This window comes from Prinia subflava, chromosome 3 (genome assembly GCF_021018805.1).
Source record: "Prinia subflava isolate CZ2003 ecotype Zambia chromosome 3, Cam_Psub_1.2, whole genome shotgun sequence".
NCBI classification, from domain to species: domain Eukaryota; kingdom Metazoa; phylum Chordata; class Aves; order Passeriformes; family Cisticolidae; genus Prinia; species Prinia subflava.
Window position 1 is genome coordinate 103129180 of NC_086249.1, and position 129670 is coordinate 103258849.

Here is a 129670-nt window from a genome sequence, read left to right on the forward strand (position 1 = left end):
TACCACACAGGGAAAAAAAAAGATTACATAAGATGAAGCATGCTAAAAATAGCAATCTCCTGCATTCCTACATTCCCTCATTAACTCTTCCATTAACTTTACAGGTGATCCCCTGGTCCCTGCTGACAAAAAAGATCAAGAACACAACTCTGTGTGAAAGGGGAAAAAAAAAAAAAAAAAAAAAAAAAGAGAGAGAGAGATATAAAACTGTGTTAAAAAAATCCAGGACAAAAAAAAAAAAAAAAAAAAAAGGGAAGTTACAAATGAAGGTGAGGAAGGACAGGCAGGCAGGGACAAAACCCTGACTCTTAAAATAGATGAGGAAATAGTAGTAGCTTCCAGGCTTCACAGCAGGATAACCATTACAGACAAGAGACTGGTGCAGCCCACAGGAAAGGAAAAGAACATTGCAAGCAGAAATGCACTGGGAAAGGGCAGGGAAAAGTGGAAACGCACCAACGGCATGAGAGGGCAGATGTTCAGCAGAGCCATGGGAGGCATTTCTGTACAGCACTGGTTCATGTGTAGAAGGGCTACAGACTCGGGAAATGCCACTGTGGACTTCACTGCTGGGTACAACATGTGGGACAAGTCCAGCGAGAAGTGTGGAGGAGGCAGATGGGAAAAAGAAAGAAGTGTAAAAGGCAAAATATTTGAGATGGAACTGTCAAGGAAACTGTACCCCAGCTTTACCAATTTGCAACTTGCTGTTAATTGAAGCTGCTTTGGGCAGAGTTCAAGGAGATGTCTGGAAAATATTTCAGGATAAATCTTCCTAAAGAGTGAAGCTGAGAGCAAAAACAAACTGCCCACTGTGAAACGCATTTATTTGGTGGAACAAAAGTGCCTGAGCAGCAGTTTGTGGTGGAGAGAGGATCATTTTGGCATGTGAAAACACAGAGCGGTGTGGATGGCTTGTGGAGTATGTTTGCTGTCTCCTTATGGCCTGCCCTGGTATTTCTGTAGGTTTCTTTCTCATAGAAGGAAATAAAAGTGGGGGGTAAAAAAAGGTCATCTGAAGAGGTGTGGTGGTTGTTGCCAATCATCTTTGCAGGGAAATGGAAGTGGAAAGAGCAGAGGTGTGAAGAGGTGAAGGATGAGGCTGAGCAAAGAAATGCTCGTTTGACTGTGAGGCGCTGTTTTTGTGTGATCTGTGAGTGCACAGTGGAGAGAAAAGGAGAAGAGGAAAGAAAAGCAGAGGCGGGGGATGAGGGGAACAAGTGAGCAGCTTAGTGAAAGAGCAGAGTTAATGTAAGGAAAAGGGAGAGGTGCTGTCGCGGTTGGAGGAGGACATCAAAGTCAGGAGTTGGCTGACTCCCGCTTGGACAGAAGACTCAGATCATTTGTAGTCTTGCGTTGCTCGTCTTCACGACGATACCGTCCTGTTTTCACTATATCTACTTCTACGCTACGAGGGAGGCATAGGGCAAAGTTGTAGCCGTAACAGCGGCTGCTCCCGCCAGTCCTTATCCGTTAACATCCATATTCGGACGCTGCGGTAAGTAGTTGACAGCACACCCAGCTTCACGGCGAGTGCAATACAGACTTTTAGCCGATAGCGCGGAGCGCGCTGTGCGCCAAGCGTGCCTGCCCGTGCCCGTGCCTGCCAAGCTGCGAGCCGGGCTGTGGCCTCGAACGCGCGGCTCCTGTTCGAGCGGCTCTCTCTATCACGACGCTGCATGCCGCTGAGCCAAACGTTCCCGCGGCTCCTCCTACCCGCGCTCGGCTCCTCGTTCCTGCTCTCCCGCCCCTCCAACCCCCGCGGCCCTCCCGACCTGCCCGCTACCCCGCCCATCCCCTCACTCCCACACCCCTCGCCTCTTCCTCTCCGCCCAGCGCAGCCCTCACACGCTGCCTGCGCTTCACCTGCGATGGAACCCCAGCGTGCCACAGCCCCGGACAACTCCTACACGGCCCCCGGGCAGCTCCCACACGGCCCCCGGGCAGCTCCCACACGGCCCCCGGGGCAGCTCTCACACGGCCCCCGGACAGCTCCCACACGGCCCCCGGGGCAGCTCTCACACGGCCCCCGGACAGCTCCCACACGGTCCCCGGACAGTTCCCACACGGCCCCCGGACAGCTCCCACATGGCCCCCGGGGCAGCTCCCACACGGCCCCGGGCAGCTCCCACACGGTCCCGGACAGCTCCCACACTGCCCCCGGACAGTTCCCACACGGCCCCCGGGCAGTTCTCACACAGCCCCCGGGGCAGCTCTCACACGGCCCCCGGGCAGCTCCCACATGGCCCCCGGGCAGCTCCCACACGGCCCCCGGGGCAGCTCCCACACGGTCCCCGGACAGCTCCCACACGGCCCCGGGCAGGTCCCACACTGCCCCCGGACAGCTCCCACACGGCCCCCGGACAGCTCCCACACGGCCCCGGGCAGTTCTCACACGGCCCCCGGAGCAGCTCTCACACGGCCCCGGGCAGCTCCCACACGGTCCCGGACAGCTCCCACACCAGTCCGGGCTGCCGCAGCTTGCCCGCTGGCACTTGCCAGCCCGTCGGGGACCCAGCTTGGAGCAGCCTGGCCTTGAGGGACTGCAGCCCGTGAAAGAGTGCCCCACGCTGCAGCACTTCGGGGAGAGCTCTTGTCCGAGGGATGGACTCGCTCTGGACGGACTCCTGGAGAAGTCTCCCGTGGGATGGACTCGTGTGGCACAACTTCATGCAGGACCGTATCCCGGGGAAGGGGCCCCGATCTGGAGTAGGGGAAGGACTTCCCTCCCTGAGCAGGGGCAGGAACAGCGTGTGATGGACTGACCAGAACCCCCATTCCCGTCTCCCAGGCAGGTTTTTAAAGTCTGTTTTTATTGCCCGTTTTCATGCTCTGATTTTGTTGGCAATAAATTCAATTACTATCCCCAAGCTGAGTCTGTTTTATCCATGACTGTGTTTACTGAGTGTTCTCTCTCTGCCCTTAACTCATGGGTATTGTATTTTCTCTCCCCTCTGAGGGGAGAGTGACAGAGTGGCTTTGGTGGGTGCCTGGCATCCAGACAGGGTCACAGCAGCAGGTGACCCCACGGAAGGGCAGGGCCTGCCGTGTATCTGATCAGAACCCCCTGGATCCTGTTGGACTTCAGCCACTAGACCTGAAATGGTCTTGGGGTTTGTGGGGAAAGAATCTGCAAACAGGCAAAATCATATTGGAGTCCAAAATACAAGGAGAGACAGAATGGTTTCCCCCCATAATTCATAACCATCATTTGAGTAACCGTCTGTGGTGGAATTTGGGACATGGCTCTTGTGGCTCTTGCTAAAGCTAAGTTTGGCCAAGTTACAATTTTTTTAGGTATAAAAAAAGGGAAGGAAAGGTATAATTGCACAATTTTTTAATACAATTTTGTAATGGTTAAAAGATCCTGAATGCCCTGAGTATGCTTTGGTTCTGACTTCAAAGTTACTCTCCCCAGAAGATTTGGTTTCACAGCTGTGATCCTTCCCGTTGTTCCCCTTCCCTATTTATTGGAACAACAGTCATAACCCCTCTGAATTTTGTCATGTCTTTCTGTACATGACATTAATACTTCGCTATCCATCCTGGAAATATTCCCATGATGCTGTTTGAGAAGAATGTGATCAGTCTGTTTAAACAGAGCTGCCTTCAGATCTATTTAATATTGAAGAACATAATCAGTCATTCTTTGCAGGTTAGGTCTGCTCTGTGTAATGGGTGGGATTCATCTCTAATTTTAGCTGCCTGGAAAATTGCTATCTGAGCAAGTCTTGTGGATTCTCTTTCAGAAGAGTGAGAATCTTGGAGAGGTTAGAAAGAAACGGGCATCCCCAAAAGAGAATCCAGGCTTTCCTTCTGAAATATTGACCTTGATTTGGGATGGATTCTGGATCCATCTTGGCTTGCTGTCACCTGGAACAGCCGTGGCCAGTGGTACAGAGATGGATGGCACCTGAGCTGTGTTTTACCCCACATTTGTCTTCAGCTGACACTTCCAGCAGTAACACAAGAGGTTTCACATGTTCATTTCACTCCAGATTTTATCCGTATTTTTACATCTGGCTACTGGAGCATCCCCCTCCAGAGATGCTCAGGCAAGAAATTGAAGGGCAGAACACCAACCTGTATCTGACCAGTTTAGCTGCAGTTCATTTCTGATGCAAAGTTGTGGGGCTTTTTGTTTGTTTGGGTTTTTCAGGTTTTTTTGGTTTGTTTTGCTTTTTTGATCAAGATAACTGAAAAGGGGTAGCACTGGGAGGAAGAAATCATCTCTGCAAGAGCTGGTGGTTCATTTATCTGTATCTAAGTAGGCCTCAGTTGCCAGCTGATCCCAAGATGTGCTAGGAGAGAGCAAGAAAACACATTGTCAGGCTTCCTGCTTGAACAAATGGAGTTATTTGGCCAGAGATTGGGCATAATTTATATGAACTCACTGCTTTCAGTTGATGTAAACAGAGCACGCTCGCAGCAAATTTATTTTCCCTCAGTTACCATGAAGGAAGAAGCAACAGATTTTTCTTCATGCTGGAAAAAGACAAAGGCTTTAGGGAAGAGGTCTCTAGAGCTAGGTCACAGGGGCTATTTTGGACATATTTGTGCATTCCTCCAGTGCAGTTCCCCTCAAATCATACCGCCCTGCTTATAAGCAGAAATGTGCACACAATGCTCACACTAAGGACTGGAAACCACCGCTGGGTTTTAGGCATCAGATCTCCCTGGACTGCACCTTCCCAGACTGTAGCCTGAGGGTGTGGGCACAGGGGAGCAAGGGACAGCACTCATGCAGTGATAGCCAAGGGCAAAACCTTCAGCAAACCTGCTGTGAGCAGATCAGGTGAAGAAAATATTCTCGCAGTCTGATGAAAAGGCTGCAGTCTCAATTGGCAGGGCAATGTGGAGAAAAGCCATGGCACCAATCTCCTGAAATCCTTTAGCTCAGCCTCCCTGGGCAGTGCCAAGGGATGGAGTCAAGCATCTGGAGAAGGGGGACACACACACATCACCAGGAAAAGTTAGGCAGAAGGAAATGCCAGGGAAAGATTGGTGCCTGCAGGAGTTGACTTGGACTGAGTACCTGGAAGCTCTTTCCAAAGGGAATTCTCAGCCATGACCCAAACTCTCGTTTTGCTCACCGAAAGCTGCGAGCAGCACCTCTCCCACAGCACCCAACAACCCTGCCCCTGAGCACTCATGGTGGAGATGGAAAGAGTAAATTTCAAATTCAGTCACTGCTCTGTTTCGAGAACATGCCTGATGGGACAGGACAAGGCCTGAGTCCCTGCTGTTATGAATTCTGTGGGGAAAGGTTTGTGTGTCTTTCCCCTCACAGCTGTTCTGCTTTGAAAATGCAACTGAAGCCCAGCTGGGGGAAGGGTGTGAATACCACCTTCCTCTTTTTGCCTGGGTGAAGTGGAACAGCTCCATGAAATCCACAGTTTCACTGCAGGGTGTGCAGCTCTTCTACAAAGGGCAGGAGACTCTGAACAACCCCACCTGCTGCAGGCTGTGGGGAGCAGTGAATGTGCCTGGCAGATGGGCACTGAGCATCCACAGCAGGAGGAAAAAGAGTCCTTTTCCCAGCCTGTGTGCTGCAGGTGTTTTTTTGGACACCACTGGCAGCAGAAGCACAGAAGATTGGGGATTTTAGAGTGAGCTGCACTCTGCACAAGGTGCCTGCTCACCAGGGAGGCTCCCAAGGAGGCAGAGCTGTCATCACCCAGGAGGGAGCCAAACTGCAGGCCCTGCACTGCCCTGAGATTTGTCCTGGTTATTAGCATGACAGTCTGTCAGTTTGGAGAGATGAGCTCCTTGGAGTCCCTGGCACAGCTGAAAAAGGCCTGAGAGTGGTGAGCTTGGAATCCTGCAAATTATTTGGCAGCGTCACAAACGTCAGAGCCAGATTCAGTGAGTGTCTGACTTCCTTGGTCAGCGTGACATGAAAGCTTTTCCTGACGAGCTGTTCCTAATTCATGCACATCTGGCCCCTGATGGACTGGCACATGTCACTAACATGTCATACCTGGTCGTATTGGCTCATGTGGTCCCTGGAATCCCACCAGGCCTTCAGCCATGCAGTCCCTGTCTGTGGGAGTCAGCAAGGTTCAGCTCTCTTCTTCGTGCTGGCTTTATTTGAAGTGCATTTCAGTGCAGCACTGAGAGCTCGGGTATCTCTGCAAGAACTGGTTCATGTGTAGAAGGGCTGCAGCCTCGGGAAATGCAAAGGCCACTGTGGACTTCACTGCTGGGATACAACAGGTGGGACAAGTCTAGCAAGAAATGTGGAGGAGGCAGATGGGAAAAAGAAAGAAGTGCAAAAGGCAAAATATTTGAGATGGAACTGTCAAGGAAACTGTACCCTAGCGTTACCAATTTGCAACTTGCTGTTAATTGAAGCTGCTTTGGGCAGAGTTCAAGGAGTTTTCTGGAAAATACTTCAGGATAAATCTTCCTAAAGAGTGAAGCTGAGAGCAAAAACAAACTGCCCACTGTGAAACGCTGGTGCAGTTATTTGATGGAACAAAACTAACAAAAGTGCCTGAGCAGCAGTTTGTGGTGGAGAGAGGATCATTTTGGCATGTGAAAACACAGAGCGGTGTGGATGGCTTGTGGAGTATGTTTGCTGTCTCCTTATGGCCTGCCCCAGGTATTTCTGTATGTTTCTTTCTCATAGAAGGAAATAAAAGTGGAAAAAAAAAAAGGTCATCTGAAGAGGTGTGGTGGTTGTTGCCAATCGTCTTTGTAGGGAAATGAAAGTGGAAAGAGCAGAGGTGTGAAGAGGTGAAGGATGAGGCTGAGCAAAGAAATGCTTGTTTGACTGTGAGGCGCTGTTTTTGTGTGATCTGTGAGTGCACAGTGGAGAGAAAAGGAGAAGAGGAAAGAAAAGCAGAGGGGGGGATGAGGGGAACAAGTGAGCAGCTTAGTGAAAGAGCAGAGTTAATGTAAGGAAAAGGGAGAGGTGGTGTCGAGGTTGGAGGAGGACATCCAAGTCAGGAGCTGGCTGACTCCCGCTTGGACAGAAGACTCAGATCCTTTGTGGTCTTGCGTTGCTCGTCTTCACGACGATACCGTCCTGTTTTCACTATATCTACTTCTACACTACGAGGGAGGCATAGGGCAAAGTTGTAGCCGTAACAGCGGCTGCTCCGGCCAGTCCTTATCCGTTACATCCATATTCGGACGCTGCGGTAAGTAGCTGACAGCACAACACACAGCTTCACGGCGAGTGCAACACAGACATTTAGCCGATAGCGCGGAGCGCGCTGTGCGCCAAGCGATGGCCGCGGTAACCGGCCGCGCCTGCCCGTGCCTGCCAAGCTGCGAGCCGGGCTGTGGCCTCGAACGCGGGGCTCTGTTCGAGCAGCTCTCTCTATCACGACGCTGCATGCCGCTGAGCCAAACGCTCCGCCGGCTCCTCCTCCCCGCGCTCGGCTCCTCGTTCCTGCGCTCCCGCCCCTCCAACCCCGCCGGCTCTGCCCTGCCGCCCGCTACCCCGCCCATCCCCTCACTCCCACACCCCTCGCCTCTTCCTCTCCGCCCAGCGCAGCCCTCACACGCTGCCTGCGCTTCGCCTGCGATGCAACCCCAGCGTGACACGGCCCCCGGACAACTCCTACACGATCCCCGGACAGCTCCCACACGGCCCCGGACAGCTCCCACACGGCCCCCGGACAGTTCCCACACGGCCCCGGACAACTCCTACACGATCCCCGGGCAGCTCCCACACGGCCCCCGGGGCAGCTCCCACACGGCCCCCGGGGCAGCTCCCACACGGCCCCGGGCAGCTCCCACACGGCCCCGGGCAGCTCCCACACGGCCCCGGACAGCTCCCACACTGCCCCCGGACAGCTCCCACACGGCCCCGGACAGCTCCCACACGGCCCCGGGCAGCTCTCACACGGCCCCCGGGCAGTTCTCACATGGCCCCCGGGGCAGCTCCCACACGGCCCCCGGGCAGTTCTCACACGGCCCCCGGAGCAGCTCTCACACGGTCCCAGGACAGCTCCCACACCAGTCCGGGCTGCCGCAGCTTGCCCGCTGGCACTTGCCAGCCCGTCGGGGACCCAGCTTGGAGCAGCCTGGCCTTGAGGGACTGCAGCCTGTGAAAGAGTGCCCCACGCTGCAGCACTTCGGGGAGAGCTCTTGTCCGAGGGATGGACTCGCTCTGGACGGACTCCTGGAGAAGTCTCCCGTGGGATGGACTCGTGTGGCACAACTTCATGCAGGACCACATCCCGGGGGAGGGACCCCGATCTGGAGTAGGGGAAGGACTTCCCTCCCTGAGCAGGGGCAGGAACAGCGTGTGATGGACTGACCAGAACCCCCATTCCCATCTCCCAGGTTTTTAAAGTCTGTTTTTATTGCCCGTTTTCATGCTCTGATTTTGTTGGCAATAAATTCAATTACTACCCCCAAGCTGAGTCTGTTTTATCATGACTGTGTTTACTGAGTGTTCTCTCTCTGCCCTTAACTCATGGGTATTGTATTTTCTCTTCCCTGTGAGGGGAGAGTGACAGAGTGGCTTTGGTGGGTGCCTGGCATCCAGACAGGGTCACAGCAGCAGGTGACCCCATGGAAGGGCAGGGCCTGCCGTGTATCTGATCAGAACCCCCTGGATCCTGTTGGACTTCAGCCACTAGACCTGAAATGGTCTTGGGGTTTGTGGGGAAAGAATCTGCAAACAGGCAAAATCATATTGGAGTCCAAAATACAAGGAGAGACAGAATGGTTTCCCCCCATAATTCATAACCATCATTTGAGTAACCGTCTGTGGTGGAATTTGGGACATGGCTCTTGTGGCTCTTGCTAAAGCTAAGTTTGGCCAAGTTACAATTTTTTTAGGTGTAAAAAAAGGGAAGGAAAGGTATAATTGCACATTTTTTTAATACAGTTTTGTAATGGTTAAAAGATCCTGAATGCCCTGAGTATGCTTTGGTTCTGACTTCAAAGTTACTCTCCCCAAAAGATTTGGTTTCACAGCTGTGATCCTTCCCGTTGTTCCCCTTCCCTATTTATTGGAACAACAGTCATAACCCCTCTGAATTTTGTCATGTCTTTCTGTACATGACATTAATACTTCGCTATCCATCCTGGAAATATTCCCATGATGCTGTTTGAGAAGAATGTGATCAGTCTGTTTAAACAGAGCTGCCTTCAGATCTATTTAATATTGAAGAACATAATCAGTCATTCCTTGCAGGTTAGGTCTGCTCTGTGTAATGGGTGGGATTCATCTCTATTTTAAGCTGCCTGGGAAATTGCTATCTGAGCAAGTCATGTGGATTTTCTTTCAGAAGAGTGAGAATCTTGGAGAGATTGGGAAGAAACGGGCATCCCCAAAAGAGAATCCAGGCTTTCCTTCTGAAATATTGACCTTGATTTGGGATGGATTCTGGATCCATCTTGGCTTGCTGTCACCTGGAACAGCCGTGGCCAGTGGTACAGAGATGGATGGCACCTGAGCTGTGTTTTACCCCACATTTGTCTTCAGCTGACACTTCCAGCAGTAACACAAGAGGTTTCACATGTTCATTTCACTCCAGATTTTATCCGTATTTTTACATCTGGCTACTGGAGCATCCCCCTCCAGAGATGCTCAGGCAAGAAATTGAAGGGCAGAACACCAACCTGTATCTGACCAGTTTAGCTGCAGTTCATTTCTGATGCAAAGTTGTGGGGCTTTTTGTTTGTTTGGGTTTTTCAGGTTTTTTTGGTTTGTTTTGCTTTTTTGATCAAGATAACTGAAAAGGGGTAGCACTGGGAGGAAGAAATCATCTCTGCAAGAGCTGGTGGTTCATTTATCTGTATCTAAGTAGGCCTCAGTTGCCAGCTGATCCCAAGATGTGCTAGGAGAGAGCAAGAAAACACATTGTCAGGCTTCCTGCTTGAACAAATGGAGTTATTTGGCCAGAGATTGGGCATAATTTATATGAACTCACTGCTTTCAGTTGATGTAAACAGAGCACGCTCGCAGCAAATTTATTTTCCCTCAGTTACCATGAAGGAAGAAGCAACAGATTTTTCTTCATGCTGGAAGAAGACAAAGACTTTAGGGAAGAGGTCCCTAGAGCTAGGTCACAGAGGCTATTTTGGACATATTTGTTCATTCCTCCAGTGCAGTTCCCCTCAAATCATACCGCCCTGCATATAAGCAGAAATGTGCACACAATGCTCACACTAAGGACTGGAAACCACCGCTGGGTTTTAGGCATCAGATCTCCCTGGACTGCACCTTCCCAGACTGTAGCCTGAGGGTGTGGGCACAGGGGAGCAAGGGACAGCACTCATGCAGTGATAGCCAAGGGCAAAACCTTCAGCAAACCTGCTGTGAGCAGATCAGGTGAAGAAAATATTCTCGCAGTCTGATGAAAAGGCTGCAGTCTCAATTGGCAGGGCAATGTGGAGAAAAGCCATGGCACCAATCTCCTGAAATCCTTTAGCTCAGCCTCCCTGGGCAGTGCCAAGGGATGGAGTCAAGCATCTGGAGAAGGGGGACACACACACATCACCAGGAAAAGTTAGGCAGAAGGAAATGCCAGGGAAAGATTGGTGCCTGCAGGAGTTGACTTGGACTGAGTACCTGGAAGCTCTTTCCAAAGGGAATTCTCAGCCATGACCCAAACTCTCGTTTTGCTCACTGAAAGCTGCGAGCAGCACCTCTCCCACAGCACCCAACAACCCTGCCCCTGAGCACTCATGGAGGAGATGGAAAGAGTAAATTTCAAATTCAGTCACTGCTCTGTTTCGAGAACATGCCTGATGGGACAGGACAAGGCCTGAGTCCCTGCTGTTATGAATTCTGTGGGGAAAGGTTTGTGTGTCTTTCCCCTCACAGCTGTTCTGCTTTGAAAATGCAACTGAAGCCCAGCTGGGGGAAGGGTGTGAATACCACCTTCCTCTTTTTGCCTGGGTGAAGTGGAACAGCTCCATGAAATCCACGGTTTCACTGCAGGGTGTGCAGCTCTTCTACAAAGGGCGGGAGACTCTGAACAACCCCACCTGCTGCAGGCTGAGGGGAGCAGTGAATGTGCCTGGCAGATGGGCACTGAGCATCCACAGCAGGAGGAAAAAGAGTCCTTTTCCCAGCCTGTGTGCTGCAGGTGTTTTTGGACACCACTGGCAGCAGAAGCACAGAAGATTGGGGATTTTAGAGTGGGGTGCACTCTGCACAAAGTTAGAAAGCCCTTTTCCAGAATGGTACTTTTCCCTCTCCTGGTCCCAAGAAGGTAAATACCTCATAATAACAGTAAAGACATAATAAAATTGTGTCCAATCTTTTTATTTCTTCTTCTTTTGTATAAACTAAATGCACTGAACCCTTTAGAGCTCCTTTTCTGGCAGTTTCTCCTGCCATCCAATCATTTGTGGCTCCTTTTTTGTACCTTCCCAGCTTTTCTTTAGAGCAGCCGATGCCAAAACCTGATGTAGCATTTCAGTGCTGATCCCACTAATGCCATGTTCAGAGTTAACATCACCCTGCTCCTGCCCTGCTTGTACACTGTTAATCCAAGCATCCCATTAACCTTTTTTGGCCACGATGTAACTGTGGGAGCTCAGGCTGACCTGCTTATCCTTCCACTGCCAAATCCTTTGCTGAATCCATTCCTGCTGGGAGATACAGCCTCCTGTTCTGGAGATGTGGCCTTCATTCCTGATTCCTAAAAGTGCATTTGGGCAGTCAGCTGCTTAAATACTTTTCACTTAAGTGAGTCAAGCTTATCTAGAAGTCAAGATCATTCCATTGCAGCCATTCCTGCCTCTTTGTTTACCATTCTGCAGAAGTCACACACCTTAATCAGCAGAGGAGTTATATTTACTTCCAAATCAGTGATTCAAATATTTAATCTCTTCAGGCCTAACACTGCTTGTAGTGCAATCTTAATCAAAACATGCCCATTTGAAGCTTTCCCAGTGATAAATGCCTTGAGGGATGTCAGTTTACCTGTTGCTAAACTATTTGTGTTATTTTGTGGTACTGTACAGTGTTGGACAGATTGAGACAGGATATGAAGTCAAACCTCACAGGAATATTGCTGAATGACCTGTCAAGTTGTGCAAGCCCCATCCCTCAAAGTGTTCAAGGCCAGCTTGGATGGGGATCTGAGCAACCTGGTCTAGAGGAGGGTGGCCCTGCCCATGGCAGGGGGTGGGAACTGGATGATCTTTAAGGTCTCTTTCAACCTAAACCCTTCCCTTCCCTTCCCTTCCCTTCCCTTCCCTTCCCTTCCCTTCCCTTCCCTTCCCTTCCCTTCCCTTCCCTTCCCTTCCCTTCCCTTCCCTTCCCTTCCCTTCCCTTCCCTTCCCTTCCCTTCCCTTCCCTTCCCTTCCCTTCCCTTCCCTTCCCTTCCCTTCCCTTCCCTTCCCTTCCCTTCCCTTCCCTTCCCTTCCCTTCCCTTCCCTTCCCTTCCCTTCCCTTCCCTTCCCTTCCCTTCCCTTCCCTTCCCTTCCCTTCCCTTCCCTTCCCTTCCCTTCCCTTCCCTTCCCTTCCCTCTATATAGAAGAGAAATATAAAATAAATAGAATATAAGTATAAATAGAATTCTCTTCTATTTTTCTCTGAACAGAGCTGGCATCAGTGGTGCCTTTGCAGCCACTGGCTTCTGATCCAGTGAGACAGAAAATACACAGCTACCCTAAGTTGAGCACAACACTTTTAAAAGTTACCAGATCAATACTTTGTAAAGATTCCAGCATTGGTTCAGCACTGACAGCTGCAGCATACAGCTAAAATCTACTTTTATTTCCACCAAGGTGCACTCTGCATAGCATGTGGACAGCAAGCATCTCTCTGTTTCCTTTTTGTGTTTTGAACCATTTAGATCAACTTTCCACCTCACCTGTGCACGCTCTGTGGACATCTGGAGTCTCCAGCTGTAGCACCTGTGGTGAGAAGCTCCTTGCAGCCAGTCATGTTCATGCTCATGGTGTAACAAATGTTCCATGGCAGCAGGGTGTGCAGGAGGACACGCTGGGCATCCCAAATTATCACAGCAGCTCCTCAGGCTTCATTCAGGTAACTTTTTTAAGCAGAAGAAGGCAGGCCAGATGACTATGACTCCCCAGACTGATGGAAAACCCTCCAGCATAATTTTATTCAAGATATTCCAGTTCTGTAGAGCTTTTTGTGGGGAAAGGAAGGGGAAGAGGAGAAGATGGTTAGGGAAGGAAGGAGCCCTCAGGCAAGTTTTCACTCTTGAGTTCCCCTCTATCCTATTTGAAGCAGATTGAAGGCTGGCATCTGCAGCCTCCCTGGCCAGTCTGAGCTGACAGGAAATCAAGCAGGATCCTACAGAGCCATTTGAATTTGGCAGTTTTCCAGTGCCATGTTTTTGGCCTGGAAAAAAATGACAGCTAGTTTTGTACTCTTAAGTCTGTGTTAGAGGTAATTCCAGAACTGAATAGCCATTTCACTCTCTTTTAAGCCCCTCAACTCCCTCACTCTTTCCAAAGAGCTGAGCAGTCAACTAAATAAATAAATCAATCACTATATGTGGTGATTGTAACCTTAGTGTAAGAAAGACTAATTAAAGTCATAATGAAATAATTACAGACTGCATTGTTCAATGTAGAGAATGAAAAGGGCAACTGTTCCTGGCTACCCTTGGAGAGATCATTTAATAAAAGAGAACGAGACAGAGACAATTGCAATACAAGCTGCAGGACAAAGCAGTAAACTCTGTTTCCTCATATTTAGGATATCAGTCACTTCTGACAATTGCACAAGCTGAACAAAATCAGATTCCTCTTTACAGTGACCCAAGAGCTTCCTTTGCTAAGGCTGTTTTTTTTTATTTTTGGCAGTGACAGCCTTGAGCATATTTTCCTGTGAGAGAACTGTAAATACCTCACATGCCTTTGCACCCTCGTGTTGCAAAAGGCATTAAGGACACCCAAGTACAGAGTTGTTACAGCAAAGCAGGAACCAGTTCCTGGCATGACTGAACAACTCAAAGAAAAGGTTGTTTTCAAGCATGGCATAAAACTGCAGATCCATTCTCTTTCCTAACTAGGTTTTCAGCACTTTTTTGCTAGAAGTGAGGAAATTTTTCTCAGAGCAGCATGAGCACGCTCATCGTTAGCAACAAACCAACCACAAAGCTTTTTGCCTAGACAAAATACATTTTTAAAAAAAGGAGAGGAGAGGTTTATCTGGTTCCCATCTCGGTATCAGCTGAGGCACCAGCTGCTTGTCTGAGGCAGGCAGGTTGCTGGCAGTGAGGAGCAGAGCAGGTGTCTCCTGTCAGGCTCTCACAGTCAGAACACATCCCCATTCTCTCGCTGCTCCCAGAGAGGTGCAGGAGCCTGGGCAGTGACCTGCCATGAGCAGGGAAGCAGTCACAACTCTCCTTAGTTTTCTTAGCTCAACCAGCATGCACCAACTTGGCATTGAAGAATTGTTTTCAGCTTATTCTTGCTTCAATACTTTTTTTTTTCTGTCTTCCCCTCTTCTCCTGGGTTGCCCAGTCTTTGCCAAAACACAAGATCAGGCTGCAGCTCTGCGTGCAGGGGGGTGAGGGCACGTGCAATAGTGCATTTTCTGTATGTTGAGGTCAAGATGCATTCCACAGGCATGGTGAGAGGGATATGGAATGGAAAGACATGAGGGATCTATGTCCTGTCCCACACAGGACCAAAATCTTGTTAGTGAGAGCCTTGCCATGTACGCAGTTACTTAGAGCTAGAGGAAGTGGCCTCAAGCTGCACCAAGGAGGTCCAGGCTGCTCACCAGGAGGAATTTCTTCATGGAAAGGGTTGTTAAGCATTTGAAAGGATGCCAGGGAGGTGGCAGAGTCACTATCCCTGGAGATCTTCAAGGGACAGCTAGATGTGGCACTCAGTGCTCTGGGCTTGTTGACAAGGTGGGATCGGGCACAGGTTGGACTCAACGACCTTAGAGGTCTTTTCCAATCTAAATTATTTTGTGATACTCAAAGCAAAAAAGGGAGGAAAAACTCCAATCATTAAAGGACATATGGCAAAACAAACCCTCTTGGCAAGATCCTGGAAAATAGAGAAAAACTCTAGTGCCAGCTGTGTGCCTGCAGAGCCACAGCCTCCTAGACTGCTGCTGCTGCTGAACTCCCCATGCTTGCAAAAACTCCTGCTCTTTCTTTGTGGCCCAAAAGAATGCTCTGCCCAGGCCTGTAGTACCACAGACCTGCTGACCCACCTCACCAGGTGCTGGCATGACAAAGCTGGTACCTTCTTCCATATCCTGGAAGTTGGGAATGGAACCTTCTTCTGAGCCCCTGCGGCTGTGTTCTGATGGACGTGTCTATGAGTTGGTGTTGCTGTGTTCTCCCTTCAGATACAGGGGAGAGAAACAGCCATTTCTGGGGGATTTCATCTCATCTGGAGTAGACACACAACACAGGGCATGAGTCATGCCCTGGAGGTGCTTATTTTTCTCTGTTGACAGCAGAGGCCAGCCTGAGGCGAGACAGATGCCTCATCCCTGTCACAGCATCACACAGCAAACACAGCTGCATCTCTGGGAGGAGACAAAGCTGAGATTCCTACAAGGTCTCCTTCCTCCTGGGCAGCCCTGCTGGGTGGCAGCCCCCAGGCCAAGGATGAGCTGCTCTTCCCAAGTCCATTTCTTCTGGAAAGACAGAAAGGAGAGATGAGAGATCGTTCTGCTCACCCCTTTGGCACTTTAGGGCTGTTCACTGGCCTGTGGCCGTAGGGTTATGGCTCATCACGTGCCCTATAAACTGAGCACCACAGCAGTTGATGCCTTAGGAAGGCTGACCTGGAACAGAGACTGGACAGAGCTGGAGAATAAAGTAGATATTCATTAAAAGGCCTTTAGGATACACCTTGGGCAGGAAAAGAGCCTGGCCAGGGCTACACCCAAGGTGGACCCAAAATGGTCACAAAATGGCTGACTGGTCATGCGATCTTACATTTTTATAAGTTTTGGTCCATTTGCATATTGGGGTTTAATTGTCCAATTACAGCTTCAGGTTGTGAGGTCCCATCCTTCTTGTTCTCCCTTCAGCCCACTGTTGTTTGTGCTTTTGGGACTGAAAGTTGTCCTTGGTCCTCAGCAAGAAAAGATTTGTTTTGTCTCCCTACTCTGTGAAGAGAGCTTATTAACACTTAATATGAGGCTCAGAACTGCACCCCTGGGCAGCACAGAATCTGAAAAACATGAAAGCTAAAACTTAAGGCATCACAGTGACACACCTGATGGCCTCCTGTTGCCATCTATTGCCAATCCATTCTCCTATTTCCTTGTTCCAGGAGTGCATTCCGTGAGGACCAGGCATGGGTTTAGGCACCATCCAGCAGAAGGGAAGCAAAAGTGATCATTTCTTTAAACACTAATTAGGGTTTAATAACTAATGGCACAATAGTCAGGCTCTTGCATGTGAAACTCAAGAGGAAGCTCACTGATAGCTGCTCTCTGCAGCTATCCCTGTCCTTAGACAAGGAGAATGATTAGACACAGGAAACGACCTTACTGACAGAGAAGAAAAGTGACAGTTGAATATCTCAAATTTTAATTAGCCAAAAGCTGATATTTAATTACATTTTTTGATTCTTGAGGTGGTTTTTTTCACAGATAATTTGGCCATGATCATGAAATTATATCTTTTTTTTAATATTAATTTACTTAAATGGCTGAGTCCCCGAATCCAATGTTAAAATTTCCACAAGGAACAACCCAAAAAATAAAGAGGCCATAGGCTGCTTAAGCTTTCTGATTATGAGAAGAGAAATCAAATAAAGATTTCAAATTTATTTCATAGACAAATAACCTTTTAGTGAGTTGAATAGTTCGTTGTAGCAATGAGATAGAAAATTTAAAGTTTAGGAGCTGCTGTCAATATTTGACCACAGTGACAATGAGGTGGCTTTGGTGGTGTCCAACAACCACATCAGTGCCTCAGGGAGAGGCTGGTGACTGCTCCTGCCTCCCTGACTCCTTGAGGTGTGATGTCCTCACTTGCACCAACCCAGAATGTAAAAAAAAACAAGTGGAAGAGGTGTTTGTGGAGCAAAACCCCCTTTTTCTTCAAGTATTTTCTGAGGGTCCAGGGCTGTGCTTTAAGCTGGTATTGAGGTGCTCAGAGAGACAGGTAGGATCACGCTGAGATTCCTACAGACACATTTATTCCTTCCTTTTTTTGGCTGTAATTCCCCAGGAGCTTAAGTGCAACCAGAGAGCTGCATGACTTCTCAAACCTGGGCCAACACAGCCCCAAAGCTGCTGCCAGGGCGTGGCCAGGGTGACCTGCAGGATGTTCAGCCTCTCCTTGCTCTCTGTCACCTCTCCAGAGCAATAAAACTTATTAATTTCCCAACTCTCAAGCCATGGGGAAGAAGGCACGACTTGAAGAGAGAACTGAAGTGCACTTCAACATTGCAAAGGCCATTGGAAGGAAGTGCTGCCCTGTGCTGAGCCAAAAATTAGTGAATTGCTGAAGATTTTGGTGCAAACAGGTCTTGGAGCAGCTGGTGCCGGTACAGGGAGCGCTATCTGGCGGCTTCTGCTGCACAGTGCAAGCACTTTCTGATCCCACTCCTTCCTGGATGCTGAGTTTTCTGTGTCTAACCAAGGTGTTGACAAGATTTATGGAGGCTCGGATGTGGTGTTATATTTGTTCAGCCTCGTATTAAAAAAAAAAAAAAAAAATTAAAAAATGTTTCTTTATGAAGCTGGAAGTTGAGAAGAAGGAATAACTGGCAGTGAAAGAGCTTTGAAGTCAGCCCACTCACACATATCCCCTTTTCTAATTAATCCATTAAGTATTTTTTGGTCAACTGTGCACATCTGCAGTGGGATCCCAAAGCTGCACTGATTCACTGCAGCAACTCAGACAAACTGGAAGAGCACAGAAATGCAGAAAACGAAGCTGGACTTGTCTTCTGTGGGTCAAGTTCTGGTGTGGGAAATGCCTCAAACACCTGGCAGCACCAAGCCATCCTAAAATCATTTTGAGTTGTTTCTAATCCTGCCTAACCTGTGTTGTGTTGCTGCCAGCACAGGATCATGGTGAGATTAGAACAGGGCATGTACAACACCAGCAACACCAGCTTATATATATATCCCTGAATTAAAACATCAATTATTGCTACAGTTTCTGGCCCAATTTAACAAATACTCAACTGTGCTGAAGATCAGGTGTCCCCCACAGCAAGAGGAATGGAGACAGATTTGACCTGCAGCTCAGAAGACCTTCTGTTTCTCAGGACAAACTTTTAAGTGGGGCCATGAACAGCAGAGTGGATGTGAGCTGGACAAATTCCAGTTTTCTACTGCAAGCTTTCTAACCAGAAGTTGAGCACAACCCTAAATTTTTTGACTGTTCAGAAAATGAGTCTTTAAAAGAACCAATTAACACTGGAAACAATTGGCAGATGAATGTGTTTATACACCAGAAATGTTTAAATCCAGCTCCTTTTCAGCAGTAGCCCAGTCTGGATCTGCTCAGAAAGGAAAAACTGGGTTTCCAGCAGGCACATACACCAGCATGATCCATTTAATTGTAGCTAACAGGGATGTTATTGATTTAGGTCCCCAGAATGCAATGAATGTCCTTGGACAGCCCAGCTCCCATAACGTGACTAAAATGACACAGGTCTGCATGGATTACCAACAGTAATATTTCTGTCCCTGGATTTTTTTTTTTCCCCACTACTACACTTGGAAGCTGATGTCAGCAGGTTTTTTATTCCAAACTCAATCATGAGGCCCAACCACAGGCAGTGGTAAAGCCCTGGAACAGCCTGTGCAGGGAACGTGGGCCTGAGGAGGGGGCTGGCTGATGTCCCAGCAGGTCATGCCCATTTCCTGGCACCAGCTGCCAGACTCAAATCCCCCAGTTCCTTTTTCCAGCCCGTGCTGAGGGCACACATGCCCTCCTCTGGCTGTAGGTCAGTAAGGGCTTGGGATATCCTGAAGTCCTACAGCACATTCTTGCTGTTTGAGAGGAGGAAAACAAGCAGCTAAGGTTGGGGAAGACACATTGCTATGCTGTTTGTGACTTTGACCCCTCTTGTTGCTCATTTGTGTAATTTGAGACCCTTTAGTGTCTCACTCCAGTCTTTCTTCCAGCACATGGCAGATCCAGCTCCCTGCAGAGGGAACTTCTGGCTTCCCTGTGTTAATCTCCAGTTCCTTCTGTTCCTCTGGCACCTGGCTTGTCACAGGCTGGGAGGTATCAGGGCAGACATGGCATTCCCAGTGTTCCCAGGCCTGTTTGGTTATGTCTGAGAGCTTGTCCTGTTGCTTTCTCCTCCCTTTCAAGGTGTTGTTCCATCACAAATCAACAGTGACAAAGGCTCTACGGGAAATTCCTAGCACAGCCTAAATAATCTCAGTTAGGTAGAAGATGGCAAGTGCACAACCTGCTCTTCCAAGGCCTGGCTTTATCCAGTCCCAAACTGCCTGTGCCCTTGGGAATGCAATGCAACATCTGGGTATGGTCCTGGATCCAGAGCACCATGATTTTCTCATACTTTTGTGAAGCAAAAGCTTTTGGTTATTGACAGCAGCTGGAATAATAAATTGTGGAGGAGTGAAATTGTTAAAAAAGTCAGCTGAGGACTTGAGTCTCATCTCATCAATTCCAACAGGAACAGAGCACAGTATTTCCTAAGATCTTGGCCTTGATCACAGCATGCATGAAGGGATTGATAGGTAGCTCAGGTTTTTCTGGATCATAGTGTCAGTCAGTTCTGGGGGGAAAAAAGCAATTCTGAAACAGACAAAATGCCCTTTCTCAGTCACAGATATCCTGACACACAAAAATGGAGGAATTGCTTAAATCCCACTGATATCAACAGCAGCCAGCTGCCACGATATTTTGAGTGTCTTAGCCATTTATTTCTCTGTGCCACTTTCTGCCTCTCTCTGAGAATGGAATATGCATGAGGAGCCCATCTGAATGCTGTTTGGGAGGGAGGAAATGTTCTTCTGTGGCAAGGGGTGTTCTGGCTTCTCCTGCTCTTATTTTCAGACACTTCGCAGAGTTTAGACTCCACACTGTGGTGGTAGGGGGATTTTTATTGAAGCAGAAGGTAAAAGAGGATAGATTCAGTAGATCTTCTTTCTTGTTTGATTTAGCTCAAAGAGCTCATCCTTCTGTGTAATCATACCAAGGTTAGGTCTGTCGCTGGCCACTCTCCCCCCTAGGTAGGTAGAAGAGGCTCCAAATTACATGACAAAATAAGAACAGCAGATTCCTTCACAATGCACATTTGTAAAAATAAAGACTTTATTTGTAAAGCATCTTTGAGAAAAATGTTTAAAATACCACTTTTTTTTTTTCCCCGAAGATGTTAAATACGTTTTGCATGAACAAGCCCAGGATTGTTCAAGCCTACTGTACATCTATTTAACATTATTTACAAGGGCGTCAGAAAGGTTTACTGACAATGAGGATTTGCTGTTCTAAGTAGGCCTATCAAAAAAGAAATAAAAGAGTATTAACATAAGCGAGAGTACTCATTTGTATTTTCAACAGAGCTCCCTGGAGAAGTTGTATTTACTGACAGAATATACTGAGTGACTACTCAGTGAGTAGAACACCAGAGCTAGCTATATTTAAAAGCCACATAATATAAGTTTAACAAATACTAATCACTCTCCATCAGTGAGGTGTCTGTGACTCCACACCCCAGACCTAATCAGGATAGACAAGTTGACACTACATGGAAGGAAAGGGAGATGTAAGATCCTGTTTCATAGGTCCCTGCTACTAAAAATAATATTCCAGACAGGGTCCTCGGCAGGGCTCTCCCGGGAGCTGTGTTCTGGCACAGGGAAGGAGGGATGGAAATGCTGGCTGCACGTGGAGCGGAGCAGAGTTGCCTGTGCACCACCACTCTGCTGAGCTCCCACCTTGTGCTGCACTTCTGGCACCAGTTTACTCTAACCTCTGCCAAATAACCATAACCTAATCCCCAAAAAACAGGGGTGTTCAGGGGGTGTAAGCCAGGGCCTCAACATCACGGGATACTCAGTGCCTCTACAGGAATTCCAAGCGTAGGCAGACTGATAAAATATACAGATACAGGGAGAGCTGGTTTGAAAGGAAACACATATATCCTGCTGGAAATACAAACAGCAGTAAACTGCCCCTTTATCATCTGTTCAGCACATTCCAAGCAGGAAAAACTGCACCATGGTAGAAACAGACTGTAACTTCACCAGGACTGCAGAGAAGAGTGGTGGGGAAAGGTAAAGGTCATTTCTTCTAATTGCTCTAAAGCAATTAGAGGAAATTCGAAGCAAGGTCTGCTCCAACACCATGAAGTGGCTTCTATTGGACTCTACTTTAGGATTATCAAGAGCAGGACAAAATTGCTCCATATGGCACATCTGTGCTCAGCCAACCATTTTTGACAGGCAAAAATAGGTGAGTAAAATACTTTTGGCTCAAAATAGCCTAATGTTTGCCTTCCCCATCTAGTAACACCTTGAGACTATGCTGTGAAACCACACCTGTATCTAGCATGCTATACATTTGACATAACATATAAATAGTTATTTCTTCACAGCCCAGCAATTAAAGAAACCTTGAAGCCTCCAAATCAAGTTTTTGGTCCACCAGACTTCTACTGCAAGTATGGCAAGAGATGTATCTCATTTTTCAAGGGTGAATCACCCTTGGCCAAGTGCACAAAACTCAACAGGATGACTCTGGGCTCAGCTGAGCATTCAGGTGACCTGCCACAGCTACCAGGCTCAGTCACCCTGTTTTCAGTGTCACCTAAATACAAGATTGAGTAGTTTGGATCCTGTCTCTCTAGACTGCCAGTGTTAGCAGTCATTGCAGTACCTATAGGGGATAGGCTGAAGAGAAGTCTCTCTGTTCCTCACTCTACCATGTGTACAATGTGGAAAATCCCATACCTGTTTAAAGGAAGATTCATTAGGTGCTGTTTGAAGCTCAGGAACTGGACAATGGATGTTGGGAAGGAAAGGGTGAAATTATCCTAATATGCACAATTAACATCGAAATGTAAGATAAATATATAAATCTTCTGCCTTGCCCAAAACATTTAAGTGAAAATGATGGTTTATCTTATAAGTGCTTGTAGACAAACATTCCGATGAGTCCTGAGGGTTCAACCAAGTATTTACCTGATCTTCTCCTCATATAGATGTAAAACAGTATTCCCAGGAGAATCAGCAGTAAAGCAACTCCAAGTAAAACTCCAAGGACAATCACTGCTACTCTCCAGGAGGAACTGTTGTCAGTTGATGACTGAACAGACTGAGCTGGAAATTTAAAACACATTTTAGAAATGTTAGCTAGAAACAGTAAAGAAGTGGGTGTAAGAAATCCTGGAGCCCTAAGTGACAGCTGTGTTTTACTGCTTGGCAGCTTTGAAACTTTTGAATAATATTGAAAATGTTTTTGTATGTGGTGAAGATTTGTTAACTAGAAATCTTTTCTGAGGGTCCTTGTGATCTCTTGGTGACACCCCTAACAGCTGCTCTGAGAATTTGCTGGATGGAATGGTGTAACTTGAGATCCTTTAGTGTGAAGAGTGCCCATCCTTTGAGTCTGGAACTGGATATGTGTAATGACTCTTTAAAATAGGTCCATAACCTGTATGAAATCCCTGTATGTTCAGTGAATGTTTAAATAGGTTACTTCAACAATCTGAATCTCTTCAAAGAGAGATTATCATCTTATTTTAACAGTGTTAATTTATCATCTTAATTTAACAGTGGTAGATCTGACCCTTTAAATCCCAACACCATTGCAGAGAAGCTGTTTCAGCATCACTTACCTTTCACTTCAGCTTCGTTCCCAAACTTGCTCCAGAATACTTCTCTCAGGTAGGTCTGTACATCATTCACGTCCATGGCTTCTTCTTGTGGCAGCAGAAAGAGAAAATCAGCAATCACGCTGCCATTTCTGAACCCCAGCAGGAGAACATTGAAGCGGTCGTTCCCCAGTTTAGCCTGCATTCCTTCAACAACCTGTGCAAGGTGAAATTGAGATTTATTCCACTTGTCAGTCAGCTGAGGCACAGCAGCAACGCACACATGCTGCACACATCAGGATGTTCAATTTTCTTCACTTGCTACTCTTTCAAGGTAATTGCTTTGGGATAACAAATAAAAAAACTTCTTGGAAGAGGATTCCGGAGCCATGCATTGTCTGTGATTGAAAATGTGAAATCTGAGTTTGACTTCCAAAGCTCCAATCTGTTTAGCTAGTTATCAATGAATAATGCATTTTAAAAAAGTTGTCCTCCTCCACAAACCCATATGGGACCCCGACTGTACAAAATTTGGAATCTACAAAGAGCACCCAATATTTCTAAAGTTATATTCAGTGTCCCCTAACTTTTTTTACCATGTGCAACTAAACTTCAAGCATTGTCCTGCACACACTACCAGCACAGAACTTGATGTGAGAGGTTGAAAACTTATCTTTGTCAACAGATTGTTGAAGTCATGATGTTACAGACTACCTTTGCAAAGAGAGACAAGGGTGTGATTTGCCTCTCAATCATTCTGGCATAAACCAAGTGTATTCCCATGACACCAATCAAAATCCAATCAATTACACTAGAAGTAGAGTCTTGCTTAGTGCTTTCATTTGGATATAAAGCAAGAACAAGCAGTCCCTGCTTTTAAGTAAGACTGGTTGAAATGTTTTTGTCAGGACTGATCTTTTCAGAAAATTGGGTGTTTGATTCAACCCACTAAGAGAAGTTATCTTCTCGCTGTGGATAAATACGGTATTTTACCTGAAAAGTCTGAAAGATTACTATTTTTCACAGATGAGAACAAGCCTTGTTCTGAGTCACTGCTCAGTTTTATGCCTCCATCTTTTCTGTGGGATAAACCCCCACCCCAAACTTTACATCCCTTTAAGTTCTTTGGCCAGAGGCTCCAAAAATGCTTTTCTTTTCCTCACTTTGATGAGTAGTTTAGATAGGAAACCTGACTTATGCAGGCAAAACTGTAGAATATCAAAGCTACAACTACAGAGTTATGGTACTGTGGAATATAAAAGAAATAGTTCAACATTCAAATTGGAAAAAAATAATCCAGTACAGTAATTGTCTATACTTTCAATCATGTTAGTACAGCCTCTCTTTGATTTTGTGATTTTTTTGAAGAAAAGCTGACACTTTTCATGAGGTAAAAGCTTATTAAATGCCAGAAAAGGGATTCCTGTTGCATTCAGTCAGGTTGGAGGAAACCTTTACATCCACTAAAATAAATTTTCCATCCGTGAAGTGGAGATGTTAGCAGTCATAAGACAAGGTTACCTCCGAGTTGGCGTGGTGAGAACAAATTAATTACTGCTTTTGAAATCTGTGGAGTTTCTTAGCTAAAGGGTACGATCATCACACTAAAAATAGCTGTGTTAGTTATTTAAAGCAGTCTACCCCAATCTCACAGCAGATTTACCTTTCCAGCAGGCTTATATATATATCAGGATTCCTGAGAGGTGTTGAAATGATTAGGGGTTTTTTTAACGTGCTGTTAAAGACAGTTGAGTGGCAGACTGATGCTTCTACCTGTCAGCATTTCCAGCTCAAGGCTTCCAGTTTGTCTCCTCATTTTCCCCCTGAATGGACCCCTTGATACTTTGTCCAGTCCTGTAGCCACTTCCATGAAGTGAATCAATGATCTGGACTCACAGCACACACTTGTAAAGTTTTCATGTTTCCAAGTCTGGGCTGAAATGCTGTTTTTAGGTGACATCCCTTTTTTGCCTCCACAGCACCAGTTTAGTGAAGTGGGAGAAAATAAACAGAACGGGATGTTCCTTACAAAAATAGAATTTTAAGGGACCTTTCACTAAATAACTTATATTTGAGGATGGCTTAGGGAATATGGCCCTCCTCATTGGACAAGAAGCTGTCTGTCCTTGGCAGATTTTGTGCTTCCTATACTGTTTTTAATTTTTCACCTGTCAGAGTCCTGATTTAACAATGAATATAGGAGACTAAGGTTGCTAATCACAAGCCTTTCTGCAGTTCATTCATGTTGACAAAGAAGATTGCATCAACTTACGTCTGTTTTGATGCTTTCAGACATTGTTTTGTACTCTTCACTATCAGAGTTATAAAGTGTATTATTAAATGTCAGGCTTTTGAACCGAACGCTGCAGGAAAATGCTTGGTCTGGGAAAAAATAAAAAAAAAAGAAGAAACAATTAGGTGAATCCCAGGATTACCTCCACAATTGGTCTTTGGGCTTTATTATCCCAGGTATTTATAATATGAATTCATAAAACCAGAAACTAATCTAATAATAGTAATAATAATAATAGTAATAATAAAGTGTATCACGTTTGTCTAATGCAGAACCTTCAGAGCTGAATCTCTCCAAGTTTGTCAGCCATCACAATCCTCACAACTTGTTCACCATTCCTGTATTATTTAGGGTGCATCCCACTCCCTAATCCAACAGCCACTCTCCCATTGATTCCAGCAGAAGCAACACCAGTCTGTTAGACTCTGCAAGGCTCTGAGTGAGTTTAAATCCTCCTGAGTAGGTGGATGAGCCCTGAGCCAAAAGAGGAAAGCTTTACATAGAAAAGTCCAGACTAAAATAGAGCTGGAAGCTGACACTGAAGTTTGATGGAGGCAGCTTCTCCACCAAAGGAGTGTGAACTTCAGAAGCTGTGTGAACTGACATAATAAAGCAGATGGCAAAATACTCATGGGAGATACTATATTGTGAAATAATACCCCGTAGTTATGGATAAACAAATGTTATGGTTCTGTAAACTTACTGGAGCATACAACGCCTTTTAAGTCAGAACAGCCAGTATTTTGTGCTGAGCAAAAATCAGTTCTTTCCCAACAGGAAGCAGAATCTGCAAAATAAATGTAAAAATCAAAATAATCACTTCTGTGAGTGCATTACTGATGCTAATAAGAAAATTATGGAATAGGTGAAAGTCTTTAATTATGACCAAGGAGTCACCTAAGCAGCAGTTCCTTTGGCCCAGTGAGAACTTAGAATTGCAAATTATAAAATTGGAGCATATCAAAAGAGAGGCAGGTGGTGGGTGGGTAGGTGGTATTTGAGAACTCACTGAAATAGCATTGAGAACTCTGATTTTTTTATGAGAGCTAAAGATATAGGTTGTGCTATTACATGCTTGTACAACTCAGGTAAGCTAGATGGAGTTTCCAGAAGTAAAAGTCACCTGCAATTTCTTTTTGGAAAAATATGCATCATGGAGCCTCAAAACCTCAGGATACTTGTCTGGACTTGCTAATCTGAATTATTTATGAAGGGTCAAAACCCATTAAAGGCTGGTGTAGCAGGTTTTATGTGGTTAGATCATTGGATTATATCTCCAGTTCTCACAGAATTGAACAACATCTTTAATTTCACATGAAATATGGATGACTTGGTCTTTATTGCTCTTTTTAATTAGCTTACAAACAGTTTTCTGGTAGGGCTGATGGCTCCAGATTACAAAAGGATACCATTTTTTATTTTTCATTCATTAGAGAAACTAATAAATGAAAGCCAGTGGACTGAAGAATTGAAAGATTTCAGTGGAAATAATGATGAGAATTCCTTGCTTTGTGGTACTAAAACCTAAGAGAGAGGGTAAGTCCATCACAAGGAACCCCCACAGTCGACTGCAATAAAAATTGCCCTAGAAGGATTTTGAGAATAATCAGACAATCCACTAGAGAACTCAAAAAAGGTTTGCAACAAGGATGTTTATGTTTTAGAGGTCAAAAAATGCTGGAAGAAAGCAACAGTTGCCAAAAGCCAAGTTGGATCTTTCAAGTTATATAAAAAGAAATCGTGAGCACTTTCTCAGCCACTGGGAAAGTGATAAAGTGCAACACAATTTTACCAAACGTGGATCATGCCAAAATAACCCAGTGGCTTCCTTTGACAGGCTGACTTTTAGTTCTCTTCCAGTAGTGGGAAAGCAAAAATATACAGTGCCAAGTAGTAATTTTGTTAGTGGAAAAAGTTTTGTCTAAAGGAATTGGCTGAGGGGAGATGGCAATGGGGAGTTTTAAAAGGCGAAACCTTGATTTAGAGGGATATTATGTGTCATGTTCCTTCAGAATCAGTTTCAGTACAGGGACACAATTAAACAAATGTTTGCCTTAATGTCTATAACCTAGGATGAAATTAAAAAAGTGACAATGACAATTAAGGACTGCCTGCATTCATAAGAGCATGCAGAACATAATCTTCACACTGTCAGAATATTTTTCTTGTAAATTTACAACCAAAATGTCCTGACTTCTGTGCAGAATCATCTGGCTCAATAATACAACATGATCAGAAATTTTACAGAACAAGCTCTTACTCTTACAAACTCCTGTTTAAAATTCAAGCAGTCCTATCCAAATAAGGGGATGAGTCAAATAAATAAAAACTAGTTGCAGGAATAAGACTCTGTGAGATCAAGTCCAGCTCATACGGCAATAAAATAGTGTTAGTTCATATTAATTAAAAAGAAATGCCAGAGTTATGGAGGAGGTACCTGTTTGGACAGTGACTGAAGTATGTTTATTCTCAGCACAAGATGACTCTGCCACAGAAATGGTGTACACATTGCCAGGACGCAGGTTTTTAAACACAGCTTTTGTCTCGTTTGTATGTTTTGTGTTTATCTTCTTTCCATCCATGACAGAGATGTTGTAGAAGCTGTCTTTGCTGCTGCTGGTCCAGCTGAGTTGTATTTCTTCTGCAGTCACGTCCTGAACTTTGATGGACACTGGCACTGGAAAGTGGGAAAGTTTCATACAGATGAGAGCAGTTCATTTCACTTCTGCAATTCTACATATTTATTATTGAAGAAAAAATAGAAATGAAACCAATATAAACTCTTGTGTGGTTTTTTGGAGCTGATTTCAGTTTTCCACCTCATTCTCCTGAAAGAGCAGAAGTGAATCATTGGCTCTATAGACAGACACCATACATTAATGTACTTTGTTTGGTGGCTCCAAAACACAAATGGGTAACATTCTGCTTGCTTCTAGCCTTTGTAACTGCTGGCAAAGTGTGGTAAATGGTAAGAATTGTACAATGTTGCTTTAAGATAATAGAGAATTGATGAGGCTGGTTGAGAAAAACATGAGCATTCTGAAGTGGACTGATATTTGATTCATCCTGATATCCTCAGGAGGATGGATTTTTAAAATACTACCAGGAAAACTTAAGTTCAGAGCAGTAGAGAGGCATTTATTAAATGTGCTTCATAATAGGGTTAAGAAAACTCACCTATCACAGTGGTTTATGCCTGCAAGCAGGCACTCAGTGAATATTTACTGGGTCTAGGAGAGCTTTATAAAGATGTAGAAACTGCCTTGATTGATATTTGCATAATTATGCATTTTCAGTGATTTTATCAGGCTTCCCTTTCTGAAATTATATCCAGAGATTTTACCTCACAGTTGATATGACCAATGAACAACAATATTGTGTATAATTGGATCATTTTTATTCTACTATTCAGTACCAAATATTTACTTACTGCAAGGTGCTGACGTAAATGTGGTAGTGTAAACGGAACTAGGTGTAGATCTGGTAAATCCAGTTGTATTGGTCTCTGGAGGGGCTGGAGTTGTTGATCCTGTTCCAGTTGTATTGGTGTTGGTGTTAGGAGGGGCTGTGGTTGTCTGTCCTGTTCCAGTTGTATTGGTGGTGGTGTTGTCTGGAGGAACTGGAGTTGTTGATCCTGTTCCAGTTGTACTGGTGGTGTTGGTGTTTGGAGGGGCTGTGGTTGTGTGTTCTGTGAAATAAAAATTTGGAGGCAGTGAGTAGAATTCATCTTAAAGTTGGCCAAGTTTATGCTCCTTATTTTCATAAACAACTTTCAAAAAACAAGCCCAGAAAGCATGCTTCTATTGCTTGCCTAAATATTTAACTGTGGTACCACATAAAATCCAAACCCTCCAAGGGGATTTGCCTTCCAAGGCCAATGTATATAATTATAGTAAGATATTACCTAAGGAGGGTTAGGGAAGGGAAAAAACCTTATATGCAATTTTTTTAAGGTTTGGGTTGGGTTTTTTAAACTTATATAAAGCAGTTACGTGAAGGTAGGTCCTGCTGACAATCTCTCCCTGGAACTAGTGGACTCTGGTCAGTGAATCCTTTGTTGCATTCACAGGAATAAGTGGCTCCTTCAGCGGTGCAAGAAGCATTTTGGTTGCAGTCATTTAAACCTGGCTCGCAGCTATTCCTTGCTACAATGAGGTTAAACAAAACAGAAGAAGAACAAAGATTTAAGTCAGTATTGAAAAAAGAGATAAAGCAAGTACCATTTGCCTTCCCCCACCCAAATCCTGTTTCACCAGATGTTACCATCAGTGAAAAATACACACTACTGCTTAAACTCTCATAGTGATGAACAAATTCATACCTTCTACAAAAGTCTTTTGAAGATCAGCCTTAAATATTGTGCTCCCGTTAAGGGCATCTATAAAAGCATCTGAAACCTCTGATTTTGTTATATTTTGTCCAATATCCAACACAATGTCAAAGTCCACAATCACGCTGCCATTCTCGATGCTATTAATTACAATACGTATTTTTGTTTCATTTTTTAATTCTTGTATCTTCTGTGGCAGATGGTTTGTTATCTGCGAGGTAAAATGTTTAAGTTAGTATCTATTTTTCTTTTTTAACATACAGCAATTTACTAGCCATAATTCAGTTGAAAGCAGCTCTCATAGTAAGAGAATATGTATAACTTCCAGACAGAATTTCATTTAAATCAAGGCCTCAGAGGACAACAATATAAATGAAAAATGACTTCTGCTTCATTTCTAACCATCACATAATCTTTCCCACCCACATTTTAGATATTCATACCCAGATCCTCATGATTATTTACATTAGGAAAAGCTCGGCAGGAAATAAATTTTTAGTTTAGAATTTCTAAGCAAAATACCTCCATAATGAACTGCTCTTCAAACTCCTTAAATTCTGTACTTGATTTGTTCTGATATTCAGTCTTGAAAACTTCATTTGTAATCCTAGTGCTTCCCCTATAGACTTCAGCAGCTGTGGACATAAGAAAGAATAACCAGACAAAATGAAGTTATTGTTTAAAAATGGTTTCTCAGCTAAGTAAGGCTTGAGAATTAAAGGGCATGGAGCTGAGAGAGGCTAGAACAACCACTGTGGTTGTAGCTCAGTGAAGTTTTGAATTTGGCAGGAGGACCAAGTGAGGCTCTGGATCTTAGCCCCATGAAAAATTTGCAGCCTGACTTTAAATTTCTGGAAGTCTGGCCTCCTTTTGCCTATTCATTGCAATATGTAGCTTATTTATATCCAGGTAGATGCTCAGTTTAAATAATTTCATGTTCAGGCCATGAATGTGTAAGTTTGCTAACAGAAAAAGAAAAAAATCCAGAGAAAATACCCGTCTGAACTGTCAAGGAGGTGCTGACATTCTTAGAGCAAGTTGAAACATCCACGGATATTTGGTACTGATGGCCAGAAAGCAGATTTTCAAATGAAGTGCTTGTTTCGTTTAGGATTCTCTCCTGCGTCCCTCCCGGTTCTCCCAGCAGCCGCACTGTGTAAGGACTGTCTCCTGTGCCACCTTGAGGTTTCCAGCTGAACTGTATCACTGTGCTGGTCACGTTCTGCAGCTGGATGGACAAACTGATAGGAGCTGAAAAGGAGAAAAGGAAATTCCTGTGAAACACGTAGTTACAGCCCGTGTGTCCTTAAGGAACAAAGTAGAAATGGGAAACCGACGGCCCAGTGAAACATTGAAGTCTCTGGGACGTTTCTATCAAGATATGAAACATAGAAGCATATCACAAAATCACAGAATGGATTGGAAGGGACCTTAAAAATCACCTGGTTCTAACCCCCTGCCATGTGCAGGGATACCTTCCACTATCCCATCTTGCTCCAAGCTCTGTCCAGCCTGGCCTTGAACACTTCCAGGAATGGGGAATCCACAGCTCCTCTGGGCAACCTATGCCACTGCCCCACCACCCTCACAGGGAAGAATTTCCTCCTACTATTTACTCTAGCCCTATCCTATTCCAGTTAAAAGCTGTCACAATGTCCCCCTGCACATAGTCCCTCTCGTAGGTCCCCTCTAGGTACTGGAAGGGGTTCTATCTCCCCAGAGCCTTCTCCAGGCTGAACAGCCCCAACTCTTTCAGGCTGTCTCCACTGCAGAGGTGTCCCAGCCCTCTGAGGTTATTTGTGACATCCTCTGGACCTCCTCCAGCAGCTCCACGTCTTTCTCAGGTTGAGGACCCCGTGGCTGGAGGCAGCTCTGCAGGTGGGGTCTCACCTGGGCAGGGTAGAGGGGCAGAATCCCCCCTCCCCTGCTGCCCACGGTGCTTTGGATGCAGCCCAGGACACCTTTGGCTTTTTGGGCTGTGGGGGCACATGGCTAAGCCATGCCAGGCTTTTCATCCACCAACACCCCCAAGTCTTTCTCCTCAGAGCTGCTCTTGGTTTGTCCATGCCCAGCCTGTGTTTGTTTGTGTTTGGCACAGCCCTGACCCTTGTGCAGCACCTTGCACTTGGCCTCTCTGGACTCCATGAAGTTCACAGGGGGCCACCTCTGAGGCCTGTCCAGGTCCCTGTGGATGCCATCCCTTCCCTCCACAGTGTCAGCTGCCCCACACAGTGTGGTGTCATCAGCAAATCTGCTGAGGGTGTCCTCAATCCTGCTGTCAATGTCACTCACAAAGACATTAAACGGTGCCAGTCCCAGTCGTGACCCCTGAGGAGCCACTCTTGACTGGGCTGTCCTTGGCCATTGACTGTCAAATATCAAACAAGTCAAAACAACACTGTCAAAGACCAAGCTGTACCTTACTGTGTGTGTGCATCATCTCCCACTGCCTTCCATGAACTCTGTGACTCCAGATCAGGGAAGGAGTAACCCCTCGGTCTAACTGATCCTCAGGAATACCATCATGGACTAAAAATGGAACGAATGCTGCCTTTGGTTTTTGGGTGCAGAGTACCAAAAGGCTGCATTCTCCTCTTTTCCATCTTAGCTTTACTTTTTTATCCATTGAAAAATGATGAGCGGTTCATTACTCTATATTCTTTGAATATGGGCAGATAGCCCTTTGGCAAAAAATTGAAGCTACACTAGAAAATAATTAATATTGAAACAAATAAGATTAGCAAAAAGATTAGCAAAAAACAAATTTAACTGGATTCTCCCAATGAAGGAACTGCCTCTAGTATTCCATAAAAGGAAATGCCAAGAACAAAATCAACAAAACAAATAAAAACCAATCAAAACCAATCAAAACCAATCAAAACCAATCAAAACCAATAAAATTTCCCATTGACATAACTTGGCCTGTGCTACATAACTATATAGCATTTTTACCCCTGTAGCACTGTCTAACACAAGGTGTGCCATTTCAAAAACAACTCCAGACAGGAACTGCAGCTTTTCAGAAAATAGATAGATGCAGGGATTCATACTCCTGGATTAAATTCCCAGCTTAAAAAAAGACATTGTAAAAAGCCCAAATTCCATCCAAAAATAACAATAATGAAAGAAAATTATACTCAATTCTTCCAGAAATAGAGAAAAATAAATTTAGTGTCCTGTGTTAAAATACTCACAGCAAGTTCCAGTAAAAGAAGGATTAGCAGATGTTGATGTACTAAGGTTTGTCGTGGATGGGGTTGCCAAGGATGTGGAAGGGAGGGAGTGGGAGGTGCTGGCAGTGGGCTCAGCTGTCCTGATCCCCTGGGTCGTGGTGGAACTGTCCCCTTCTCCAGGAGGGATGGTGGCACTGCTGCCTGCAGAGGCCGTGGTCACAGAAGGCAGGGGGCTCCCCGTGGGAGATGAAGTGACTGTCACCTCCAGCGTGGGCTGTCCCTGTGTGAGGGGTGTGGAGGTGTGCCGAGGTCCTGGTGTCTCCATGCTGCTGCCTGGTGTGGATGAATGGCTGGATGCAGTGGTGTCTGAGGCAGGAGAGGTGATGGAGGCAGAAGGCACTGGATTAGTGCTGGCTGTCACCTCCTCTGCTGTCACAGTGCCTGACTCCATGCCCGTAACACCAGCAGGGGAGGACACGAGTGCCGTGGGCAGGTGGGATGTGGAGGCCAAGAACATCTCAGTGGTGCTGGTGTTGCTCTGCTGTGGGCTGGGAGTCACAGCTGGGGAGCCCTCAGGAGAGGAAGAGGAGGAGTGGCTCGTCACTGCTGAGCTGAGGGACAGGGAAGGAGCAGTGCCACTCTCTGTGCCTGTGCTGGGGGCAGTGGAGGTGCCAGGCCCTTTTGTTGGGAATGCTGGGCTCAGTGCCCCACTCCTGGGAGATGTCCCTGGTGAGCTCCCTTCCCACGCTGGTGCTGTCGGCGTGGTGTCCGTCCTCCCTTCCCCACTCACCATCCTCACCGTGGACACCAGGGATGTGAGGGAATGGGAGCCCTCAGTGCTGGGGCCACTGGTTGTTGTTGCATTCCCTTGGTTCATGGTGGAACTGTCCCCTTCTCCAGGAGGGATGATGGCACTGCTGCCTGCAGAGGCCGTGGTCACAGAAGGCGAGGGTGTCCCTGTGGGAGATGGAGCAGCCGTCACCTCTGGCGTGGGCTGTCCCTGTGTGAGGGGTGTGGAGGCGAGCTGAGGCGCCGATGTCTCCGTGCTGCTGCCCAGAGTGGATGAAAGCCTGGCCTCGATGGTTCCTGAGGCAGGAGAGGTGCCAGGGGTGGCAGCCACAGGCCTGGGGGTGGCTGGGCCCTGTGTCATGGCCCCTGCTGTCCCGGCAGAGGGCTGAGCTCTGGTAATGCCAGCAGGGGAGGGCAGAGAGGAGAACACGAGTGCCATGGGCGGGTGGGATGTGGAGGCCAAGGGTGTCCCAGTGGTGCTGCTGGTGCTGCTCTGCTGTGGGCTGGGAGAGCCCTTGGGAGAGGAGGAGGAAGAGGAGGATGAGGAGTGGCTCATTGTGGCTGAGCTGAGAGGTGAGGAGGGAGCAGTGCCATTCTCTGTGCCCGTGCTGGGGGCAGTGGTGCTGGTTCCTGCTGTTGGGGATGCTGCACTGCTCTCGGCAGACATCCCCAGTGTCCTCCCTTCCCTCGTTGTTGTTCTGGGTGTAGGGACCATCCTCGTCGTGGAGGGGGACAGCAAGGTCGTGCCCAGGAGGGAATTGTTTGTTAGGGTGTTGGGCTCTGCCACAGAGGCATTTGAGGTGTTGTTGCTTGTGCTCCCCGAGACATTTGTGCGGCTCCCAGCGGTGGCGGTCGTTGCGTCTCTTCCCTCTAATGCCATTACGGTACCTGTCAGAATTTCAGAAATGTGCATTATGGATTGTTGCCCTGTCATTCTGTGAAGTACTTTAACAGTCTACCAAGTGTAACTTTGCTCTTGCGTGAAAATTCACTTAAGGTTCTCATCTTCATTGTTATTCCTTTCCTTGCCCATTTCCAGTTTTATATTCTTTGCTATTCCTCAACTACCGTGAAATTTCTGTTACTTCCTTTTCCATTTGCATAAATTTGAGGAGATCTTACCAATTTCCTCATAATGCCTTTTTTCTGTATAAGCACAGATATTTATATTACCTTCTTTTCCCAGTCTACATTTTTTTTCCAATTTTCTATGTACTTTTCTTCTTGTAAATATTATTTAATTTAAAGTAAGGAAAGGGTTTAGTGGTGGACTCATCAGCGTTAGGTTTAAGGTTGGACTTGATCCTAAAAGTCTTTTCCATCCTTAAGGATTCTATGATCATATGATTGCTCTAAAGTAAAATTCCTAGAGAATTAACAGGAAAATTAAAAAACAGCTGAATGCATTTTTCAGCATAATTTTCTCCTTACCTGTTTGTGTATATTTTATTGCTTCAATTTCTTTATTTTGCAAGGCATTTATTCCTTTTCTAATTACTTTCTGTCAGGCAGGAGAGAACAATTTTTGTGAGGATATCTTTCTGTTGATGTTCTAAATCATATTAATCCTGGGTGAAAATTCATTGCTTTCCTGTGTTTACCTCTATTTCCAACTACAAATAAATTGTAACTCCTGTAATTTGCAAATGTGAAGGTGATGACATTTCTAACACTCCCAAAGTTTCTTTAAAAGGAAAATCAAACCCTTTTTCCATTGTGATTCAATGGTCAGGCTAATTTGTCCAGTCAAGTAAATTTGTTTCATTTACTTGATCTGGTAATTCAACTTTGATTTTGAAGAGTACCTTTGTTCCTGTTAAAAACCCAGACATATCTTTCTGCCTTAGTGCAGTTTTACTCCTTAGCAACACTTAATTATTATCCTGGATCTTTGGGTTTGCCTGAATGAAACTTAGAGGATTCTCAGACAGGGTGTACTTGAGCAGCTCTATCAAATCCTTAAGAAACACATTAATTAACTGCTTTTGACTCTATATTCCCCTGTAAAATGAAGTTGGTTTTTTCATATCATTTGATATCTACATAGAAACTTGTAATGTAACAATAAATACTTTTCAAGATTCTTCCCGCAGACTGGTATCTTTTTTACACCCAAACACAGTTTGAATTGTAGGGTCCTGTGCTTATATATCTCAGATTTTTAACAGCAGGTATTGATCAGTCAAAAAACTTGTGTTCATCTGCACTGAACGACATGAAACCAGATATTAAGAATAAAATAATGCAGCCCTCTGAATGTCTAGATTTTTTTAAAAATATATCTCTTGCAGTGCAGTGAGAAACAGCACAGTTAATACAACCTAATCCATGTTTTTTAATGTGTCTTTTCCTAAAGTCTTTCAGAGGAGAAAAATTGGCAAAATGCATCACTCATAATTAATCTTAGGGGTAAAAAAAGTCCTTTAATCTGATCAGACACTACGTTTGATCTTTTAAATGAGTTTTCTGAATACTTTGCTCTCATTCTTTTACCTACTTACAACTTTATATCCCTACTAAAATATCTGCTGAAATCCAATGCTAAATGAAAAAAAAAAAAACCCAAAAAACTACAGTCCTGTAAATATTACATGTTATTGCATTTGGTATTTATTTTTAGCAGCCCCCCTTCCCTGATTATCATTTTTGAATGTCTCTCATCCTCTAAACAGGCAGCGCCGATAAATATTCAAACAGATTTTTACTTACAGAGGAAAACAGAGAGGATGAAATGCCAGAGGCGATTCCGAGTGCCCATGTTGAGTCTTCCCCTCCTTGCAGTGCTCGTCCCATGCGTGAGAGTGACATTTTGAAGGGAACACTTTGGTAATTTAAACAGGGGCGAGGCTGCAACTGTTACATCCCAGCCTCTGCAAGTCCCTCACGCACATCGGGATTGGGATCGCAGCCAATGTAACGAAAATTTCACACCTGACCTGTTCCGTAATAAATTCCAACGTTTTCTGTTGAAGCATGCTTGCTTTTCCTTATTGGAGCTAGGTCTGAGTGTGAGCCAAAGGTGAGTCCAAGACAGGAAGAGTTTAGTGAGCAATACGACACATCTGAACGCCCTTTTGTTCAGGATACTCAATAAGTGAAATATTCCAACAACCCTGGGTCTGGGCAGAGCATGAGTAAGATCCAGAATTGAGGAGCCTTGGGTCCAAAAGTCTTGCCCTAATCCATAGATCCACCTTTTTTCCCTCCATATTGTCCTCCATTATTAATTATTTAGGAGCAAATATTTAAATATTCGGTTCTAACTTGCATGTTTATTGTGTTAGAACTACAAATTTCTAGAAATGCACCAAACAGATGCCAGTCATTGGTTCTGCAATGCTGTAAAGAGACTGGAGTGGGTGTAAATCTCCATTATTTCACTTCTTTGAAGCAGGTGGTACTGGATGACCAGGCTGGTCATTCTTAGCTGAGTTTATCCCCATTTTCTTTAGCAGGTAAACTCCTCCTAGCTATAGGCAGCTGCCACGGACAGTCCCTGCTGGTCACCAAATCTGGGTCACAACTTCAACTCAATGATGTCAAACCTGCCTCTGTGTGCCTGGGGCTCATCAATGACTTAAACGTTTACATTTTGTCATATTTTTAATACCCTACCCTGCCTGAGGTTTATACTGGTGAAAAGTCTTCATTAAATCATTTGCAGTGAGATTTTTTTTTCCAATCACGCTATGTGAGAGGAATGCTGTCTTGAGTAGGGCGGGATGGAGTGGAGTGGGGCAGAGTTAGGCCTGAAGAAGGAAGAACATTATTTACCTAATTCTTTTTCAAGTTTTTTATAGACCTGCAAGACTTGGCAAATCTGTAACTGCATAAATTCCAAATTTTGCTGCAGCAGCAGTTTTCTAAAATTGGTTTCATTTCGGTTTTACTCTGTCAAGGAAGCAAGACAAATATTCCTTGAAATGAGCTTAAGGGTATTGTTTTCTGGTGTGAGGCAGCAATTTCAGCTTTGTGCCTTGTTTGATGTAGAAACTCCTGACTCAGTCAGATCTTTTCTTAGCAACCACTTGTTTACAGATCTAACTGGAATTCTTAAAGAATAAATACAGGCTATTTCCGCTTGCATGAATAATTGAAAATCACATTTTCCTTCTACTTAGGAGGTCAATGCTGTCAGAGTTCTCTTTTTTGGACTTCCAGAAGACCAAGCCCAGTCTCTAATTCCTGCTCAGCTCTGGAGGTGTAATTCCACACACCAGGGTAGTTTTTGACCCTAAACCCCTTCCCTGACCTCTGCAGGTCCTACTCACATGCAAAGAACCTTTAATGAGCTTGCAAACTGTGGAGGACAGGGTGGGAAATGCCACTCCCTTCTTTCTTAACCAGGATTTTCTATGAAATGACAGCCATGGAAACTTGGCTGCAAAGTCTGTTAAGTCAAATCCTTACTATCTTAGAAGCACCACTGGTTTTTTGTGACACTTGTATGAAAGGAGAAATTCTTTTATGAACCAAAAGAAGAAACCAGGATCAGATTTGGCAGCATAAGCCCGTTTTTACTTACATACAGCAAATGGCATATAACATTAAAAAAACCCCAAACAAGCAACAAAAATCTCTTTTTTTTCAGAAAATAGATACAGCAGAGGGGCTGAATGTTGCATTGAGCCTGTCAGCAGGGCTGAGGTTCAGATAAGCTCCTGTGACAGGCAGCCTCAATTCCAATTTCTCTTCCTTCACCTTGACAATGCCCCAAAACCAAACCAACTTTTAGATCAGCTTGTCATGTACTTTACTGTAAAAGTTGCTTTCTGGTAAACATAGAACAAGTTTTGCCACATGCCTTACAGGTAAGAGACCTCCCAGTATGAAACTGGTGACCTTTCTCAAATATTTTAAGTTCCTTGTGATTCATCTCACGAACCTGTAAACTCGAGATTTAAATGATCGTTTAATTCTTACTTTTTTTTTTTGAAAGATGCTGAGAAAACTCAGGTTTCACCTAGAGTTAGAAGGTGAAGATACACAAGGAAATAAGATTAAATGACACATAGTTCACTTGCAAAAAACCTTGTCATTCCTTTGGGGTGATCAAAGACTCAAGACTTTGAAAAAACCACTCTCTTTAGATACTAACTTCTATCTGCTTAAAAACACGTTGTTAAAAGCCTGTGTTTACCAAAGGTTTAACTTCTCAAAACAAACAAAAAAGGAAGGATGAAGCTAAAAGAAATTCAGGGGCCAGCTGAATTGGTGAAGGCAGTATCTTTTATTAAATCAAAGACTACAATGCGGAGAAAAACAAAATTCTTGTGGGCTTCCAAGCCCCTCAGCCAACTTTAATTAGAAACATCAAATGTTGGGGAGAAATGCTAGTGACAGCTAAAAAATAAATAACCTATTCTGGGCCACTCAGTTTTCTAATTTTCCCCTCCTGACAGCCATCCCCAAACACTCCCAGACTCTCACTTGTCATTTTGTAAGTCAGAGATGGGATTTCTTGTGGTAATCACAACTTGGGGAAGAGGATAATACTGGTTTTAACTTCTTTTCTCCTGCTGTAGCACCAAACTTACATGCCCAAGAAGTTCCAAAAACACATCAGTACTGTCAGTGAGGAGGATGTGCATTGGCCTGTGGGTGTTAGGAGTGAAGGAAAAATGGGATTTTTAGGTAAGAACTGAACTTCCCGTGTGTGTGTAAAAATGCCTGTAAGTTCACATAACTGTCCCAGGTAAAAATCAAAACCTGTTTCATCATCTTAGAATAACACAAACAGGGCTCTGTAGCCAACCTCTTCCCAGAAGGAAATGCTGGTGAATGAAACAGCCTTAGAAGTAGGAGGGGCCTGCACTGTCACAAAGTGTGGTCACAATATGGATTTCAGACATTCAAACCCTCCTGCCTTCTACAGTCACTCAAGATTATGATTGCTGTTGTTGTTAATTTTCTTTATTTTCATTCGAATTATAACTATTAATATTGATGTCATAATTTTAATACTGGCTGTGGGTCAGTGCCGTTTCCAGCTGCCATTCTGCATTATTTACAACCACACTTGTGTAAGGATTGCCCTACCACTGAATTTTCTCTTCAATTCCTTAGTGTGTGATTGTGATTGCAGAGGGCTCAGCCCCTCTGAGCAATGCACAGATGCATTATTCAGAGGAAAGCACTGGGTTTGTTTCTGTGTCAGCCTATTACATATTAACTTTATCTCTTAGATTTTTATTTTCTGTTTACTCTCTCATTAATCATAAATCACAAGATTCTCCCGTGCCTAATACTGCTTCCAGACAAAGCTACCTTTTTTAATTTCAGTGCCAGAGAAAATGTGGGTTTGTTGTTATTTTTTCTTTCAACAACTCTCTTATTTTCAACTGATTTGTGCATTTCTAAGTTGGTGTGATTTCAAACAGCACAGATATGATAAATCCCAAAAGCCCCCAAACATTTGAAGTGTTTGGCTTTAAATGTGCACTCAGAACTTACAGGTCATGAGGGTTTAAAATGTTACAGGGTAAAAAAAAAATATTTCTGAGAAGCATTAAAATTTAATCAGATGTAAGGAAATTAGATGATATTAGCACTGGGAATTCAAAGAGTATAAATTGTCTTGGCCTGAGACCTAAACAACACATCATGTTCCAGTAGTGTCCCTTCTCCCACACCAACCACACTGAAGAATTTCTTAATCAAGATCTAAAGCTCATCCCAACCAAGCTAAGAAAAGTCAAGATTTTTTCTTGGGGAACAAAAATAGACAAATGAAAAGCAAAGAAACAAGAGACAAAGCCTCCTAGATTCAGGGAATTTGAAGTTCCCTTGAGAACTTTTTAATGCATTGTACTGCATTGTAATTGCATTGTTGAGATACTTTTTAATGCATTGTAAACTATTGATGTTTGCAGTTGGCAAAGCAGAGTTCCTTTTGTGGAGGACTGGCAAGGCTTGGTGCTGAGCCACAAAGGTGATGAGTGGGCTCTAACTGGCTGTGACCAAATCAAATCCACATTTTCCTTCCCAGCCTTGCACTGGATTATCCTGAGGAGAGCAAATGGAAGAGGAATCAGTACAAAATACCAGATAAAGAATCAGAAATGCAGCTGAAACAAATCCATGCCCACAGGTCACAGCATAGCTTGGAATCCCTGAGGCTTCCAAAACACGGATTTGTCAAAATGCTCTGGAAATAAGGGTAGCAAAAATGGGGAGAAGCTTTCTGTGCAGGAGAGGAGTTTGGGAGAGAGGGAAGTGTTCTGCATTTGGGCAGGGCACGAAACTAAAAGCACAACATCATCAGAGGATGTTGCTGCCTCACCCAGTAGCACTGCACAGAGAGAGAGCTCAGGTAAGAGCAGCCAAGGTGGCTCTAGAATCAGAATTAGAAGAACTCTGATAATCTGGATCTGTACTAATGACTCCATGCTGTTTCTGTGACTTCATTTCTTTACTTTCTTCTTCTGTGCTGTGCATTTCCATTAGTTTGCTCCACCAGGGAATAAAGCTGTGTAGTCCCCATAATTCTGGGCAGGAAAGTGAAGAGAAAATTACTCCAGAGAAGAAATTCCAGTTCTCCACGAATCTACATCACCAACACAACATCTGCTGCAGGAACACATTGAAGTACCCCCCTGTCAGAGAACAAATACCCACATTAATCACAGAGGAAAATAAAGAAATTACCTGTGGGTTTCAGGGTATAATTCAAGAGCACTGAGCCAGGGATGGTTGCCAACAGTAACAGCATAACTTCAATAACCACAACTCTGATGCTCTATGCCAACCCTTGTGATCAATTATTTTGCTTCACCTACAGATATTGGCACAAATAATTCATTCAATAAGCACCTTTTTGCCACAGTTGTCTCAGGGTGTTTTTAAGAAGGATATTTTATAAACCATGTTTTTCCCCTTCCCAGCCTTAGTCCACAGAAGTGAGCCACAAAATTTTGAAAATTATTTGGGCTAGCATTAAGAAAAGTAGCAGTAGGTGTGAGAGCCACAGGAATCACTGTGTTGTTTCAAGATTCTGAATTTTAATCTCAAGATTCAAAATGTCACCACTCTCCAAAGGGCTACAAGGTGCTGTGAAAAACAAAAATTCAGTCTGAAGGAAGGTTTTGGTTGCATTAAGGCTGAACAGTCTGGTTTTGACTCCTATCTGAATTTAAACACTTCTATTTCCCAGCTCTGTGAAATGGCAGTGTTATCCAAAATGCACAATTATAAAGGCAAAGTCAAGCTTATTTAACACTGTTTTGGGAAGAAGTGTTGTGATAAGTTTTCCATGATAATTCCATTGAAAACAGTCCACTTCTCAGGGAGATCTTCTTTTCATGTGAACAGCTTTTGTTTTTCAATAGTCTGTTTTCTATGGGGAAAAAATGTAATTAAAGACCTTTCAATGAAACAATTTTTTTTGCCAGTGACTCCTCTATGTTGATAATTTTCTTTGATGTGCTTTAGGTAATAACTGTGCAAAGAAACTTTGCTCTATCTTAGGCTGCCCTATTTCATACCTGCACCCGTTTCGTTGTAAATCATGGCTTTTGCTTCAACACAATGTGAAAAAATGTCACCACAGCCAGGTTCAGGATTCCAGACTTCCAGCATCTTTTTCGAAGTGCTGAGGTTTAAAAAAAAAAAAAAAACAAAAAAACAAACAAAAACAGCAACAATTTTTTTTTTCTAGAAATAGGAAGTGAAAAAGAAAAGGAGGTGCCAAAATATCACCCTCAACACAAATATCACTAAACAGGAGCTATGGACTGCTCCTGGGCCCCAAGACCAGAGACAAAAATTGGCTAAAATGACACTGCTGAGAGCTCATCCCTCTAAAGCAGGTTTGTCCTGGGGAGAACCAGGGAGTGAGTTAAGAGTTAAGCACTGTGAGAGATCAGAGGCTCAGAGCATCATCTCTCTCCCTGGCCCACACTTTTTTAGAAGCATAGATGTCACTGGGGAGAATGGGTTACCTCTTTTTATTCAGAGAAGGCATTTGTGGAAGCTTTTCTCTGTTTGTTTTTTTGTTGTTTGTTTTGTTTTGTTTTGTTTTTGTTGTTGTTGTTTGTTTGTTTGTGGGGAGTGGTTTTTTGTTTTGTTTTGTTGGGGGGTTTTGTGGTTTTGTTGTTTTTGTTGGTTTTGGTGTGGATCTTTCGTTTGGCTTTGGTTTGTTTTTCAGTTTTTTGCAAGGAAAAGCTACAATCATACATTTTCCATTGTCTCAGTGACAGGTGTAAGATCTAAAAGATTCAGGACCAGAATTAGAAGGTGAGACCATCATGAAGAAAATGTACTTGTACTAAGGGTATGTGGGGATCTCTTTTGGCTGAGGACTGAGTGCTGATCATTATTGGTTACTATGCCGAATAAGTGATTTCCTTCCTAGTATTCACTCAATATGTTTGAATTAACCAACTGTGTGCAGCAGCCAAATGTTCCATGTCTGAGCAACCTTGGGGTCCAGTCTGGGTTGGATCCCTGTGCACAAACAGCACAAGGGCAGTGGAGCTGCTCCCTGCCAAACATTCAGGCAGAGGGACTGACACTGGATTTCTGACTAGCAGAGGAACACACAGGCAGTTGGTTCAAATTTTCTTCCACTAGTTCAATTTTTTCTTTCACAAAGAATTCAGATTTTTGCTCACTAGCAGCAAGGCAGTTACAACCTGTTTTTCTAGACAGGTGTGCCTTCCACAAATCATCCAGCCAAAAATCTGGGATTTATCCTTAAACACTTAAATAGCCTTAAGCCCTGGTATTTATCATTAAAAACAGTAAATAAAGGAAGGCACGAATCAGGTAAATGACAATATAATGAACTTCTTCAAAGCAGCGAGCAAATAGAAAAATGAGATAATAGGTGACTCATGCAATTATACAAATACGAATATTCCATGCATTAGAACACACACTACCCTGAAGGTGTGCACAAAACAGAATCACAGAATGACTTCTTTTGGGAGGGACCTTAAAGATCATCTCATTCCAACCCCCTGTTCCACTACAGCAGGTTAATCAGAGCCCATCCAGCCTGGAGACAGAGTTACAGAAATCTCCATCTCTGAAAATACTCAGCCTGACTCTCCCACTCTCAGCACCACAACAGAACTGTCAGTGCCAATTCCTACCATAAGTGACAAAGTTAATTCCATGACTGTGTGGATTACTGAATGCTTCTAGCTGCTTTTCTCTCACAATGAAAAACAGCCTCAGCCTTTGTGCACTTTGAGAAAAAAAGAGATAATTACCTGTAATGAGTGCTCAGTATACCAGGCATGGCATCACAATCCCTTTTTGTGCTCCAAAGCCTCACAAAAAAATGTCCCTGCACAACACAGGTGTGGGAACAAGAATTTGGTGACATTTGTGAATAGGGAACAGGGAGTTTAAACAGCCTTGTTTGCACCCACCTCATAAGTTTCTGAAAGATGTTTCAGCTTAAGATGATTCTGAATTTTGCTGTGATGTTGCTCTGGGGCAGCTCAAGGACATCAAGCTCCTTCCTAGGTTAACACAACTGCCAGGTGGGCTCAGCTCTCCATGCCTGTTCCAGCTTATTCCTGAGAAACCATTTTGCAAGTCAGATATGAAAACAGCAAGGGCTTAGCTGGAATGCAAATTATTCTTCTGGGGCCTGCCAGCATTAATAGGAGGAGGATGGGACCCATATTTTTATTTTGTTTCAATTCAGGACTGAATATAATGGAAGGCTCTGTTTCCCTGTTACTGTCTTCCTTCGAAGGCTCCAGCAGGAGATCAATGACTAAGCCTTGTCCTCTGATATTATTTCTTCCTGTCTCGGTTCCTTAGAATGCTCTTTTCTTTCCTCACTTTAATTTGGTCTGGTTTGCTCTCCAGAGGGGTATTAATTCAATAATTTTGCAGCCTCAAAACAAACGTATGATAAGCTGGCACATTTATCTAGTGAGAATACACCCAGCAACAAAGGGATCTTATCGCAATCAATTAAGCTAAGGATCCTTCTCTAAAGCACCTGTTCTTTCAATGAATCACCGCGAAACAAACCTTTGAATTCCTGTATGAGCCCTGCAGAGGAAATGCCTGTGAGAAAGTGCAAAGTGGGGCAGTGGAATGACATGAAGTGGTGTCGGAAGAGGTGGAGGTTGGAATTTAGGACAAGGTTCTTCCTCCGGAGGGTGGTTGGACACCAAACAGGCTGCCCAGGGAATGGGCACAGCCCCAGGGCTGCCAGAGCTCCAGGAGTTTGGACACAGGGTGGGATTGTTGGGGTGTCTGTGCAGGGCCAGGGGTTGGGCTCTGATCCTTTCAAAGGGACTCTGGGCCCCTTTCAGATCAGGATATTCTGTGATTTCATATTTCAAGTGTAGAGTGCATAGGGCAACAAGAGGATCTATGATCACTACCAAATAAAACCATATCAAATACTTATATTAGTTATTAATTATTCATTATTATTAATTATTAATTATTAATTATTAAGTAATAATTATTGATTATTAATTATTAATTAAAATATCCATTAAAGTCCTCCAAGCTCGTGTTAACATCGGCAGTCATTTGGTTTCAGTGCCTAAGATTATGAAACGACCTCAAAGTTTGCATCTCTACAGCAGCTGCCATTTGAGGTTTTCAGAACGTTCTGGAAGCATGATTTGGCTACATTTCACAATTCATCCACCCCAAGGGTTTCATTGAGATGGATTTCCCTTGTTTTATTAACAGAGGAATTTCGTGGTTAGATATCTGGCTGAAGTGCTTCCACAAAGATTTGCTGAGGACTACAGATACCACTCCTTAGAGACTGAAAATCTGCCCACATCTGGCACGGAAAGCTGTCACCTGAATTAGTGCAGCAGATCAATTAGTGCCACAAGAGGTGAAGAACTGGTGTGTGGAAATTTCAATCACTTTCTATTTCTATTCTATTGAAATCTTTCTATTTCAATTTCAAAATTTCAAACCTTTCTATTTCCCTGAAGAAAACTTAACTGCCAAACAAGTGCAAAGTGATTGAACAACATGAGGATATGTGTTTTATTTATTTACTTTTATGAGAGCAATGTAAGTTGCGGAGAGATGTAGGTGGACAGAAATGGAGGAGCTTTAGGGTTGTAAATGCATTTCCTCAAGAAAGGAAGAAATGGTTACCTACTGCCAGCTGGAGTACCTTGAAATACATTGTGCATGTGCACATTTATTGCTCATTCTTCACCATGTGTCTCTCTGATCAGGTTTCTGAGGGTGAATGGAGACCAGTGTGCAAAACAGAATGGATGTGGAGGGTGGGAAGTGCCCCTGTGTGTGGAACATAAGGGGAGGTGCCTCCAGAAGTCACTGAAATAAAAAAGCCTCAGTGCTGAGGTCCTCGTGACATATGTGTCCTCAGAGCATAGAGAAAATACAGAAATATATGCACATGTGAAATATAAGCCACAAAGGCTGTTGGTAAATAATCTCCTTTCTTGTGATGTGACATGTATTACTGCCTGGGAGATGTGTTACTGCCTGGCATCAAAAGAAACAACCCATAAATATTTCTTAGGTCAGTGGCAGGTATTTTGCATACAGCTTATTTCTCCCACTGTCACTTATTTCACTGTGATCTCCTTGGGAAAGGGACAGGGATGTCCTACAAAGCACAAAGCACAGTAGCTCCACTGCCAATCTTCCCCCCTCTGCTCCACTGTGACACAAATTATTAAACCCACTTGCTTGGCATTTCTACTACTTTTTTTTTCCATTTACTGTTGAAGACACAAAAGGAGCTGTGGAGTCAGTCTCAAGAAGTGAAAACTGGCTACAAATTCTGAATCAGTCTTGTATGAGGCTGCTGAGAATTCAGCTTACAAGAAAGGTGGAGAGAGACTATTTATGAGGGCACGTGGTGGCAGGGCAAGGGGGAACGGCTTTGGATTGGAAGAGGAAATTGGAGATTGTTTAGATTAGATATTTGAAAGAGATTCTTTATTTTGAGAGTGGTGAGGCTCTGGCACAGAGAAGCTGGGGCTTCCCCATCCCTGGAAGTGCTCAAGGCCAGTTGGGATGTGGCTCTGAGAGCAACCTGGGATAGTGGAAGGTGTCCCTGCCCATGGCAGGGGTTGGAACTGGACAGTCTTTAAGGTCCTTTCCAACTAAAACCATCCAGTGATTCCCTGATTCTGTGATAACTTTCTGTTCAGCTCTGCTACGTAACAAGGAAGGGGGAAATTACACTGGTGGATGAGGTGAAAGGGAAGGGGGAAACAAGCCAAGGAAGGAGCCCCTCCTTTATTTAGCAATCCACACATCACTTTGCAATGTTAATAGTCAGGTGAGAACTGCCTTCTAACCTGAGTGACTCAAACAGCAGGTGAATAAAATTTATGGGGAAAGAATCATGTGCAAGTGTGAAAGAAAAGTGCACACCCCAGATATTTAAAGAAGAGCAATAATTCAAGTACTCTCAAAGTCTATTTCCCTATGGATTTCTTATTTAGCTGTGGGATTTATGGGCTGAGTTGAAGTATTTTCATAAATCTGATTCCCATTTGCACTACAGCTGCTGTCCAAACAAGCAACACCACCTGAAAGCTGAAGTCAAGTCTCCAAAATGAACCCACAAAGGTCAGAACCTGCATTCAGCTGAGGAGAACAAAAACCCCCCCGTTGCCATTTCTGATCTTATCACTGCAGATCTGTGTTTGCTTTTTCTTCAGCACATTCTTTTCCCCTTGTTCCTGGGTGTAAGTGCCTCGTGGCCCAGCCTGAGAGCAGGATTGGGAAGGGCTTTTCCCATTGTCCATTGGTCATGGCTGATTGGGGTAAGATAAATGTGAGGGGTGAAGGAGGAGACCAGGACTGCACTGCCTAAGAGGAGGTTTGAGAAGAAACCATGGCTTGGCCACAGCCCAACTCCTCCAAACACAAAAAGGTAGAAACAGAGCACATCCCACTGACATGTTCAGGTGATGTGCTAAAATTTGTCTTAGCTCTAGTCTCATTATAAACACTTTGGTTTGTTCTGTGATGTGCAGACACTTCAAAGCATCTTTCCCCTGTCCCAAAGGTGGTTTTGTAAAACCCCTGCCCTCACTGCTGCGTGTGCAGCTTTGGGTCACCTGGGGATAGGTAAGCAGAGCAGCTCCCAGGAGTGGCAGGTCTCTTGGGAAGCAGGACAAAACAATCTCCAGGCTAAAGGACACAGCACAGCAGGTCTCCATGAGGTCAGGCTGGAAGGGAGGCTCATTATCTGTTTATAGACAGGTTTGTGGTTTTGCTTATTTCCTGCATAATAGCACTGGAAAGCAACGCTTCCCCAAATTCATGCTGCTTGAAATTCATAGTTCTTCTTATTGCTGCCATACAGAAATAGAGGGGGTGGAGGGAGAAGCACTTAGAGGTTCATTATCTCACTGGAAAAACATATTTACTATCCTAGGCTGGTCTTCTCTCCACTAAGGGATTCAGACAAAGATGTTCTTGCAGGATTCCAGAAAGGATCCACTCTTATCTCATGAAGCCTGAGATTTGACTCATTGTGGTTGGCTCTGCAAACTGCCTAAATATCCCAAATGTCTCTTCCTTTCTCCAAGTAAACAATATCTTTGCTTTTCTGTGTATAAAAGAATAAAACCAAGGAGGCTTCTGGTTTTGCTGAGATTTACCACCCAAACTTTAGTTTCTTGACACCATGAGTAGGTTAATCTTGCTTGAATTTACCACTAGCAATTTTACACTCCAGCCTTGCAAGAAGTCAGTTTTATATTTTTTCAAAGTATTTTCAGCTAAACTATTGTTGGCTGAAGAGGGAGAGGATTCTGTCTCCTACAGGTGAAAGGGGAAACAAGGAGGACAGAGGAGTTTCAAATGAGCAGGAATGAAAAAGCAGTTTTCAGTTGTGATGCAATCACACAGCAAAATGCCTGCAAAAGGCACACCTATAGTGCACTTTTAATTAAGAAAGTTTCTGTTCATCTTCTAGCTGGTAAAAAAAATAAAAAAGGTAAAAAATGAGGAGAGGAAGGACAGAAATAATGACACACCTCACTTATGGCTGTCTTTGACTTGTGCCTCTAGCCTGGGGAAATTCCCTGCAGCAATGTGAATAGAGAGTCAACAGCTTCACCAGATCATTATCAACAGCAACTGTACAAACTATTAAAAGGGGAACTATAAAAAGAGTAATTACGTCATCTCTAAGGATCAGTTGTAAATGAATTCATCACTGTATGTAAATATGGGAATGTACAAAATGTGAGCTCATCCACCTCTGTGAATGCAGGAGTTGGAAAAGCTCAAATATTGCCCACATGCATCAGGCCTCAAATCCTCTTTAGGCCATGGAATTCCTGCAGAGGGATCGTGGACAGATGGGCTGGGATGTCTCCTGAGAGTGTATTCAGGTGTATTCTGAGAGTGGATTCCAGTGCACAGCAGAAGAAAAGTTACATGAGGGAAGACTTGCACAACCCTCCTGTCCAATCTTTGAACCTTCACTTCTACCAGAGGTCATCCTGTCAGCTGCAGAGGGCTTCCTTTCTTCTTTGAGTTCAACCCAGCTGATCACAAATTTTCAAATTGTGCCACTGGCTGCAGTAAGAGATGAGCTATTTCACAGAACCATGGAATGGTTTGGGTTGGAAAGGGCCTTAAAATTCCAAAACCCTGCCATGAGCAGAGACACCTTCCACTATCCCAGGCTGCTCAGAGCCCTTTCCAGCCTCATCTTGGACATTTCCAGGGATCCAGGGGCATCCACAGCTTCTCTGGACAACCTGTTCCAGTGCCTCACCACCCTCACAGGGAAGAATTCCTTTTTAACATCTGACCTAAACCTCGTGTCCTTCCCTTTGAAGGACAGTGGGTTTATTCCCATTGCCCCTTGTCCTGTCACTGCATGCTCTTGTATAAAGCCCATTATTCAGCTGAGTGACTCAAGCCACAGAGCAGGATCTGTATTACAGAAGCCATTTCCACTTGAAGAAGCGTAGAAATAACTGAGTTTCCAGTTCTGTAAGGAAAGTGATATGTCCTTTGATTTCTATGGGAATGTGTTATTTGCCTCAGGGCAAAGAAAAGAGAAATCCACAGGCAATGTGTATTTATCAGATAAAAGTACACAGTGAGTAGCAACAAACTGTGAACAACTGATTTATTGTATCTGTTGCTGTTTTAAAGGGAGAGCTTGAGAAAGGTGTGGAGAAATGAGTAAAAAAATTCTGTCCTGTGGTCAGAACCACCTGCACAGACTTAAGAGGTAGCTACAGGTCTGGCACCTGGGGAAAAATGCTTTTTATGTGTTTTGTGTGATCTCTTTGTCACACAGATTTCTTCCTCATGCCTCCTCAATCCCTTTGTCAGCTAAAACCACACACTGAGAATTTACATCTGTCTGTGGTACAAAAGAATATGATATATAGTGTGCAGTAATAAATGTACCCTGCCAAGGCAGGCCATTAAGCTTTAAAATATGGCAGAAATTATAAAATACTTTAGGAAGTTTAAACTTGACATATAAATGTAGTCACAACAGGAAAAAAAACCCACAAAAACTACCAAAGGACAAAACCATTTATTGTTTGTTGGAAAGAATGTGAGAACCTGTGCTGTTCTTGGCACATGGTTTCAAACTGCTTTGAACAGTTATTTATATATATTCTCCTGCTTGGCAGATAAACAGAATAATTTGCCAGATTGCTGAAGAGTTCTCACTGCAGAATGAAACTCTGCACTGAGAACAAAACACCACTTTCGTTTCAGGTCCTGAACAGCTCCCACCTTCTTCTGGGAAGGAAAATCCATCCGTGCCAAACCATGTGACGAGGCAATAAAGTGACAAAAGCACATTGTGCACATGGAACTCGGTGCTGGCTCACCTTGGCATGTGCAGTGCAGCTGCCTCCCCCTGGTTTTGTGATTCTGAAATCTGTGAAAGAGAAGGGGGAAATTCTGACTTTGCAGTGTTACAGAACAGGGCAGGAATTAAACAGAGGAGATTAGTTTTAGGAGTTGGAATCATAGATTCATTCAATGGTTTGGGGAAGGGAATTTAAAGATCATTTATTTTCAATCCTCTGCCATGGGCAGGGACAGGTTCCATTAGAAATGGTTTTTGGGAGCCTCTGGAAATTCAGCCTGGCCTTGGACACTTGCAGGGATGGGGAATCCACAGCTTCTCTGGGCACCCTGTGCCAGGGCCTGCCCACCTCACAGTGTCCTCTGCCTGCCTTGGGTGCTCCCCTACCACTGGCACCAGCACATGGCAAAGCAATGGCAGGATTAGGAAAAAATAAAACCCAATCCCTGTTGGCAGGAGGGCAAAGAGTTTCTCTGTGCAAAAGCAGAGGAAGGGTTGACCTCTCCCTTCAGCAGGAGGAGCCAGCCCAGGGGTCAGGGACTGCATGGCTGATCCTCAAGCAGGGCACCTCCAGGAGGAAGGAGTGTTTGGTCAGGTGTGACCTCAGAGGATGCTGTTTTATCATCTGCCAGATTCCTGTTCAAATCCCTCTGTGAATCTCTTCAAAAGAGCTCCATACAAGTGTCCAGCTGGGAGGGGCTGCTCCTGGTGACTGCAGATCCCAGCAGAGCAGAGGCCAAAGGCACCACTGGGAGTTCCCAGGAGAGAGCTCAGAAAACTGGGAAACAGGTACAGAACATTAACTCACCTCTTGTGCTGAGTGAATCGGCCAAAGCTGCATTGGCAGGGGAAATGCAGAGATTTCCATGAGATTTTACTTGGGCAGGTTAATAATGTAAGGTTGGTTTGCAAGGGCACCACAAAGCAGTTCCTGACTCCAGCAGCTGTAATTGCAGATTTTGTGTGTAACTAGACAGAAAAGCTGAGTAAAGCTGTGTCAGTAAATGTACAGAGTGTGGCTAAGGGATTCTGTCAGATGGAGGTTAGCAGGGTCCATCTGACTCCCCGAGGAAGTGCTGAAATAGAGACGGATTTGTTTGCATCTTTATGGAGTCTGGGAAAGAAAACACACTCCAAGCAGGTGTCTTTAGAGCACAGATACAGTTTGCTCAGCTGACAGCCACTAATACCTGCTCCTACACAAACAAATGCTGTACAATGACAGAAACAATTTCAGGCCTTGTTTCATCATTTATTCCATCTCCTGCTTCATCCATTATCTGCCAAATGCAGCAGGAATTCCAGCAAGAAGCTGCCATGAAGACTTACCTCAAATATCAGCAACTTGCACAAAGGGAGATTTTCACTTTCTATTTTCACTCAGCACCCCACTTTCAAAAAGCCCAGGCACCCTCACATTAACTTCAAACTGCATCTCTTACCCTGAACTTTGAATTTCCTTGAAAAAGTTGAGCAGGTACCTGCACAGACCTGCATGAGGGCTGCTGTGAGGCAAATGTTTGTCACATCTTGCTCTCAGTGACAAGTGCCAGAGGCAGTCACAGCAGCTGAAAGGATCTGAGTGGCACTGGGGAATTCAAAGCAGGAGGACACCACACCAAGACATGGCACAAATTTCCCTATGGATGGGAAACACTTCCATCTGTGCTTACAACAAAGGAAGCAGTGAGTCAATAGCTTGGGCCACCCCAGTATGGCTTGGCTTTATCCCATGAAAATCCCAGTATCAGTTTAAGAAATTAAATTTTTGGGGAAGTGCTAGAAATAACAAACCTGGAAGATGCCAAACATGTATTTTCTCAGGGAAGTCACACAGCCTCCAGTCTGTACAGGGAGTAGTAGAAGAGGCACATAAGAACATAAGAAGTGTGTCATCTTTGGGAGTACCTCTAACAGGAGAAGTGCAGGGTACAGGACATCCAAGAGACAGGACAAAGACACAGCATAGACATCCTGGCATTCTGACTTTGGCTTTCTTAGAACTCAGGTGAGAGTTAAATGTCCTTTCAGGGAAGAGACTAAACTTCACAAAGCCATGCCTCTCACAGATCTTTCAGAAAACAGGAGTGCCTTTTTCCTGTTCAAGAATTTGATGTCACAGCTGTAGCCAAATAAATGGTAACAGGTAGTCAAATAAATGCCAAGAAACTCAGGAAATTTGCAGCAGCACTTACCTGTGACTAAGCCAGCTGGTTTTTATATGGGATACAGATTGTAGTCTCAAACAGCTTATCAGTGGAAAATCTTCCTGGGACAATAAAAACATGCCCAGAAGCAAACAGCATCTTGTTCAGCTGTAACTCCTGATGTAATCCTTACAGACATGCACAAAGGTGGGGCCCCAGAGCTGCCCTGTAAAATTTCAAGCTGGATTCAGTAAATGTGACAGAGGAATTCCAGATCCTCCATATTTTCACTTTTTTGGCTGAGTAACCCAGTGGACAGCTTTGCTCACTGGGCAGTTGTGATAGAGATCTCAATTAAATGTGCTGGAATAATCCTGAGAGCACTGTTCCTATGTAACACTCAGTAATTAACCTCTCAAGGCTGGCAGGAGAACAAACACGAGACCCTTCTGTCTCCATACACCAATTATAGCTGTATTTATTCAAAATATTGCTGTGAATCCCTTCCTTCATCTTTTCAAATTGCCAGGTGCCAAAGGCAGCGAACAAATAAGAGCATTGTTTGTGGCAAACATTCCTTATCAAAGCTCCAGACACTCTGAGAGGCAAAGCCAGACATTTCCTGAGTGGATTTGCAGAGTTCCAGCATTACTGAGCAGAAGCCACGAAGAATCCACACTGTCAGTGGTGTTATTAGCTGCCAGCACATTCCCATGGACGTGGTGATATTGTTTGCTGGAATAATTGTATCTAAATGAAAATCCTACCCAAATATCTGTGTCAGGAAGGCAGCCTCTTCCTGCAGTTCAGAGTCACAATCCTGGAGGGAGCAAGGGTTTTTTGGGATGGATTTGTGTCAGCCTGCTGAGAATGCACCTCCTCACATCCTACTGAACCTCCAAATACCAGTGAAAGTAAACCCATAATGCCCCCATGCCTGGAGGTCCCAAGCACTCCTCAATGCTTATATCAATTTTTTCCTTGGATTTTCCCAAAAGCTTGACCCAGGTGAGGAAAGAGCAGAAGTCCCATGCAGCAATTTGCCAAATATTCACTGCATCAGCAATAAAGTAAGCAAAGCTTATTTTCTCTTCTGGTTTTCCTGAGGTTCTGGTCCTACTCAGAGTTACCTGTAGTAAAACCAGACACCCAACAGCTCAAGGAAAAGCAGCTGCCAAATGCTTGTGTTCTTCAAGGGCTTAAACAGAAACATCATGGAAGAGAAATGCCACTTCCCTTTTGAAAATTATTGCTTCTGTAGTAAAGCAGGAAAAGGAGAAAATTGTTGCTTAAATAAAGATTTATTACTTTACCATTTCCTACAAATACTTGAAATTTTCCAGAAGGTATTAAATATTTTTGTAAGTGAGAAAATTGCCTAGGAAAAAGCACTTTTACTAATATTTCCTCTGTAAGGACAAGGAGAGGAAAAGGGAAAAGGTGAGCTCAAATTGATCTCTCTGCACTGCAAAATTGCAGTATCCCTAAGTGGGCTTAACTTTCTCTAACACACACCTGAACACACAAAAACCTAGTTGGATAAAACTAATATTTTATTTCATTCCTTACATTTATTATTATTTCACCAAATCCAGTTTCTAAGCAGAAACACTCATTTACCTTGACCATCCTAATTGTTTTAGTCTTCATCATAGAGAGGATTGAGCACCAGCTAGTTTAAAGAGAATATTGTGAGTGGATGTTTTGAGATCCATTGCAAGCACTACACCAGTGTTTTATAAGTCAAACTTCCAGACAGAATTTGAATTTCATTGCTCTCATTTTTTCCTTGCCATCTCCAAATATTCTGGCTTTTTCTCGATTCTTCTTTTACACTTGCACTAGGATTGTAAATATTTTTGTTGGGTCTCTGAAACTCTTTTTTCTGTGGATTTCAGAGGAAAAATCACTGGGGAAAGGAGGGCAGGAGAGGCAGGGAAGGGAATTTTCTGCCTGTGGATTAGAGGAGACATTAGGCTGCTCTCTGCTCTAGGCTTTTGACTAAATCATAGTCAACATCATGGTTTTGGATCAATTGCAGCCAAACCTTCTCAGTTCCTTCATTTCCTTCCACAGCTTGCAAGAAAACTTTCCAAACAGGCATCAAAAACCTGTCCTGTTTCTATTGGAATGGATGAGGAGATTTTCCAATATCTCAGCATTTTCCCAACCCCACTGGGACCAGAATTTGGGAGCATTATAATATGGGAGAAAGGAATAGTGATGAGTGTTTTGCACCAGGTGTCAGCAGGGTCGTGTCCTCATGAGCAGTGGGGACATTAGACATGCACACCACTGGCCTCAAGTGGTTCTTAGGAAACAGTGTGAGAAATCAAAACTAAATCTTCATTGCTACATATTTTTGATCCATTGTTTTAAATAATTATTTAGTGCTTCGTTGAAAGAACAAAATATTGGCAATGCCAAATTGGAAAGGGGAAAATGCAGCACAGGGATCTGAAAGCAATCTCTAAGGACACAATTAGGTTAATTTCTTAATCCAGATATAGTACAAAAAGAGAGGAAGCATTACTACACCTGTTGCTTACCAGCACAAATAAAATAAGTGTTGGAGGCTTTGTTTTTATTTATTTAATGTTTATTTATTTACATTTATGTGTTTAAATGGTGGAGATGTCAATATTGGCAGCAGCCTGGGCTGCAGTGATCATGCCCTGGTGGGTTTCACAAACCTGATGTATACAGACCAAACAAAGAGTCAGAAAACTGAATTTTAGAAGACCAAACTTTCAGTTGTTTAAGGGATCAGTGCATGGGACCCCCTGGACAATTTCCTTCAAGGATAAAGGAACTGTGCAGAGCTGGCCACTCTTTAAGAATCTGTTTATTCAAGCAAAGACCACTCAATTCTTCTTTTGGAGCAGCTGCCAGAACTGTGTAAATTAAACACCTGGGGAGGCTGCTGTGACAGGAGTTTCAGGCTGAATCACCACATTGTTGCAATAAATTGGACTGGGAATGCTGAATGCTCTTTTGGTTGTCTTTGCTGAAAAGGATGAAACTAAAGTGTGTTTACCCTTTGTAAAGAAAGGAAGAAAGAGACCCTTAGGAGGTACAGGTATAGAGCTGGTGATAACTGCAGTCCCCTGGGGCTTGGATAAGGTCCTGTATCATGTTTGCAGTGATTTCTGAACATTATACTGGTACTGGGACAGTTCAGAGCTGCCACATCCACCACGTGCACATCTTTAATACCTGTGAGTAAATCACTCAGGAGAACATAACAGCACAGAAGTCAACAATAAGTTACAAGGCTGCTTTTATTAAGATACCAAAATTCCTATAAACAAACTCAGTCACAAATTACAGCTTCTGCTGAGCATGCAAGGTATCAAATACAGGCTACTGGTTCACATTTCATCCTGAGGAGTGGTGCCCAGCTTGTGAAACAGCATAACTCCACCAGAATCAACAGGCAGATCTCTAATCCTGTCACCTCCAAGAAGTTCAGGATTGTAAGTACTAAAAACTAGAAAAATATTTATAGTAAAACAGTAAAATAGCTGGTCCTGTCACAGAGTGCAGAAGGCAAACACATTTCACATTTGACAGCAAACTGAGCAAAATCCAGGAATTCCTACATAACAAGAACTAATGGTTATGTTGCTCTCCAAAGAAGTTGTGGACTCCCCATCCCTGGAAGTGTCCAAGGCCAGGCTGGATGGGGCTCTGAGCAGCCTGGGACAGTGGAAGGTTGGAGCTGGATGGTCTTTAAGGTCCCTTCTAACCCAAACCATTCTATGATTCTATGTTCATCAGACTAAGACTGCTAAGATAATTTATAGTTTCACCACTTAGAACTAAATGGATTTTTTTTTAGACAGGATCTTGTAACTCTTATTTCCACAAGGAAAAGACAAGTCAAAGTGTCTTACTCCTTATAGAGTCACTTGAATCTAAAGCAGAATGCAAATGATTACTCTGAAATTTATTGATATATTTAAAAGGTATATATAAAAGCTCTAAAATCAATCAGTAAAACCTTTTGCAAAATGTGGGAGTCTTTTACCCAGTAATCTTACTACCTAATAGAAATTGGACTAGGAGGACAGAAAAGCCACTTTCCTATGCTATTCTTACCCAAAAATCAGCACCTCCATGCCATGACTACTAAAAACATTCATGACTTCAAGCTAAGGACCAGTTTCCACCAAGAGTTATTTATAATGGTGTCCACTGAGCCTAAGGAGGAATTATTTTGTTTATAAATTACTAAGTTAGATGTTACCCAGGCACAGCAGATTATCACTGTGTAGGAGGAGTGACAAGTTCTTGACACCTCTTCACCTCCCATCTTCCAACACTCACTGAGGTGGAGATTTGGGGCAGCAGAGAAGAGCAGCCCAGGAAAGAGCCCTGCAGGAGATGCTGACTGTGTGGAAGGGATTTTTGCCCCAGTTAATCCAGATTTATCCTGTTTCTCCAGAACAGACTGTTGTTGTACCAAATGGACCACATAAAGTGAGCCTTTGCTGCTGCACCAGGCAAAATTCAGATCAAATTTATAACTTAATTTGCAATTGGAGAGCTCTCACTTAGGTGGGCAGCACTGTGTGGCTTGAATGCACAATCATTAGGGTCTAACTAAGCAGAATATACAGGTACCAATTGATTTATCTGAAAAAACGTGGGCTGCCAGCAACAAAAATAGTTTCTTTCTTTCTTTCTTTCTTTCTTTCTTTCTTTCTTTCTTTCTTTCTTTCTTTCTTTCTTTCTTTCTTTCTTTCTTTCTTTCTTTCTTTCTTTCTTTCTTTCTTTCTTTCTTTCTTTCTTTCTTTCTTTCTTTCTTTCTTTCTTTCTTTCTTTCTTTCTTTCTTTCTTTCTTTCTTTCTTTCTTTCTTTCTTTCTTTCTTTCTTTCTTTCTTTCTTTCTTTCTTTCTTTCTTTCTTTCTTTCTTCTTCTCTTTCTTTCTCCTCTCTTTCTTTCTCCTCTCTTTCTTTCTCCTCTCTTCCTTCCTCCTTCCTTCCTTCCTTCCTTCCTTCCTTCCTTCCTTCCTTCCTTCCTTCCTTCCTTCCTTCCTTCCTTCCTTCCTTCCTTCCTTCCTTCCTTCCTTCCTTCCTTCCTTCCTTCCTTCCTTCCTTCCTTCCTTCCTTCCTTCCTTCCTTCCTTCCTTCCTTCCTTCCTTCCTTCCTTCCTTCCTTCCTTCCTTCCTTCCTTCCTTCCTTCCTTCCTTCCTTCCTTCCTTCCTTCCTTCCTTCCTTCCTTCCTTCCTTCCTTCCTTCCTTCCTTCCTTCCTTCCTTCCTTCCTTCCTTCCTTCCTTCCTTCCTTCCTTCCTTCCTTCCTTCCTTCCTTCCTTCCTTCCTTCCTTCCTTCCTTCCTTCCTTCCTTCCTTCCTTCCTTCCTTCCTTCCTTCCTTCCTTCCTTCCTTCTTTCTTTTCCACTGAATTCTTGTTGATTACAGAATGAATCAAATTTTAAAACTCATGCTGAAGAACACCCTGAGTATGTTAAGCCCTAGATCCACAGTGTTTTTTCCTTTCTTGGTGGCAAATCCAATGCTTGTTCCCCAGCTTCTGTATACTTAAGGCGTTGCACAATTAGGTCTTCAACACTGTTGCAGCTCAAAGTTTCAACCTCACCCTGAGTAAACAGCAAATTACAAACTGAAAAAGAGATCTCTCTGAGGGTTTGCTGATTTATTTCCTTGAATATCAATGGAAACATGCAGCTTGTCAATACTAATGGCACAGTGATGCTAAGATGAGCACATAGTGATATGTCACAGGGACAAAACCAGATCTTGGAACTGGAAGAGAGAGCCAGATATCTTTGTTTTCTTCCCTTCTATTTTGGAAATAGAAAAACTACGGAAAAACTGCCAAAATTCCCTTCAACCTGGAGCTATTGTCATAAAGCATTCTTAGGACACCAGGGAAGAGCCAGATTGCTAAGAAAAAAGAGGTGGAGGGGAGAAAGGGGGTATAGAAGCCTTTTATATATTATATTAATTTGAAAGAGTCAGTGTTGTGTAGAGCAAGGAAAGCCAAATGTTGAATGAAGACAAACTTCAGTTCTTCATGTGATGAGATATGATCCCACTAGGAAAAAAAAAAAAACAAACCAAATTAAACCAGATTGAGACAGGTAATTAACTCCCTTCCAGAAAATATATAGGAAAGAAGAGCTGAGTAGTTCCAGCTCCAAAAAGGAGCCATTAGCTGAGACTCCATCATGATGTAGAAGTGTTATGAGCCTGACAATGATGCCTTAAGTTTTAGCTTTCATGTTTTTCAGATTCTGTGCTGCCCAGGGGTGCAGTTCTGAGCTCATATTAAGTGTTAGTGAGCTCTCTTCATAGAGTGGGTAGACAAAACAAATCCTTTCCAGATGGAGACCAAGGACAACTGTTACAAGTTTTCAGGCCCAAAAGCACAAACAGTGGTGGACTGAAGAGAGAAAAGAAGGATCATAATCTGAAGCTGTAATTGGACAATTAAACCCCAATATGCAAATGGACCAAAATTTATAAAAGTGTGGGACCTCGTGACAGGTTGTCCATTTTGTGACCGTTTTGGGTCTCTCCTGGGTTTAGCCCTGGCCAGGCTCTTGTCCTGTCCAAAGTGTACCCTAAAGGCCTTTCAATAAATATATATTTTATTCTCTTAGTTCTATCCAGTCTCCATTCCAGGTCAGCCTTCTTAAGGCATCAACAATATCCTTTATGCTCCAACCTTTTTGCACGAGTCCAGAATTCCCATTATTATGAGGAATTACTCAGGTGAACAGAATGATGAATGCAAGAGAAGCTGTTCTTGCTCTGTAGAGACATTTAGAGATTTCATGTGTAGGTTTTGATCCAATGCACCTTGATATGCTCTTTATGCTGGGTTATGGCTCTGTGGTGGGATTTGTATCTGTGATGGAACTACAGCTGCTGGAGCTGTACCAAGGAGTTCTAGGTAGCTTCCCTTGGGACTCCTGACACATCAAGCCCTTGGGAAGCCACCAGAGCATCATCTTCACCTGCAGGCATCTCCCAGGAGCTGCCAGAGATGGATAAGAGGGTGGCCTGAGGGATGGAAGACAGGGAAATACAGCTAAATGTGACCACTCTGTGGTCACACTTCCCTGTAAGACTTACAGGGAAAAAGCTGGGATAGCGTTCCCTGCCCTTTGCCTGTGGTGTATATTACACATTACTGTAATGTACAGTGAATTAATCATCTGCAAATGCCATCAGGATGTGTCCAGTGCATTTACTGAGGCACTCTCCTGCACCAGGGAAGGGTTACTGACTAACTCTGGCAATAATGGCAAATAAACCCGTTTCCAGGAACAGAATTCCATCCACAGCAAACATCCTTGAGCTGGGAAGTGGCGTTAGGTGCTGTTCCTCAGCCCGCCAGCTTTCTCACTTCTCTCTCCTCCTCTTAAAGAGACAAACATGCAAATGATGCTGAGCTGCTAGAACAGAATAATCTGACAGAAAAAGTGCTGAATCCTGTGCTATCCTGAAAACTGAATTCCCAAGTTTCAGAGGCATGTGGCTAAGTGGTTAAGGCTCCTCAGAGCTGTGTTTTCAGACTCTCTGCAGGCACTGGAAGCACTGCTTATGCAGCTCAGTATTTCAAGCTCTTCTACATCCCACTACTTTATCAAAAAATCTCAAAAAAATATTATTAAACTCAAGCCTTTGCAGAAAGGAATAACTTCTGAGGAAAATTTATTAAGAGAGTGGTAAAGCTTGTCTCCTTTATTGCACTAGTCACTGGTTTAAACCCAAAAATTATATGGCTGTTTTGTGGAAATGCTTCTTGGTGTTTGCTAAGGTGATGTGCCATTTACTCTGAGATCAAAGCCATGAAGAAAGATGAAGGACACAATGCTGTCTTCCTCCTCTAGTAGTTTGCACTATTTGAAAACAGGGAAGAACAGTAGAATTTCTTTCTTACTTATATGGCATTTACCCACAGCAGAAAGGACAGCAGGTTCAAATATTCTCATATAAAAGATGGTCATCTACAGGTATGATTTCACCATTTCAGGAAGAGATAAAGAGCTCAAAAATGCAACTGATCATAATTCAGTACTTACATGAGGTAACCTGTGACTCACTAATCATAGAACACTTGGTAGCTGAAGTTGTCAGACTTGATCCTGAGGTTGTATCTTCCTGTCTTTCGCTGGTACTGGAAAATGAGAAGGGTCACAACTCCCAGCACAAAACCAAACACAGCAAGGGCTATGAGGATGATGTGTCCGATTCCCATTCCAGCCTTCTTCTCTCTCTTCAAATCAGATGCTAAAAAAACAAACAAAAAAAATACCCAACAATCAAAAAAACCCAACCAAAAAAAATTTAAAAAATCAAAAAGTGAAAGAAAAAAAAGGTTGAAATTCCTGAATCTTTTACTGGGGGGAGGGGAACAAAGGCCTGCATGTCAATTAGCCAACATGCCAGTACAGAACTGTGGTACAGAACTGTGGTACAGAAGTGTATCAGCCTTCTGAGGAGGGTGATTCTCATGGACAGGGTGTGAGGACAGACCATGTTCTCTTTTTACATACCAGTGTAGAGTCCTTGCAGACATGAGTGTGATTTTCAGCTAAAGTAAGAATTAAAGAATTAGTACTGGTGACTTTTTAAATTGCTGCCTGACTTTCAGAAGGAATTTAGAGGTGAAGTATTCCCCTATCTTAATCCTGCCTCCGTTCATCTATGATTGTAAAAACTACTTGATTTGCTTTTATCATGTAAGTAGCTGCTCTTCAAACACAGAGTATTTGGGGAAGGATTCTCTGTGTGTGCTGGGTGTGAGCTGAGCCAGCAGAGGTGTGGCAGGGATGGTCAGTGGAGTGACACTGGCTTGGTCACCACGTGTGGGAGCTGACAGTGGTCAAAGAGAATTTCTCAGGCATCAGGCAGCTTGTGAGAAGGCAAGTCAGATAGATTTTCTCATTCATTGCTCGGGAGGAAGGTATTCCAAACAATTCCTGATCTCTGCACCTGCTGTTACTGTAATTTCTTTATTTGCAGGGATGTTTTTGGAGGGGTGTTGGTCTGAATGACCAATCATGTTTCATTGTGTTGGAACACTGTATAAAAGGATGTGCCTGTTAATAAACTTTTGCTCTGTGCCCTCCAGGAAGATTGGAGCTTTCTATATTGTCATTTCAGCCCTCCCGAATATAAAAATGATAACCACAGGCTCAGTGCTGCGCCTGAGTTGTTGTTTAGAGCCAACTGAGCAGTCCAGGGTTGTTTACAATGTCTGCATGTCCTGAGTTGAGAAATGTAACCAAAATGTGTATTCTATTTTCATCTGTTGAAGCCAGTTGGGAGATATTGTTCTTTATCTCTTGTAACTCTAGGGGGGGAAAGAGGGCAGATCCCTTCTGTTAATGGACACCTGATAACACCAGATAAGGCAGGGCCTCCTTATCTCTTCCTGCACCCATCCTCCTCCCAGGGACATCCCCTGTGAATGGGCCATTGAAGGCTCTCACAGGACTGATAACATCACCTCATCCCATTGGGAGATGCTCCACCCAGTGGGAGGAGCCAAAGCCTTTCCCCCGGGATAAAACAGCAATCCCAAACACCAGGGGAGCCTGTTCCCACTGGATTCCCAGAGGATGGCTGGACCCTTTCCTGAGGATCATCTCTACTCCAACAGAGCCACATCTGTCACTCTGGGAGGACTCACTGCGGGCTGCTTCCAACACCCTGACCAACAGGGTGTCAGGTTTGCATTCTGACTCTGTCAGTGGTCCTTTGTACTACTGCATTTGTCTTATTTTATTGTATTTTAATCTTTCTTGTGGTTTGTTCTCTATTAAATTGTATTTCTGACTTGGAGTCTCACTAGTTTTGCTTTCAAACCACCACACTGCACAACCTGGCAGACAGAGCACAGGACCTGCAGGAGACCTGTGCTCTGCTGGAGGAGCACCCAGACTCAGAGGGGAATGAAAGAACCAACACCAAATGCCCCAGTGTGGGCAAGAGTCACGTCCCACATTGCCAGCTGCCTCCCAAGGCACCACAGATCACAGACAGAAAGTGTTCTCCTGGTTCCCTTTTAACCACTTCCATGTATTTGTCCAAATCTGCCAGCAGGAACCCCTCTTCCTTTATTATTATGCCTTTCTTCGTGTTTGTACAAGTTCTTGTCACTCCTTCCTGCAAAGGCTCAGTGCACTACAGAAGGATGCATTTGTTTGCTTACATTTTCAGGACAGCACTTGTTTTGCCAGGCACTTGTGTGGTACCTGAGGCACACAGAAGATAAATACCACTGCACACAGGCCTGCAATTAGAAACAAGGTTTTTGGCCAAAGGGTGCTGCTGGCAGCCACAGAGGTCAGTAAGAGCAGTGTTCAAACTACAGAACACCCTGAGCATCCTTCCAAAGCAGTGCTGTGGGATATATTCAGTCTCATTTTTGAATTTCAGCATAAAAACAAAGGAATAAAGTAGAACATGCACAGTGGAAAAGGCAGCCTGTGGCCAGACACAGAGCAGGCCCTCCTGAGGCTGTGAACAGTGGCCTTTGCCATAAGATGTGTTGGCAGAGCAGGTAAAGCTTTTCATGTTTCACTGCAGCACTTACCTGACATCATCAGGTTATTACCTGTTATTACCTGACATCATCATTCATGTTATCCCCTTCAACACAGAGATGTAGATCACTTAAAATGTGATGTGATTATGCAAAATAGAAATAAAACACAGCGTCCAAAAGTGTCACCTTTTCCTGGAAATCAATTTAGCACAACCCAAAGAAAGTTCCCATCACCAGAAGCCCTTTTGGGAAATGGCCATTTTTCAAAATTAGAAATTAATCAGGGTCTCCAAAAACATGGAGTGAGAGCTACTTGTGGTAAGAGCTAAACAAAGCAAGGTGCATTAATTGTTTTATCGGGTTTTTTTTTTTTAAGAACTAATTCAGAAATGAGCACTGAGGGCTTATTTGTACAGACTGTGTAATGGAAGAAAAATACATTCTTGTGAGTCAGTTCCTAGGTCCAAAAGAACATTATGAACTGTCTATTCACGGCAGCCACGAGTTTAAAACTCTGATACTGGTGAGCCAAAACACTCTCAATGAGTGCTTTACATAAAGAGGTTATAAATGTAAAGCTGGAGGGGGCCAAATGACCATGGGTGCCCTTGAAATCATCACTCAGGGTAAATGCAGAAAAAGCAGGTGCATAACAAATTGGAGCTTGCTTGTCCCTGGTGCTGGGGTTTGCCCTCAATTAACCTGTGCTGCACCAGATCAACCAAGGGTGCTGTGCATCAGCTGTGCTCTGCCACTTCCCCTCACTGCGGTAATGAAGTCAATACCAGGGAGCCAAAGGAAACACAACAATAAAATCTCTCACATCCTCTGATTTGGGACTTCAGAGCCCCAAATAATTGCAGACTAACAGCAGTGCAAACACTTGGAAAACCGATTGCGATCTGAAAGATCGACTCCGCTCTCAGACTTCACAATTGAAATAATTGTTTGGTTTTGTGGTTGTCGCACTTGTTACCCTGTGCAAACAGCCGCACAAAAGCACTTTATCTTCCTTTCTACATTCCCTTGACAACCTGACAGTCCCTGCTCCAAGGAGGGCACGTGCTTCTCCACGCTGCCACGTGGCTCCAGCAGGAATGCCTGCTCCCAAGGAATAGAGAGGGGCACAAAAACCCTGTGTGTCACAGGCCTTCAGGTTCCTTTTCCAGTGCAAAATAATCTTGGCATGATAGGCTGTTCACAACTCACCAGCTGATTTCCACAGGGGTCCCCAGGATGTTCTGTGCAGGGCCATGGTTTCTCCAGCCTTCAGGAGTCGAGCCCTCGTGTGGCATCTCTGCAAGGATCAATTCAAACTCCAACAAGTCATGTGGCTTACTAATTCAAAATACAAAGCCTTCTGATGAGCTTGTGAAAGCCCAGTGCTGCTCTCACCATCGGGCTTTTGTTTCTTAATGTTATGCTCTGTTAAACTGAAATTAGCACCAAAAGGAAGTCCAAAAGAAATGGCATCAGGGAAAAATCAGTATAAAATCTGTAATTAGTCACACTGGAACACACTGCTGTGAAGAGACATCTCACACAGACAACATTTTCATTAACTTTCTGTTTATGTTAGAGAAACCTTATGGGAGAATGAGTTTATCACTAATGCCAGGGTTTTGCAAGCACTTTTGTTGGGATGTTTCTGCTGCCCGTGGCAGGCACAGCAGATATTGCAACCAGCACCAGCAAAAGCAGCAGCAGCAGCTTTCAGACCCTGCCAAGCCATGGGTCATTCTGAAGCCACCCACAACTTCAGTGGCACCTGAATCACTAATCTGGGAATCCTGTCCTGTGGCATGCTGGGGATCAGCTGCTTTAGCTCTGTGTGAGCAGCACTTGCACAGGCATTTTCTGCACACTTAATTTTTTTTGTTTGCTGCCTTTTATTGTTTTAAGTCCCTGATGGGAACCAAAACTTACTGGCTTTATTCAAAGGGTACTTTGGCTCTCCTGGAAGGGCACAAAAACCCCCAGAGAAATGGCAGCACCATAGCATGACCAACAAAATCAGCAGGGTGTTTACACCAGAATGTCTCACCAGTGTTACCAGTTTGACTGCACTGACTGTAGGAAAACCTCTACAATCCACTGCCAGCAACAGTGCCTTCAGCTGGGTCAGCCCCCAGAAAAATACCCATGTGGTTATTTATGACTTTGGTCTGCCCACAAACAGCTTTCCCAGGTAGGTGGATCCATTAGAGAAGACATTTATGTAGTTGCTCCCTGATGGCAATGGATTTTTGGTTCCACAAGGCCACGGAGCAGCCACGTTCCACCAAATGCCTGCATGGTGGTGGCACATCACTCCTCTTCCCATTCAAAATATTTTTCCTTCCTCATTTCTTACTACTTTTCTCCCTAGCCAGTCCATTTTTTTTTTAACTCTAAACTTTAGAGCACCTTACTCTCTTCCACAGAGAAAACAAGGAATAAATAGACTGAGTAAGAAGAAATAACACAAGATGTAAGTATGGAGTGTGTGGGTGAAAAGCTGAGCTAAACCTGCCCTGAAGCAGGTCACTGTTCCCCAGAGTAACAGATCACAGGGTCAGATCCCAGACCCAGGGCACTTTCCCAGCCATCTTACATTATTTACAAATATCCTCTGTTCTTGCTCATCTTCCTTGATTTTTGCACCTTCTGCAGCTCCTCCTCCCTTCTTTGCAAAAGCCATTGCTCTCCCTGTGTAGATGTGCCTGGTACTTGTCTTCCCCACATCACAATTTAGCCTCAGTTGAAGATACTGAATTCACTGACTTCTCATAGGGGTAAATTTTGCACAGGAGAAAGAAAAATGCATCCTGTACATATTTATATTCAAACTCAGCTGCAAAAACTGGAGCCATCTTACCATTGTCAGTCAGGTTTCCTGTCCCTACGGTTTTTGGTTTTATATTTTTTTAATCTGGAGGAAGCCTTATACTTTGAGAAAGGAAACAAGCATCTTCTGGTAGCCTTTTTAAATCCTTTAGGAAGAGATAATTTGCTTTATAACGGGTTTAAACTGTGTTATATAGAGCTAGAGGAAAGTGTTAAACAATGGGGGAACACCAAACTGCTAATGAAAACATCCTTGATAGAAAAAGAGCCAGGAAGGTCGGCAGAGGAAGAGGAGAATTCCCAAGTGTCTGCTAGTAAAAAAAAACCCCATCAGTTAAACATATTTTTTTCTTATTTCTATGGTAGCAACACATTTTAGACAAAGCTTTGTATCACTTACTTGTAAGTAAAAAGAAACAATGCAATGCTTTGTAGCACAGACAATTAAAACCTGCAGTTCTTATCAGAACATGGCTTAGTTTATTGCTTTAAAAAGCAATCAGGCTTTAAAAAGCCATAATAAACTCTATTAAAATCACAGCCCTAGAAAATTAATGAGACTGAGCTTCCTTTCCTGGCACTAAAACTCTCAGTTGAAGAAATAAATCTGTAGGGGATAAGAAAAAAAAGGACAGAAAAATATATAAATTTACTCAGACATTGTTCTGACACTGCTACTTGGGGAGTTCCTATTTTGTGACACATTCATCTGAGCTGATACTTTTGTCAGCAGCCCAATTTCACTGCTTTTTTGTCATCCTTAAAATGAGTGTAAGGTCCAGTTCTCAGGTTCCCCAACTCAGTTCCATGCTTCTTTCTAGGAGGATGACAACAGGAAGAAAAGCTGACACTTCCTCATGGTTGTAGTGTTTTGCCACTCCTCTCTGCTCTCAGCAGATAACAAAGGAGACCTCAGGAGTTATTTTAAACCTTGTTTGGAAATTACTCCTTCCATTCCATTGCAGGACTCCATATGGCACTGAAAAAATACTTTTTGGGGGTGGGAGGGATAGCATATCAGAGCAAAACACTTACAGTTCTGCAGGTGCTTCCTGGTGCCTCCATACAAATACGAATTCTGCAGTGTAAGTAAACCACAGAGTTGTTGACAAAGGAAAAAATTTTCATCTTAAACTGAGCTTTGCTCGAGTTCCCATTTTCCAGCAGCGTGGTGTAAGTGTTTGGGATGGGACAGCTGAAAAGGGAGACAGAAACCACACAGAGCAGCTCAGGGTAGGGAAGGCAGGTTGTGGTTACAGCACAGAAGTTGGGTTTTAAGGCTTTCCTTTCTTTAGGAAGTCACAGTCAGGCCCTTCACGAAGCAGCTCTGGCATTGCAGTGGTGATAAGGGGCTGTTTGCTGCTTTGTTCTCACAGTAGCCAGGTGGAACAGGAGATGTGAGAAGTGCTTGGGGAGTTGGAGAAGAAGGGAAAGAGTAACAGAAAGAAGGATTTAAACTTGGCTTCACCAAACACAAATTTGAAGAACCCCATCAAATTTAAAGGACTAGATTTTGTTACTGAGCAAAATGGTTATCCTGTATTTTAAGGTGGCAGGTGAGCCTAAGAAATATGATATTGGGGTGAGATCAGGGATCCAGACAGGAACAAACCTCCTCTTTCCCCAGAGGCTACTCTATTATCATGTGTGAGGAATTAAATAACCTATTTCTTCATTGACAAGAGGCACATAAGCTCTTGATAAAGCTGAAACCACAGAGAAACCTCTGAACCATAGAGAAGGAGATAAAGCACCCCCTTCTCAAATGCTCTTTCACTACTGACTACTAAAATCACCTTCAAGTGATTTCTTCAGGTTAAAAGCACAATTCCCTCACAAAACTGTAAGGAAGACAACCAAATTCAAAAAACCTCCATATGGCCCTTTGAAATCCCTTTTCATATCTAGCTTTCTTGTTCAAAGAAGGTGTAACCAGGTTAAATAGAAAGAGATCATGCACATGAATGATGAGAACACGTGTAAAAGGCATTTAAAACAAATCATCAATCAGTACCACTGTGAGACTAAAGGTGTGGCTCATGGTATTTGCAAATGGCATTGCTGTACCTGTTGCTGATAAAAACATATGACAGGGGATCCACTGAATTATTGGTTGGAGTGGCCCAGCAGTCAGTGAGAACCACCTTGAGCTTGCTGTCTGCCCTCTGCATCCCCACTTCAATCAGCACATCCTCACTGGCAGAGACACTGAAATTCTGGGGGATTGGGGAGTTTCCAATAAACAGCTGCATTTCTGTTCTGAAGTGTCCAGATCCGTGCAAATCCTCAAAGATGGTGTAAAGTCTGAAAAATCAATTAGCCTTCTTTAAAGACCACAAATTTGACTGTAATTTTCTGCAAGTCTTAAATCACTGCCTGTTTCCCCACATATTTAAACAGTGGGGGGTTATCTGCAGTCCAGGGTGGCAGGACAGTGTTCAAAAGGAAAGGTGAAAATGCATTGAGTTTTCAGCTGGGAAGGTAGAGAGCATGGAAACATGAGTGGGAAAATCCAAAGGGTGGTCTCAGCAATTTAAACAGGGCAGAGAGAAATACTCGAGTGCAGGAGAAGGGGAATAAGACTATGAGCTCTCTGAAAGCTCAAAATAAGGTCAGTAAAGCTTAGTGCAGTAGAGAAGAGCAAAAAAAAAACAAAAAACAAACCAAACCTGAGACAGGGAAAATCTGCACAGAATTCACAGAAATTCACAGAAAGTGAAAGGCATGAGAAGATTATAGAGCTCAAAGAAAAGTGGCCTGACAAAGACTTTGCTGGGGAATAGAAAGGAAAATACAATCTCTGGACAGGGCTAGGAAACAGAAACTGGATTTGGTGCCAGTAGTTTAAGCATGATAGGCAAGAGAGGAGGTGCACTTGTATGAAGGGAGGACACTCCCCATGAGAAAAAGGCTTGTGCTGTCACATCTTCTGTCAGCACAGCCTTGATTTTCTGTGAAGTGTGGCTCTGATTCCATCTCCCTTGAAGATAGGGCCTTCCACAACAAAAAAAAAAAAAAAAAAAAAAAAAAAAAAAAAAAAAAAAAGTATTTGCATGATGTCTCTTCTGGTTTTTCAAGCTGACCAGATAAGATTTGGGGGGGGTTAAAAACTGCTATTCTCAGAAGCCACATAGCAATCTGCAGGCCCACATCAGGTGGAAAGATACACGACTGGTACATTCCAAAAGCAGGAAAATGCTGTTATTGCTACAAGGGATTGCCCAGGAAGGCAGTGAGGAGACAGGAACTCTGACCAGCAGTTCCCAAAGGTTTATTTTCACCTATGGTTTAGCCAGGTAAAGGCCAAGCTTGTTGGATCTACTGGGAAATTAGTTGGAGTAGGAGAGAAGCACAGAGCAGGGGTCTCCTTGATGCCTTGCACTTGGCTGCCTAGAGCAGAGTCTAGACAGAGAATAAAGTGGATATTTATGAAAGGCCTTTAACAGATACACCTTGGGCAGTGCAAGAGCCTGGCAGAGGGACAGCCAAGATGGATAATGTCACAAGATTTTCAGGTAGATATAAGTTTGGTCTATTTACACAACAGAGGTTAAATGTTTAATTATTGCTTCAGGTTATGAAGTAATTTCCCCCTGGTTTGCTTCTCCCCCCAGTTCACTTTTGTTTATACTTTTCAGGCCCAAGGCAGCTGGTGTGACCTTGGCTCTCAGGCCTGGAAGGATTGTGTAGTCTGATCAAACCTTGAAGAGAGCTTACTAACACCCCAAACGGAGTTCAGAGTTATACATTAGAGATATAAAATATATACATGAGAAATATAAAGTTAAAATTTAAGGCACCATTCTGAGCACAGCAGACTGTTCCCAGTGCTGTCACTGGATACAAATACAGCCCCTGGGGGTTTTCCCAAGGCAGCAGCACTCAGCCACACAGCAGAATCTCAAAGCAGAGAGAGTTGTTCCTCACCCTTCTGCAGTGTACCCCGAGGAAGTCAAGACATTGTTTTGAAACACACAGAGGATGGGACTGGCAACGTTCAAGTGGTGGATTATTCCCTGAGCAGAAGCAGCATTCCGAAGGGTGGTTTTCACCACGGTAGTGGTCGTGTTCTGCAGCACAGAAAGGAGAAAACACGTCAGTATTTCCAGGGTTGTACCAGAGCTTTCCAGCTTAGGGTGCTTCGGTGTTCCCCATTCTCCTCACAGCAAAAATCAAACTAATTAAACCTCCACTATCTTTGTTGCTGTAAAGGGAGGCAAAGAAAATACACCAGTCTTCCTCCTTTTCCTTTTTGTCATATCACAGAATTACAGAATCACAGAAAAGCTTTGGCTGGAAGGGATCTTAAAAACCATGAAGTTCCAAACCCCCTGCCATGGGCAAGGACACCTTCCACTAGACCAGAGCCCCATCTAACCTGGTCTGGAACCCTTCCAGGCATGGAGCAATGATCATTCCTTAGCAGTGGTCATTGCTCCAGAAGGGAGCATCTGTACTTTGGCATGGTCTGAACATCGCCATTGGTTTGGGATCCAAAGAGAGAATTGAATTGAATTTTCACTCTTTGTGCCACTGCTGGTAGCTATTGAAGCATTTGTCAGCATAAAATGATAGAATTACTTTTAAGAAAAGACAGCTGCAAAGGGGAACCCAGAAGAGGCATGGGAAGTGACTCTCAGTTTGGAGAGGCCCTTGAGTTTTGCTGCCTGACCTCAGAGATTCCCCTTCTCTTTGGTGCTTCTCATCACGCACTGAGATGCAACTCTCCATCACAGGAAGGGGATTTCTTTCTCCAAAATAAGTTCAGCAACTGATAGACTGTACACCTAGCTAAGGACCTGCCACTGCCTCTCCCCTCCTGAAGGAGAAATAAAGTGCATTGTTGGCACTCCCTTGATCAGAGGACTTACGGTCTCAACTTGGGTGCCACAGTCGCTCCAGCCCGCCTGCAGCACCACGTGGGTGCCATTGCTGGTGCTCACATTGCAGCCAGGCTCCCCCAGGAACAGGGAGCTCTCTGGGATAGACTCCTGCTGCAGGAATCTCCTCTGGATGGCGAGGACGATCCTCTCAATTTCACAGAACACACTCACTGCGTCCTTAATGGAAACTTCTTGGGTGGGTTTGACGAGGGGGGCTGGAGATGCTGGAGGAGAAACATCAGGAGCTGCCATGGGATCTGTGGTGAGAGGAGTCAGCACCGTGCTGGAGAGCATGGTGTCCTCCAGAGCTTTGTGCTCAGCAGGAGAGGAGCCCAGTGAAGCAAACACGTGCTGGAGTTTGCAAAGATGTCACAGGTAAAATTGTGCTCTGCACACGTTCCTTATCCGTCACTGTTGCCTTCTGGCTGAAGGGAAGTGCTGAAGAGTGCCAAAAATAAAGGTACTGTTGTAATTTACATGCTCAATTTGGTCTCTTCAGGCAAAAGCAAACTCTTAGGAGGAGACTCACAGTTACTGGCAGGAAACCAGCTTCTTTTGTTCTTTTAACTTGCTCTACTCACTGCCAAAGCTGGGGCTTCTTTAGAAAGGAGCCCATGAGACACATAAAGTGCCCATCAGTAAAGCTGAAGTGCTTTATTTCCTGGCAGCTGCAATAATTAGTGTGTAACACATGTACAAACAGCTTTTGGAAGATCAGTACAATGGCACAATATCCCCCACTGGAAGTTGTTCAACAAGTGCTTGTATGTTTTTGCCTGGAGCTGTAGGAGACTGCCCAGTTCTGGCTGGGGGCATAGCCAAGAATTTGATAAAAACACAAAACAGGCCTCATTTGTGACCAGTTACTACCCAAAAGGTGGGACCTTGAGCGCTTTGGAAACCTCATTTTTGGGAGATGTGTAGGACAAACCTCATGTGGCAGCCCCACATTGCACTCAGTGTGTCCTGAGAGAGATGAATAAATATGTCAGTGGCAATCTGTAATGGTTCCAGGAAGAAAAAAGTGGGAAAAAAGGGAAGCACAGGTTCAGGTCAATGAGTGTGTCAAACACCCAACATCCAGCACAGGTCTGGGGTCACCCACCACTGACTGAGAGAGAATCAAGACAATAAACTCTGTTTGCAGGGAAGCACAAACAATGTGTCTCATGGCACAAAACTTCTCTTAAATCATTTTAGTGGCTTAAACATAAAAATACCATCTATTTCCCAAGCAATATATAAAATCTGTACACATATATAAATTCTTATGGAACTGCCCAGCTTCCAGAAATGCCCCAAATGAAAAAGTCACTGATTTGCACAATAGAGGAAGGAAAATAAAATTTGGAGCTCTTCCAGAGCTGGATTTCCCAAAAGCTTATTATCACATTAATATATTAGTTAAAACTGAACAAAGGTTGGTATCAACTGACAAATCATCGTGACTTCAGTAAAAAATGTTCCTTATCATTGTGGTTACAAATCCAGCTATAAATTACTGAGGAAGCCCAAGAGGATGTAGGAAATTAAAGACCCATCATACATCAGCTAACAAATGACCTGAGGAAAGAGAGAAGCCAGATGAATCAGGTCATACAAAAATGTACTTTGTAATACCAGCATTTCCTCCCTGCTGCCATACAGAGATCCAGCCACCTATCAAGTACTTTCTGTTACTTTCTCTATTGCCTCTTCTGTCCCCTCTGCTGCTGCTAATGAAAATCATAGAATCTTGACAATCCTGTCTAATTTTCGTGGCAAATATGAGAAACACAACTGTTAAAAAAACCTTGCAGCATTAAATATTAATATATTACATTCTCCACTCCTGAAGTGATCAGCTGCCCAAGGGGGTGCTTCTAACCCCAGGGGCCTCCTCAGTTTTTCCTCCATTTCACAGTTCTGAGGAGATGCTGAGTAAATGCCCAGCGTGAGTGAAGCAGGAGGCTTGTGTGATTGGTCCAGGTTGAAGTCTAGTTGCTGTCTTAATTTTTACCTGGCCAAAATTCTCATTTTTGAGAGAGAAAACGTGATTTTACTTCTCTTTCTCTTTCCAAAGGCTAAAAACCAGAGCAAACCAGATCATAGGTGGGACTCAGAAAGCAGCACCAGCCACCTGCTCTATGGGAACCTGTCCTGAAACAAACCCTTTGTTTTAGCCCAGGTTTGAGGGGAGCAGGCACTCTACAAAGCACTACCACAAGATAATTGTGATCTTAATTACCAGGATATGTAACTTTCCAGATTTACAGCTGTGAGTGTAACAGGGAAAAAAAAAAAAGAGAAAAAAATTATATATATATATATATATATATCAGAGCATAAATATGTTTGTGAAGTAATTTTGCATGAGATTCTAATTACAGCTTATAACAACATTCTTGGGAGAAATGGATCGTGTCAGGGATACAGTATTTGGTAATTTTTTTTCAGAGGTGACTTGTGAAACAGAATTCAGCTGCTCTTAGTCAGGAGATAAATGGTTTTTGTTACTTACTTCAATTACATGTAAAAGAAAAGAAGTTGTACTATCAGCCATCATGCTGGGCTTGGCAAAGTGTGGGCTTTCACCTGAGCTCCAGGCCCACAGGTGTGTGAGGAAAACTACTACTCCCAGTGAAGAAGAACTCACATGTTCATTTATTTCTTGGGATTTCTATTTCATGGAAAAATTAGCAGTGCAAAGCAGAAGGTAATGTGTTTTTAAATGATTTTAAACAGTGCTAGTTATAGCTGTGTTCAGGGACTCTTTTCCACTGGTAGCTTATAAACCCCTCAATCCACGACCTCTAACATCTCCTTGCCTTTTTCCCTGTAAATCTGATTCTAGATGTTGTCAAAAAGACGAGCTGGTTTTGTCCTTTTGGACAAGTGGTACCTCACCTCCTATGTCATCTGTGGGTGATTTCTGAAAAACTTACTGGATGGACAAGCAGGGGCAATGTAAGGAGAGAGAAAGGCTTTTCATCCGTGTGTTTTCCAGATATTTTCACCTCAGAAGACACAGATTAACAACAGATTTTATCATCTGAATAATTACTGGGGCACAAGCTGCTCCTCACCGTGTATGGAGAGGCTGCTCCTGTCGATGGTGAGGAAGGAACTGTTTTCCAAGGCCTCACAAAAAGTGGTGATGACACGATGGACATCCAATTCTTCTGCCAGCAGCAAACTGAAACTCATCACCGTGCTCCTGTTAGTTACACCCGTCACCAGCACTTGAATCAGACCAGCATCCATCTGCTGGAGCACCTCAGGGGGCACAGATTTATGCACCTGGAATAAAAATAAAATGTATGTGGGGATGGGCAGATGGAGTAATTACATTTCAGGCTGTGTACACTGCTCAGGAATGAGTGCTGTGCTTCCTGCTCTGGAGGGAAGCAGCAGAAAATTGACCTTTTGCTTTGTAACATTTTCATTCCAGAGCAGCTGAAGGATGTGGTGCAGATTTAACCATGAATATTAAACAAGCCAAGCAATTAAGATATCTCATCTGTCATTTGGCACAAGACCTTGCCTCTGGTAACAGAAAGAGAGGGAGGAGACAGCAGGGAAGCTCTCGTGTTCTGCCTCTCAGAATGCCTCTGGGAGAGGAGCAATCCAATAGAAGGAATTGCTGGTGGAAGTGAAGGTGCTCCTGACACCCCACACTGCCTCAGAGGGCTCCCTCAGCCCAGGAACATTTCAACTTAGAGCAGAAGACTTCAAGCTTTGCTTTACAGCTGATTTCTCACCAGAGCCAAGCAAAACCCCCCTCTTCCTAAATTCCCAGACCAGGTTATTAAGGAACCAGGTGGGGGCTACACTGTGGCCACCTCCAACTGCTTCTTCCTCTCCCTGATTTCTGCAGGAAATATCTGGAGCAGCAGGGCTGGATTTCAGCCATGAGCTTAAGGCACAGCTTATTTCAGTGTGTAATACCTGGGGATGCCAGCAGTGATTCCCACAGGAAGAACCCAGGGAAGATGCAGGGAGAAGCAGGAGAAGCAGCCTTGTTTGTCCTGCACCCACACATGGATCTGGTGCATTTAGTGCTGGATTCTCACAGCTTTTGCACAGCCTTGTGCCCTGCCTGCTGTGCACTGCCCAGCCCTGACCTCCCCAGTGTCTGTTATCCAGCCCTGCAGACATTCCCAGGGTTTGCAGGTGTCCTGCAGCCCTTTCCTGAGCCACCAGAGCTGATGTGTTCCTCGTGCTGGGTGCCACTGTGTGCCCCTGGAAACAGCTTCCATGTGCCTGCAAGCCCCACACAGCAAACCCTGGAGTGCCCCATGGAGCACTCAGGCAGAGCTGGAGGATGGAGACAGCTGGCTCCCCTCTAAAAACCTGGGCAGAACATAAACTGTCCTTGTCAGACCCCAAAGCTCTTATTTCACCAAGACAGGGCCTCTTGGTCTCCTTCTGCTCTCTCTTTCTGCTGCTTCACAAGCAGGTACTGAAAAGTTGAAAGCCTGATCTAGGTTTTCAGCCTTCATAATTTTTGTCTGAACTTCTCAACATTAAACACAGATACCTGTGACATCCTCTTAGCCCACCCTGATTTCATCCTCTATCACTGTCTGTCCTGAAAATTTTATTTTATCACTTCTTCTGTTCCACAGAATCACAGAATCACTGAGGTTGGAAAAGATTTCCAAGATCATCAAGTCCAACTTGTGCCCAATGCCCACCTTGTCCCCAGCCCAGAGCACTCAGTGCCACCTCCAGGTGACACCTGCAGGGATGGGCACTCCAAAGCTCCCTGGGCAGCTCCTTCCAAGGCCTGAGCACCTTTTCCATGCAGAAATTCCTTCTGGGGTGCAACCTGAGCCTCCCTTGGCACAACTTGAGGACATTTCCTCTTGTCCTGTCACTTGTTCCCTGTGACCAGAACCTGACCCCATCTGGCTACAGTGTTTATTTGTTTAGTTTAGTTTTGTTTCTGTCCTTATTCCTATTTTTTCCTCCAAAAGCAGGACCCAGAGCTTGAATAGTGTCAGGGCATATTCACAGTGTTTGCATTTAGCCACTAGGTGACACTACAAAACCCTTTATCCAAGAGACTCCAGGATTTCCCAACAGGTACCACACCCTGGGTTATCAAAATAATGCTTGATGAAGCAGGTTTAGGGAAAAAAAAAAGGGGGGGGGGACAGGGAAGAAGCTGAGGGTTTTTTTGGAAAGAAATATTCAATATATAATGCCCTTGAGAATGGGGAGTTCTTACAAGAGAAATTATCTTCAGGTCTGTCATTGTATCTGCTATTTCTGTAGAATACAAAGGAAACCTAAGCAGGGAATGCACTGACAGTCTGGAAATTGGGAATCAGTAGGGAGAAGGTACAGTAACTTGAACAGAATATTGTTTGAAGAGTGTTTTTTCACTCAGAGAGAAAAAACCCCAAACTGTCCCCACTGTTTGTGGTTTGGTTGCACCTTCAGGGAGAAGAGCACACATCTGCCCAGGCACCATCACCAGCAGCTTCCAGGATGTGGAGGTGGATAAACTCAAACTAACCAAAGGGTGGAATTACACTGGAACAGTGAAAATTCCTTAATCCCTGTTCCCACACTCACTGCACATTCATATAGCTTCAACTACAATGACTTTAGGTGCCTTCAGCTACACAAACACAGGCTCTGTACCTTCCAAATGAGGCATTATCATTTATTAGTTTCACACCTTTTGTCCCTCAGCTAAGTTAAAGACACCCAAATTCAAAACAAACTTTCCACTTGGGAATTTATTGCACCTCAGTGAATGTGTTTCCCACTCAAAGCTTTTGCTTTCCCAACTGATTTTCTTGAGGACAAGCCATGATCTCCTTCTTGGGGTGTTGTAAAACACAACTGAACAAACCCCAAGACTTAAATACTTTTTTACCTTTAGCTATGTTGTTTTTAAGTTGCATTACAAGAAAGGTGGTGGAACTGGCCTGGACAATGACAGTGCAGGTTGTCACATCAAGTTTTTACCTCCTTCTCATTATTTAAAGGATGATATTTCCATTTGCTGTGCTGCCAATTTAACCACATGGCACTTAAGTGCTGGGGCTAAAGACCATTATACACATTAGGATTTATAAATCCTCTGAATTGTAGATTGTGACTCCAAAGAGGTTTTAAAAAAACTCTGGCAAACTGTATTTAACTGGAACCTGAGAGTGCTTTTAAAGCTCATAAAACTTCCCTCATTTACTTTAAAAGATCCATTTCTGGTCCTCATAACCTGCAAAGAAAATATACAGATCTTTCTGGTCTCCTAAATTTTCTTTGGCATCTAGAAATACAATATTTGGGATATTATTTACAGCAGCTATGCAATTATAGCCCATTTACAGTGGCTCAGAGATGGAAGGAATCAACACTAAAACATCCCTCCAGCTGATCCACAAAATCAGAGTGCTGGGAAAAGGAGTTAGTTCCTTCCAATCACAAGTAATGATTTTCTGCCTGAAAATTTGAGACCTAGATAAAACTGACACCAAACTTCATTTTGTTCCTTTATGCAATCATTTTACAATATTCCCTAAATATATTAGTACCCCTGGTTTTCTGGACTAAGATCTGTGACTGAATGAAGAAAATACATTAATTTCAGTCCATTTCAATACTGTGCTGCTCTGAAATAGCCTCGGGCAGAGCGTGGTGCTGAATGAGAGAGAGGTCAGTGGAGAATTGCCCCCTTTTCGCTTTGCTAATCACATCACTCCGGCTTTGTCACAGCTTTTGTGATGTGACAGCTCGGGGCCATAACAGCTCCAGGAAAGCTGTGCTCTGCTAACACACCCAGAAAGGTGCAAACCAGTCCAGTGGCCAGTGGGAAACTGGTTTGATGTCCAAGAAGGAAAAATGGATCACCTCTTCTCTCCCTGCAGCTGTCTGTGAGCCCAGGCTGGCCTGTGCCCCTGTGCCAGCTGTGTTCCAGTGGCACTTCTGGGGACTCTGCAGGGTTTGGGAATCCATCAAATTGCCAGTGCTGGATTTATCACCTCACTTTTCAAGGCCTCTGACAGCACAGGCAGTGAAGGGGAGCTAAGGGAGGCAGTAAAGCAGCCCAGCATAACCAGTGGCTTTCCAGGAATGGGTGTGGCAGCGCCAGAAGGAACAAACTTCTGACAAAATCACTTCAATATTAGATACTATAGGCAAATTATATACAAAGGCAATGCCTGAGAATCCTGAGAGGGTGAAAGGCACAGCAGATATCCCGTTGTGCTTTGATATCCTGCACTCTAATTGGAAGTGAGGGCAGAGGTGACTTTTCAAGAAAGCACTCCCTTTCCAGACATGGGGCTACAGAATCCAGGATGGTTACAAGAACTGGCAGCCTCCAGGTACTGCTGCAAAGGATAATAACAATCATACAGCTAATTAGGATAGTGCTGTTCAGGGCAAGGGTATCACAGCACTTTGTTAATTCCATTAACTTTCCACCACACCCCTGGAGGAGATCAATAATTCAGTATAACCAGATATGAGAAGGAGAGGACGTGGAGGTACCAGAGAATCCCAAAATCCTGATCTTCCTCTAAAACACAGCTTCACTTCTTCTGCAGCCTCAGGCAGTCAGGGAAAGCCAAACCTTACAGGTGTGTCAAGGGACACACATGAGGCTTTGGGGGAAAAAGACCATACACAGGGTTTTATTGAGACAGGTAACAGGTCACATCCTTCTTCAGCACTTACTTCATCAACAAAGAGCTGTGCAAAGGTCTGATACTCCTCACTGCTTGCATTGCCAAAGCCTGGAGAGTATCCCATGTTTGTTATCCGAACTGTGCCACTAAGATTCTGGAAGGCTGCAAGGTAAGAAAAAAGACAATTTCTATACCTGTTTTATGGCCTGCAGTCTTTGGACAGGGGTGTCACAGTGTCCAGCATTCCTGGCCACATGCATTAACTCCTAGCAGCAGAAGGCCAGCCCTCTGAAATGTAGTCCAAACCCCAAGAGTCTGAGAATAAATCAGCATCAAATCCTCCCTGCAGCCTCACAAGAAGGCAGGGCAGCTGCCTGAGCTTAGACATCGACACCCTGGACATCTCTGCTGGGCTGAGATGAATCCCAGCAGGGTGTACACTTCCCTCCCAGTTCACATCTGTGGAATGACATCAAGGCAGACTCAAACATTTTAGTTTATTTCCTGATTTCTCAGTGTTTCCCAGTACCTCTGGGTTTGGCTTTGTTACTAGAGACACTGAAATGATCAGAGATCAGAGAAAGGGCTTCTCAAGGCATGGTTTGTGCCCCTGGCATCCATTTAGTGATGACTGCAATCATCCACTGCTGTGACCATTGCCAGTAAATTGCCTTCACTCTGCCCCTAGCTCTGAACAAATCATTACTCCCGGCACAGCAAAACCTAATATTTCAGTGGTTGGTGTAAATACAGGAGAGTCTTCACCAAAAACTTCAAGAACTTTATTATTTGGTCACGGATTCAGTTTAAAATTCTGAATCAAGTCACCAGTCTTTACCTTCTGCTTTCCTCCCTGCACACACCTGACTGCAGCTCCATGGGGTATCAGGCACCAGGTCTGAGACTGCCACTCTCCTATATTCAGTTTTAATGTGCCATTTTAGCTGCTTTCTTTGAAACAGAAATAATTATAAAGCTCTGCATAAACTCTGTGGACCACTTTACATCCAGGTTCTACTGACACTGGAAAATAATCACTTCAACAAGGGTAGGTACTGGAGGGAAAGAAAGAGTAATCAGGTAAAGCTTTAGAGGGGAGAAATGCCTGCTTGAAGCAGGCCACTGGAGGAGGGTTCCTTTATCCCAGCATGATTCTGATCCCAAAGGAATCCTCAGCACTGATCAAAGGATTTGGGCTTGCTTTTTGCCATGGCTTGTCCTGTGTACACAGGTATTTAGGGGATAAAACACACTCAGCTGTCTCAGGTGAGAGGGGAGAATGTTCTGAATAATTCTCAAATAATAATAAAAAAGCTCCCTGGTATTTAAAACACCAGACTATGAAGAGTTGGTTAAGGCTGAGCCTCCACTTCAGATATGATGCCACAAGGAGGAGCTGCACATGAAACTGCACAAAAAATGGGGTTTGCCCTCTGAATTTCTTGCCCTGGGCTAGTGAAATGCCACTCTGGTGGCTCCTGCTCTTGTTCAGGCATAAGCCCTTCACAAGCCTCTTTCCCAGCAAAAGCACTTGGCTGAATATTTGATTGATCAGGGATATAAAACAAGTTTTTATAAACTGAGCCTTTTTTTTAGTGTAGAATATTTCAGTTTGTTTTCTAGCTGAGAGAAAACTACCTTTATGGGGGTTTTTTGTTTGTTTTTGTTTGTTTGTTTGTTGTTTTTTGGTTTGTGTGTGTGTGTTTGTTGTTGTTGTTGTTGTTGTTTTGTGGGGGTTTTTTGTCAGTTAAAATTAGCTAATGTTATACTTAAAAAAATAAAAATAAATCTTTGTCTTCATTTAAAAAAAACCAAAATGCTTTTTTAGGAGGAGAGATGACAGCAGTTGAACAGGACATTGGCATAGCTGCCCAAGGCAGGGCAGGATGGCAGGAGTGGACATGTGGTGAGGAGGGCTGGGGGAACAAGAGATGCTGGAGAAGCAGCAGAACTGGCCTTACCCAGCTGAAAAAGGCATTTTCCAGGGAGAAAGGAATGAGGGAGCACCAGAATGGGGTTGGATGAGTGGAGACCACCAGGAACAGGAGATCAGAGGGGAGGGAGAGAGAAAAGAGGAGAGGGAAGTGTGACTCGAGATCAGAGAGATGTGAAGGGCATGAGAGACAGAATAAAGACAAGCAGAAGCCAAACTGAAATAGCCAAACTGAATAGTGACACACTAGAGAAAAAAAAATACATTAAGTGATGGGCAGAGACAGCAGCTTTCCTATCCCAAACAAAACTGTAATTTTAAGACCAAATCTGACTCTTTGAAACATGATTCAGCTCCAATCAACAGAAAAATCCCCTAATTAGCCACAACACATCTGCCCAAACCCAAACAGATTAAACCTTTGCCAGCCTTGTTGCTCTCAATTACAGCTCTTGAAGCAGTGTCTCTCAGGTTTCCAGGCAGCTCCTGCCTCACAGGGGATTTGTGGAGGACTCTGACTAATCATCCTCTGCTGAGAGGAAAGGGAAGGCAGGTCCTTTTCCTCCCTAAATTAACTCCATAGACAGCTGCTGCTGCTGTGTCCTGGTGCCAGAGGCTGCTGGAAAAATCAGGATGTGTGGCAAAAGGACGAGCAGCAAATGTTGCCACTAGCCACGCTCAGTGCACTCTTTTATGTGCTTCCTCCTCTTGGAGCTGAAGAAATGGAACATCAATAAAAGCAACTGCTAAATTGCCAGGAAGAGGAATTGCTTTCACAAGCTGATTTAGCAAGGAGAAAGTGCCAATTCCTGCAGAAAATATCGATATAGAAAAATTTGCAGGCGCCAAGAAAATAATTTTGATGTTGAAAAGGTAGTTTGAGATGCCTTTTTCTGAACTCTGAGCCAGGCTTTGCTTCTCCCCTGTAAGAGCCTGGATGAGAAATGCGGGACTCCCAAGGGGCTCTTAATAAACCTGCTGTAGATGAAATTACAGCAATCTGGGGTCCTGGGTAAGAAGAGCCAGCCTAAAGTTGCCAGTCACAACTGAAAGCGTGCTTGAGAGACACCTAAGTTCTGGTCACAATACATTATATCTTTTTCTGTCCTGAATATGCTAATTTACAACATCCAACCAGTAAAGAACACAAATCCTATAGAATTTACACACAGCCTATTAGAAGCACTACATTACCACACTGTGTTACATTTTAAACCCTAAAATCTACTCTGTAGACCCCTTTTCTTCTTCTCTGTCAAACTGGCAGGGTCCCCCAAACCTTTGGACCCTTGGCATCCCTTTATTTGCTAAGGGTATTGTTCAATCAGGAGGGATTCCCCTTCAGCTGGCTAACCCATTGTTTTTCAGTTGTTCAGTGACTAATGCCTTGGCATCCTACATCTCAAAGCTCGCCTTAATTTCTATTTCACTTATAGGTTTCGTATTCTCAAAATCTTTTGCCAGGCAATCCTATTCATAAGCCTTTCCCATTTCATCTTTCCCAACAGTCCCCCAGGTGAATCCCCACACGTGCAGATCCCATGGGGTGTGCACTCACTGTGGGTCAGGCTGGGTGCAGGGGAGGTCCCTGGCAAGGCTGGTGTCCCCAGAGCTCCAGGGTGTCCCTCAGGCCAGGAGCTGTTGTCCCCTGCCACCTCTCCATCTGCTCCCGGAGCGGCACTGAGGGTGGCACTGCCAGCCTTCCCCATGGGCAGCAGAGCTGTGCCAGGGCCGCCTCCAGAGCCGGTGTGGGGCACGGCAGCAGCAGTGCCAGTCCTGGTGGCAGCCGAGGCTGTTTGGTTTGGAAAGAGCCAAACTGGAGCGAGCTGCTCTTCCCTTGCTGTGCCCAGGGTGGGGAGAGCAGCCTTGGCCAAGGAGCTTTGCTGCCATGGCCTTGTGGCTTCTGCACCCGCAGGGGTGACCGCCGTGGCCCTGGGGCTGCTGGCCCTGCTGGAACCCTGCTGTGGGGCCACAGCTTTCTCCCAAGGGCTCAGAGGAGCCATGGCGGGGCTGTGGGATGCTTGTTTGTCACCCAGGGCTGGCATGGCAGGGAAGAGTGTGACGGTGCTCAAGCCGGAGCCGGCAGCAGCCGCCGTCTGGATGGTGGCAGCAGGAGCAGTGCCTGCAGGGCTTCTCTCTTCAAGAGCAAAGTCTGTGCTTGTTCTTCTTTCAGGAGCCATGGTTTCAGCGAGAGCATCCACAATTTCACCTGCAACACAGTGAACACACCCTCAAATGGGGCCTGAAGATGGATGAGGAGCGCCAGGGCCTGGCCTGAAAATGGCGCCAAGGCCACCCAACCACCCATGGCAGCATGACAAAAACAGCTCTTGGATGCTCGTGGACACGCTGCAAAACATGTGATTTTTATGAGGTTAAATCTGGTTTGTGCCCACACAAAGAAGCAGATTTGATGCCTGGATCCTCCTGTTCTGGCTGGCAAGGCTGTGGGTCAACTCGGTGGGAGGAAATTAGCCACAGACATAGAAAGAGAGGGAAAAGTACTCCTTCCAGTTATCAGCCTTATCAAGAAGGATCTCAGAGAGATTTCACCGGAATATATATATATTTCTTATTTTTTTTTAATATAATTTATTTATTATTTATTTTATATATATATATATATGTCACCCTGGTTTTAAAGACTTTTCTAAGCCTTCTGTAATGTTCTTCATATTGGAGTCAGAAATTTCACCTTATCACACTTTCTACTATAAACACTGGCCATGTTTTGCTGTCTTTCATTGTTTACATATTTCTAGGTGGGAGGAGAAAGGTGATTGACGGTTGGTTTGACCAATGTGGATTGAGAGGTGGAATTCCATCCTCCAATCCACAGGCCCCATAGGAAATGTATAAAACTGAGTTTTGTAAATAAACTCGTCCCTCTTTTCCTGCTTCGCTCACCAGCGTGTCCTCGTGTGGTTCTTTCCATGTCCACTGTGACAATATATATATACACATATATAAAAATAAATATCGTTAGAGACAGGTCATATATACCCCTCCAGCCACAGACTGCAAAGGTGCAATTATATGAACAGATGCTATAAAAGCAGATGTAAAACCCCACAACTTATTCCAATGTTTCATGGCAAAACCCCTCTTTTTTGGGGGGGTGTGAGGCCTTTTTCTCACCCTCACAGTTTCTTCCAGGTCGGGAGGGATTGGTGTCCATGGTTGTCTTGCACCTGCACATGTAGGAGCCCATCAGATTGATACACTCTGCAAACACAGAGCAGTCGTTCTCAGCTTGGGAAGCACATTCATCCCAGTCTGTGGGACCAGAACAGGAACAAGGGTCAGAGAGCCTCCCTGCTGGCTGCATTAAGCTAGAAATAATCATGAAGTAGTCCTTTTTTAATTTACTTATGTGGTTTTCCTTTTTCATCATTTACTTGTCAGCCAAGCCCTGGGTGGAGCAGAACACTATCTGTTTTGTTATTCTCTTTTTCTTGTACTCTGAAAAGTATCTTCTCTGAGTAAAGACTTTTTAAATTATTCTTTTTAGAGGTAAACACATTTATAGTGAAAAATGCTGTAGGTTTGTATTACAATTATATCAAAATCACTCACTATACCAAGTTCTGTGTACAGCACCTCCAGATATATCAGGTAATTAATAGATCTGTTACCACTAGATACCAGTAGATACAACATCAAACAGAGACTTAATCCAAATAATCTTCTGCTTCAAATAAAAAGTAAATGTTAGCAACTCCCATGGGAAGCACTATTCTGTTCTTAACAGAGGAAGTGCTAAGGGCAAAATCTCTTTTTATACAATTTTTCTTCTCAAAAGTAATGCTGTAAAACTGTGACCCTCATTCTGGTAGTGTCAGAAAAGACATCCTGATTCATCAATGCATGAAGATGCTCTAAGGGTGTTCCTTATGTCTGATTTCAGCTGCTCTGAATCACTTAGGGATGCCTTTTCATGCAGTTATAGATCTCTTTTATTGCTGAGTCTCTTCTCTTTTGAGGGATTTATATAAATCTGCAAGGGCTGAGTTAGTCCTTTGGACAGGAATAATTCCAGTGAATCCCAGGTAAGCCCTCCCTGTGTGACTGCCTCGTGCACTTACCTTCACTGCCTCAGGGCCCTGCGAGAGGGAGAGCAGCAAATGAGGCTAAAAACTGTGTCTTGGGACAAATAATTCTGAGCAGAGGCTAGAAAATTGTTTTGAATAACAAATTAACATTAGTTCTTTTTCTGCAAGCCTGCAGATTAATGATGGTGATTATTTCTCTGAAACAAAGGAATGCCCCATTCCGTGTGCATGCACACACATGCACTCATCTTTCTGCTCGCTTTTCCTTCCTTCTATTTTAATTCTTTTTACCTTTTATTTTTTGTCATTGGGTAATTGCTGTGTGCATTGTAGTCTCCATTAGACGGTTTCATGTGGCTATGGCCAGTTGCTTATTATGTTTCAGCCTAAGCCACTTAGAGGGAATGCAGAAGAGTGTAGGATTGACTGAACCCCAGAGATGAAATCTCGTTAATTCCTAACCCTGCTATGAAATAATTGTGACCCTTGGTGGCTTCCAACACCATCTGAGAGATGCTAATTGCCAAATCACTTACATTCACTGCCTCCATTGTCTCTGGGGGTTTCCTTTCTCCTCACTTAGCACGGCTTTTTAAGCAAATTCCTTCACCTCTGATGGCCACATTCAATCATGCATCGGGTCAAAACACTGGAACTGACTGGTGGATCACTCTTGCACTTTTTTCCTCTCTAAACCATCATGTCTCATCCAAGGTCTGCTCTGAGCTCTCTTTCTGCACTCTTGGCACCCTCTCTGGCCTTTTAAATTTGGCACTTCCCTACACACACATCAACCAACAGTCCTAATCCAAAAATTATTAAGCCACCTTTGTGTTCACTCTGATTACCTATTATACACCTGTAAGGGGTACATGCAAAGGGGAAAAATCTGTGAAATTCTTTGCCAAATGATCTTGCAGATGTTAAAGATTTATCTGATTTAACTGGGGAAATTCATGGGGGATAAACAAACCCTAAGAAATCCCTCTGGATTCAGAGAGTCCTGGAGCTGAAAACAGTTGTTGGCTAAGGATTATGAGTGAGAGGTGGTGCCTTCTCCAGGAGTTGGCTCCTGGCTGGTACTGAGGCAGTGACATTGTGCTAGAAGGATCTTGGGCCTGACTCAGCACATATCCCTTTCTCTTGTCTTACCATGGCCCACAAAACAGATTTTATTCTCTCTATTCATCATGGCAATAAACTTAATAATTTATGACTATTCAAAGAGAACTGGTTCCCTCCCTTCAGTTGTGCTGTCCCATCTGACTCCCCATCCCCGCTTTTCACAGTTCAATGGACTGTCACTAACCAAGCACAAAGCCTGGTGGTGGCCAGGCTGCAGGGAGGATCCAGGGGACAAGGTTTGGGTGGGCTTATTGCCACAGGCCATGTCCTGGGGCTCTCAGGGGCCAGGAAGCAAAACACCCCATTATACAAATCCTTCCTTCGTGTGTTTCACTCCTTATTTTCCACCTAGGAAGCTCATGTTGAAGAAACTCTTCTTTTGGTACAGCTAAGAAATAATCCCCTTTTCTTAGCCCCTAAGGAGGAGTGGAGGTGTTGGCTGTGCCCCTGGATAAGCTGGTGCTTCTGGAAGCTACGTGGTTTTCTGTAGCTGAAGTGACAGTCCAGAGCTATGGCCTTCCTCTTCCTCAGCCTTTTGATTGCAGGATCAATAACATTTACAAAGTATTTTGGCATGCATCAGCATCTTGAAATTCAGTCTCAGCTGCCTCTGTGATATCTGTAGGTTCCGAGTGCAGTTCGTCTCCTGTTTTTTTCCTGTCCTGTTCTCCTTAACTTCTATATGCTCTGCAACTCCAAAGGGAGTTTTTCCTACTCAGAAAGGCTCAATACCAAAAGAGGAGAATAACCCATTCTGTTTGCTTTGGCAACTTTCTGAACTCTGCTGTCTCTGCCAGCTGGGAAACCTGAGGAAAGAACTCAGTCCTTTGAAGATAAAAGTGGTGATTACTGAAGATCAAACAAAGGCCTGGTTTAACATAAATTCCATGCATGTTTCTTCAGACCTATTCACAGTAAGGACATTTGGGAATTCCTCTGGCTGGGTTTCTAGAGTGAAGATGTCCAGTGTGTGTATCTAAAGGCTACAGATATTCCACACTAATCCTGTTGCCATTCAGCTCAAGAAAGGCATGGCAAACTTCCAGCTGGGGACAGAGAGGAGAGGAAGGAAAATAAATAGGGAAACCAAGGGCTCCACTTGGGTTAAACACAGTGAGAAGAAACAGTGCCTGCAGGTACCTGGGGACAGCCAATGCTCCTTTGCCTGACCCTTCTGTGCTTATGGATAAAACCCCTGGAAGAATTCTCACACCATGGTTTTCTCTTCAACAAGCCACATCCTTTGTTCCTCTAATTTGTGAAGAATATTGGTGATACCACATGTGATCAAAACACAAACGCTGCTTTCTCCTTCAAAAAAATAATAACAAAAATTACCTTCTACTGCAGTGTTTTGCTGATCCACCACAAGCACGGAGCCATTGTGCAGGTAGGAAAGCACTGGGGCAAATGTGGAGGCATCCACTGGAAACTCAGGATCCTGCACGGTGATTCTGAGCCTCACAATGACACTGCCTGCTGCCAGGGATTCAATCTGCACTTTCAGCTTCCCAGATTTGTACAAGGCAGAAATGTTGGGTGGAAATGAATTTTCAAGCTGAGCAAAGGGAGAGAAGCATTGACGATGAGGGAGCCGACAGGTACCTCTTTAAATATTTATATAAGCACAACATAGAAGATGCTGTAGAAAGTTCACAAGTGTCTCAGAAATCTTATTTTTTCAGAGATTATTGTGGCACAAAGTAATGCCAGTCTCCTTGGTGCAACCCTGCTGAGAGGGGCTTGGGGGATGAGAGGCTGGACACGCCCTGGCTGTGTGCACTGGGACCCAAAAACCCCCTGTGTGCTGGGCTTCACCAAAAGCAGCGTGGGCAGCAGAAGAAGGGGAATTCTGCCCCTCTGCCCTTCAGGTGAGACCCCACCTGCAGAGCTGCATCCAGCCCCAGGACCCAGCACAGGAAGGACGTGGAGCTGCTGGAGAGAATCCAGAGGAGGCAGCAAGATCAGAGCAGCTCTGCTGCCAGGAAAGGCTGAGAGAATTGGGATTGTTCAGCCTGGAAAGCAGAAGGTTCTGGGGAGACTTAATTGTGACCTTCCAGAACCTGAAGGGAACTTACTGGGAAGACTAGCAAGAATAGAATAGCAAGACTATTTACAAGGGCCTGGAGTGACAGGACAAGGGAGAATGACTTCAATCTGACAGAGAGTAGGGTTAGATTAGATATTAGGAAAAACTTCTTTACTGTGAAGGTGATGAAGCCCTGGCACAGGTTGCCCAGAGAAGCTGTGGCTGCCTCATCCCTGAAAATATCCAAGGGCAGGTTGGACAGAGTTCTGAGAAACTTGGTCTGGTGGAAGGTATCCCTGCCCATGGCAGGGGTTTGGAACTGGATGATCTTCAAGGCCTTTTCCAACCCAAACCATTCTGTGATTAGATAATTCTATGATACCTTTGAAAACTGTATCCATCTGACCACTGGTCTTACAAACCAAGTTCCAAATTTTGGCTCAAGGGAGCAGAATTCCCCCTGTTTGCCTGCAGCAGAGCTGAACTGTCCTGGTCAGTGCATGCAGCAGAGCCTTGGTGTTACCTCTGTATGTCACATATGCATTTTGTTTTATTTACAAGTGTAGGCATGGCTTTAGTTCCCAGGGAGCATTTGAAACTCACCAGCTCAAGTTCAGCCTGCAGCCGAGTCCAATAACAAAGAAACCTCAGGATGAGAGACAAGAAAAATTGGGGTGGACAACTTAAAAAAAGTGTTTGAGACAGCCCAGCTTCAAGGCAGTATCTCAATTTCATCAAGGTTAATTACCAAACCAGTGAGCAGTCACTTCAGCTGAACAAGTGGCATTACTGTGAACATTGAAGCTGCCACACTGCTGTCAATATTTGTGCTGTGCAGGAGCTGGCAGTTTTACCTTACATGTCTGGGAGGCTGCTCCTTGTTGGAGCCTGTTGTTCCTGCACACTCCTCAAAGCCTGCCTTGGAGCACCAGCCATGAATCAGCACAGCTTTGTTCCCATTCAGTCAGAGCTTGCTCAAAAAGATTCCTACGAACAAGCTTAGCTGGTCTAAGCTCACATCAGGGTAGAGAGGCAAGAAAATGAGGAGGGAAGAAATGAGAGGGCGATGCTGTGCTCACAAACATCATTCTGCAAAGGAGGCAGAAGCAACACAGGTGGGCAATGCTCCTTTTTCTTCCCAACCCGAGGAAGCCCATCAGGTCTGCATTAATCTCAGAGAAGACTCACCAGAATCTTCCTACACAACAAATGTGAACAATTTGCAACTGTGGGAAATAAAACCATCTGAGGACATTCAACTAGCCTTTTCTGTCGGGCAAATCCCTCTTCTTTGCTGCCCTTGACTGTACAGCTCCTTTATTGTTTTGGGTTTTTCTCTTGCATTTAAATTCACACATGATAATGAGTCACCCTTTGTTTTGGGGAAGCCTTGTTTTGGATGGAGATCCCAGTTCCTCTGTATGGGCCCTGTTCTGTGCAGCAAAACTGCAGGAGATTGCTCCATCTGAAATCTCCCCTTTTTTGGGGAGCTGGCCTTCATGACCCAAGTTTTGTTTCTGGCTGATTACACTTGACTGTGGACTGTGGCCACGTGTGCAGGCAAGGAATGGGGCTGGAGAAGAAAGCCTGATCCAGATACTTTTCCTGAAAGAAGAAAGAGCTTTGAGAGGAATAAGACATTTATTGAGCAGGCTGTGCTGAAATGAATGCCAGGAATGCCATTTCAATAATCCATTTAAAAGCCTCAAGTTAATTTATTGTGAGTTTATAGCCAAATTAAAGATCCAAGGAGAGGAGCCTCTGTTGCATGCCTGCATCTATAATTCCTTCCCTCTTCTGCAGGAAAAAATTCTCACTGGCTTCATTGCTAAGAAGTTCAAGGGCTTGATCTGTCTAGTCAGTTGAATTTTGTTGTAATTACAAAGAAAGGTCACAGGAAATAGTATGCTGATTTTGAATGAATATTTCATCCAGGCATAAAATCCTCTGTTAGATTAAATAAATTTTACATTGAAAAAACCCACCATATATTACCCAGAGATATAGCCATTTTACCTCTGTAAGTAATAGTCTTGAAAATTCCTCATATGCTGAGCTGCTGGAATTATGGAAATCATCAGTGAAGTTGTAGTTGAGAATCCTCATAGTAACACCAAATATCTTGGCCTCTGTAGGACACAACGTTAAAACACACTGACAAAGCAGGAAAGGATTCAGTTAAAATTGATGTACCTGGACCAAAATCTCAGCTGATGGAAGAAATGGAGATAAGATTGAGAGAGTTTGGTATTAAATTAAAAAAAAAAAAATATAAAGCAAATAGGCTCCTACAAGCTTCTGATAAATTGAGAAGATGCACTTGTATCAAGTCTAAAGAATTATTTTGGTGCCTAATTGCAACTGCATGAGAATAGTGGTACACATACTTTATGTGTGGGTTTACACATACCTGGGCCTGGCCCTGCACAACTCCTGCACTGAAGTTACACCCAGGGTTGAATTGCCCATGGGCTCATCTCTGGCCAATCAGTCACAGTTTTTATTTATTTATTTTCCTGATCTTTGTAGTGGGGATAATAAATACATTCTTAAACTGGAAATACAACAAAAAGCTCTGCATGCCCCTTGTGTGTGTTGTGAGCCCTGACAGATACTGTACAGAGCACAGGAGCCAAAACCAAGAGCCAAGGAATCTCTAACTGCTTTGTCCTATATAAACACTCCGAGGCTGTTACTCCTTGGACTGATCCTTGGAAAACTTTTCTTTTTCTCAAGGGCTCCAACTGTTTTCATAACCACTAGACCTCCTCCTTTCCCTCCACAAAGGGAGTAATTTCCTCCTGACCCAAACTGGAGTCATCCCTCATCTCATCAAAGGGAAGGCTCTTAGGGATAAACATGAACAGCAGCATTCCCACTGTGGTCAGTAATAAATAGTTCACTGCCTACCCTTTGAAATAAAGGGGGAGAGATTTATTTCTTTATTTGCATGGAGGCTTAGGAAATAATTTAAGACTAGAGAAGAAGCAAAATTATGTTTGATCAACACATTAGGGCCTCAGGAAGCTCCCAGCACCAGTTAATTGAACAGAACTGGGCAGGTATTCTGAAGCTTTCTTATTCAGGCCCTGTAATTCTCTTTAATCCTTTATTTAGCAGAATCTGCCCTTCCTCTGGGCACTCTTGTTAGCTCAGCTGAGCCCTTGACAGACCTGTTGCCTGGATTTCCCACTGGCCACAGCCATCAACCAGGAAAAAACGAGGCCTGCTGGGAGATGGGTGGCAGCAGAAAGCAGTGAAGAAATAGTTTTTTTAAAAGAATTATAGTTTAGCTGAAATCTGTAATAGTCTAATCAGCTCCAGCACTGCTTTATCAACTAAGGCCAAAGGTCTGCTGCCTGATATTGTGGGTTGGATAAATGCTGGAGTAGATGAGATAAAAAGTGTTGAAGAAGGTGGGAAATGTTCTTCAGTGAGGACCAAAGGGACATTGCTGAACTGCAAGGGAGTGGGGATGGAAAGAGGAGAAGGGAGAAGATATCTACTATATTATCTCTATATGTATTTTAAAGGGTTTCTTTACCTGTTTTAACATTTTGATGGGAGATAATAGTTTTTCCACAAGTCTCATAGCTGATCTCTACTGAATACATCACACCTGCTTCCAGGTGAGACACAAGCATTTGCATTTCCTCTGTCTTCAGGTTTTGTACGGTTTCATTGCCCTTGGACACGTGGACTTGGAAAGTGTGGTTCAGAGTGGAGCTGACAAGCCAGGACATTTCAAAGCTGTGGCTGGTAACGCTGAGGATTCGATGGTTTGTAAATGCAGAGGGATCTGTTGCAGTCCCAGGAAGAGTTGGCACAGAAAAAGCAACATTTCACTTTTAAAGCCTTGTGCTGTTCTAAATCCACTACAGACAAGCACTTTGACAGTCAATAGGGTAAGGTTCTCTTTACAACAGGACAGAATCTGCCCCTCTTACACTAGCAGATCCCCTCAACCATGAACCATCCCACTAGAGTGACTGATTCAGTGTTTAACCTTTTTATTTCCTTTTATATGCACTTCTGTTGAATCATAGAATCACAGAATAGTTTGGGCTGGAAAGAACCTTAAAGACCACCCAGTTCCACCTCCTGCCATGGGACACCTTCCACTAGAGCAGGCTGCCCAGAGCCCTGTCCAACCTGGCCCTGAACACTTCTAGGGATGAGGCAGCCACAGCTCCTCTGGACAACTTAATCTCCTCCAAATCTCCAGTCACATAAATAATCAGTCAGTGTGCAAGCAACAAATCCAGGTGCAAGCAACAGGAATGAGTTTTCAAGAGTGACTCTGGGTGTTCTACGTGTGTTGACATCTGCTTTGCCTCCTGTCACTTGAATCATCAAAATGCACCCGCTCAGGCAAAGGTTGCCAGGATTTATCCTGGAAACCCCCCAGACCCCAGCTCCCAGAGGCTGGGGGAGAGGGACATGCAGCATTTCACCTGTCATTCCACTCCAGTCCAGTGCAACCATTGTCAATGGGAACAGACAGAGGTGATTCCTCTCCTGGGAGGAGAGGAGGAGGTGTTTAAATTGTGTGGGATGAGTTGCCCTGCAGCAGAGCCAGTCTGTCTGCCTCGAGAGATAAAAAGAGAGCCCAGACAAGACACCTCTGCTGGAGAGAGCTGGGGTGGGGTGAGTTGAGCATCACAGCCCATGCTAACCCAGAGACCACGGCATGCTGCTGCCACAGCTCCAAGCCTTTCATGCTAATGCCTGGACTAAGGAAAAAGGGTTGTTTTCATAAATTGCTTCAATAGAACACAATTGTTTCCAGCACTCTGAGCCAGGTGGTTGCCAAATAGCCCCAAAGCCACCCCCCCCTGCTCTAGAGGGGCCTCAGTTTAATTCCTCTGGCTTCAGCTTCCATCAGAACCTGTGGATGAAGATCAAGAATATCCAGCCTGTCTCTCTGAACTCTCAAAGAACAACTTAAATCTATTTCCTCCCACAGAAGAACAGGGTGTTTTTAAAAGGATTGTAATAACTCTTGCCTGAAAGAGCTGGATCACCCAGATAAACACAAATCTACTGAGGTTTGTTCCCAACATAAATCTAGAAAACATTTATTAAAATCCAAGGTTACTTACAGCACCCAGCATCTGTAGATTGGTTGGTTATGGATAAGAGACTTGATTCCCTTACAGAAGGAGAGATACTGCCAGTGTTAACAGCATTTACTGAACTTGGAGTAGATCCTACAATGCCTAGGGGAAAATCATATTAAGAGTATTTCTAAGAAAGCAAATCCAAAATAATAGCATTCATGTTTTCCACATGGAAAGCACCAATAGAAGTAATATAAATAGAAAATAAAAGTATTATCATATCACAAAAGCATGAAGTAATACATTATCTTAATTTTTGAGATTAAGGGATTGTAAAATTGTTTTCTAACTAAAGCATCAAATCTCCAAGCAGTTATTCATCTCATTATCTTAAAGCCTATTAGCAGGCCCATTGATGTCTGTGGGCTGTAAGTATATTTTGCTGAACTGGTACCACAAGGAATTATTTCAGCCAGAGCCAAACTCCAGCTGCTTGCAGCAGAGGGCTCAGCAGCAGTGCAGCAGCTCAGGGTGGGACCACACAACCACTGAGTCCAGGCTGCAGTCGAAACAGGAAAAGAGAAAATTGTAGAAATAATGCCATTAATTGTCTCTCGAGAGGCTGGGGAGGTGCACTGACAAGTGACTTGTTCTGAGAAACAGTAGGGTCTGAAGTTTTAGGTTTTGGCAGGTGAGGGTGACATAGAAGAAACAACAAGGGACTGTGAAATAAAGACTCTGCATTTCCCTCAGGAACAGGTAACAGGTTTATGTGGCATTTTCTCCCAACAGGAGGAGAAGGGGCACTCATGCTCTAGAAATTCCTGCAGTTGACTCCTGCAAAGGAGCACAAAGCCCTGCAGGAACATCCCCAGCTCTTCCCAAGGTGAGACCTGCATTTCTTACCTTCCTTCCTTGGGCTCAGCCCGTGAGGGATGACAGTGGCACGTTCATGCTGAGGGTGGCAGCTGTAATAACCCTCCAGGTTTACACAGCTGCTTTTCTCAGGGCAAGCATTGAATTCAGCATAGGAGCATTCATTGACATCTAGGAAGAAAAACACACCTTGCACAGACATTGGGAGCAGCATCGAGATTGATCTGCATTGTGTGTAGACCAGGCTCTGGCTATGATAAATTCAATGTAAATCTGCAGTAATGCTGTTAAAGACATTCTGGATGTTATCACCCCATCACTTTTTACCCCAATTCTTTGGAATTAGAGGACAGTTAGGGGCAGCTCCTGCTTACAGCTGTAGGATGCCATCCAAACCAGAGATGTCAGCACAGGAGGCAGGAGGACTACCCTGTGATTTCACTGAAAGCTGGACTGACTAAACACAGAATAAGAAGCATTGAAAATGGTGCTTATGGATGCATTTCAGCAGTAAAAATGTTCAGGTGATTGCAGAGCAATAAATAGATTGACATAATTTAAAATTAATATATTGAAATGTTTATGTAACATTTTAAAAGTACGTAGTAATATAGTAATTAATAGATTAAATATTATTTGTTCCATACAAGCTACTGGAAGTAACATGGCAACAGAATATTGCAAGAAAACAGGTATTTTAAGAGTCTGTTTAATACAGCTGATGATTGTGCTACAAATATACACATATTTGGTTTTTCATCTGAAAAACAATGTTACTGGGAGAAAATAAATGTGAGGGTTCAGAAGCATTCCCTTCCAAACTATCCACTCCAAAACAATCATTAACTCTCCATCCTATAACAGAAAACTCAGGGCCATGTTTGCCAGATCCTCAGTGCTATCTTTGGAAGCAAATCAATGGTTCCATCAACGAGATCCCAAGTGAGGAGGGACAAAACCCCCCAAAAAGGTGACAGGATCACAGACCTTGCACCTCTGCATCAACCACTTCATACACACGCTTCACCATGGCCCGCAGGGAGGAGGACACCTCTGCCAGAGGAGCTGCTTGGTGCATGCCCAGGAGGAGCTGGGAGGCCACTGTCCCAGCGTAGATGTCCCCAGGGTGGCTCTGGATGTGGTGCACAGAGGCATTCCGGGGCTGCAGTGCACCAGTGATCTGGAAAACAGGGCAGCAAACACCAGAGCACCCAGGTCATTCCCCAGCACGTGAGTTATGCAAGGGTTGTTATCATAATCTGAGTGTAGGGAGAAATTAGGAAACCATGGCAAAGTGGTAGTGGCCTGTATTTGTGCAAGGTGAGTTCTTACTTTCACATTTCACAGCAGATTGATGTTACAGAAATGCCAGGCTAAGGGGGGTGCGGAGCTGACCTCAAAATGCTTTGGCAGGAGGTGTAAGCCAGGAAGAGGTGGGAAAAGTCCTGCTTTGCAAAGTCTCAGTGGGTTACAACACATTACACAGGCCACTACAACTCACCTGCAATAAAGCTGTCCAGCTAAATGGACTGCTGGCAAAGAAAGAAAAGGAGGAAAAGCAACAGAGTCAGGATGAGGAGTGGGATTAAGAGGCCCAGAGAGACCCCAGAGACACCAAGCCATCCCAAGTGAGAGTCAGGAACGAGAGAAGGGATCTGCTGGTGGGCTGAGCATTGTCTTCCCAGGGAGGTGGTGGAGTCACCATCTCTGGATGTGTTTAAAAAAAGACTGGACATGGCACTTAGTGCTATAGTCTAGTTGAGGTGTTAAGGCATAGGTTGGACTTGATGATCTTAGAGGTCTCTTCCAACCTCATTATTCTGTGATTCTGGGATTCTGTGTGATTCTGAGTCAGCAGAATGGACAGCAGGACACTCTGAGTAGCAGCTCATTGAACAGCTTCACCCCAACTCCCCATTTCATGAGTGTTTGACTTTCACATAGCTTGTTTCAGACCAAGATATAAAAGCCTAGGTGGATCCTTGCCCCTACTCCCTACTACACAGCAACAGGACCAGAGTTTTGTGGATTTTTTAGGATATGAGAAGGGGAAATCAGAGAGGAGGAAGAATTACATCCATGCTGTGTTATCATTCCTATTCTCCTGCCCATCAATGCCAGCAGATTAGGGCAGATAGGTTGCCTTGGAAAGGCTTAACTTAAAATTCCATATCAGAAACCATGCTTTGAAGGCCTTGAAGTCTGGTCCCAGTCTGTCATAGGCCCAAAATTTAACTGAGACAGAGCTGGAGCAAGCAGCTTAAGCAGGAAAACCCCCTTTATTTCAGTATGCCTTTAAATTGCCCTTGGAAGGGACCTGAAAAATTTGCTAAAGAAGATGATAATGTTACTTGAACTGCTTAAGGGTGTAGCTGGCATTCAGGGATCAGAAATACAGAAATCATCAGAAACAGGGCCAAAAAAAATCAATCTGGCAGAACAAAGGGGGAGCAAAGAGTGGCCCCTGAGCAACGGAACCACGGGCACAGCAAGGGAGGAGTTGATTTTTGTACATACCAGGGAGTGCAAAAGGCGGGAATGGTTCAGAAGGTGGGAATCCACCCGGATTAACTCCTGAAAATCCATTTTCACCAGCACCGTCACATTGTACCAGAACATCCTCCCTGCAGCGTAGGAAATAAAACAGCCAAGTCCACCTGAGCTCTGGGGCTGCAGAAGGTGACAGAGCTTCAGGGAGGCTCTGAGGAAACAGAGCAACGCTGAACTTGGCAAATGTGAGGGGCCCAGGAGCAGCCACCGGCCAGGGCCTCCTTTGCCATATGCCAAGGACAAGGAGCCAAGGAGAAGGAGCCAAGGAGGCTTTGCTGGACCCACAGCACCCACACAGCACTCGGTGCTCAGGGGTGCAAGCACTGAGGCTGAATATCCTGGAATCCATCCAAGGCAGACTCGTGTATTTGTTTGAGGAAGAGCTATGGTAACAGTTTTCCTGCCCACTCCCACCCTCAGGAGGGGAAATTAAGGATATTTCTATTAGAAGCAGCGTTGGATTTATCAGTAACATACCCTCTGGCATGGGATCCACACAGCCTGCTCCTTTGGATGAGCTGCAGCATTTTTTCAGCCCTGGACATTCAGTATCGAACGTGCAAGGATAATCAAATGTTTCCATATCCTTCACTGGACAAACACCAGGTCTTGAGGCAAATACACTGGATCTGTTGAGTGCTAAGTAACAAAAACATTTCTGAGAGCAAAAATACAGAGAGTTGTTTCCATAAAATTGTGATATTTAATTTATACCAAACACCTCCTCCTCATTTTAGGAGAATATCTGTTCTGAGTTTTTAATGGGAAGAAAACAGCAGCCTAAAGTATCATTATTTCATTTCAAGGGTGTAAATATTCTCAGCTTTCTCTTGTCTATGACATTTCTGTTACAGAAATTTTGAGTTTCTAACTTTCCATTAATAATTATGAACGGATGGGCTCATAGTTGCTTCTAAATGTGAAACAGAAAATGTGCCTGATACCAGCTGTGACTAATCCAAATAATATCTAATGATCAAAGAAAACCAGGTGCTGTGTAAGATAGAAATTGAGAACTTTCCTTTAACATTTTGTGGCACAAATTTAATCTCAGCTGCAGTAATTCTGTTCCAGTTGGCCACTCCAGGAGGTTGGTAGCCCACACCAGAGAGTCCTGCAGAGGCAGGAGGTTGCTGCTTCCCAAGCCAAGGGCAGACAGTGGTTCTGGCTCAGTGCTAGCACAAAATCTCTTCTATGGAGGAAAAGAGAAAATATTTCCAAGCCCTACAAACTCACTTCTTTACCCACACTCTCAAACACAGCTCCAAGTAATGCTCAGCTCTGGTCTTTCTAAGCAACCTGAAAGAAATCTCTTTTCCATTCGTTTTGCACCTCCAGGTTTTTGATCCTTTACTGGGCAATTAAAGTCAGCCAGGAGAAAAACGAACCTGATTGTTGCAATAGAAACAGTTGTGGTGCAGGAAAACCACATTTGACGTAATAAAGCCCATAGCAAGTGAAACGTCCACAGCAAACTATAAATCTATCGTGAACAGTCAGTCCTGTGGGTTTACAATTTCTGTTATCCCAAAAGGCTCTGGATGAGAGTAAATGTGAGGTTTCTGAGAAGTAGGAGGGGATATTGAATCTAGCACTTCTGCCCTCAGCAAAGTAACCTTCTTAGCCAGGGAAATTATCTTGAATAACCAAGATTTAAGCTGAATCTACGTAATTTGCTGCCACATGCACATTCCAGGTCCTCCTCTCTCTGGGGCTGGTGGTTCCCCCAAACAGGTCCTTTTCCTAGAAATATCCCTCTTGATTTTCAAAGCCACATTAAGGTGTGACACAGCCTTAGCTGAGTCCCACACACACTCCCAGCCTCAAGAGATTGCTCCTCCTGTGCAGGGAGCTAAGCAGCCTGGCACACTGGGTTTTGCACAAAAATGAGCACCAAGGGATCTCCCTGTGTTAGAAAATTCCCTCTTCACCAGTGCTCCTTACTGTTCAACCCAGCTGGATCCTGGTCAGCTGGACCCAGGTGTGGAAATTCCTGCAGCTCTGAGATTCAGGTGCAGTTCAAGCAGGTTTGAGGTTCAAAGCAGGGGTTTTTCCCACCTGGGTCTCTTTTGTTTTTTTGGTGTGTTTAACTGCAGTGTAAATGGTTTGATGACTCACATGCAGTCTCAGAAAACACCACTGAATCCTGGCTGGGTGCCACAGCAGCCTTTTATCTGAAATCAAAAGGTCATCGTTTTCGGATCAGCAGAAACAGAGATGGATTTACTTCACATTTCTGCCTAATTGTGCCAGATGCACTTTGGAAATCCAATTTGTGCTCTCCTCTTCAATCATGCTGGGGACAGTCACCTACCAAGCAAGCAGTGAGGAGCAAGCCAGCCAACTCCTGTGTCATTTGGATGAAGTACAGGCTTTTCTCCTCCCTTATTTACATAAATGTATGGAAGCACAACTGCAGCTTAGCAACCAAAGGTCACTTGCCAGCCTGCCTCTGGCCAGCTGCTGGATCTGCAGGATGGAGCATGTCCCAGGAGATGGATGCTGAGGGACAACATCAGCTCAGCCACAAATAACCCCCTTCCTCTCCCTCCTTCCATCTGCAAGGGGTAGTTTCTTCCAGAGGGTGTGGCAGAGCCAGGAACCAGCACCCTGCGTTTGTCTCGGGTATCAGAAGGTGGAGACAAATCTATGAAATGACAGAGAAAGCTCCTGGGAAAACCTGTTCCAAAGGCAGGCTGGCAGTTTTCATCACACAGCCCTGGGTTTGGGGTCTTGGAGCATTTGGTAGGCTTTACTTGCTCAGGTGGATGTTTTCAATCCTCATTGCTTCTCCAGGGGTTTAATTGGGATTTGTGCTGATCCAGCATCTGACAAATATTTAACACCCTTCCTGGGTGTTACTTTTGCCTTGGAGGGGACAAGGCTGAGGGTTTACAAGGTTTACAGAATCCCAAAGGCAGGGTGAAAGTGGAGTTGGCTTTCACCAGAGCCCACAATAATAAAATGGGTGAAAAGAACTCACTTCTTTACCCAAACAGGAGGGAACTTCTGCAATTTGTCAGCACAGGGGGTGTGGAGACAGACAGCTTCAGTGGGCTTAAAAAGACACAAGGCAATTCCCAGACAGGATTCCCATCAGCAGACACCGCGGGGAGCAGGCAGGGATGCCGATAATCCCATTTCTGCAGCTGCTGGGGCCACACAAGGGACACAAACTGCAGGGCAGCCAGAGCCACCTGCTTCTGGGTGAAGTCCCACAGGACATTCTGACACCTTCCCAGCCCAGGCTGATGCTGCAGTGCTGCCCATTTGTGACACCACTGTCCCCTGGCTTTCCTGTGACAGCCGAGCACAGGGCCAGCTGTGCCCCAGCTGTGGTTTAGGTCAGAGGGGAACATCTGCATGCCAGCTCTGAAAGGTCCCAGCCCTGCTGAGGAGCTGCTTGCACACCTGCAAGGAGCATTTTTGGCACTTTGTAGTGCAAAGTTTTTCTGAAAACCCTCAGAAGCTGTGCACACAAGGCACACTAAAACACAACTTTAACATTGCAAATCAGGTGCTCTCCAGAAACTCCACAATTAAAGTTGTCTTGGGCCTTCTTAATTCAAGGTATTGTTGTACATGTGTGCTTAAAACGCAGCCTTCACCATGTGCTGATGCACTCCCTCTCTCCCTAGCTGGGGATCAGGCAGGGTTAGATGGCAGATAAGGAGCTCTCTGGTTTCATCTTGTGCTGGAAAGTGGGCAGCAAGCCAGTCACCAGCAGAAATAACCATACCATCCATTCAGGCAGCTGGAAACAAGCCTGGAGAACTGGATCCCGTCTCTATCTAAAAGACAAGATGCTGGGAGAAGTTTTGTGTGGTGAAATAACCTTTCAGAGCCGTGGGTTTCACAGGCCCATGAGCCTGACCTACAGCCCTGTGCCCCAACCAAACAAATTGTTAAAAGCAGCACTAAGCACCATGAAAATCACAATAAATTTATTAAAAATTCAAACTGCACCTAAGGAGTCTGAAAACAGGTCTGAAACCAACACAGAATGGTCTCATCTCAGTTTCTTTGCAGCTCAGTTGCCCATCTGTGAAAGACACAGAAGCTCCCTCGCTTCCCACAGCCTTTGTGAAGACAAATTGCTGCCTGTGAATCCCCCAGGATTCACCTTAAGAGGTGATAAATAATTCTCTACTCAGTGAGAGGCTGAGCAGAGCACTGAATGTGGATGGCACACCCTGGGGAGCTCCTCAGAGGGGCTCCATCATCCCTGGGCACTGGGAAATGTGGGCACTGCAGATCAAATAATTAAACAGAGTTTACTGCTCTGCATGCATGGGCAAAAAGAGAGAAAACAAAGATTGTTTTATTTAATTCCACCTTAAGAATGAATTCCAGCGCTTCCTAACTTTTAGATATTTATCTTTCCAGGTGTTATTTAAAAATGTCAAGATCATTTGTGTGTGCACCTGTAACACTATCCTTATGGATAGACACACAACTAGTGAGAACTACCAGAGCAACGTGATCTAGACACCTTTTTTTTTTTCAACAGTAAAGAAATAATAAAAGCAGGGCCTTTTGAAACAGGTAACTGTTTCCTTCTAGGAAGAGAAGGTGAGGAGTGGCCAGGAACAGGCTGCTGTGAAAGGTCATGGAGACCTTTCCACTCCTGGCAGGATGGACGTGGATAACGTTAAGAAGAAATAACAGTAGTTCAACAGCAAGCTGTGCAGAATTTCTGCAGTTCCAGTTTCTCTTCTCATCATTTATTTAAGACTGTGTCTAGACACTGCATTACCATTCACAGAATTTATGACTAATGCCCTGAAAAGCAAAGATACCAGAATAATGTAAACATGGAAATCACCTAGAAGCCATACAAATCCTTAAATGGGTTTAAATATTCCTAAATTAATTTTGACAGGAAAAAGTGTCAGGGTGACCACAGTATTTCATGGACAAACTTGTCCAGAGTGCCCATCAACAACATGGCAAGGGCAGGGTGGAAATTCTGCAGCTAAGCTTTACAAGAGATTTACAGATTTGTTCATGTTAGATGAAACAGAATCATCAACAGCTCTCAAGCCTAAAATATCCCTAGAGATGCTTTTAAGAGACAGAATTATACTGGGAAAAAATATTTCAAGCGTTACCAGGATGCCTTTTTTTTTTCTCCACACAAGAATATGATCTTGATTTTTCAGAGGTTCAGAAACACCTGAATTTCTTGTGCAAACAGTGACAACTACGATGACTTTTCCACATTTAGCTGGCACAGGTCTCTCCTTGTACTACAGAATTAAAAAGCCATTTTCTGATTGCCTCTCAGTCTTGCCATTTGATACTTACAGGCACACATGTATGCACATGTCTGTATATCCAAAAAACTTCACTGAAGTAACTTTTCAACCATAATTAGATGTAGTGGAGATTTTCCCCAGTGTGGAACTGATGCTTGGAAAATAGAGATGATCAGCAGCAGATCCTTTGCCTGTCTGAGAAATCTGCTTGGGCACACAGTAACCTGCAGCTGAAATTCTGCTTTGCTGGGACTCCACAACAGCCATGGAGCCAAACAATAGCAGGATACAGTAAATTAGGAATTATGCTTTAATTTCTCTTCTCTAGGAAATCATTGTAGGAACGAGTTAAACACATTTACCATTTTTGTGTTCCCATCCTTCTGTTAAAATCCTGCTAGACACAATATTCTACCCGTGACAGTGGCGAAAACGCCTGGAAAAAAAAATTAATTTGGAAGTTCTTTCTCCAATGCTCTGAAGCAACTTAAATGTGGGATGAACACATTGTTTTTGACAGACCCCGTGACAGGACATGTGGCTCATCCCCCCTCATGCCTGGTTACATGATCTGGTGCAGGAGCAGGTTTGGGGACATTCCCACAGATCTGAGTCACCCAAGTCTTATGACCCAAAACAAGAGCCAGGGCTGCAACAGGACCTTTCCTTTCAATCTGCTGTTCGTGTGTGATTATGTAAATGCCCAGGTCCATCCTGAAAAGTGGAAATCGAGAAAATGCAATGTCACACTGAAAATAGGGAACAAAACTATGTCCTGCAGAGCTTTTCTGGAGGACAGAACAGTTCAGTGCTGGTTTACATAATTCAAGATGCCTGTTCAGCTTAAAAGAATCTAAATTTATCCACTGGAGAAATTTATCCACTGGAGAAAAAGAAAGTTCCTTTTTCCCAAGGAATCCCCTCCATCTATGTCTCAATTTCTGATAAAACTGGGAATTTCTGACTGACAACTGGTAACCCTGGTGTGAGAAGGGGAAAAAGCTTTTATCTTTGGAAAAAGGTGATTAAGTCTTCCTGAGTAGAGTCTTATTAACACTCAGATGTTAGTTCAGATCCACTGAAAAGTTCATGAGTTCTCAGATCCCCCACACAGCCACAGGTAACAAAGGAAGTCCTAAGAAAATGGGTCCTAGTGTAGTTTTGGTTGGAAAGCTCCTGGTACCAAGCTGCCCTGAGGTCACAGCTTGTTTTAAATTTTAACCAGAATTGGGATTGCATTCTGGGAACAGACCCTGCTCCACATCAAAGGAGATGTTATCCCAAGTGTATCCTGAATTACTTTTGAGGAGAAAGCTGCTGATGTACATGCAGCCACCAGACAGTGAATTATTGCTCTTGGCCAAGGATAGTGACCTGAGCCTGGACAGGTAATGAGCCCTTGGAGGACTAAGAAATAGGTGCCTTCCCTAAGCTCCCCTGGCAGCTGAGGGAATTTGTGACTAGAGGTGGCAAAGAGCAAGGATGAGGAGCTTTAATCTGCTATGTGTACTCCTTGCCATGTTGGACAAAGTTTAATAAACTCATTTATTTCAGTGAATAGGAACCTCTGGCCGAGAAGTGAATTAAGCCTTTACAGTTCTCAGCTAAAGAGAATCTTCTTCCACGAGAAGCATTTATTTCCTCTCCTCATCTGACTCAAACTTACCCAGGGAGCAGTAGAGTCCAAGTTGTTCGTATCCCTCACAGCAATCTGTGAGGGTGATGGTCTCAGGGACGTGGACGCTGTGGAACTCTGTTCTGTGGTGGGTCTGGGGACACACCATCCACGGGATCCACCCTCCACAGGAGCTGTTCTTCTCGTAGGACTTTTGGTAGGCAACCATTTTAATCACACTCCTGGTCAGGGTGTAGTTGCACAGATGGTACCCCAGCAAAGAGAGGCCTTTTTCTAGGAAACAGGAACAGGAAAAAAAGGGATCAGCATTAATTTGTCACCCCTGAGCAGAAGCTCCCTGCAGCATCCAGGGAACAGCAGTGTTAGAAGAAAGCAGTGACAGAACCAACACAGATGAAGGATTTCCAGGAAGGCTGATGTTGGGAAGAACATGGCTTCAGAAAACAGACACAGGAAAGAATTGGTAGTGGCTGCTTGTCAGAGGCATCACTTTGGTCACGAAAAGATGAAGATTGGCAGAAAATTCAAAGAGTTCTTGGTGCCTTCAGGTGTGAGGCAGGGAAAAAGGGAAATGTAACTCAAGTTACTATTAAGAAAACTTACATATGGTAATATAAATTAACAGTAGAGCACAATAGGCACTTCCAGAGCAGAGTCATCCCAGCAGTTTAAAAGGCCACTCCAGCCTCCTGCTGCCAAGGCCTTCATCACCCTCCACTGACTCTAAAGGGAACAAAGGGTGAGGAACTCATGGGCAGATGAGTCACAGTGGATGTCTGGAACAAGACATCCTTCAGACATCACCCTAGGCTAAAGCTGGGGACTCACACATCACTGGGAAGCACTTCCAGGTATCTGACACAAAAGGTATTCCTGGGGATCCCATGCTGCCTCTCTGAATTTGCAGCAGACCTTGTTGATCACGCCACTGGAAACCTGCAGTGGTTCATTGACTTTGAGCATAAACAAAGTCAGTGATAAGGTCATTAACTGCATCATTTCACACCGGTCTGGGGATGGGATTCAGCTTCCAGAGCTCTGAGACCATTCCTGATGAGGAGAGAACTTGTTACATGTGCTTTACTTAAAACTGAAATATTTCAGCAGGGATAGGGGAAAAAACCCGACACCAAACAACACAAAGAAACCCCAACAACAGCAGCAAAAGCAGATGGAGTTTAAGAATTAGCAGTAAGCAACCTACAGTCATGTCACAGACATCAGGCTGGCTCCTAATGAGATGTTGGAGAAGCCAGAGGGGCTGAGTCACCCCGTGTCCCATTTGGGAAGCAGATCGGATGGAATTAAAACGCCTGCATCATCCTCTAGCCAAAGCAGAAGAAACTTTAATAAGGATAAATATGAATTAGCTGCAGAGGTTCAAATATAGCAGGACTGAGTTTTTTTTCTGAGAGCTCTGAGGGCACCAGGGTCAGCCAACAGACAGACTGAAGCTAACACTATATACACAACAGGCATACAATTAAAACATTTACAGCTTATTTTATTTGTACAACTTATCTCCTGCCTGAAATGATGAAACATGTTAAAAACTATTAAAGAAAAAAAAAAAAAGAATTGTCAGGCTTTTAGGAATCCTGTGCTTTTATCACATTTAGCTTTCCAGCTAAACAAAAGGTATTTGTGCAGTCTGAGCAGGACTAGGAAAAGAGCTTTGGAGAGGAGGATCCATTTGTAGTGCAGGGACAGTCCAGAAGAAAACTGAGTGGACCTGGTGTCTAGAGCTGGCCTCTGGAAGACCAGCCCTGCTGTGTTTCACTCATCTGTGCCTTCCCCCTGCAGCAAAAGGCAGAGCTGATGCTGCAGCCCTGCAAGGCACCAGGGCTGCTCTCTGTCCCCAGGCAGGGGGGAAGGAGGGACAGAAGGACACCCAGCCTGTCTCAAAGCCTGGCTCAAGGCCAGACCTTGCCTGAGCCAGGAGAGGGTCCCAAAAGCTGGGATTGTAATAAATGCCAATCACTCGCTTTGTGATTTTTGGAAATTTAATAAAAATAAAAATGGTTATATAAAAAAATTAGTAATACACATACAATAATAAAAAGTTAAACAATTTAGAGTAGGACAATTTATGAGACAATAAGAGCAAAGAAGGTAGCCCAGGACTACCGTCCCCCCTCCCTTCCAGACAAAGTCTAGGAAGGAGAAGGGCCCAGAACAAAGAGAATTTTTCCTTTTTAAGCCTTCGGTTTATGACTATTCATATCTTATGTAAAACAAGTAATTTTCACCTGTTTTTTATCACAAAAGCTTTCTGTTAATTAAAAAAAACACATGAGAGTATCCGTCCTTGAAAAAGTTAGGTTCTGTGGATAAGAGGCCATAAATTCTTCTTCACTAGAAGGTTTAGGGGCCTCTGTGAATGTTATCTCTGTGCTGAGGAATTTTTCTTTTTGAGCAAAAAAGTATCACACACATACACAGCTTCTATTGTACTACAACTTATTGTTAATTACAAAACTACATTCACTATATTATTCTAATGTTAATATAGTATAATTTTTCTACCTAGCATATTACATATATTAAATATCTGCGTAGAGCCACACAATATGACTTTTCATAGGATGGAGTTCTGAGCAGGAAAAAATGGAAGGAGAAGAGAGCCAGGGAGAGTAAGGTGACCTCTCCCTCTGGCTAACTTTGGGATAACTCTGTGGGTAAATGGGAAAGGAAAACAAATGTGGGTTCTGGAGCAGGAATCAGAGATCAAGGGTTGCCTTTTATTCAGTGCATTTGATCCATTAACACCTCACATGAGGCACAAGTGCCTGACAAGAAGCAGGCAGCTGTCATTGCATTTTGGGAAGCTTTCCCTTGCCATGTGTTAAGACTGCTCCAAGAATACCTTTCTCTGAAAATGCTTCTAGGCATGTAGGTGTGGGGAAGGGGAAAAAAAATCTTGCTTCACCTTTTTTTTTTTTTTATTAGTTTGTAAGCTGACTGGCTAAATAACCAGAGTGGAACAGAATTAATACCAAAATAATTTTGGTTGTAGCCTTTCCCTGGAAAGTGCACAAATATCTGTTGTGGCCAGGGAAGGAGGCAGAAGCAGGATAAATATTGTTCTGTGAAAACAAGAAAGAGAAACTCCTCTGTTAAGGAATCAGCCTGTTCCAGTATAAACCCAGGTTAGAGGGGAGTAGGGCAGGTAAGAAACAAGAGCTCAGCCTTGCTCCTCATCCCTGTGATCCCTCCTGCTCTCCAGAGCTCACATAAAGCCTGGCAAGAGCAAGGCAGGGACTGGAAGGGAAAATCTGAGTAAGGAGAGCACTGGGGATTCGTGTTGTCCGTGCAGAGCCGAGGCTGCAGCGAGGACAGAGCACTGGAAAGCTAAAAATTCCAGTGTCAGCTGAGCTGGCTTAGTCTCTACAGCAATGTGCAACATAAATACAGGTATGAAACTGAGAATAAGATGGTGTGGAATTAGACACAGTTTATAATTGGAAGCTACAGCTGTCAGAGCAGATCTGAAGTCATATTTCATACTTAAACATTGATACTACATATATATATATACACTAGGTATAGAATGAGGCTGCCAAAGCCTCAAGAGAAGCTCTGAGAAAAGGCTGTGGTGGTACAAAAAGACTCCCTGAGTGCAAGAAGTTGGGCTGAAGGTGTCAGGGAAAGGTGCAGCAGCACCAACCTTTGCCCCTCCATCACTTCCATATCATTCAAAACAAGCTTTGACACCCACAGGGTTCAATTATTTTGCTGACAGCAGTTTGCTGCTGAGCAGTGTGGCTTGGATCAATTTGGGCTCTTTAGCAAATTGGCTTTCTGTTCTCGTTACTCCCATTTCTGGGGTTAGGGCACGATCAAATGGAATTAAAATGCACTGCCTGTTGTTTTCAGCCACTCAAAGCTGAAGTCCATCACTTCTGGAGTTTAGAATTTTGTTTCAGAAACCACCAACTTTCAGCACCATCAGGGAAAATACCAAGTTTTGGTGAGGGTTTTTTTGTTGGTTTTTTTTGGTTTTGTGTTTTTTGTTTGGTTTTTGTTTGGTTTGGTTTTTGTTTTTGTTTGTTTTTTGGGGTTTTTTTAATGTTAAGCAAGAGCAGAAACAATTAAAGCAAGCCCTTTATTAATAGAAACAGTGAGGGGAAAGCTTGGGAGCAAAGGCTGCACAGGAACAGTCTCCTTGGAACTCAAGATTAAACCCAAATCAGAACTAAGAGCATGACCAAAAAAACAGCAATTAAAAAAAAATGCTTCTAGCATTTATGCCACAGACAGAGCTGCAATTCTGGAAACTTCACCACTCAGGAGCCACTAAGAGCTGGGATCTGCAAATTCTTTTCTCACTGGAAAGCAGTAAGACTGAAAGATAAGCCCCTTTCTTGTCTTGACATAATCTTAAAAATAAACTGCTGGAACAGGTTCACGGAGGGCACATTCCAGCTCAGTTTTTAAATGTAAATGCTCCAAAACATGAGAAAAAAAAAAGAAAAGATCATGGACTCGATTTTTCTACAAATTCCAAATTTTAAAGTCAACACCATTTACTTTATATGGCACTAGGATGGGAGTTCTATTGGCCCTAATGTCTGGAAACCTCTTTTCAGCTGTGGCTTTGACAGAATAACAGAAAAGTCTGCAAGGTTCTAAGAAACATGGTTTATATTTAACTGAGACTCACAAAACCACTTAATTTAAGAAAAACAATGAAGAGCAGTCAAAAATCACAGTATTTTCTCATCTAAATGAATGAAACCAGAAATGGAGAGTAAATCAGGGGTTCATTTAGCAGTTACATTTGGGTTCGGGTTTTTCAAAATTACCTATAATTAGCCCATAGCACAGATGAAATTGAAATGTTTTCTACAGCTTCATCTTATGCATCCCTAGGAATTTGCCAGGTACATTACCTACATCATTTCCTGCTAAAGCTTATTTTAAAGACAATTTTCATAAAAATTTGCACAATGCTGAAGACAAAGCAGAAATTCCCCTTGTTCATTTGTGGCACAAAGGAAATGACAAGGATTTTTCCTGGGGAGGAAAGACTGGGACAAAGGTTGTGTTTTTGCTTGGTTAGATTTCCTCTGTTCAATTATCAACAGAGGATTCTTAAATGGTCACTGGGCTATTGCCAGTTCTCTGGAGAGTGGCCACCTTGGCTGGCTTATTTCAAATAAATAAAATAGAAAATAGAATAAAATAGAAATATTTGGATAGAAATTTTGGATAGAAATATCTATCCAACACCCAAACTAAGCTGTCCTTTGGCCAGGTTTGCATCACTCACCTGTAATTTCATCTCCCCTTCCCTGCCGAGTGGCTGCCCAGAGGACGAGAACAGGAATAAGAGTGATCCTGGCCATTGTAGGGCCCATCCTGGATAAATCTTTCTTGTCCCTTTGTTCCCAAGGTGGCAGAGCTGGCTGTCCTTACATGCAGGCTTTTGGATTGGGGGAAAAGGTGCTCTGGGGTTTTTACCTTCTGCAGGGAGGTGATAACTGCTGGCAACAGAAACAAAGGTGCTCCGCTGGGAATTTTGCTGGTTCTCTCTCCTTTGTGTTCTCTCTGGAGATTCGTGTTCTCCAGAGGGGAATCTGCCTCTTCTGCCTGTTCAACTTGGCTCCCCTGGCCTGACTTTGAGAAAAAAGGCATTTTAAAACTGCTGGTTTAGTCCCTGTTTACCCTTCAGAGCACTTATTCCCTCTCACACTTTTGACACGCAGCATGTGGGAGCAGGATTTACAAACCTCAAATATCAGATACAAACACCTTGAATTCAGTCCCTGTCCACACATCAGCTGGTGCTGCTTTGAAGGTCTCCAATCCTGTACTTGAAAGCAAACGAAGAGTAAAAGCAAATGTCCATGTGAATGTTTATTCCTGGGTTTAAGCTGTTTGTCCAGTCACTGTGCTCCTGATTTCACTGCAATTCCAGCATCCCTAAGACACAGCAATGCCAGGCAATCAAGAACCTTGTTAAGCAGGGTCTGAGAAACCCAAAATCTTTTTTTTTCATTGTCTAAATAATCAAGGCACATTCCCAAGATAGATGTGCCTCCAGCTTCACAGCACATGACAATAACTTCAGTGCAGTGTCACTCGGCTCAGGCAAAGACAAGGAGTGAAAACGGGATGATATTTCACAAGGAGCTGACACTAAAGGATGGAAAATCACAGGTAAAGCTCTTGGAGCTGAGGCAGCATGTTCAGAGAAGCACTTAAATAGGTATCACAGTGTTGCAGACAATTTCACGTGGATAAAAGGGATCTGGAACCACAGATTTGTGTATGTTCAGTAGCAGAGCTGAGGCCTTGTGTAGCATTGAGGCACTTGTGAGCTGTTCTTCTGGCGTGGAAAATCAAATATCAAGCTCATCAAGGGGAAAAGAAAATTAAAAGGAAGAAAAACAAAGAAAAATTAAAGCTTGCCCCCGCCAAAAACAACAAAAAAAGAAAATTAGTATTGTAAAATGCTTCAACACAAAGAAATTTTAAAATAATAAAAAAGGAATTGATGTGGAAATATTTCTGCTCTAAGGAGAATGTTCACCTTAGCACCAGGATGTCTTGCCAGGCTGTATCCACAGATGCACCTCTTACATCTCTTGTCAGGAAGGCAACAAGAAGCCCCTGGCTGCAGGCTGGGCAGAGGAGGCCATCTGACTTAAAACCCCCACTAATAAATAAATAATCATAAAAAAGAGGACTTAAGTCAGTGAAATTCAATTGTCAAATATAAATATTTCTCTTCATGATCTGTATTTTTTTTTAACTATCTAAAATTTCAGGAAAAATATCTTGGTTGAAATTTTTTGGCTAGCACTGACAAAAACCAGATCTTTAGCTCTTAGAAACTACTTGGTCTCTCTTATGAAGAAATATATGTCTTGTCCCATTTCAAATATAGGTAATGCCAGACTGACATGTGAACTGGATTGCATCTGAGTTGGAATTCCACTGCAATAGTGAATTAAATGGTTCCTAAATACAGAATGTGCAGAACCCCCTTTTCAAATAAAAATTTGAGAAAAGTCAATGAATGGTTAATCCAAACAAGAAATGGATACAGAAATGATTTGTATTTCAGGATTTACAAAATTTACAAATTCTTTGAGGTTCTGATTTATATTAGCATGACTTTAGTTACCACCAGCTGGGCTCACAGCAATTTGCTTTTTAGCAATGCAGACACTGGAAAAGACCACTCATGCAATTAAGGATGCATCCTGTGTCCTGTCCAGCCCTTTTCACATCTTCCAGCCACATTCTTGTCCTGTATTAATTGCAGCAAATTTAAGATTATGTCCTGCATCCCCTGCAGCAGCACATGCTCTTTGCTCTACTGTGATGGGTTGCACTTGCTCAAGCCAACACAGTCTCCTGCAGGGAAACTACAGATTCACCAATATTTTGGATAACTCAACATCTGTACATGCATGGATGACTACATATTAATATGTTTTTAATTACCATCATTGTGTTCTACAGCTAAATATTTGGTCTTTTCTCCCTTATCCCTTTTAAGTAAGTGTTGTCTTTTCCCTGTTGTTTTTCTGACAGAACAAGAAGAAATGCTCAAGCTGAGCCAGGGGAGGTTCAGGTTGGACATCAGGAGGAATTTCTTCACTGGAAGAGTTGTCAGCCTTGGCAGGGGCTGCCCAGGGAGGTTTGGAGTGTCCATCCCTGGAGGTGTCCAAGGAAGGGCTGGAGGTGGCACTCAGTGCCCTGGGCTGGGTGACAGTCAAAAGTTGGGCTTTTTGATCTTGGAAGTCTTTTCCAGCCCAAAATGATTCTGTGATTCTATCTTAGGACTCCAGCAGAAAATTTGCCTCCTCTTCCTTTGGTGGTGAGGAAGGACAGTGCAGAGAGGAATGGAGAAGGAAAAGGAGATATTCAGAATAAAAGCCCTGGCTGTGTGGTGCTGGAAGTGAGCTGGACTCCAGCCTGGAAGGAGCTCATCCCAATCCTCCTAGCACAGCCCTCTGGAGCTGATCAGTTCTCCCAGCTCTGTTGTTTATCCTTTCTGCAGTTACGTTTCTAATGTCTAAACTGATCTAAAGTTTGCCATTTTTACAAGGAAGGGCTAAAAGCCACATCGAAATCCATTTGTGGATAATGTTACAGGATCAAGAAGCAGATCTTTAGAGATGGGATTTGACTCTCCTAGACTGTACTATCAGTAATTGAAATATTGTGGCTGACAGCAGGCTTTCTCATCATACTTTTTCAGCATTTATTGCTTTAGACAGATTCACTTCTGATTTAATTAGTCACTTAGAAGATCCTGATCCTCTTTAGGCAAGGGGTTTGACACAGAAAGGTCATTGCTGGAACATTTCTTTCTTGTCTTGTATTATTTTGGCCATGAAGCAATCATTATTTCAGATGCAGAAAATGGTCATGACATTTCAGGACAGACTGATATGCACATGGGGAACAGGACTGTGGGCTCACTGGGAATTTATATTTGAGCAATATATCATTGGGAATCTAACAAAAACTGCTCTGTGCTTCAGAAGCCAGCACATCTTCCCACAGATGAATAGGATCTAAAGCTTGAGAACTATTAAATCATTTAACCCAGAATCATGGAATCACAGAGTGGCTTGGGCTGGAAGGAACATTAAAGCTCATCCAGTTCCAAACCCCTGCCTTGGGCAGGGACACCTTCCACTATCCCAGGTTGATCCAAGTCTCATCCAACCTGGCCTTGGACACTCCCAGGGATGGGGCATCCACAACTTCTCTGGGCAACCTGTGCCAGGGCCTCACCACCCTCACTGTAAAGAATTTCTTCCATATATCTAATTTAAACCTGCCCTCTTTCAGTTTAAAAACATTGCCCCTTTTTTCCCTCACTATTTGGCCACATAAAAAAAAATATATCTCCTTCCTTTTTACAAGCCCCCTTTTGTCACTGAAAAGTGCTCTTAGATCTCCCAAAGCCTTTGTTCCTCCAGGATGAGCAAACCCAGCTCACTCAGACTGTCTTCACAGCAGAGGTGTTCCAGCCTTCTGATCATCTTTGTGGCTTCCTCTGGGTACACCCTGAGAGGTTCAAATCCTCCTTTTTTGACCCCAGAGCTGCGTGCAGCATTCCAGGTGGGGTCTCATAAGGGCAGAGAAGAGGAGCAGAACCACCTCCCTCGACCTTCTGGCCACTCAAAAACCTCCCAAAACCAGCTGTCAGTAAATACTCAGAGACCTCAGCAGGCCCACAGAGTTTCAGCCTGATTGCAGCCTGTCAGTGTGAGAAAGCCCAGGCGATGGCCACAGCAGACTGTGGGAAGGGATGGAGTCCATTCTCCAGCCCTGCAGATCTCACTGTGCAAATGAACAAATCCAGGACAGCAAGGCAAAGGCAAAACCATGCTGGTGACAAGAAGTTCAGGTGAGAGCTGATTTCTATTTGATTTCTGCACCATGACTGCATTTTCTGGTGCCCAGTGGATTTTGAGTCACCATCAGGGCAGTATTACAACTGCTCCTGTGGCATTTCAGATGTTTAGCAAGGGTTGAACTCAAGCCAGTCCTTCCCTTAGTGGGGCAGTGCTGAGGTTTCTTCCCTTTTCTACATTCCTAAACTTCCCAAAACCCACAGAAACTTAATTGTCTTTGAGCCTGCAGCTGATCTGTCAAAACTGGCTGAAATCAATCAGCAAGAGAGAGGAACAGGCTGACTTAGCCAGAAATAACCTTTTTGCAGCCAAATGCAAAAACCAAATCATTCCTGCCATCAGGACACCAACTCATTCCTGCTTCTGAAAATGAATACACACAATGAACACCTTCATGTCTCCTCCCTACAGAGAACAGAATTTCTCAGGAACTACTCAGCTCTCCGAGTTAAAATGTTTGCCTGTGATTCCAGGGACTTGAATTCCCTGCCACAGCCACACAGCTCTTGGGCTGTTGGGTCACACAGCTCAAATTTGCCACTGCAAGGAGGCCTTGGGGATGGGAGAGGGCAGAAATCTGAGTATTTCAGACCTTTTGAGTCTGAAATACTGGGATACTATAAATACTATAAATGTGCTTTTGTTTGTTACCTGAGAAGAAAGTGGAAGAGAACAAGTACAGTGTTGCCAGCATATTTTAGGCCTGTGTTAGGATGGACACAGCTAAACTGGCAAGTTTTTGAAGGTGTCATTGTTTCCCTGAGCTTCAGGCATCCAAAGAGGGGAAGAGCAGCGTTTGTGTTTTTCGCTGTTGCATTTCAGAGAAGAAAGCATTAAATGAAGGGACAAACACAAATGGCAGTAAAAAAATAAATCCCTGACAGCCCTAGGAGCTCATTAACTGAGCTGTGCAGGCAGAACAATCCCTGACAGTACCCAGTGATTTGTTCTGTCTCACCAGCAAACCGTTCCTCAGGAAAATCTTTGGGTTTTGTTGGTTGGTTGGGGTTTTTTTGTGTGTTTTTTTCCCCCTGAACACACACAAACCGTTTCAGAGTGACTCATGAGGAAAAAGTTCTTATTGGTAACAGGAGGAAAAAACATGAGTCAGGCAGAGGTCACGCTGAAGCTCTGCCTGGCCCTGCTCCTCTGACAGAGGAGGTTGAGCAATCCCAGCACAGGGAAGCTCCTGTTCCCTCCAGCACTTCCAGAGCTTGTCCCATCCCCAACACAAGCTGGGCACCAGATGAGGCTCGATCACACCTCACCCATGACTTAGCAGTGCTGCAGGGGAGTAAATCCCACCTGAGACATGACATAGCCTGCTTTTTGTTTTTAGCTCTAAACCCAGGAGTTTTTGAGGGAAAGCAGCCTGGGAGGGGGAGCTGCTCTTTGCTGTGGAGGTTTATTGGGAGAGGGATCAGAGGGTCTCCTGCTTGGTATCCCCTCATGGGATACAGGGCAAATCCACCTCCAGGTGTGGCCCTGGCCTGTGTTGGTGCCTTGGGGAGGCTGACCTGGAACAGAGACTGAACAGAGCTGGAGAATAAAGTAGGGATTTTTTGAAAGACCTTTAGGATACACCTTGGGCAGGACAAGAGCCTGACCAGGGCTGCACCCAAGGTGGATCCAAAATGGTCACAAAATGGCTGACTGGTCATGCGATCTTACATTTTTATAAGTTTTGGTCCATTTGCATATTGGGGTTTAATTGTCCAATTACAGCTTCAGGTTGTGAGGTCCCATCCTTCTTCTTCCTCCCTTCAGCCCATGCTTGTTTGTACTTTTGGAGCTTGAATGTTGTCCTTGGTCTTTAGCAGGAAAAGGATTTGTTTTGTCTCCCTGCTCTGTGAAGAGCTGACTGACACTGACTGTGAGCTCAGAGCTGCACCCCTGGGCAGCACAGAATCTGAAAAACACGAAAGCTAAAGCTTAAGCTGCTGGTGGGACTGAGCCCCTCCTGGCTCTGCCTGGCTGGCTGAGCTGTCAGCTCCCTGCAGGAAAGGTTTGGGAATGGGCACTGACACCAGTCCCACTGCCTCACTCCCTCAGTGCTACCAGGAGCAAACACCAAGAGGGACCAGCCCAAAGATTTGGCCCTGCCCCACTGGCTTCTGCCCTTGCTGCTGCCTGGAACCCATTTTTGACTGAAAGCACCTGCTGCTCCTCTTGGAAAAAAGATGACATCTCCTTTTTTATCCCTCCAAATCCTGTCTGACATACAGCTGAGATACAGATGGGAAGGACACAGGACTGTGCACGCAACAAATTCCACTTGTGAATCCATCCCCTGCACACAGAGGCAAAACCTGCCTCTGCTCAGCAGATTAGAAGCACAGAATAAACCAACCCAAACACACAATTTGCTTTTTGCTGTTGGTCAAAGTAAGATTTAACCCTCACTGCCAGCTAAGACATAGACACAGACCCAAGCACACATTTCTGATGAGAGATTTTCCTCAGTTGTTTCAGAGGTGAATCTATACTCCAAACCCCAGAACTTGTTTCACAATTTGTGTCAGAGCTTTTATTGATGCACTGAATTTAAATGTTTATAGGAAGCTTCTCATTTGGAAGGACCTAAAGGCACATTTTGTGTGCTCCTGAGCCAGCTCAGCTAAAAGCAAAGCAGCCCATGAAGGAGGAGCTCCTCAAAGCAGAAACACTGGATTTGGACTCCTAAGATACAGACAAGGTATGGGATATAGCATCCTGCTCCTACTGTGTGAATACTGAGTAAGGAATTCAGTGAGATTTCCAAAAGAACCAGTGCATTTTACCCTGGTTAGAAGATACTAACATTTAAACAGGTTTGTTTAGAAGAAAGAACAAAGTAAGTTGTTTGGGGGAGGTGTATTGTCTCTTCTTTCCTCCCTGTTCATATCTGTAATTGTGACTAACTCAGAACAAATACTGGATTACTCAGTACAAAGGAAGTGGGGAGCTTTTAAAGTGGGCAGAGAAGCACCAGATGACTGAAACAACAAATTATTAAAACTAATGTGAAATGAAAGTCTGAGGCACAGGGAAGCTTGGGCTGCAAGGACAAGAATACATGTTTTAATGTTTCTGCCAAAATGTAATGGCCAGACAAGTTATGAACCCAAAGCTGCGTCTCTGAGGGGATTCTGCAAACAGAGAATTCACTGGTGGTTTTACAGATCTCACTGTACACAGCAAGGAAATGCTTTTCCTTTCTCTTCTCCTTTTTTAAAAGCAAATTCTGGCTGGCTTTCAAGTCTAACTGTTTACTTTGAAATTATAATATTTTTTAGATTGATATTAAATCATCCACGCACTTAAAAATCAAAGCATCTCTGGGTTTTCCACGGCCTTGCTCACACCTTCCCCCCAGATAAAGACTGCAAGCTCCTTGTCAGAGCCCCTGCACCAGGTGTGTGTCAGGAACAAGCCAAGTCTGAACAGAAATGCCCAGAAGGCAGTGCTGGGGTGGCTCTGCAGCAGGAGCTCTGCCTGTGGACACGTGGGCATCACCAAGGTGTCACCCACAGAGTCACTCTGAAGCTTCTGCTGAGCTGGAGCTGCTGCTGGAGCAGAGGAGGGCAGAGCTCCAGCTTGCACAGGGCTCCCCAGCAGGGTTTGTTCCATCAGCACCTGGGGAGTGAGCAGTGGGAGCAGTGGGAATCCAATACCAGGTGTCCCACAAGGAGGGCACCTCCAGGGCTATGCAGCTCCATCCTTGGAGCAGGAGTTCCACACCAGCCTGGCAATGGAGTCTCTGTCTCCCAGAAGTTACTCAGCACTGATATTTCCACTTCTGATGCCAAGAAATCTGCTGCTCTTTCCACACCCTCTCCCAAGTGCAGCCCCTGCCTCGGTTAGACAGCAATCTTGGATTTTCCAGGTACTCAGGAAAAGAAAGTCATTCCTCCCTCCTGACAGCATCAAGTGCTGACACGAACTTGGGCAGTTTCTTTATGATGCCAGAGTGCTGAAAGGAGAAGCAGAAAAGAAAATGCTTTGGAATAAAGATTATCTATTGCATCTCTGGTTTGGTAACCCATAAAAGTAACCATTGATCACCTTTTTTGCAAAGCTAGTCAGGAAAAAGGAGAGATGCCTGGCAAGGAAATTCCATGTTTGGAGTGCCAAGAGACTTCACACCAGGCTTTGGCATTCTCAGATGAGGAGAAATATGTGGTCATGGACTGTAAAACAGGAGAAAAATATTTTTTGTGATTTTTCTTTCCACAAAAACCCCAGCTAAAATTATCTCACACTATTTACCTAAAAGAAAAAACAAATTCCACAACAAAACTTATTTTGTCAAATATTGAGAGCTGCTATTTAAAGCTCACAAGGAGATGATTTTCAAAATGCTTATTGGCTTGAGAAAGCAGTGGGTTATTTACTGAATCTGCTCTGCACCCTTAATTAGCACAAATGCCAGTAGGGGAACTTCCTGTGTGCTTTCTCCCATGCTGACCTTCTGCATGAGAAAAAATCCCTAGTGAAAATAGATTTTAATTCCCTCCTTGAAATCAAACATCTGGCTTTGGTTAAGGAGACACACAACCCTGTCCTTTGTGATATTTGGACTACAAGAGTTCTGGGGCAGGGAGGATTTTCTTTGTTGTTTGCTGCTGAAAATGGCAGGAATTTCAGTTTATGGATACAATAATGCTAATGCTGCCACTGAAAGATGATGAGAGCATGACTGTTGCTGTGATTAACATTCATTTATTACTAAAATGCCAAACATAAGTATCAGCACACATATTTCATCACTCTCCTTATCTGCAATTAGTTTCTATCATATTCTAAAAACGACTCAGTGTTGTCCAATGTGAGAGACAGAGCTCACAAATTGATCTAAGGCCTCAAATTCTTATGGAAAGGTGGGAGCCAAGGGTGTGTCAGCTCCTCCAAAAGGCAACACTGCTAAATTAATTATCTGACTCAGTGAAATCAGCTTGATGAGAGATAGGAGACGTGCATGCCTTGAAAAGTGGGAGGCAGATGAAATAAGTTTGCATCTACCACGTTTTAGTTTGGTTCACTGCTCTTCTCAGAGATCTGATGAGATGGATGGACTGGGACCCGCTGGCAAAGTCACACAAGGCTTTAGGACAGTCTGTGACACTTCCATGCCTTTGCTGCAATTTATTTCTTATAAATAAGAATGCTAAAGCTTGGCTGATGAAGAGAATAAATGAACACTTTGCCTAAATGTCCCTGTCTCAAACCAATAGGAAAAACATCGAGGGGCAACATCATTCCCTGCTTGCAAAAGATCTGGTTTTGATAGGCCTTGTCCTTCCAGAGCCAAAAGGGACAAAAATACTTAAGACAACTTTAGGCACTGGAAAAGTTCACAGGATGAGCCCTGAGGGCTTATAAACAGCAGCAGATGGGTAGAACTTTAATCATGAGTCTGAGAAAATCACCCTGATGTCAGTGCTGGTATTTGATGCTTCCTCAGGATGTGGTGAAGAGGTTTCCTGACCAGCAAGGTGGAAACCCCACGCTGTGCAAGGACACAGAGAAGTATCCTCATGGTAACAAGGATATTTTATGGGCAACAAGGGGCCAGTAAGAAAGGATTTCTCACATGATCCACAACTAAAGAACGTTCCATGTCAAAACCGGCATGGCTGAGGCAGTTTTGCACTCTGAAGGCTGCAGCAAGTGCCAGGAAGCAGCCAAAAATTCAGCAAATTACCTGGAGTTTAATGCACAACACAGGATGATGTACACCTGGAACAATCTGAGGAATTCTCTGCTCCTTGAGGCAGAGAAGAGAAGGATTAGTCAGAACATTTTTGCTTGTCAGATGCTGCTGAAACACATTGCAAGGCAGATTTGATCAAGAGCAGGCAAAGTCAAATTCCACTAATCCTTGTATTCCCCTTCCTTCAGCAGAAATGGGAAGCCCAGGTTCATTTTTTAAAAAGCAAACATCCATGTTTTGAAGAATCACATGACCACGTTAAGCAGCTACCTTGTCCCTAACAAAATGGGCTGGTTTTCTACCTAGACCTGTCTAAAAATAAAGTTGACAGCACTGTTTTCCCAAAAGGGCAAAGGTTATGCACATAACTCAGGGTCCACTTGGAAAATCTCTTCCGCATTCCTACAAGCAGCACTAATGATTATCTAAACAAAAAGGTCTTTTTCATCTAGTTTACTTTTAGGCCCTCTTCTGTCTTCCCCTTTTTTACATTTCTATCAGTTTGAATATTAAATGCAGATTAATGTTTTGCTTAGGTTTGTTCCTTTACATGTCTCTGCCATTATACACATTTATTTTTATATACAGGCATGGCTATATGTTTGTATATATATATATATACACAAATATATGTGCTTTGTATATTTAAACAAATACACATAGACACAGAAAAAAAAAAGTATATATAAGTGGATAAACACATCCATGCAAAGCTACAACCCTTGCAAGAGGAATTGTGTTTGATTCAATCCTGTTAATATTTAAATTTAATACGATGGAACTGTATCAACCTGTTGAAACTTGATCTTGCAAACCCCACTTTTCAACCACGATTATTACATTCTTTAAGCATCACATTTTTTACCAAAAGCAAATGTGATAAGGGTGAAAAAAAAGAAATGGAAACTGAGTTGTAACTGTGTGCAATCCATGAGGAGGGAAATGCTCCCTGCACATTGGGTGCTTGAGCTGGATGTTGTAAACACCCTGCAGAAGCTTTTATCTATCAGTTTACTTTAAGCCTCTATCCTTAACAAGTCTTTACATGTGCACCATAAAGGCAAGTCCCACAGCACCTTATTAAGTTGTTTATTCTTTCCAGCCCTCTGCATTCAAGCTAAATCATATTATGCAATTAGCTGCTATGAAAACAAATGAAACTTATTCTGTTTTCCTGTGTTGAAAGAGCAGTTTAAAATCTGCCCTCTTCAAAAAGTATTTAACAGACTGAGTTAGGATCAGTTTGATGTCTGAATTATTTTTTCCTGTACCACGAAAAGAAGCTTCTGCTGAGGTTATGCTTAAAACCATCAAGATGCTGCAAAAAATCCCCAAATCTGTGACTCCAACAGCGAATTTTGATGACTTAGATAACTTCATCACCTTTCCCACGAGAAGAAAAGAATTAATTATTTTTAAGATGTAGGAGTGACAGGGTGGTCTTGACATGCCACAAAGTTCAACTGGTTGCATATTAATGTTCTTTTCCTTTGAAAAAGCCTTGCCTCCAAATTTCAGCGTTCAAGTGATTCAATTATTAGGAACTTCTGCTGGCAAGGCAAGGGCAGCACATCTCTGCTGTGCTACACGACATCCATCTGTATGGCAAGAAGAGAGAGACAGTTACCATGTAAACAAAAGGAAAACAAGAACAGAATCTTGCTGGCTCTGTTGAGCTCATCACCAGCCAAGCCTCATTTTGATCAGCTCTGCCTCCATCAGCAGGATCCTCTCCGATGGAACTGACCGTAAAAGGAGATTTGGGGGTTACAGTTATCACAGGGATTGACCAAACATTAAAATACCAAGGGGGACAAGAAATTCAGAGTATTTAAAACTGTTGATTTTAGCAGGCATTTGCTTTCTAACTGTGACTGTCATCAGAGCAGCTCTGGATGATTGATTTCATGACTTTCTTTGTGGAGTCAGTTCATACAAGCCTCTTTCCAGTGTTAATGTATTCCCCCAAAAATGCAGGCTGGGTCTATCCTAGGTCATAGGAAAGAGTTATTCCAGCCCAAGAAACCATGGAGGATTCTGTCCCCCTCTTTGCAGTATACTCCAGGAAAAAACAAACAAACACACAAAAAACTCATTAAATTTATCCTTTTTTTGTTGCTGGGGCTTAATTGAGTCACAGAAATATCCCAGTCCTACAAGTGATAGTAAATACTGTTGTGTGGGGGGGATACAGCAGTTTACTTGCCAGAAGGATATGATGGAATTTGGGTCTTCAAATTCTTCTCTCAAGCATAGGACATCATGGGTGAATAACATTCCCTTTAAACCATACCAAATGTACTGAATGGTTAATAAAAGGTCATCTAGAAATACATTAGAAAATTCCTTATTCCTCCACGAAAAAAATGGGAAAATATTTTTGCTTGCCATGTGAAATCTGAGTTATAAAAAAGGAGTACATAAAAATCAACCAAAATTTAAATTGTGCTATAATAAGCTGTTCAGAGTAGTTTCAAACTAATTCCCACTGAAAATAAGTGGGATGAATTGAGACAACACAAGTCTCTGCATAAATATTTCTGAAAGTACAGAAGGAGGAATGGAAACTTGATCATAAATTTGCCAAGATGAATAGAAGGTGTCATTGATGTTTGCTCTCTCTGTATGAGCCATGGGTTCTTCCTCTTGGGGGAATCACAGTGGAAAACTGTAAACAATTTTTTCTGCACAGCATCATAAAATAAACTCCCAGCTCTGTGTTCAGTGCCAGAGACATTGCCAGGCAACAGAAAATTATTGCTCTATCTTGAGAGAATGCCCTGAATTTATTATTTTTAGGTCATCCTTTAGTGACACAACTCAAAGTTTCGCTCAGGCTTTATTCCAGTGAGCCCAACCTTGAAGCCAAAGATGTCCAGAAATTTCAGCAATCAGGAAACTCCAATCTCTTCAGTTCACCAAACTCTGACAACAATCAGTAGGCAGCTTAGCAGAAATTAAGTTTGGCTGTGCCCACTCAACATTGCCCAGAAATATTACCTGAGCATTACCTGAAGGGCTGCCCCATTTGGAGCTTGAGGGGGATCTATGGGGGGAAAATTCCCTGCTGAGATTTTCCCACAGGCTCTGGACACCCCACCACACCTGGGGAACACCCTGGGCATGTGCAGCAGCTGTGGCACCACCTCCACAGGAGCCCAGCCTTGGTGGCAGGGAAGCCACCACATCCCTCAGCAAATTTTTCCAGTGCTTAATAATCCTCATGGTTACAATAACCCTCCTTTCCCTTCTTTTTTGAATTTATAGCTCCCAGTCCTGGAAACTTTAACATTAATTACCCTTTTTTTTTTTTTTTGCTTTGCTTAAAATATTTTGAGAGAAAATGCTCATTCTTTCCTTGGTTTTAATTGGAGAGATGACTTTGAAAGGTTCAAGTCTTCCAAGCAAGCTGAAAAGGCACAGCTCTATCAGAAGCTATAAATTCAGTGCAGGGTTAATGAGGATTATTTACATGCACAGGGGTATTACCTGATTGTACTCTAACATCAGGATTTTAAAAACCCAAATAGAGAGTTTCTCTGTGAGTAGCAATGACAAATTTCCTTTTCGACTGTGAATGCACACAGAGCCTTTAAACACAAATCTAAGAACAATTAAGCCTCGTGGACGGCACTTATAAACATTAAATACTCTTCTTAGTATTTTATTTTGTTCCCCACTGGCTAAAAGCATGCTTCCAGCCAGATTTTTCAGTTCAGGTGGCCAGTGATAATCTGATAAAGTGTGGTTAACTCCAGCCCTTGCCGTGGTCCCTCCACACCCAGCAGCTGCACCCTGCTGACATATGGAGGTGCAATTAGGTTAAGCCAGCTCTTAATCACTGTACACAGCAGCAAGTGCTGTCCTGTGCTGGCAGGACACTCGGCTGGGGGCTGTTCTTGGTGTCTGGATGGGAAAGGTGGGAAGAAAAGCAACCACGACACCCCCAGTGAGCTGGGACCTGTTGCTGAAAATGAGAATAACTGCTGAGGGTAGTATCTGAAATAATCTGGAAATGTGCAGGTGCAGGCATCTCCTGACAAGGATTTTTGTATGTGCCTGGCTGTGCCTTAAAAGTGCGTGAAGAGAAGAGACACTCATGGATAAAGGAGGAGAGGGAGAGGGAGAGGGAGAGGGAGAGGAGAGGTGAGAAGAGAAGAGAAGAGAAGAGAAGAGAAGAGAAGAGAAGAAGAAGAGGAAGAGAAGAGAAGAGAAGAGAAGAGAAGAGAAAGAGAAGAGAAGAGAAGAGAAGAGAAGAGAAGAGAAGAGAAGAGAGAGAAGAGAAGAGAAGAGAAGAGAAGAGAAGAGAAGAGAAGAGAAGAGAAGAGAAGATGAGAAGAGAAGAGAAGAGAAGAGAAGAGAAGAGAAGAGAAGAGAAGAGAAGAGAAGAGAAGAGAAGAGAAGAGAAGAGAAGAGAAGAGAAGAGAAGAGAGAATCACAGAATGGTTTGGATTGGAAGGGACCTTAAGGTCATCTGATTCCAACATCCCCTTCCATGCAAAGGAGGAATGGAGGAAAGGAAAGAAATCTGTATGTTGTTGGAAATAGCATTGACAATTCTATACAGACTGTAATGACTCTGACAGACCCAATTAAGGCAATGGAAATGCAGAACCAGTAATGCAGAGATGAATCATCTGACCTAAATAGAGGGAATGATGAAACATGCGAGGGAACAAAGTGTGTCATTTAGCTTTTACAGCAAAATAATTCCAGACATAATCTCCCAAAAATATTTGGCCAACAGAAACTATCAGACAGCGTTGGTTACTGCAGCTCCATACAGGTACAGGGGAGAATTTCTCTCTTACAAGCCAACATGGACAGGTCTGGCCTTCTGCAGGTCTCAGGCACAACAGCCAGGCAACACCCAAAGTAGCACACAGGCCAGCCTGCCTCCAAGAGTGACACTGCCAGGTAAAGATATAAAATAAATCAAAACCCTGGTTGTTATCTTTTTAAAAATAGGATGTCAAATGCACCATGAATTACCAGGTCCCACTCTCATTTTTTCTCTTCCAGTGTAGTCCTAATAAATAAAATGAGGCCAGAGCAGCTCTCAGGTCTGCAGCAGTTGGGAAGCAACAGGGGGGAAATGTTTCAAATGAAGACACTTTACATGTTCACAGAACTTTTTACTTTTTCATTCAGAATTTAAATGAAAAAAAAAATCCTGCTTAAGGGGGGGAAACCCCATATTCAGGCAGCTGAGAAGCCTGTCAGAGGGGAGAGGAGAGAATTTCTGTTGTACATCACACATTTCTGCAGATTCCTGGGAAAAAAAATGCCCCTTCAGTAACAGGAGGGTCCTTTGACAAGACTGCAGGGGTCAGATGCCTCAGCTACTCTAGATTAGCCAGGAAAATGCTGAACTCTCCTGTGAGTGTGTCAGGTTCCAGCTGCAATTCCCCTCCACGCCATCCTTGCAGCATGACACCCTCTGCCTTTTCCCACTTCATCATCCACATACAAAAGGAATTTTGTATTTTCACCAGGTCCTCTCCAACAGGGAACTTCCCTTTTGTGTTTAAAGACCACTTCACTAATACTTTGTGCTACTCTGGAAATAGGACACCTCAAGAGGAGAAGGAACAGCCACATACACTGAAATGCCACAGCTGAGTCCTTCTATGCCACTTTGAGACTCTCAATGTTTTCTGTGCTTTAATTAGACATTAATTAACCAGATAAGTGCCATAATCTTTTAGCCCAGCACCAAAACACACCTGCATAACCCTGAAGGCAATTTCAACCCAAGGCCTAATGTCTACATAAGTTTTTCCTAGTCCTGAGTCATCAGCTCTAGTGAAATGTGCAGTACAGACAATAATGCTTCAGACACACAAACGTCACAAAGTACAAAAATAAAAAAGCTTAAAGCCAGATTTGTCTGCATATCTTTACTCTTTGTGCAATTACTCTGATTAGCTCTCGGTAGAACTGGATAGATCTGCCCATTAAAACCTTTTCTTTTAAAGTTTGTGGGTTTTTTCCCCTCAGGAAGGTCCATGACAGCACCGAAGAAGATGCTGTAAGAAGTCATCAAGGCTCTCACAAACAAAACAGTGTGTGGGATTTTACCATCAGGGTTGTTTTCAAACAGAAACACTCGTGCTGTGGCTCTGCAGGACATATTCCTGTTGTAGTGGTCACACATGGCCCAGAGCTATGACCTCTGTGAACATAACCAGGAGAAAGACATTGGAGAGACCTCATTTGTATGATTGAGAGAGGGGAAGCCAACTGTGTAATGGCACAGACAAATTTTGTCTCTTCACATTCAGCATTCAGAATTATATGTACACACAGGGCTGTGTAAGCACATGTAGCTCCCAAATCCCTGGAACAGAACAAATTACAGCCAGTTTGGGCCCCAGCAGGATGCTGGTTCTGGAGAGACAATCAGCTTCTCTCTTGCCCTTCTATCACTGGCTCCAGTGTAATGAACTGCCACAGGGAACTGGGGAAAAGAGTGTTACACTGACAGAAAAGCAGGTCAGGCAAAAAGGCCTCTTCCAGTGCACTGCTTCTGTCCTTCAGAACTGCAAAGCAACACTTACTAAATAAATCCCCATTCTGTTTTAGGGGCTGAATTCATCATGCATAGAATGTAATTTTACAGTCCAGAACTGACAATAAATTCAGTCAGCAGCCTGAACATAAAGACATCAATAATTCTGTGTCTCGGCTATTTTTGCTATGCCACTTGAGCTTTCCCCTCAGTAATGAATAAATCCGTGTGGAGATGACATCAGTGAGAGTGCTCAGGCCATAGAAATGCAGAGCTGACCCTCAGCTGTCACAGGGCAGAACTTCTGTTCATGACCTGAAAGCAAGTGTTATTTCCTCATCTCACACCACGGGCATGTCTCTATAGTGCACAAGAATAAGTCTGGAGTTGTTATAAATTGCAAATTCTCCTTGAAATGCACATTTTGTCATCTAACCAGCATGTTAACATCAGGAATTAAATTAGTGACACAACAGCACCCTGGTACAATCTGATGAAACAAAGAAATGAAAACATATTTTTCCAGCAAGCCAATACTTCTACTTCCTAACTTTTGCACTTTTTACTTAACAAAAAATTACCACGAGTCACCTCTAACACTTGAACACAATTGCTGAAAAGAAAAATAATCTACCCAACATACACCACACTTTTCCAGCATCTCAGCAATGCACAAACACAAATGGGCTTGCTGAAATTTCTGGAAAATTCCCTCTCTGTGGAATCTCTAGCCCCAGAAGATTGTCATTTGAGGCCAAACTGACTGATACTGAGGAATGAAAGCATCAAGCTCACTTTTCCAGTGTATCATGGCCCTAATATCTCCTTGGTGCTCTCTCTAATTCACTTAGATGAACCTTCTCAAGAGCTGAGAGGTCACGCTGCTTTCTGCCAAGAAACTTGATCCCTAAAGCCACATTTACAGGAAAGCAGGACATTACCAGAATTACTGTATTAAAGCAAAATTTTGCCCTATCATTGTGTTTGTTCTTCCTGGAAATTAAATTTGTTAAACATGAACCAAAACATAAGCCTTCCTTTTTTTTTTTTTTCTTTTTTCTTTTTTCTTTTTTCTTTTTTTTTAATAATAAGCACCAGGAAATTGTTTTTTCTTGCTTTTTCCTGCTTGAATTTATTATCTGGGCAGAATTACAGAAAACGCTTGCCATATCATCCATCTCTTCACTTGGTTTTTCCTGAATTTCTTTACATCCACAATGAGCTGGGATTAACACATTTGTAACTAGGAAACCAAAGGCACTTTTTAATATTCTTACACACTTCCACTGTAATCAGAATACTCAGGATTTTAATTTTAGAAGGCTCAGACACCAAAACTCCAGCTGAAGTTATGCAGAGCTGGGAGAGCTGCTAACACAAAATTGCACCATATCTGCCTCTCTGTGACAGATTTTCTATTTCAGTTCCTCCTGCAGCTTTTCATCAACATGTTTTTTAGAAATACCCAAGAATTTGCAGCCCCTTACTAGCTGCAAATGAAATTTTTTTTATTCTTCAGGCGTGGTAACCCATGACTGTTCTGCCCACTTAGAGAAAACACGCACCAATACCTGTGGCTTATTTGTCCCTGAATTATTGTCCAGCCTCTGGAACAATCACTTTTTTAAACAGGAATGTGTTTCTTGCTCTTTAACAGCTTTCTAGGTTAATATTGCCACCCAGCTTGTCACTGTCTGGCACCATTTATCTGAACCTGTCCAAGCTGTTGCATGTGGGCTCCAAGTGGAAAATATTAACTAGATTGTGCTATTTGCAGAAGAATGAGGCTGACAGCTAAAAAAGCTCGAGGCTTGGCACTCTGAAGCAATATCAGCAATGAAGGCAGTTTTATATTATTCTGTATTATAGTTATTTTCCTGGTAAGAAATTTATATCTTCAGGAAGAGTCTTGTCTGTGTGCCTTGTATCACACCAGTGACAGAAATATTGCAATTTTGGTAATGTTCACGTTGTGTATCTCACTGTCTGGTTTTCCCTCTGAATACTGGGAAGTGTCTTTACTTTCAGGACAAGGTAAGTGACAGGTTTTAACTAGAAAAAGTAGGATTCCTTACTTACCTGCTAGTATTTGTTATAGGAAGTGTCATCTGAACACATGAGAAGAAATAAATAAAAATCCAGGCACCCTTTTCCATGCACAGCTGGCAGCAATGAGAGAAACTGGTGGAAAATTCTGTGTTTGCATTTTGGCAAGTCATTAAGTTTTGGAAGAATATTTGGAACCAATAAAGAGAGAGCTCTGGAGTTCCCAGGAACATCTGCTGCATTCAGAGGAATGGGTTCATTCAAGTGTGTCCTGTGACCCCAAGTAACTGTGCTGCACATCCCAGAAGTTCTGGGATAGAAGCTGGTATCTGAAGGAATGGGGTAACAGCCACAGCATTTGCTCCACTGATAAGATTTTCAGGGCCAGAGGGACAGAAGGCAGTTTCTCAGAGATTAATTATCTCCCTCTGCAACATGTCCTTGCCAATAATCAGTTCCAGAGGATTTGGTGAGAAACAAGGGACAAAATCCTGTGCCTCGGGTTTTGCATTTCTACAGTGGTTACAGGAGAAGCTTGGAGCTGGAAAAGCCCCACTGCTAAGGGAGAAAGGGTGTTCCAGCAGGATACACTCCCAAAGCCATCAAAGTAAAAAACAGTTCTGTCTACATGGACAGAAGACTTGGAGAAAATGTACCAAGATGAAAAAAGTTAGCATCTCCATCTAGTCGAGGTTCCCTCACTGAAATGAAACAGCTTCTTCTGTCCTTATCCTCTCTCCTCCCTGCAAAACCTCCTCCTTTCCCAGCTGCTGATAGAGGAGTGCCTCAGGGTATCTGAGCTACGTCTAAGGTTCTCTTCAGGAAAAGAACCTGACGTCATTAGATTTAAATTAATCACACAAGGTCCAAATCTTCTTTAAAGAAAATTTTAGGGCCTCTGTATGTAAAAGAGCTGAAACTACAGATCTAAAAAGAGACAGATTAGCTCCAGGATATGACTTTATTCCAATTATTATTATATTGAAAATGTTAGTGTTAAAGACAGTGAACCATTCAGAGTACATAACTTTGCCCTTCAGTGCAATATTTACAAAAACCAGTAATTCTCATACTTCCAACCAATGCAAGTGTTTTAGCTTTTACATGTTAATTTGCTCACAATGTCCATCTATAATTATCTTTTATTTTCTTTAGAGCTTCTTGACGTTCTGCATTTTGCAGGGGCTCAGTTTTTTAACCAAATCCCAGTGATAAACTTGTTGGCAAGTATGATCCAAAGTTAATCTGAGCAGTTATTGGATACTCCAAATGGAGAACAAACCTTATGCTTAACAAACATGCACCTGGTAATAACAGCTGCAACCACACATACAGATGAAAAATATATCAAACTAAGCCCTCCATCAAAGCATCTAAAATTAGAAATGTTGGAAAATACATTCATAAACAAGCTAATCTTGAAAAACCAGAATACATTCAAATAATTGGGAATGGTACATTTGACAAAAGGAACCTACTTAGAGACAACTTAAATCCCCAGTAATTATACAGAATGAATTCCTTCCCTAGATTTCATTAGAATGAAAAAAAATCTGATTTACAGGGATATAAGGCATCCATAAACTTTATTAATGTCAAGTCAATAAGGGTCGATCATGAAATACAGTCAGATTATGTCTTTTTGAGTCACAGAATCTTGGAGGACTGCATTCAAAAGTTTTTCAAATCATCTGTTTGTAAGAATGACAAAATTATTGACTCACAGAATGTTAAGGGCTGGAAGATCATCTTGTCCCAGCCCCTTTCAATGGACAAAGACACCTTCCACTGTCCCAGGCTGCTCCAAACCCCAGTGTCCAGCCTGGCCTCAGACACTTCCAGGGATCCAAGGGGCAGCCACAGCTTCTCAGGGCCTCCCCACCCTCAAAATGGACAATTTCTCCCCAATATCTAACCTCAATTTCCCCTTTTCCAGTCTGTACCCATTCCCCCTTGTCCTGTCACTCCAGTTCCCATTGAAGAGCTCCTCTCCAGCTTCCTTGCAGGTCTCTTCTGATTCTGAAAGGTGTTTTGAGCTCTCCCTACAACCTTCTCTTCTCCAGGCTGAACACCCCAACTTTCCCAGTCTGTAGGGGAGGTGCCCCAATCCTCTTATCAACTTTGTGGCCTCTCCTGGACTCGCTCCAACAGAATTATACAAGCCACTGCCTGGGCTCTGTTCTACTGGCTGCACTTTCACTGGGGAACCTGACAAATTAAAAACACTGGCAATAAATAGCTGCACGGCAAGACACGTGTGAGAACACCTTTCAGCAGGGTAATTCTGGGACAGGGCTCCTCCATCTGTGCCACAGGCCCTTTTGGAGAAGCACAGAGGAGAAATTAGGCAAGACCAGTTTCTGCTTGGCTGACAAGTAACTGAGAAAAAAAAAAAAAGAAGAGACAAAAAGTTATCAGAGCCTTGATTTCCAAGCTCAGGTTGGCTCCCCAAATCCTTCCCTGGCAGCACAGGCAGCGTCACTGCACAAGCTGGTTTATGGGAACAGATATAAATGCTTTCCCAGCTGTTTGTTCCCTTCTCCACAGCAGCCCCTGTGCCAGAGCAGTTGTCTGCAGACCAGACCAGGGAGCTCTTCCAGACGACACCAAAGAGCTTGCTGGGGTTTGTGCTGCCTCACAAAGCCACGCTCGCACCAGGGCATGAGTCCCTGAGTGAAAAAAAAACTCCACTCCTTTCACAAGCAGCTTCCCCAATTTTCCAAAGCTGCTAAAAGAGCCAGCAATGACTGGAAAGAAAAAAAACAACAACCAAGATCTGGAGAGGGAAAAAAGGAGCCAGACCCAGTAAGGTACATCGCCTTCCCTTACGTGGGTTTTAGCCCATTTACAACAAAACCTTGGCAAAAAAAAGGTTTAAACACATCTCTAAATGCATTCCAGGGATTCTACAGCTGCTTCGGAGTATTTGTGACTTAGGTGGGATATCTAAAAGCACCCTGAAAACATGTATGGGATTAGATGCTAATCTCTAGAGCTGTCCTTAATGAAAAGATAACACACCAGATTAGCTTTCGACAAAAACAAGAGAAATCTTGTAATTCTTATTTTCTGTTTTAATACTCGCTTTTTGACACATAAAAGCCTCATTCAGGTACTTAATTCAAAGCGGATAATCACGACGAGAAGCCGGCCTAAAGCAATGATAACGGCCATTATGATTTTTTCAAATCACATTGAGACGAGCGAGTACAGCAGTTACAAAGGGCCCGAGCCAAAACCCACCGGGATCTGGGCACGTGTGTCCCTCTGGGCTTGGGAGGGGGACGGTGGGTGGTCTGTGAGAGGGACAGTGGGTGGCTTTTGAGGGGTCAGGGGTGGCTTTTGAGGGGGACAGGGGGTGGCTTTTGAGGGGCACAGGGGTGGTTTTTGAGGGGGACAGGAGTGGCTTTTGAGGGGGACAGGAGTGGCTTTTGAGGGGGACAGTGGGGGCTTTTGA

The 129670-nt window shown here is 43.8% G+C and overlaps 2 protein-coding genes and 1 long non-coding RNA gene across 5 annotated transcripts; all 3 read right to left on the reverse strand.

Annotated features, from left to right (window-relative positions):
- Nucleotides 1-16588: 16588 nt before the first annotated feature.
- LOC134548388 (mucin-5AC-like) lies at nt 16589-36551 on the reverse strand. 2 transcript variants are annotated; one of them, XM_063393138.1, is made up of 13 exons: nt 35981-36551; nt 32504-34159; nt 30306-30560; nt 29832-29944; nt 29301-29520; nt 28972-29124; nt 28410-28667; nt 27417-27656; nt 25683-25766; nt 24959-25068; nt 22711-22903; nt 22055-22192; nt 16589-19644 (listed from the first exon to the last, which is right to left on the reverse strand). In XM_063393138.1, exons 1-13 carry the CDS (start codon nt 36027-36029, stop codon nt 19580-19582), a joined length of 3534 nt encoding a protein of 1177 aa, XP_063249208.1. In that variant the 5' UTR covers nt 36030-36551; the 3' UTR covers nt 16589-19579. The 2 variants fall into 2 exon arrangements, with proteins under 2 accessions (XP_063249208.1, XP_063249207.1); XM_063393137.1 differs by lacking the exon at nt 16589-19644 and adding an exon at nt 19693-20097.
- A 3553-nt stretch (nt 36552-40104) lies between these two features.
- LOC134548699 (uncharacterized) lies at nt 40105-52555 on the reverse strand. Of its 2 annotated transcripts, XR_010079872.1 has the most exons (5): nt 52250-52555; nt 50863-50998; nt 50074-50123; nt 43648-43797; nt 40105-40866 (listed from the first exon to the last, which is right to left on the reverse strand). It is a non-coding gene; the product is annotated as an uncharacterized LOC134548699 (long non-coding RNA). The 2 variants fall into 2 exon arrangements; XR_010079873.1 differs by lacking the exon at nt 50863-50998.
- A 4983-nt stretch (nt 52556-57538) lies between these two features.
- Nucleotides 57539-102858, reverse strand: LOC134548552 (uromodulin-like 1; the record flags this gene model as incomplete). Its single annotated transcript, XM_063393455.1, is given in 20 exon segments — nt 57539-58261; nt 60258-60465; nt 63938-64025; nt 66590-66749; nt 67622-67858; nt 69482-69624; nt 70426-70774; nt 70776-70875; nt 73503-73716; nt 78112-78224; nt 81554-82204; nt 83134-83271; nt 86511-86730; nt 89218-89330; nt 90746-91000; nt 92304-92420; nt 93168-93308; nt 94125-94317; nt 95655-96025; nt 102612-102858. Coding segments are annotated over 19 exon segments (4038 nt in total), but the record flags the coding sequence as incomplete, so codon positions are not given.
- Between the last annotated feature and the right edge of the window lie 26812 nt (nt 102859-129670).

Bases quoted from the DNA above. Each gene is read 5' to 3' on its own strand.
- LOC134548388 (XM_063393137.1), bottom strand. From the start codon at position 36,029: ATGGGCACTCGGAATCGCCTCTGGCATTTCATCCTCTCTGTTTTCCTC. The intron at 29,521-29,831 runs GTATTTTGCTTA...TTTACCTCGCAG, and splicing joins AAGAGCAGTTCATTATGGAG to ATAACAAACCATCTGCCACA. The intron at 28,668-28,971 runs GTAACTGCTTTA...TTTATTTCACAG, and splicing joins TCAGCAGGACCTACCTTCAC to AACACACAACCACAGCCCCT.